Source organism: Pyrus communis, chromosome 9 (assembly GCF_041283825.1).
Source record: "Pyrus communis isolate YQ-2024b chromosome 9, ASM4128382v1, whole genome shotgun sequence".
Classification (NCBI taxonomy): domain Eukaryota; kingdom Viridiplantae; phylum Streptophyta; class Magnoliopsida; order Rosales; family Rosaceae; genus Pyrus; species Pyrus communis.
In genome coordinates this window covers 10514178-10657655 of record NC_142573.1, presented here as the reverse complement: position 1 = coordinate 10657655, position 143478 = coordinate 10514178, and the positions used below count along the sequence as shown (strand labels likewise).

Sequence of the window (143478 nt, the reverse complement as noted above, 5' to 3'; positions counted from 1 at the left end):
TACCTACCAGGACGCAAATTTCTTCAATTAGTTTGTTGAGATTGTAGGAATGCTGTTAGTCTGTTGGGATTTGTAGGGATATAAGTAAGTTAGTTGGTTAGTAGCTTATGAGTGAAGCAAAGAATACTTGTATAAATAACAAACACCTCTCTCTCTGTAATTCATTTATTATTCAAGGAATACAATCTTTAGTCATTCACTTTCTCTCTCTAAATTCTTTGCCATTGTTTTTCATTTTGCTTCTTCTGCCATGTCTTCAGTCAAGAAATGGCATAACATATATCATGGTATAACATATCTTCAGCCATGTGCTACCGTAAAAAATATATCATAGACAAGCATATATGTGTTCAAATATGAACAAGTTTAAATAAAAATAAATAATAAAAAAATTTCCGTCCCGTCCCACGCATAAACATTGTACTAAACAACTGACGGAACAAGGGTAAGTTAGTCATTCAATCTTTTGGTTATGTTCCGTCCAATGCCTACCAAACACAAAACGGAACAACCGTCCCATTCCGTCCTACGCGTACCAAACATAACACGGAACCTCCTTTGTGTCCCGTCCCGTCTGCGTACCAAATGGTACCCTAATGAACCCCAAGGTGAACGACACAATAACAAGCCAAATAGTGAATCACTTCAGTACTCTCCTTAAAAATTTGATAAATCTTTACCCATATGGAGGATAACAAGGCTTAAGCTAAGAAACCGAAAGTCTCCAAGGCAATGACGTCAAAGGAGGGGAGATAAAGAGAGAAGGAGAGCTACTAGAGAGGAATCACACTTAATTCACAAGGGACGCCAACCTCTGTCCCAAAATAGAGAGATAGCATGACACAACAGCTTGGCTTTTGCCTCGAAAGAAAATGCCTAATAAAGCCCAAAAAATACCACCAAATGCTGATAAATCAACGGAACCTCTAACAGCGCCGATAATATTTACTTTGATCCATGATGGAGAAATAGGACACCATGACTCATAAATAATTTTTGAGCCTTTGTGGGACATCCATGAACGTCAATAAAATGAAGAATATAAAGCTAGAATTGAAATAGTCAGTTCTAAATTTCAATAAGTTGAATTTTTCACTATTTTCTCTTTTAGTCTGTAAAAAAATAAGTTGATATTTTCTATTACATTTGGAGGAGACTGCACATTTTCGTTGACCAAAATTTGTGGGATGAAATGATTTCTTCATGTCATTAGAATTAAAACATGAATCAAATTTTTTTTTATTTTTTTTTATGCATAAGCATTAGCTGTATATATGGATCGTCACATTTTACGCAAACAAAACTTAATAAAAAATTTGCATATGTGAATTTGACCAGTCAACCAGATTTTATTTTTGAATTATTGGCCTAATCATTCTCTTTTAGCCTTTAACTCTAACAAACAAGTGATTAAAAATTTGCATATGTGATGACATTTTCTTGATGGAAACCTTATGTCGTCTAACGTTTTTATTCAAGTCCGTTCACTTATTTTCCCATCAGTATTTTGTTTTACTTTATTATAAATAAGAATTTAATTGAGTGTTTAACAGTTTTACATTAAAATAATGCAAAAGACAAAAAGGGTCATATCATAGGTCAGAGAGAGAGAGGGAGAGGTGAGGAATGTTAGATGGAAGCGGGAAGCGGGAACCCGAACAAGTCACGAAACCCCCACAACACCAGAAAATCAATATCCTTATGTCATTCTTCCTCTCTATTTTTCCTTCTGCACAATTTCCCAATTCATTAAGTTCTCAGAATTTCACACAAAAATGAAAACTTGAGGGAATCTAGAATTTGAGCTGATTATTCAGAACAGAAACTGGAAGATCTTTCTTTCAACATTGCAGGTTAGTTTTTAATTTTCCAAGTTTTCCTTTACATATGCTTTTGTCTAATATTGTTTCCAATTTTTTTTGGGATTATTTGGAGAAAGTTAAGAGTTAGAGTGGACCTGCAGAAACTTGTCTAAGATAAAAACTTCAATTGGATAATTTTAATTCCTTATTTTTATGGCTCAGAAACTTCAATTGGGTGGAATGAATAAATTTTCTGTGTTCCCAGATATGTGGTTATATTCGCAATGAGAGACACTAACATGCATCTGGGATGTCAAGTTGGCTGTATCTCAAACCTATCATGCATCGTCATGTATTTTAACATTCTCGCACATCATCCCATGATTGGTTTGGAATATCGCCACTTTAGCTTCGTAGTTGCATATAAGTTCTTCTCCTTCACAGTTGCTTTTTCCATGTGAACATTGTTTATGAGTAGTGCCTGCAACTATTTATGGCTTATGAATAAGTTACTTCGAAGTTGTAAAATTTCTGGTAGTCGTTCGTAGAAAAATATCGTTTCTGATATGACCATATGGCACTAGGAATTATGCGTGTAATCTGATCAGGTGAAATAGTTTTGTCGTCTCAAACCTGTAGATGGCAGATGGAAGCCCGCAGTACACTGTTGACGAGGCTCTTGTGGCCATGGGGTTTGGAAAGTTCCAAATTCTTGTGCTTGCTTATGCCGGCATGGGTTGGGTCTCAGAAGCCATGGAGATGATGCTACTCTCCTTTGTTGGACCAGCGGTTCAGTCTGCTTGGGGTCTTTCGTCTGAACAAGAAAGTTTAATAACCAGTGTGGTTTTTGCTGGAATGCTTGTCGGAGCATACTCGTGGGGCATAGTTTCTGACAAATATGGACGCAGGTGGGCACTTTCTTGTTTCCTTATTTTTCTTCTCTTTGGCTAATTCAAACAGTCTGGATCATGTATAAATACATTATGCAAGAGTGATGACGAAAACAAATTTTGTGATTCGGACTTTTGTACAATCTTTTGTTATGGTTCTTTCCTCTAAATATTCTAACGGATGTACATCATTGAGATGCCTTGTACTGCACACGCACAACCTGCATCTTTTAGTAGTGAAAACAATGCTATTTCTCTGGTACCTGCACATTTTATTAACTGTAGTTTTCTTTATCTATCTTCATTGGATGCAGATTTGGCTCTTTTTGCCTTTCCAATGTTTGAATGCACCTAATTTCCAAGTTAACAATTGTACTGGTTCTTTTTTTTTTCTTTTTGTTAAACTTCTATTCCTCCAGGAAAGGATTCCTCATTACAGCCATAGTTATCTCTGGAGCTGGTTTTCTGAGTGCTCTTTCCCCCAATTATACATCCTTGCTCGTCCTTCGTTGCATAGTTGGTGTTGGTTTGGGAGGTGGCCCTGTACTCTCATCCTGGTTTCTGGAGTTCATTCCTGCTCCTAACAGAGGCACCTGGATGGTTATTTTTTCAGCTTTTTGGACCGTTGGAACAATTCTTGAGGCTTCACTTGCGTGGGTATGTTTTTGAGTACTTTCTTTGTATTCGTTTAAGTTTTCTAGATTTGAATCCACGCCTTTCTGTTTTTCGTTTTTGTATATTTCATTATTTTGTCAGTTTTTCATCCTTACATATTGGAAGTCATGGAATTTTGGCATCAAAACTGCCTAATTTTTAGCAGTCGTGTCAACTGGATACGATGAACACAAAAAACATTAGGAGTCACTTCCTTATTCACGTTACATATTCGACTACAGATAATTTTAATTTTCCCTTGTGTTGCGTTTGCAGTGCAGTATGTGTAATGAGAATATAAGGTTGGTACCTTCATATACTTATGTTGTGTTCTTTGCAGCTTGTCATGCCAAACTTGGGTTGGAGGTGGCTACTTGCCTTGTCTTCACTCCCTTCATCGCTTCTCCTCATATTCTATTGGGTTGCACCTGAATCACCGAGATATTTGTGCTTAAAAGGTAGAACAACTGAGGCAATCAATATTTTGGAGAAAGTAGCAAGAATGAATGGAACGAAACTCCCTTCGGGGAAACTTGTTTCTGATTTGAAAATTGAGTTACCTGAAAATAGTACTCCATCAGAAGCTACGCGTTTGATCTCACCGACAGATAAAGAAGATCTAACTCCTAAGGAGATGGATTCTAATGTGGGGGGCATCTCTTCACTGTTAACGCTTCTTTCCCCAAAATTAATCAGATCAACCCTGCTCTTATGGGTAGTATTCTTTGGGAATGCTTTTTCATATTACGGCCTGGTGCTTCTGACAACTGAGCTGAGCAGTGGACACAGTACATGTACACCGGGTCCAATACAGTCAGATAAAGCGATGGATACTAGCTATAGAGATGTTTTCATCGCTAGTTTTGCAGGTACATTTATCTGCATATTTCAGAATTTTTCGTTTAATAATTGAAAGTGTTTTTGTAGTTCTAGAAATTGGTTGACTCACATTTAACTTTGTTTGGAAATGAAGAGTTCCCTGGGCTCCTCATATCTGCTGCCACGGTCGATAAACTGGGTCGTAAGCTTTCAATGTCATCCATGTTCTTCCTATGCTGCATTTTTCTACTCCCCTTGGTAGTCCATCAGTCTCAGGGCTTGACCACTATCCTTCTGTTTGGAGCTCGCATATGCATCACAGGGTCCTTCACGATAGTCTTCATATATGCCCCAGAGGTAATTTGTTAATGCATTCATCATTTCAAGAGGCCACAAACACGAAAATTGATTCTTAAGCCCGCAACTAGTCCATGCTTTCGTTCAATGCATATTGTCTGGGATTTTTATTATTCAAATGAACTTGGATTTTGTTTGACATCCAGCACATACACGGAACCTCTACATTCTTCATCACATTCATAAATGTTAATACAAAACGATCTCATTGTTTATCGTATGAAAGAACTCCGCGTCTAAGAAATCATTTTGTGAAGAACCTTGTTTGAATATTCACATTCTCAGTCTTCTGGTTGTATGAATTTTTGTCCATGAAAATCATTTAGAACTTATGCCGGGGTTTTGATCTTTATTTATTTGGTTTGAACTGTAGATATACCCAACCTCAGTCCGAACAACTGGTGTTGGAATCGCAAGTGCAATGGGAAGAATTGGTGGAATGGTATGCCCTCTTGTGGCAGTAGGTTTGGTGCATGGATGCCATCAAACAGCTTCCATTCTGCTGTTTGAGATTATAATTTTTCTTTCGGGGATATGCGTGTTGCTCTTCCCGTTTGAAACCAAGGGCCTTGAATTGAGCGATACTATATTGGATTCAAAGACTCAAAGGCAGTAAATGCATTTCTAAGAACATACCGCATACAGCAGATTTTTTACAGTGTCGATTTGATAGACACGAAAGAAGAAATTAGGCAAGGATTCTTTCATTCCCAAATGCAGCTTGTGAATATTTAGCAGCAGCAGTTGTAACTTTTTATTTCCTTGAAGCAAACTGTGTTCCTTAAAAATCTTAAAGTGAGATATTGCATTTCTAATTTAAAAACTGAAAGGTTGGGCAGAAAATGTCGAACTCTTGGACCAATGATACAATGCCATGTGCAGAAGTAAAAATAAATGAGATTGTATGATTGATTCGGGACACCATCATGGCATCTCGAGGGTGTAGGCAAGTCAACTTGTCATATGAGATTCTGAGAAGGCTTAAGTCTGTCTATTGAGGCATTTTTCTCACAACTTTTGATAGCTGAATCACTTATGAAATATCACAACAATCTCCAATGCCTCACAACTTGATGGAGAATTAGTTTTACGGACTCGAGAAGTTGAAATCGTGAGAGATTTTACCACACAACCGGGCCATGTATCATCTCTCTCTCTCTCTCTCTCTCTCTCTCTCTCTCTCTCTCTCTCTCTCATCATATATCCGGTTGTGTTCAAGAATCTCCTCGAGAGGAGATTCTCTCATGTCCTCCATTTCACCATGTGTCAGTCATTATTGGATAGTGAAACCTTGTTTGATAGAAAGGATTTGCTTGGGTAGAACTATTCACTATATTGAAGATATTTTAAAGGAAGAAATAGATGACAACTATATGATTTTTGTCTAGTTGAAGGTTACTCATGAAGAAACCTACCCGATAAGAAAGTTGTCATCTATTTACTCCTTTAAAATGTCTTCAATATAGTGAATAGTCTTACTCAAGCCAATTAGCCAAATCCTCTCTAACAAATGATGTACGTTATAAACACTTAGCGAGTAACTCTTCAACAATGATGCTATATGGACTAAATATCGGTTTCAAGAGAGAAAGAGAGACCTGCAGGAGTACCCATTTTTTGTCTTCGGTTGCATCAGTTGAAGGATTGTGAGTAAGAGAAGGGAAAGAGAGCATTTTGAAGGATTGTGCTACCAAATCATAAGGGCAACTTGGGAACAATCAATACATTTGGAAGAATGCCTCACATGGTTTTTTTTTTTCCTTCTACGGAACTCAATTGTTGAACTCATCCAAATCAAATAACAATGTCTTAATGATTAAATACCTATGACATGGTAATTAAATATCAATGACATAGTGATCCATTATCAACCACATTGAAGAACTGATCATTTTGATCAACTTTTTCATAGAAAAATTGATTGATTTGATCAAAAAAGTAAATAACAATGGCTCAATTGATTAAAACTTAATTTTGATCAATCATCGATGACATACCAATAAACATTCCAATTCATCTTTAATAATATTTGATTCTCGACAAAAAATAAAATAAAAATCATCAACGACATACCAATGAAAATTTGACACAATCGACTTCATCATTTTAATAATTGAGAATTGAAAAGTATCCGCTTCAATTAATGTCCTAAAACTATATTTGAACATATTTTTGAATCACCAAACAGTCCTAGAGAAGTAAAGTGAGTCGGTCCTCACAGCGTGCAGCATTACATGTGCACATTTCTCTTTCTGGGCACCTCACTCTTCCTCTGGCTTTCCTTTCCCCACAATTTTACCATTTCAGTGACTTCCACGCCCGCATTTTCCTTTTTAATTTTTTCCTCCAATTTTACCAATAAATAAATAAAACTAAAATCCAACAAAAAAGCAAAAAACCATAGCGAGAAAGTTCTTGTTTCTGCAGGATAAACATGGAGTACGTTATAAAACAAATATAATTTTAATTTTTAATAAAATAAAATAATCATAATAATGTTATGTCTTATAACTAGATGAGAGAGGTAAAAAATATATACATATATAGGTAGATACTGTACCTCCTGCTTAGATTCTCTTGCGTGGTGCTGTCTCTTTGAAAATTGAAGATCTTTGCTTGAGATTCATGGCGGCAAACCAACCGCAGGCTCCAGATCGTACTTCCGGTACGTCAATCCCAACAATCCCATATCATAAATAATCTACCTTTGTATTCTCTTTGCTTAATTCTGCCTCTTGAATTTCGATCATGTTATTGTTTTTTTTTTTTTAATTTTTAAAATCTGGGTTGTTTTTGTTGATCATTTCCTCAGATGGGTTTGTTTGTTTTGCTTTGATTTGTATGTAAAGTCAATGAATTGGTGAATTTTTTGGTATTTCTGTTGGGGATTTCGAGTTTTAGTGACTTTTGCCGTGGGAATTTTGGCATCTGTGATTGGCTTGGTGTGTCGAACTGTGTCCTGATCTGGCTTTGCTGGTAGGCTGAGGAGTGTCTGGGATTGGAGATCTAGTAATATCTGTGTATTGTCATGACAGAATTGTTGTAAGCATTGATTGTTTATATTCTGTTTTCGTGTTTCGATTTTTGTGTTTGAGGCCATTTATTGATGATGTGTTGGATCGTGTGAATGTGTTGCATCGAGTTCAGTCATAGTTTAGTCCGAATACTATACTATACGGAATCACGGATCAATTTATTCATGATTTATGCAGTGAAGATACAGTTTTAGTGATCATTTTTGGGTTATAGGAATCATTTCGATATTCATTTCTGAATTGCTGTCAACAAAAAGTATACTAGGGACTGTACAGTGGTTGTGCAATCAAATTTATATATCGTGTGAATTAAGTATAAACTACTTTCAGACTCGGGTTTTGTGTTTGAAGAAGCCTTTCTTTGATATGGCAAAAATGTAACTTTTCTGAACAAAAGTTATATAGGTAATAGGGCATCACGCTTCTGCTAATCCTACCGTGTGGTTTCATTTCTCGTCATTGTGGTCTTTATATGTGTATCGCCATGGTCTGGTTTACTGGGGACTGGGGTGAGGCAGATTGAAAAGGAAAGCTGTTGTTCCCAGTAGTAGGAGGTGGATGAATTGGAAAAGTTCAAGATTTTTATAAAAGGAAAGAAAATGAATCCTTTTAGTCCAAATTTTTTGCTTATTTTTCTTTTCATTATAAATTCACGAAAATTTTAGAAGCTCTCTTGAAATAATTACAGCTGGACATCGTGCTTCATTGTGTATCCAAAAACATTTCCTGTTCCATGAATTTCATTGTTTATAGTTTGAGCGGTTAGGATCATATCTATGGCAGCTTTTGTGAAGTTGAGATCTTTATCTCTATTTTTGTTTTTGACTTTTTTCTATACGAGTGGGTAGCTCAAAATTTCGTGCTTTTTATTTGAACCTATTGATGTAGACATGATTATGAAATATATTCATGTACTTCTATTTATTATGTGTGGGTAGGTGTGCACGCGTGGATATGTGCGCACATATTCATAGCTTCAAGTTTTCCTATCCCCGAATTTTGCTTTGGTTGGTCAATAATTTGTACTCCCTATGTTTCTAAGACTCTACTAAGTCACTGAGCATACTGATCATGGATGCAGAAGAGAAACCTGCCGAACCAGATAGCATGAAGGAGCAGGTAGTTGTGAGTCCAACACGATACTCTTCTGATCCATTGCCAGTTCTTTGTAATTTAAATTCAATTCTTTTTCTTTACTCCCTCTTGTGCATGACAACTTTCGTTTGTTTATCTGTTATCAGCCCATAGTCTCAAAAAATGAGAGGTCAGTTTCTCCTAATCCTTCTCCGGATGCTGCCACCATAGGTCTTCCAAGGGAGGCAGCAGGTCAATCAGGTCCTTTTGGTTCAGGTGGAGATCACACTGTTTTCCCACCTAATGTTTATGCCCCTCAGGCCCAGCCCTTCTACTATAGAGGTTAGTCTTTTATTCCTCTGGGTCGGGATGTGCTGCCATGGAAATGAGCTGTTCACAGCTGGGTTGAGTCTGAAAATTCGCTTCACTGTTTGTTGGCCTTTTCAACATTACAGTGATTCACCTCCATCAGGAAGGATTTTTTTTTCCCTTTTTTCTGTTTAGTAGTCCAATCAAAATCTGGCTTGCATTGTGAGGTTGGAATATAAATTCCAAATTTTATACATTTGTAGCTGACCGAGTATTTTTTTTCTTTGGTTGGTACTCGATACTGTCTTGGAGGCTTGTATTCATAAATGGATTTTTAACTATAGTTCTAGAGAGGGATAGTTTTTGACATGTTGTATAAGGAGAAATAAATTGTAAAGTAGTCCTTTGTAGTCGTTAGTTATGTTTTATGTTGCTCTCTTAGAATGTAAGTATAGATACAATGTTATCATTTGTGATGTAGGTTATGAAAATGGAACTCGTGAGTGGGAAGAATATTCTCCATACATCAACACCGAAGGATTGGAGATTAATTCTCCTGTGAGTGTATCTTTATGCATTGTCATTCATGTATATATGTTTCTTTCTTTCAGGTTAACTAATTGTAATTTTCATTTATTTTCAATCTTGATTAGGGTGTCTACAATGAGAATCCTTCTTTAGTCTTTCATTCTGGATATGGCTACAATCCGCAAATGCCGTATGGGCCTTACTCCCCAGTTACAACACCAATGCCATCTGTAGGTGGAGATGCCCAGTTATATTCCCCCCAGCAATACCCATTTTCGGGACCGCCTTATTATCAGCAGCTTGGTCCTCCGAGCATGCAATATATTACCTCACCTACTACAGTTTCACAACCAGAGCTCACCACCTTAGTTAATATCGACCAACAAGGTGACAATATGCTTTTTGGACCAAGGCCTGGTTATCATCCTCCAGTGGGATCTTTTGGTAGAGGCAATTTTCCTGGAAATCCTGGTAGTCATGGTTTTCATGACTTGCAGCAAGGATTTGATGGATTTAGATCTGGAGGTCTTTGGTCAGACTGGCCAAAACCCTCAGACAGGCACAGGTCTCCCTTATCGCCATCATTGTCTCCACAGCCAATTGGCCCACTGGGCTCATATGGGCAGAATGTTAGCATGGTATGTTCTCGTACCTGTGCATGTCTTTAACTATGATCTTTTTGAAATCTCATTGGTTCTTTTTTCTCTTCAATCCTGTTTCAACAATGTTTTTGAAACTGATTTCTGGTTTCTTCTCTTCCATCAAATCTTGGAGGAAGGTATAACTTGCATATATTATGCACAAAATGTTATCTTACGTACTTTTGCTCAAAATATTATTTCCACTCAGTCATATTTTGTCATATGGAAGTCCTTAAAAGTTTTCAGGAAATATATATTCTACTCTCTCCTTCCCTCCCTCACCTCCCGCTATCCTTTTAACAGTTTCTTCAAGCTGCTTTTGACTCTTACTGTCACATGTGCTACCTTGTTCACTCCTGTTCTTAAGTTGTTAACTCTCTGCTTCTCCTTGTTGATGCATCAAGATTTTATAGTTTTGTAAATCATGGTTGTTAAATATTAGTCTTTGCAATGCACCATAACTAGAATCTTTGTTGTTGGTATTTCTATGTCGTGCAAGGAAAACTGATTGCAACAGCGCAATGTTTATTAGTAAAATACTGGACACAATGACTCAAAGTCCATCATAGGATTCAATGTTATCCAAATCAAGACATTTTAATTTATTTCAATGGCAATGAAGAATGCTGTATAGTTTATTGAGCTGGTTAAATATCCATATTAAGGAATTGTTGGGTTTAGTGACTATGGGTATCTACCAATATTGGAGTTCAGGTGTAGATCATTAGGTTACCGCAATGTATTAAAAGCGTGAGGCGTGGACGAGGCGTCCGAGGGATAGCCTGGCCTTTCGCCTCACGGGACCTAAATTTTTTAATATATACACTGAGCGTACACATATATTATAAATATATATATATACACATATATTATAAATATATATATACACATATATTATAAATATATATATACACATATATTATAAATATATATATACACATATATTATAAATATATATATATACATATATTTTATATATATATACATATTATATATATATATATATATAATAGAGGAAGAAAAGCACAATGAGAACACGTATAACAATGCACGCAGACAGCACACACATCCATTATATAAAAAAATAAAAATTAGAAAAAAAAAGCAGAGAGACGATAGTGCAAGGAAGAGGTATGAGGTAGTTAAAACCTTACCCAAAATTTGGGTTTGGGGTTTTGAAATAAAATAAAAATTAGAAAAAAAAAGCAGAGAGACGATAGTGCAAGGAAGAGGTATGAGGCAGTTAAAACCCTACCCAAAATTTGGGTTTGGGAGTTTGATATAAAAATAAATAAAATAAAAAAAAACAAAAAAAAAAACCCCTGAGGCACGCCTAGGCGGCTCCGGCGAAGCCTTCTGCCCACTCCCTCAAAACAGAGGCGGCAACCCTCACGCCCAGCCTCAGAGGACGCCTAGGCGCTCCCTGAGGCGAGCCTTTTAAAACATTGGGTTACTGTCATCTTCCATTTTTGGTGTAATGCAACTTTGGTTTATCTTTTATGAATCACTATCTTGGAAATGATGCCAGCCTATATATCACGGTGACGTGAGTTGATTGTCATTTACACCATCATCTGGAACTTGCTGAATTTAATTAGACTCATGGATTCTAGTATCAATGAATAGTTGTTTTTCGACAGGCTTCTCAACAACAAAGGTCGATGTATGGGTTTGGATCTGGTTCAAACTCTTATAACAGAGGCTACATGCCCAGTGGTTATAATCAGGGATCTGGCCTTGGAAGTGCATCGTTTTCTAGCTTTGGAGCTAACAATCGTGGCTTTCTATCATTAGAAAATAGCAAGCGGCATGTGAGGGGTAGTGGTCCTATATGCAGTTGCAATGCCCCCCTTGATATTCTTTGTGAGCAGAATCGAGGCCCGAGGGCCTCAAAGCCAAAGAGTCAAATCATGGCTGATAGCTCTGTGGAGAACACCAAACATAATGCTTCTACAAACAAGGTCCTTGATGAATCATTCAACAGGCCTGATTTTGTAACAGAGTACAAAGATGCTAAGTTCTTCATTATCAAGTCATACAGTGAAGATAATGTTCACAAGAGCATCAAGTATGGTGTCTGGGCCAGCACGCCAAACGGTAACAGAAAGTTGGATGCTGCATATCGTGAAGCTAAGGAGATGCATGATGGCTGCCCAATTTTTCTCTTCTTTTCGGTAATTATACAATCTTTTCTTCAAATAAGATATTTTTGGTGATGTTCACAAGATAAGTAACATATGCTACATGGTTTCTTCCTTTTCCATTTCTTATTCTTTCTGTTTCGTCCTTGATGCCCAGTTTTCCCTTACATTGCTGTACTTCATAATACCAGGTAAATGCTAGTGCTCAGTTCTGTGGGGTGGCTGAAATGATTGGACCTGTTGATTTTGACAAGAGTCTGGATTACTGGCAGCAAGACAAATGGAGTGGCCAGTTCCCTGTGAAGTGGCATATGATTAAAGACGTCCCCAATAGTCAGTTTCGTCACATCATTCTTGAAAATAATGACAACAAGCCTGTAACTAACAGCCGAGATACTCAAGAGGTGACAATTTGTGAACAAGACTGTTTTTATATAGGAAATATGTTGCATCCAGTTCGTAAAAACAATATCCACTACCAGGGGAAAGCTAAATATTTAGTTTTTTTAAGAATACTTATAGTAGCTTGACTGAGCTTCCGTCTGTTATCGGTCTTTCTGTCATTGCCTGCTTATGGACTATAACCAATTAGGTAGATGTGATCTTTATTGCGGAAGGTCTGGGTTTTTTCTCATGCTCGCAATGCCTCCTAAAATACTGTTAGATGTACCACCGATGCTTTTTGTGTAAATACTTGGTGTAGAGTCTGAATTTTCATCTTGTTTCCACTTCTTTTCCTTACTTAATATGAATATATTCAAATTTCTATTGTTAGGTCTTACATGCCTTAAGCTGCCAATTTTGAATCATTTGTAGGCTTTGTCCTCCTGTTTCCCCTTTTGTTCAGTTTTACTTGTTCTATGTTGAGGAGATGACCGTACGGAAGTTATTCTAGTGCTTAGCAAGTGATCTATGTTATTCATTTGAGTTTGATGGAAAACAAAATTTTAAGATATAGATTAGAAATCGTGAAGCACGTTGTATTTTGGCTAGTCTTTGTACTTATGCTTACAAGCCCTGGTTTTGCTCCCATGTGTGCAGGTAAAATTGGAGCAGGGAATTGAGATGTTGAATATCTTCAAGAATTATGAAACAGAGATGTCGATTCTAGATGACTTTGAATTTTATGAAGACCGGCAGAAAGCAATGCAAGAGCGGAAGGCCAGACAGCAAGCCAGCCTGATTGCTGTCGGTGTAGTCGGAGAAAATGAGCACAAAAATGCTGTTCAAATTCCCAGTGATTTCATCAAGCACATGTCCAAGAGTTTTGCTCAAGTTGTCCGCTTGGATGAGGGCAGTAAAGAAGCTAATACCCTTTCTGAAAGAGCTAGTCCTGCTTCTGACGGCTCCATTGGTGCCAGAGTAAAACTTGAAGATGCGATGCCAGCTTCCGTGCCTTCTGTTCAGACCGGTTAAGATGACATTGATGCTCTCGGTTTGTATGTGACAGAAACTTCAATACTACTTTCTGTTTTTTATTAACTTGTGATTAGGTTGCCTGATGTCTCGATGTATTCATGAAGAGCGCATCGGTATCTGAATGAAAAAAGGGTTTTGTTTTTACCAGTTCTACGAAGCTGATGACGGGCTTCATGTATCATATGCGTCCTGGGTGCTGCTTTCTGATTGTAGTCAGTGGTTTCATAAGGTTTGAGTGGGAATAGTTCTCTTGAAGATATTGGTTCATGTTTTTGCCTTTGTATTGTTTCCCAGTTTCGCAGACAGTTCAATAAAAAGTATGCAGCAAAAAGACCTTGAGGGAAAAACCTCCTATATTTTATGTTTATTCACAATTTGATTCTTTGATTATTTTCATCGCTAGCACCCTTCTAAATAATTGACTAACAAGAAATTCTATGATGCATCTGGTGTGCGCGATGTATTAGACGGCTGGATTTGCATGACTAAATTTTGACTGTTCAAACACGGGTACGTCATTTCATACACTGTTTTACCTTAGAAAGTAGAAACCCTTGACTAACAAGCAATGTCACAGCTTTTGTTCCTTGAAGTTAGCCTTTGAGCATAATATCGGTTCCCAAAATGGATAGCATGATGCGTTGCGTGACCATGCCTTTTGTTTGAGATCTGTGCTAGTGAGTCTCCGTAGGTGGATGTTAATCGTTGATATTTTGGAAGTTAACTATCCATCACTGGTTGAAAGTTACTCACGCATTCCTGCTCACCTTTGTAAGAACGAGATCTTTTTCTTTTCAGTTTTTTAAGTTTTCTGATCAATTATTGATTATAAATAAATAAATTGATTGCCAACTTGTCATTTATAAGATTCGAACCTAAGATCTTTCACTTATAAGTGAAGAGGAATTCCACTATATTGTATTACTAAATGACAAAGTGAACTAATATATAACTAGTCTTCTTGCGCTAGCGAATACATGTGAATATATGTATATCATACAATCATCATCTGACTGTAGAGATGATGATTGTATTAAATAAATATAAGTGTTATAGCCAATGTGAAATAAAAGAAAAAATCTCACATCAAACCTTCTGTCTTCTTCCTCTACTACAACACTTATATTAAATACATTCAAACCTTCTGTCTTCTTCCTCAAACCTTCTGTCTTCTTCCTCAAACCTTCTTCCTCTACTATAGCCGATGTGAATTTTCACTTATATTAAATATATGTATTTCTCATAAGGTTTGATGTGAGATTTTTTTATTTTATTTAAATTTTTAAGTGAGAAGACAGAAAGTTCAATGTGAATTTTTACTTATAAGTGAGAATACATATAAGTGTTATAGTAGAGGAAGGCTTGGTTTGGTAATGAAGTGATTCTGAAAAAAGCTGGTATCAAAAAAAGCTAGGAGCTGTTTTTGTGTTTGGTAAAAATTCAGCTTCAGCTTTTTTCCACAGTTTTGGGTGAAAAAAAAGCCAAAAACAAAAAGTTGCAAAACCAGCTTTGAAAAACCGGCTTTTTTTTCACATCTGTTTTACATAAAAGTTTACCAAACACTATAATACTGTTTTTTTTTTTTTTTTCAAAAGCACTTTTACAAAAAAGTTTACCAAACACTCTGTTGCTTTATTTCACAGTTGCTTATTCTCACAGCACAGTAGAAGCAGTTTTTTTTCAAAGTACAACAATATCAAACTAGCCCGAAGAAGACAGAAGATTTGATGTGAGATTTTTTTTTATTTTTAAATTTAATCACTTTGCATAATTATTATGTTTAGGTGTAACGTAGATTATTTAAACTAATAGCTTAATGTACCATAAGATTAATTTGAAAGCTCATATGTAAACTCATAAATTTTTAAAATGAGGACCTTAAGAGATCAGTTCCGCCTTAGCAACATCTTCTTTGAAGAGAAGTTTCTATCCCAAACTTTTGTTCTTTTGTGTAAATATTTAACTTTATCGTTTAAAATCCATGTTTATCTTCCTATCTTATCCATGAGAGTGATGACATGGAATCCCATCTAGATTCGTGGCTTCTAAAAAGGGATTTGGATCCCATCCATATTCAAATTGTGGGGATATTAGGAATTCTCACACCTTAGTCATTCATCATGCATCGTGCGGTCATAAATTATTTGACTTTTTAATTTAAAATTAAACATAAATAGTATTTGATGAAAACTAACCACATGATGTACGATGAACGGTTAGGATATAAGGATCACATCAAGCTTTGGGGTCCTTTGTGGTTGAACACCAATCTCTTGTGAATTACTCAAATACTTCATAAGAGCTAAAACTTTAACTTGCTAAGAAAGAAGGACTATCTTGAATGTTGAATGTCAATAATCTTTTAAGGGCAATTTCAACAAAGTGACATATAATGTTAAGTATTATTCTCTTTCTTCACATCTCTTAAGTTAAGGACTATGCATTAAAATTTTGCATCACAATTAATTATTTCATATTGAGACAATTATGTATTAGATTACTCTCATACCTAAACAACCCGTATCGAATTGCTCATTCAATATCATATCACTCTCATACCTGAACAACCAATATCATTTCGAATTGGATAATGCTATTTATCCACCTCTTTTTACCTTTTACATACTTTTGTTAATTTTTATCCATAATTTTATTCGATTCATTCGATCTGACGACATGAAATTATAAAAGATATGTAAGGGATAAAAATAAGTATGTGGATCATACCACCCTTCCCAATTTACCATTCATTCATGATTTCCCTAATAAAAAAAAGAAAACAAAGGATTTGACAAAAAAATAATGAAAAAAGAAAAGAAAAGGATGGAAATGGGAATGGAATTGAGATGTGGGGAAAGGGTAGACCGTTCATTTCAGTACGCTACCATTGTTTGGTCAACAAAGAGTGCCACGTGTCAAAAAATACTGAAACTAAAGTCCGCCATGTACAGATTGAGAAAATTTTCAGTGTAATTGAAACACGGAGTGATACATCACGTGTCATTATATCAATGGTAGAATATATGTTTTAAAATGTTAATAACTTAAAAAAAATACAATTTCCTATGTAAAAATATATGGTGTACTTCCGTCGCAAAATGAAAATTTTCTGGAAAAGACCATATTATCCCCCCTCCTTCGGTGACTTCGATGCCTTGAGGCTTGAGTTGTTCGCAAGGCACAACGAACCAGGGCGTGCATAGTATGACTCAGAAACAGAGAAGCGCCACAACCCCGAAGCTCCTTGTGACTGTATCACTATGCGATTAGCGAACCGGAGATCAATCGCAAATCGACGGAGATGGTGAAATTCGCGGATTACGGCAGATTTCACGGCCTATTCCTCGGTTCATCGGAGGAATTTTGGCGCGAAAACATTCGTGGCGGTTTCGCCACTTTCGTTGCTGTGCTCTTCGTCTTGTCTTGCCACTGTGCCAAGAGGTTTTACTTTCGGAAATCCTCTGCCTCCAGTGCTTCTCCGGTTCTATCGGATTCTGATCCCCCCACCTCTGGCTCTCGAAGTCCGCAGCTCAGGTGATTTTCCTCCTGGGGTTTGCCTGTGTTCAGTTGGGTTCGTCTCGTCTTGGCTTTTTTCTGATTTGGTGATTTCTGGTTTTAAATCTAAGATTTTTCGGATTGGGTTTTGTTCTCTTGGTATCTCTATTCAATTGGGTTTCGATTAATTTTTCTACAATTTGGTATTTGGGTTCAATCCATTTAAGTTATATGATAATTGGGTTTTGATCAAATGGATGGTTTTTCTTAATTTTCTCAATGTGTATATGTCAAATTTCATTGGGTTTCTTGTTCTTCTCCAATTTTGTTTAAAAACTAGTAGAACTTTGGGGTGATTGGTAATTGAGATTTTAGAAATCAAATTTTGTGGTATCAAGTTATGATTGTGTTACTTAAGTGTTCGTTCTGTTTACTTCTGCAGCACCTCAGAACTGGTGACAGATGCAGATTTGAAGTTTCTGATTGATAACTTGGAGGAGAAGACAGGCGAATATGTGAAATGGGAAAATGTCATAGACAAAAGAAATGATGTTCTTTCTTACTATGCTAAGTGCTGCAAGCCTAAGGTCATTCATCTTGTCTTAGTCTTTGAATTGATTATGATATGCTAACTTATCCTTTCTGTACCACAAAATTACCAGTGGCGTTTATACTTGTTCTAGAATCCGTTGGTCGCATGAAATACTTGATTCCTTGTTTAACTCTACTGGTTTTAGCAAATAAAGGGTATGGAATTGAGTTTATGTATCTTTTTTCTTGCATTCAGGATGGTCCTTTGACATACTTGAGTGTGACGATATTCGAGAATTGCTCTCCTGAGAAGCTGAGAGACTTCTACATGGACAATGATTACAGAAAACAATGGGACAAGATGCTGATTCAGCATGAGCAGTTACAGATGGACAAAAACAATGGGGTTGAAGTTGGTCGGACAATAAAAAAGTTTCCACTGTTGACAGCTAGAGAATATGTATTAGCTTGGAGATTGTGGGAGGGGAAGGATAAAACCTTTTATTGTTTTATCAAGGTAACTGCTACCTGAAAATTATTCATACGTAAATAACATCTAGGCAATTTTGAGTTGTGTGAAGTTTAGATTTTCCATGTGCTGGTGGTCCAAATGTTATCTAATGAGTTGATATATCATATGCATTTCTTTCTCTATCTCTCGCTTTCTCTAGCATAATTCCCTTTTATTTTTTTTACGATTAAGTTTTTTCCTTTGGTTCTCTTCGTCCTTTTAGCACTTATCTGCCTCTCTTTATAAATTACCTGATATGCTTTCCAATAATGATGACAGGAATGTGAACATCCTTTGGCACCACGCCAGAAGAAGTATGTGCGTGTTCGTACTTTCAGATCTGGTTGGCGAATCCGAAAAGGCAAGATCCCAATGAGTCCAACTTTGTTGTTTATTTTGTATCTACCATTTCAATAAAAGGAAATTTCCTTTGTCTTTATGTTTAATTTCAATTAATCATTTTATCCCACGTTGAGCTGCTTTCATATTTATTCAGAAACTCATACCGTGAACTATAAGGCCTATTTCAAATAGCAAATATGCTTAACTAAGCTCTATACTGCTGAACATGATACAGTAATTTCTGACAAGGATCAGTAGTTTTCCACTTTTCCTTAATGTACTTGTGGTGGATAAAGAAATGAGTTTTCTTCTTCTTAGGCGCTAGTTGCATGTATCAGGCAAAACACAAAAGCACCACTTACACTTCGAAGATTTCTTTGGCTGAAATTCTGGCAGACTGAATTTTATGAAACAGAAACTGTTTATAATTTTCTGATTTTAATCATCTGTTACAGTGCCTGGTACTAATGCTTGTGAGATCAAGATGTTTCACCAAGAAGATGCTGGTTTAAACGTGGAGATGGCAAAATTGGCCTTTTCTAGGGGCATATGGAGCTATGTGTGCAAGATGGGCGGCGCACTTAACAGATATTCAACAATCAGCTCTCATCAATCAAGTTCTGCTGCTTCTGCTGTCACATTAATTAGAAGGGTCAGGACAACTTTCTTCGATGGAGTTGTATTGTTTAAATTTTAGGCTCCTAAATTTTAATATACATTGGTTGTCTTGGACTCATGCTACATTTAAGGCATTTCTTGATGGAGCTTTATCCAACTTATCAGGGTACTTGGCTGGTTTCTCATGTATTAATTTCTTTAGAGAGTTAGTTGAGGTAGATGAATTCTCTTGGTCTTATGTAGTAGACTTTCACTCGATGCTTAGTTGTCTAAGCACCGGTCTGTCTCAAGTAACTTGGGCACTGTCTGGGATTCATGTTTTGTATATCTTGTCGGTATTGTGCTGCTTGGTAAGGGTTTCGTGTTTTTTGACTTAAAGTTTCTGACCAACATTGAATGCTGATAATATTGGGTTTGTTTCACCCAGACAAGGTTATTTTACATCCGGAGCATATATTATTACATGTTTGTAGCATTGTGCAGCCTAGATGAAAATTTGAATGTTTCCCTAACTCAACTACTCCGCCCATGCTTGTCTCTGGTGCTTTATAGTGGTGAAACAAATAGTGACCATACTGGGCTTTTCCTGCCCCTATCGGTAACTAGGAGTCTAAGGAACTCTCTGAAGGATGTCTATAGTTTACTATTCATGCTCGTTTCTTTTAATTTTAGAGATGCAAAATAACTGATCTTTCTACATATTTGTAATCTGCATGCTGTTGGTACTGATCGTAATTCTCCTCCACACAGGTTCCCCCTCAATTGGAAGCCACGGATGAAATGACCTCTCAAGCAACCTCAGTAACAACTTCTGTTTGCAGACCAACCATGGGCGAGGGAAGGAAATTGTCAAGAACACCTTCAAAGAAATTGTTAGCCAATGGCCTGCTGCTTCTTGGGGGAGTGGTCTGCCTGTCTCGTGGTCACTCTAGCCTGGGCGCTAAGGTTGCCATGGCTTACATCTTAACGAAGTGGAGTAAGCGTGGCGCTTCAAGTCAAAGCAGTGAAATTTCAGGTGCATGACCTTGTTGCCATCACAAATAATTTTGGACGGCTGAGTAAAGTTTTCTTATCTAGATCATTGATGGGCCATCTACCATGGAAACCAACTACTACGCTCTACTTCTGCAAAAATGAGAAACGGAAGAAGGGTGGAGGGTAGTTCCTTAATTGTTCATCATGCCTTCCAAATCGTATAAATATCTGCCTACCCTTTTACCATATTTATATCCTGATGGCTGGCAATCGGGTTGCACAATGATCAATGGGAAAGGCCTATTGGTTCTGAATCTCCGATGCAACTTTTTCGTTGTAGTCCCAGCAACTGGTCATTCTATGACCTCTTGCGGGATACAGAGTATAACGTTGTGTGGCTGCGGTCGGGCAGAAGGTTTCTCTGCTCTTGTATGATAACTCAGATCTATCTGCAATAAACTCAAGCTGCTTTTGAAGTTCTCGGAACCGTTGGGAAGGTTAAGGTGTTTGTGCTTTGATGATTAAATTTGTATGGGAGTGTTATGCTTACATCCTTCATTTTCCGCATCAGTTATGACCCTGAGGATATGTGTTGGCTTCTTGGTGTATTACGCTCATCCACCCTAATTTCTTTTACACATTATTTATGCATCTATTCTGGAAAATTTATCTTTGGAAATAATAATGCAAGGGGTTCTTCACAAATAAGCCGCCAAAGCGAAACTATATTTCACGGTAAAATCACTCGTTGTCTTCGAAGCGATTAGGATTAATTACACTAATACCCTTTGAGGTTTATCGTATTTTCATAAAAATTCCTCACGTTTGAAACATTACACTAACACGTTCTAATTCATTTTCATATAAACCTTTTAGGGCTGAAATCGTTTTAAAATATTTTTTTAAAGGCAAATTTGCCCTCTTTATTAATTACTTAAGAATAAAAAGCTCTCAAAATTAAATATAATTAAAACTCTTAAACTTTTTTATTCTATTGTTTTGTCAAAACTCAAAGGTGTAACCTAAACCATGCTCCGCTAACCCAGAGATGAGAGAGTCAGAGCCATGGCCGATTGCCTCGCAGTATCGCGAAGGCTGGGGAAGAATCCACCCCAACTACTGAAGCTCCGAGGTGAGATCCGGATTTTTCTTGGCGTATATGCGTTTGGTTTTTGTTTTAAGGTTTGTGTCAAGGAAGATATATTATTTGTAATTCTGCATACTTAACCAAAGTTGTTGAAGCTTAACTGCAGTTAAACCCAAAGATTTTGAGTTTGTGGAAACATATTAAAAGAAAATTACTGTTTTTGGTCACCGTGCGAGAATTACCCCTTAGATAATTACATTTCCAATTTTTTGTTTTCATATAATTCCCTTTTTATACTGAAAATATGCATCTACTTTTGGTTGGTGATTTTTTTGAGTAGTAATCGGTACCCTGCTCCTTTTTTTTTTTTTTTTTTTTGAGTACATCGATATTTGTACACTAAGGGAAGGGAGGGTTCGGCTAAGCTACACAATGAACAGCCTAATTTGGTATCGAATTCGCCATCCACGAGATTCAAACCTAAAACCTTTCACTTCTAAGTGAAGAGGAATACCACGAGATCGTAGTACTGAGTGGCTTGTACCCTACTCCCTTAATTTGACTGGTTAATTACCTGAGTAAGTATATCTAGTACTAATTAATTTATGTGTACTTTTTGATCCGCAAACAAACAGATGAGAAGAAAGAAAAAAAAGCTGTTGAAAGTCGATCCCAACTTGAGGATGATGCTCATACTTCAAAGAAGGAACGTTACCGCGAGTCTAAGAAATGCCATTTCAGAAAGAGCCAGTTTTATTATATTTAGTTTTAAAAGGCTTTTTTGTTTTTTTTTTTTTAAGTAATTAATAATGAGGATAAATTTGTCTTTAAAAAAATATTTGAAAGTGATGTTAGCCCTAAAGGAGTTATGTGAAAGTGATTTACAACATCAGGGGGTGTTAGTGTAATGTTTCAAACGTGAAGGGTTTTTGTGAAAACAAGATAAACCTCATGGGGTGTTAGTGTAATTAACCCTTAAGCGTTATACCCGACATTAGACGTTGATAAGTGATTTTTTTTCCTTAATTAATGTTAAAATTACTGATGTCAATTTTTTTAGGTTGACCCAATTTTCTCCATTTGGGATAAATTCTACTCGAATAGTCGAATTAGAAAGAAGGGAAGGGGAAAATAAACTCAAGTCCAAGACCCTGAAATGGGGTAAAACAAAATATTTAAAAACTTAATACCTAAGTCTTTTAGGTTCAGGTGTTTGCGCACGTTCTAATCACATTTAGATGTTTGTTAATGTTTTAATTATGTAAACAACTAAACACTTGTCAGTTGGGTGCGAGATGATAGTTGTCTGCATACGAGTGTATACATGATTTACATTGTCAAGAAAAAACAATTGGATATAATGGTTGCATAGTAAATAGTATATTTACAAAATGAAATGTATATATATATTTATACATCCCAAAAGGGCAAGATGGGAAATTCAGCTGGACATTTTGAAAAACAGTTGAAAAGGGCGGATTGTGTCCTCACGTTTCGCTGGGGACTGTTGCAAATGCTGTCTTTCTCGACCAATTTTAACTGTACATTGGTTAATGTCTTCTGCTCCTTTTCCTCTTTGTCTCTAATTTAAAACAAAACTCAATCCCTCTTAAAAAAAAAAAAACCACCCCAGATATTCCAACAATATTCGCCAAAACAATTAAACAAATTTAATGTTATTTAGGGTTGTCTTTTTTCTCTTTGTTGCTTCTTAATCGATCAATGTTGAATCAAATCTAAACCACATAACCCATCATTTTTTTTTGTGATTTATTATTATTTTGTTTTTTGTTTCTGGGTTTTGCTTCTATTTTTTGTGCCGGAAAGGATGATCCACTTCCACAACATTCTGGTGTTGTGGGTTGTTTTATTAGGGTTCTTCGCAACCGGTGTTTATTCCAAGACCAATTCTCAAGATGGTAAGCCTCAAATTTGTTTTGGTCTGATTTATGTTAATGTGTAGTTTCTTGGGTTTAGAACCTAAAATTCAGGCTCAATGTTACAACGATGAGAATTTCTTTGTCATATTGAGAATTTTTTTTTTAGAAACATATGCTAATCACGTATTACTAGTAGGTTACTACAATTACAAAATTAATCAGGTGAAAAGATCGTGAGAGATGTTCGTCATATGATCAATTGCAAAGGCACAAGAAAATTTGCTTCAGAAACATTTCATAACGGCCTCTAGATTTTTAGCTTCCTCCAAACATTTCTAATGTGCAATTTTTCGGGTGGTTTTTACCTCTTATAGGCTTACATTCCGTTAAAAGATCTAATGAAGATAGGTGCTTACATATTTTCCTATATCGACATTCTGATGTTTTTGTGTATCTTGCAGTATCTGCCCTTAATGTGATGTATAACAGCTTTCAATCTCGTTCTAAACTAAAAGGTTGGAAATCAAGTGGCGGCGACCCTTGCGGCGAGTCATGGAAAGGGATAACATGCTCAGGCTCATCTGTAACCGAAATGTATTTCTCATTTCAAACACACATCAAGACTTACATTATATGTCTCGAGTTCACAAGTTAAACCTATTTTGCATTGAAATTTTTGCAGAGACTTGTCTGACCTAGGGCTCAGTGGATCAATGGGATACCAGCTTGCAAGCTTAACATCTGTCACTAAATTGTAAGGCTTAGCTCATTAGAATAGGCGTTTTTCTTTTTCTTTTCAAAGCGCATAAGCTGACGGACGTGCATTCTTCGTCATAGTACAGTGATTTAAGCAAGAACAACCTCAACGGTGATATACCCTATCAACTGCCCCCTAGTGCAAAGTACATGTAAGTCCGCAGACAAACATTTCATATTGTATTACACTGTGTTATAGTTTGTGTGCGCACGTGTGTAGAGTATTTCCATCGTTGTCAATACTAATCTCATGACCTTCATGTTCAGAGATCTTTCTCAAAATGGTTTTTCGAACACAGTACCGTATTCAGTATCTCAGATGTCTGGCCTTGAAACCCTGTAAGTAGAACATGCTCTGAGTTCACATAATGTTCTAACGAAGTCACTTCCATTTCTAAACATTCTTTCGGCGAATGCAGAAATCTTGGTCGTAACAAGCTTAACGGACAGTTGAGTGATATGTTTGGCAAACTTACTAAACTCAAAGAACTGTAAGTTCTTCTAAACTTTGCATCAAAGGTCCCACTTTCATATTTTAACCTGATTACTTGAAATTTATTCAGAATGTAATCAGTAGTAGTTCTTCTTTCGTATTCGACAGTTAATTTTTCCCTCCGGTATTCTCTTTTTAGTTCTGACAGATATTTGCTGCTATACTTTAAGGGTTAGTGACTAACTCGTATATCACGAAATCATGTGCAGGGATCTATCTTACAACTCAATAACTGGCAACTTGCCTCAGAGTTTTGGAAAGCTTTCAAGCCTCAAAAAATTGTACGAAGCATTAAATCCTCTAAATTTATATTTATACGTTTTCTAGGTTCCTGGTTGGTAAGCCCCTTATGTCTTTGTGCAGGTATCTGCAGAACAATCAACTTACCGGTCAAATCAACGTGCTTGTGAACACTCCCGTTGAGGAATTGTACGTGTCTTTGATCTAGATTTTTGTTATACAAATGAAATTCATTTAGCAAAACATCTTATAACATGTTTTGTTTCTTAAACACTTCTTATTGAAATTTTAAAAAAAAAACTTTGATTTTCGTTATGTACCAGCTACAGTTAGTAACATTTTTTCACACAATGAATTCATTATTGTGCTGGCAGGAATATCGAAAACAACCGCTTTTCTGGCTGGATCCCCAACGATTTGAAGGGTATAAACATAAAGTGAGTATCTCTTTCAAAGATCAATGTAGGTATGCAGTGCTTAAGAATTTTTTTTTCTGACTTTATCTAATCGAAGGTCTGGAGGAAACTCCTGGTCGTCTGGACCATCTCCACCTTCTCCTCCTGGTGCGCACCGCAATAGAGGGTCAGGCAAAACGAGTGGCAGCAGCAACTCTTCTGTAGTCGCTGGAGTAACCATAGCTGGGATAGCTCTTGGCGTATTGTTGCTGCTTGCAATTATAATTGCGCTGTTTTCTAGAAGAAAACGTTCTTCTTCGCATCTCCTTGATGATGACAGGCTTAGCCAGCGCAAGTCGTTTCGCACCTATTCATCTAAGGATTTATCTAAAGAATTGACTGCTGACTACAAAGGTAATTTGATTGTTAATAAAATTTTTTTGGTGGATAATATAACCAGTATTGTCTTCAGAATGTCTTTCTCCCCTTTTTTTGGTCCCTTGAGTGTCCTTTGATTTATTCAATCCAAAGGCTAGAAAAAAGGGACGAGTGCAGAAGGGGACAAAAAGAGCGTGTGTAAATCATTTCTCTATTCTTATATGGATTTAATTAACTTTCTACTATAGTTTTCTTGTTACATTGTAACGTGGGATCACTCTCGACTAACTAGACGATATGCTGTTGATAGATTCTGCAGCCGTTTCAATTGACATAAAGCCTGTTTCAAAATCTTCATCAATTGGTTTCAAGTCACTGTCTGGCCGTTTGCAATCCTTTGCCAGAAGAAGCACCTCTGTAAAAGCTACCGCTTACGCTTTGGCAGATTTGCAGGTTGCTACTGCTAACTTTGCACCAGCTCGCCTTCTCGGGCAGGGCTCCATTGGACGTGTTTACAGGGCTAAATATGATGATGGGAAGGTATATTTTATTATCATTATATGATTGCTATTTCTCTAGCTATACTTATATGTTCATGTTAAAATTTTGTTTCCAATAATTCTATGCCACATATGTATCAGGTTTTAGCCGTTAAAAAGATTGATTCCTCACTTTTTCAAGGCTCACCACCGCAAGAATTTTCTAACATTGTCGTAAACATCTCCAAGATTCGTCATGCCAACATCGCGGAACTTGTTGGCTATTGTTCAGAACACGGGCACAACATGTTGATTTATGAGTACTTCAGAAATGGCTCGCTTCATGAATTCTTACACATGTCGGATGACTACAGTAATCCCCTAACTTGGAACACAAGAGTCAGAATCGCTTTAGGCACTGCCCGGGCTGTTGAGTAAGTGAATATATATACTTGTATATCTAGCAATTAGCTATTTTCATTTACCAGGATTTCTTGTAATAATTTAGTAAACTCTTTGTAAATTGTTTCCAGATACCTCCATGATGGTTGCTTTCCATCCACAGTTCACAAGAACATCAAATCATCCAATATTTTGCTTGACATCGAACTCAATCCCCGTCTTTGCGATCATGGCTTGGCAACATTTCACCAGGTTAATTCTCGTCACTCTTCAAACTAAATGCAATCTTTCATAGATAAGATATTCGGGCTTTGCTGTCTATAGAGAATACGATTATTTTTATGTACTGATGATGATTTCTCCTCCTGTTTTTTTCAGCGTACTAGCCAAAACCTTGGGATGGGATACAATGCTCCAGAATGCACAAAGCCGTCAGCGTATACAGCAAAGAGTGATGTTTACAGTTTTGGAGTAGTCATGTTGGAACTATTGACAGGTCGAATGCCTGTTGACAGGTACGTTAGATTTGCTTCTCACTCTCCCTCGCATTCGCTAACATTGTCAATGTCATGCAATTCTAAACTGGTTTTGTTCCTCTCTTTAGTTCAAAACCACCAGTGGAGCAGTGCCTTGTGCGATGGGCAACTCCCCAGCTTCATGATCTCGACTCACTGTCACAAATGGTTGACCCTGCACTGCGTGGACTCTACCCTCCCAAGTCAGTCTCGCGGTTTGCTGATATTGTTGCTATCTGTGTTCAGGTAATTACTAGTGGCTTAGATGCCTTAAAGCCACTGGCTAGGCTTAACTTTAATTTTGGGATATAGTACTGCGATTTGTACCACATTTACGGATCATTACCATCCTGAACAGTTCTCTAATAGAGGTGGGTCGCAAGTAGTTAGTAAATGTAGTACAGATAACATTATTCGAACAGTACATGAACAATTATCTTGAAAAAAATAAACTGTTTTTTCAATATTGATTCACTTATGCTTTTACTCTTTTCTATTTGGGAAATGGCAAAAGATTTGTTCATTAATTTTTATTCCTTTGCATCTATCAGCGGGAGCCAGAATTTCGGCCACCGATGTCAGAGGTGGTGCAACAGTTGGTGCGGTTAGTGCAGAGCTCTACTACGAACATGAGGGAGGATTTTGGTCTCGGGTCTCATAACTCTAGTGCCATGAGCAGCAAGAGAGAAGATCTTGCAGCTTCTCGTCGCTTGACTGACTTTTGATGATGGTAGCGACGATCGAGAGGACAACGGTTTTCATTTTGATCAATATCGTGTAAGCATAAAAGAGACAGATTGAGTCAATTCTTTTAAATGTTTTTCTCTGTCTGCTCTAGCTGCCCAATATTTTAAAACAGATTTACTTCAAAATTATTCTCATGAATTATGGGCCCTAAAAGTTCTCCGAGGCATTCTAACTTGTTCATTATAGGAGAAGCAGATTTGAGAACAAAAAAAAAGGTTATTGGAAATTGATCATGGGGGAGAATTACAACGGGAAATTCAGGAAAGTAAAACATGTTCGGGGTGTGACTTAAGAATTTTGTTTTAGAGGAAGAGTCTTGTTCAAGGAAACCGTCTCTCCTAAGGTTAGGAATTAATATTGTAATTTAATTCTGATTGGATTCATAATTTGTACAGATCCTTACTTGTACGTCAAGTATAAGCGATTGTATATATATGCCTTTGTGCTATGAATATAATTACCAAGTTTATAATTTCTTTATGGTATGAACGAGTTAAGGTTGCAACTTGTGCCGCAGCCCTTCCCCCCCTCGACCTAAATTTTTTTGCCTTCTCCTTCCACCACGGCAGCCGCTTCCTCATCCTCTTGAGCTCCCTCTCTTCCTTCTCGACCTAGTGTGACTCACTTCTTCAAGCTTACTGAGACTAATTTTCTCAACTGGACGTGTCAGATACGTCCCTTCTCGATTGCTCATGATCTTTTCTCTCATGTTGATGGCTCCTCCTCTGCACCTAACACCGAGCTTCCTGCTACTGATAATGCTTCCGTCAAGCCTAATCCTGAATATGTTTCGTGGTATAAAACTGATCAACCGGTGTGCAGCTACCTTGTTTCTACTCTCTCCGAGTGTATTTCTCTCATTGGTGGCTGGCCTTCACTCTGCTAAGGCTAATTAAGATTGTCTCCATCAACACTTTTCTTAAGTCTCCGTGGCTGACGCTGTTAATCACGTTTCCTCCTCCTTGATCAGCAAAAAAGGACTCGCTCTATTCATGCATCAGACTAAAAGCAACCACCCAAAAGTCGAAAACTACTTTCATTCGTGTTAGCATGCCGTCCTTGATGACGTGGTTGAATGCATGCATATTAGATAAGCAAAATTTTGACCATTTTTTCCGATCTTTCAGCCAGCTTATGTCATGCATATTATTGGTAAGCTTGACGGTGATTGCATTAACCTTCTGTAAGCACGACATGTAGAAAATGTCATCATCAAACAGAAGTTTGATATCATCCAGGTGTCCCATCTTTATTTGCGTGTTTGTGTTGGTTTCCGATTTTGATAGGTTGAAGAGCAAAAGCAATGGCTCGAGCAAGAAGGCTGCAAGGGTCCGAACAAGCCTAATATATAGGCCGGCCTGCAAGTGTCGTCTTCGTTTTCACTGTGATTTAGATTTTGTAATTATATTTGTATGAAATTTTCGTTCAAATTTATACAGAGAGTGCTTCGGCTCTAAAGTTTTAAGATGTATATTCCAATTTATTTCGATTTTTGATCTCTTGGTGTTTTGGAGACAAAAATCAACACACAATAAAAGGCTTTTAGTCCACCATCTATAGAATTTTGCCGACTCCGACTATTGAAAATAGAGACCAAGGGGTTTAGGTGAGTGCAGCCTCCATACAAAAGTGGCGAGTACGAAATGAAACAGTAAAAGGGAGGGCGAGAAATTTATCAGTGTCGTGATTATGTTCTCATTGTTGAAGTTTTGTTGTAGTACAATTTATGTATGTCGTGGATTACCTATTGTCAGCATAAAAATATATGGCTATTTTGGTATATCTTAAAAAGGGATACATGACATCAGTTTGGTTAATTCTAATTGATTAGTTTCATAGGAAAGTCCATTTTGAAGAAACTACTTAGGTGGAATGTGTTGATTTAATCCCTTTTGTACATAGGTGGCCAAAAGTTTTACAATTTTTAATTGGACTCTATAGATTAAATATTTTTGTATGTGAAAGTCTTCCTAATTTTTTTTTATGTAAATAACATTAATCTTCTATGATATATCTTTTATATCTTTCAAACAACTTATATTCCCGTAGCAACGGACGGGCAACATTTCTAGTTCCTTTTATTCTTCGTGGGCTGGATAAAGATTATCTTATGTTTGTGGTTTCCATTCTTAGCACGCCTGCGTTGCCCACTGTTGGATTTATGGCCAAATTCTATTGGCCTTTAATTGCTCTCACCAGCCTATTCAATGGACCTTTTATTTAGCCCTTTTGAAAAGCCACGTGAGGTGGCTAGGGTTTTAATTGGCAGCTGCTGCTATCTGCTGCCTTTTGATAGCAACAGCACAAAATAAATAAATAAATAAATAAATAAAAAATAAATAAATAAATAGAGTAAGAGATCAAAGGGGGTGCCGCAGCCCCATTTTGGAAAGAAGAAGAAAGTGTGCTTCTCTTATTTGGTTAGCACTCACTCAATCAAAGTTGTATTTGTGTATTAACTTTGAGCTTTGTATAGAGATGAAATTATTTACTATATTTCATTCTCTATTTGTTTCTTTGGTGAGTGAGAATTATTGGGTGTATAGAGGCTTTGGGTTGTGAGATTGCCAACACTTTGTAAACACTCTCATTTGATTGATAGTGGATTATTGGATGAGCTCTTATTGCTCCGAGAACGTACTTGAGTTACACTGATTGTCGAGGAACTTGGTTAAATCTTGGTGTCTTTTCTATTTTTTGTTCTTGCATTTCATTTGATATATTTCATGTGGGTTAGCTTGAGTTGATTTCCAATTGGTTTGGTGTTATCCTAGCACAACAATTGGTAATAGAGCATTGATTTCTCTTGGGTACAGACTAGTTGCTAAAGATGTCAAATGGACAAGATGAGAATCTTTTTGGAAGCAACTCGGGGTTTGCATGAACTATGGTGCAAAATGAAAAGTTTGAAGTGGAAAAATTTGATGGCACAAACAATTTCAGGATGTGACAATGTAAGGTCAAGGATGTATTGACCCAACAAGATCTACAACGCTTTGGGAGATAAGCCAGAAGTTATGTCAAAGTTGGAATGGGAGAAATTAAATTTATGGGCTTGTTTTACAATTCAGTTGTGCCTTGCAAAAACTTAGAAGTATTTTGTGATGCGAGAGACAATAACAAATGTGTTGTGACAAAAATTAGAAAACTAGTACATGACGAAGAGTGCAAATAACCAACTACATTTGAAGAAAAAACTCTACCACTTCCAATATAAAGAAGGTACAAAAATGACTAGACATCTTGATACTTTTAATAAGTTGATTGCCGACTTGATGAATTTAAATGACAATATTAATGATGAAGATAAGGCCTTAATATTGTTGAATTCTTTGTCGGACTCTTATGAGCATTTTGTTACCACTATTATGCATGGTAAAGAAGCTGTGAAATTTAAAGATGTGTCAAATTCCTTGATGAATTATGAAATGAGGCATAGAGATAAGAATCATGATAGTACCTTTGAGGCTTTATTTGTTAGAGATTGATCATCGAAGAAGAGATCTTTTTCAAGTAGGAAAAAATCACAATCTCGACCTAAAGGAAATTCCAAAGAAAGAAAAAGTTTGGAAATAGATGAATGTGCTTTTTGTTATAATAAGGACCATTGGAAGAAAGATTGTCCTAGGTTGAAGACCAAAGGGAAAGTGAGTTCTGAAGCTAATCTTGCTGAGCTTGAAACTGATTTTTTCTGATTTTGCTTTAACCGCTTCATCATCGTTTGATTGTACTACTAGTGGGTGTTTGGATACGGATTGTACTCATCACATGATTCCTCATATGGATTGGTTTTCAAGCTTGAAAGAGTTTGAGGATGATATTGTTTTCATGGGAGATGACAGTCCTTGCATAACAAAAAAGATCGATACAGTTCGTTTGAAGTTGCACGATGGCATGGTTAAAGAGTTGATAGGTGTTCAATATGTACCAAATTTGAAAAAAAATCTTATTTCTTTGGGCACTTTAGAATCTATGGGCTTCATGTTTCATTCAGATAGACAGACATTAAAAGTTACTTATGGTGCACTTGTTGTGATGAAAGCTCCTCGATGTGGTCATTTGTAGTTATTTCAAGAAAGCACTGTGACAGGTAAAGCGCCTGTAGTCTAAAAAATATATGGGCACATCTGAATCAGATACTGCTAGACTATGGCATATGAGATTATGCCACACCGGTGAGAGAGCTGTATAATGACTTCTGAAACAAGGTCTTCTAAAAGGTGTCATAACTTGTAAGCTTGATTTCTGCAAGCATTGTGTCTTGGGGAAGCAAACTAGAGTGAAGTTTGGTACTGTAGTACATCAGATGAAGGGCATTCTAGATTATGTACATTCGGATATTTGGGGTCCTACAAAGACTCTCTTTGAGTGGTAGACATTGGTTCGTAACCTTTGTTGATGATTATTCTAGAAGGTTTTAAGTCTACATTATGAAGCACAAGAGTGAGGTTGGGATTTTCTTGGGTTTGAAGAAAATGGTTAAGAACCAGATTGGGAAGAAGATTAAGATTTTGAGATCGGATAATGGTGGGGAATACACTTTTGACCCTTTCCTTAAAGTTTGCAAAGAGAAAGGGATTGTGAGACATTTACATCATCAACCGGTTACCCTTAACTGTTGTTCAGGGTAAGACACCAATGGAGGTATGGATTGAAAAACCTTCTTCTAATTATGACTATATTCGTATTTTTGGTTCACCTGCTTATTTTCATGTAATTGCAAATAAACTTTATCCTAGAGCCAAAAAAGGCTATCTTTCTTGGTTTTAGTAATGGTGTCAAAGGTCATAGGTTGTGGTGCCTAGAAATGAAGAAACTTGTAATTAGTAGAGATGTGACATTTGACGAAGAAAGTATGTTAAGAGACTTCGAGAAGAATGTAAAAGATGTCTAACACGTGGAGCTTGAGAAAGTTGCCTCTAATACTTCAAATCTTATTTCCGCTATGTCGAATCCACTACAAGTAAAGGAGTGGGAGACCATGAGGATGTTGAAGGAGTGAAAGTTGAAGACTATTTTCAAGATGAAGTGAAGAACAGAGGAAAGAGACATATTACCAAGCCAGCTCAATGTAGTGACTATGTTGCTTTTGCTCTTCCTATTATCATTGATGAGATTCCATCCAATTTTGAGAAAGCCATTGAGAGTGAAGAAAATGATAAGTGGTGAATGCCATGGGTGGCGAGATGAATTCTCTCTTAAAAAACAATACTTGGGAGGAAACTAAATTGTCTGAGGGTAAGAATGATATTGGTTGCAAATGAGTGTATACCAAGAAGGAAGGTGTTGATGAGAAAAGCAATATGAGATTTAAAACAATATTAGTTGCTATAGGGTATGCACAAAAGGAGGGCATTACCTATAATGAAATTTTTTCTCCGGTTGTGAAGCACTCCTCAATTCGTATTATGTTAGCTTTTGTTGCACAATATGATCTTGAGCTTGTACAACTTGATGTGAACACGACTTTATGACTTGTTGATTTGAATAAAGAGATCTATATGTGTCAACCAGATAGGTATAAAGTGAAAGAGAAGGAGAATTTGTTTTGCAATATGGCTTGAAACAATCTCCAAGACAATGGTATTAAAAAAATAGCATCCTATTATATATATGTTACTATGAGTCTAATTTATTTCCTTCAAATTCTTCCATAAAGTGTGAGGCCTTTGAGATAGGTGTTTTTTCTTTCTTTTTTTTATCTAATTTTTCCTTCTGGATGATTTAGTTTATTGGGATAATTTACTAGGATACCAGCATATAGATCACTTAGTTTATTGGAATTTGCTTTGTGGTTTTGCTTTAAGCAAATTAAGTACAATCAAGTGCAATTGAGGCTTCTTCTTGCTCTGTGTTTTGTTTATTGGGTACCTATTTGTGGTTTTCCTATAGGTCCCTAATGTGAAATGGAAAGATGTTGGCGGTGTTAATGATGTGAAGAAATTGATTCTGGATACTGTTCAGAACTTCAAGTATATGCTCTTTGTAAGCGGAAGATCCTATTCAATTCCTTATCTCACTGTTGGATTTGCCATTCAATTCCTTATCTTACTGTTGTATTTTCCTTGGCGTTTGGGTGCGCAATTACAGGGAGAGAGAGGGTGGGTGCAATCATTTTCTCTTTCTATATCCTTCCTTTCCCAATTTGCGTCTCTGGTTGTTGGCGTTCATCTTCCTCCTCAAGGTAAGGACTTTTCAATCAATTTCTGAAGATTTAATTTGGGTTTTATTGTTTTAGTTCGAACATTCACCGATCTATGAGCAATAGTTTCGGATCTAATGGTTTTGTTTTCGAATTTTCCTAGCTGTGTAGTTCATTTTTTTTTTGCTTCTGAATCTGAAAAATGGATTGAATGTTTTTTTTTATTGCTGTAGATATAACCCAGAATTATTATTATTATTATTTATTTATTTATTTTCATTTGGTGAATTGGGTTTGGTCGTTGTACATTTTTCTCTCCTGCATCTACACAACGTTGTTCTACCATGCCTGGGTTTCGAAGTTCCAAATCCAATTTAACGCTTCATCAACTCCACTTAAAAGGTTCCTGCGTATCTTTTTCTCCCCAAATTCTTGGCCAAATAATTTTATAAGATTCAGGGAAATGATGCTAGAAGTGCTTAAGCTTATATATCTGTTTATTTATTGTAACTTTTGTTTTAGTTGTTTTTAGAATGAGTACAATTGAATTGCTTGCCTGATCATTTGGTAAAAGTGCTTCTGTGTTAAATGTGCTTTTCTGTGAATAATCATTTGTTAAATATGCTTTTGCGTTTGAAGATTGACATTCATGCTGCAAGAATTAAGTTGTGCTAGATTATTCTGTAGTCCAACTGCGAATGTGTTGATGAAGAGGTTGAACATGTAACTCTGCAGTTTACGATCAGATAATTATTGGTTTCGAAATTCAAATTAACATTCATACATTTGAAAATTAGTTTGGGAATGCATAGGCTAATGTTCTTTTTCATTTTATGCGTTCCAAGCTCCAACTGTGTTTAATTCGAGACAATTTGGCTCATTTGTCTTGATTTGATAAAATTCTTGAGTAGATTGAACTAGTTCATTCTGAATTTTCAATTCAACACTACTACATTGTAAAACTGGTTTCCAAAGAAATTGTTTCCAATCCTGCTTAAAATTGACGAATGACTATTCTTGCAGAGTTGTATTGGACAGAACAGCTATCCTCGGGGAAAGCTGTAGCACCTGAGAATTTTGAAGGTGATCCGATCAAAGGCCATTTGCAGCTAATGATTCTCAATTTCTCGAGTACACCAGTAAAGGTCCTCTATCTATATTTCTCGTTGACATTTTTTTTTCCTTGATAACATAGTTCACAAGGCTTTTAACCTATTATTATGATTACTGTTAACAATTATTCTTAGAGAGAGATGGATACACGAACCAGTGCATTTTCAAGGAGTACTGGAACATCATTTTTGGAATTAGATAACAATACTTGCTATAATTTTGGTAAGGAATCAGTTGACAGTGTGGGGTTCGTGGATTTTGGATTCGGCATTCTCTGAAATTAGCCAAGGAGTGGAAATTTTGATTGGTTTGATTGGTAATTTAGTATGTTATTTAAAATTATGAGAGAAACAGAGATCATCGTATTATATATTTTATCAGAATTCAGCATTCAACATTTATTCAACATTTATGAATGTGAACTATCTTTGTATGTTTATCAATTTATTTTTTCATGGTTTTCAGTTTCCTAAAAAGTTTGACATTTATGAAATTTGACAATTTGTCTTCCTTTGCATTCATGCATTTGAACTGCAAATTAGTTTATGCTAAACACTGTTTAATAATTTAGAGAAAAGGTTTCAATTGTTTGTCATACAATGCTGTTGCAAATTTGATGATTTAGAATTAGCTTATCCATCTTCCATATGATTTCTAATCCCGCTGCAACGCGCGGGCAGCAATTTCTAGTATATGGCTATTTTGGTATATTTTAGAAAGGGATACATGACATCAGTTTGGTTAATTCTAATCGATTAGTTTCATAGGAAAGTCCGTTTTGAAGAAACTACTTAGGTGGAATGTGTTGATCTAATCCCTTTTGTACATAGATAGCCAAAAGATTTACAATTTTTAATTGGATATCGATTTAATATTTTTGTATGTGAAAGTCTTCCAAATTTTTTTTAATGTTAATAACATTAATCTTCTATGGCATAACCTTTTATATCTTTCAAACATAGTGTTTTATACAATTTATATTCACGTAGCAACGGGCAGGCAACATTTCTAGTTCCTTCTACTCTTCGTGTGCTGGACAATGATTATCTTATGTTTGTGGTCTCCATTCTTAACATGCCTGCGTTGCCCACTGTTTGATTTGCGACCAAATTCTATTGGGCTTTAATTGGTCTCACCAGCCCATTCAATGGGCCTCTTATTTAGCCCATTTGAAAAGCCACCTGAGGTGGCTAGGGTGTTAGTTGGCAGCTGATGCTATCTACTGTTTTTTTATTGATAGCAGCAGCGCGAAAAAAAAAAAAAAAAAGGGATTAAAGGGGTGCCGCAGCCCCATTTTGGAGAGAAAAAGAAAGTGTGCTCCTGTCACTTGGTTAGCACTCACTTAATCAAAGTTGTATTTGTGTATTATTAGCTTTGAGCTTTGTATAGAGAGGAAATTATTCATTATATTTCCTTCTCTATTTGTTTCTTTGGTGAGTGAGAGTTAATGGGTGTATTGAGGCGTTGGGTTGTGAGATTGCTAACACTTTGTAAATACTTCCATTTGATTGATAGTGGATTATTGGGTGAGCTTCTATTGCTTCGAGGACTTATTCCAATTACACTGACTGTTGAAAAACCTGGTTAAATCTCGGCGTCTTTTATTTTTATTCTTGCATTTCATTTGATATTATTTCATGTGGGTTAGTTTGAGTTGGCTTCCAATTGGTTTGGTGCTATCCTAGCACAACACCCACCTTTGTTGATCTGCGTCAGCGGCTCCTCGCCCACGCGGCACAGGCTGCGCGTCTCCATGCTTCCTCTGCTGCCCAAAAATATCTACCCATTGTGGGATCTTGCAGAATACCGCAAGTAGGTTCCAGTGCCATCCAAACCTTGAATTTCGCTGACTGTGTTGTGTAACTCATCCACCATTTAATGCATAGAAAATAAAACATGCACAATTGTGTGCAAGCAAACACAAAGTCAAGACTTGCTTCCAACTTTTCTTGTGGCAGTCACCATGTCTTCTCTTGAAACAAGACTTCCATGCCACAACCGAAAGCCAAACACAAAGTCACCAATGGCTGCTGCCATTTCAATGTAGCATTCAGAAAGTACACTATCAAAATTGTTGCCAACTCATAAGTATATGAGCCAAACACAACAATCCCACATCGGTAAGAGGGAGAGGAGAAAAGTAATTTAAATAGGATTATCCTATTTTAATTAATATCGAGATTTTTTATGATAAAATCTCATACTTAATTGATTGGGCAGGTGGTAAAGTGGGGACAGTATCGGTGTTGTTGGAGTAAGCTCTCTGCTCGACTACTTGAAAAATTCTACATGGTATCAGAACCAGGGGATGGGCTCACGTGCACAGCCAGAGGCGTGTTGGAAGCCAGACATCCCATATCGAGGAGGAAAGCAATTTAAATAGGATTATCCCACTCTAACTAACACTGAGACCTTTTGGAGCTAGCCCTCAGCCCATTGACCTAAAAAATTCTACAACCTTTGATGTCAAGAATGGCGTGACTCGGAACATTGACCTAAAAAATTCTACAACCTTTGATGTCAAGAATGGTGTGACTTGGAACATTGACCTAAAAAATTCTACAACCTTTGGCCTAAAAAATTCTACAACCTTTGATGTCAAGAATGGCGTGACTTGGAACATTGACCTAAAAAATTCTACAACCTTTGATGTCAAGAATGGCGTGACTTGGAACATTGACCTAAAAAATTCTATAACCTTTGATGTCAAGAATGGCGTGACTTGGAACTTACAGCTCATTCATGGGGTTTATCCTTTTGGAGCTGGCCCTCAGCCCATTGACCTAAAAAATTCTACAACCCTTGATGTCAAGAATGGTGTGACTCGGAACATTGACCTAAAAAATTCTACAACCTTTGATGTCAAGAATGGCGTGACTTGGAACAACCTTTGATGTCAAGAATGGCGTGGCGTGACTTGGAACAACCTTTGATGTCAAGAATGGCGTGACTTGGAACATTGACCTAAAAAATTCTACAACCTTTGATGTCAAGAATGGCGTGACTTGGAACTTTGATGTCAAGAATGGTGTGACTTGGAACATTGATCTAAAAAATTCTACAACCTTTGATGTCAAGAATGGCGTGACTTGGAACTTACAGCTCATTCATGGGGTTTATCCTTTTGGCATGTCCTTCCTTTCATTGCTTTATAATGAATTTTATGGACTGCAATGTTGGATGATAGCTGGGGCTATGTTTCCTTCGCCAGAGCAGTTAAACATTTGTTACTTAAGTTAAATAATGTGGTGTTTTATTTATTTATTTATTTATTTTTATGATATTCTAATATATCGGTAGTCAAGTTTGTTGCAACAATATGCTTCTCCTTTTACATATGAGTTTATAGAGGAGGAAAGCAATTTAAATAGGATTACCCCACTCTAACTAAGACTGAGATCTTTTGTGATAAAATCTCACACATGACAGATTGGGCAAGTGGTAAAGTAAGGACAATATTGGTGTTGTTGGAGTAGGCCTTCGGCCCGTCGACCTAAAAAATTCTACAACCTTTGATGTCAAGAATGGTGTTTGGGACTTGGAACTTACAGCTCATTCATGGGGTTTATCCTAGGGGTGGGCAAACGGGTATAGGAACCGCGGGTCGGGACGGGTAATCATGGTTTGGGACAGGTACGGGCCGGTTTCTAATTTTTAAAAAGTGAAACTGGTTGGGGAGGGGAGGGGCTTTGGAATGTTAGGGGTAGGCCGGGTCCAAAAGTATAAAAAAAGGGGTACCCGGATTGATCCGTTTGTAACATCCCAGTTTAGAAACGTTACTATCTCCCTGGCCACTTCCTTTTTTCCTCCCCGTGGGTTGTGACAGTTCTCAATCCCAAAAACATTGTCTCATTGTCTCTCTCTCTCTCTCTCAACTCGATGTTCTTTCCACTATGAGAACACACACACACACACACACACCATTTCCCCGTATTTCCCCTTCCCCCAATCTCTCGAACCTTCTCCCTCATTCCTCTCCTCGTTTCTTCTCCCTTATCTTTGCAACTTTCCTTCCTGGAGCACAGACACACTACACCCACACCCCACCATGACCTCAACCATAGTGGCGCACACTCCGGCGAGCACTATCACCACCTATGGACCGTTCCCCCTCCCTTTCTCACCTCTCAGCGAGCACCATCAGGCAAGGGGAAGCCTTGTTTGGGTTGTACGAGGCGAAAGACCTATCAAACCTGAGCGGGTTTTGGGATCCGGAGAAAAGGGATTACTCACTTTGATGGGTCTGAGCGTGGATTGCAAAGAGAGGCTCAGATTTTGGCAGCTGCGACGACGGAGCCTCGGCTGCAGCTGTGACGACGGAGCTTCCACCATTGTTGTCCTTCGATTAGTAAACTGAATTGCATCCACTCCCACGAAGCAGTGGATGCCTGTTGTGGTCAGATTGTGGGTCTCCATGCCTGGAATCGACGCGGCGATTGAAGTCGAATTGTGCCTATTCTCAGTTTATAAATTATATAAAAAAAAATTAAAAAAAAAAAGAGTTGGACCCGTGGGGCCGGGCGGGGCAAGTCTAATAAATAACGGGTCAGGTAAAGCCTGGTTCCAAAACTCAAAATCCTTTTACCCGGACCGACCCACCCCATTACTTTTTAAAATGGGTAGGTCTGGTTCCTTCAAAAATGGGCCCAGCCCGGCCCGTTCCCAGCCCTAGTTTATCCTTTTGGCATGTCCTTCCTTTCATTGCTTTATAATGAATTTTATGGACTGCAATGTTGGATGATAGCTGGGGATATGTTTCCTTCCCTAGAACAGTTAAACATTTGAATGTAGTGTTTTATTTATTTTTTATTTTATGACATTCTAATATATTGGTAGTCAAGTTGGTTGCAACAATATGCTTCTCCTTTTACACATGAGTTTGTATCTCATGGTAATGGGGTTTCCATCTATAATATATATATATATATATATATTTTTTTTTTTTGTTTGGGACTCCCTTTCATTGCTTTAATTTATCCTTTCAAAGTTCATCATAACTGCATTTCTACCAAGGTTTTTGGCCAAAAAATTACTTTTGAATTTTGCATGGAAACAGATCTTAAAAAGTTAAAACAACTTCAAAAAGACAGTATTTCCAAAACTCTCAACCAGATTACTGCAAAATCCCAACAAATTAATTTCTTACAAGAAGAAATTACACACAAAAGAGTTGAAGAACAGCTAACAAATAAGTCTTTGTTAGAATCTATTAGGCAGTTTTCTAATAAACTTGCTAAGGAAATCTGTTCAGATATCTGATAGGAGCATATTCATGCGACTTAAATGGCTTGTTCTCGTGCATTTACGTTATGTTTCTCTTGTTATTTTAGTCCTTTATGCTTCTTTTGTGTGTTTTCAGGTTCTAAGGGCCTAGGGAGCAAGAAAGTGCATTTTGAGGCCATTTGGAGCATTTTTGGGCATGGATTGGATAGCTTATCCATGGAGCCAAGAGGATGGACGAATTTGAAGGCCTTGTATGCACTTGAAGACACAAAACAATGGCCCTAACCCAATCACATAACACCTTGCCATGGGCTTAACACAAACACCATTCCTTGCCATGCAAGGAGGAGCAATTTGGGTCCATTTCATGTACTTAAACTCTAGCCCAATCCACAATCACTTCAAAGCCATGCAAAACCTTTCAACACCCTTTAATCATCCCCTTTAAGTTATGATTTTATTTCCTAACCCTACATGCATTATTTATTAGCTCCCATTCCCTTATGCCATTTTCAGATTTCCACCCACTAACCTAGTCATCAACACATGCATTCACTTCATCATTACACCACCACTCATTCTTTAATCCACATGCACATTCAATCATTCACTCAAGCACCCTCATGCCATGTTTCCCCCTTTGTTCCCACCCATCACATGCATCATCATCAAACAAACATTGCAGCCACATGCACCTAAAACTAATCAATGCCGTGCACTTCCCTTGCATTTTCAGCCATCACACTTCATCATTGCAGCCACCATTCACCCTAATTGTCAATCACATACTTTCCCATTGTATAATACATCCACATGCATCTTTAACCAACAAACATTGCAGCCACAAACACTCAAACACAATCAATGTCGTGGGGTACATTACAATTCCAGAAATTCCAGCTTTCCAACCTAGCCACATTCACATGCATTCACTCATAATCATTCACCAAACTTGCAGCCACATTTCCACCTATTCCAAGCTGTCATGTTCCCTCTCATTTACCTATAAATAAGCATGCAACCTAGCCACAATGGATTCATCTCATTTCATACACTTCACACAACACAAACACAACCCTTGTGCCGCAAATCCCCTTCCATTTCTGTGCAGTTTTTCTCCTCCATTGCAGCCACTATCCAACCACTTCCCATCCCTCCAAAACACTTCACATAATCCCCAAAGCTCACTTAGACCTTGTGCTACAACAACGAGGAAGAAAAGAGTGCCTAAACGTTCATACAATTCAAGTTTGAGTTGTTGGAATTTTTAGGTGTTTCTTTGATTTCAAAGTTTAAATTTAATTCTCTTTGTTTTGTACGTATGAGAATGGAAGAGAAGAGTGCCTAAACGTTCATACAATTCAAGTTTGAGTTGTTGGAATGTTTAGGGGTTTCTTTGATTTCAAAGTTATGAGGAACTAAACCCCCTTTAGCTAGGGGGTGATTCGAAACTATGTTTATATTTGCAATATGAATTGATTACTTTTGGTTGGAATTTCATAAGTTATGGATTCAATTCGTTTAACTGTTTGATTGATAACTTATTTATGTATGTTCATTGAGATTGCAAGCTTAATTTTCATGCATGAATATGACGCTAGAATATAAGTGAGTTTCACCTAATCGTTATGAACTTATATTCACAAGTAGTGGAGGTTGCTTATAAACAATCGCGTTAAACGAATTCTTGGCATAAGTTTCATGCGTATTCCATAGTAACGAATGCCTCGTCAACACTTATAATTTTCATTGAACTTAATGATCTTTGTTGAATGTCTCTATCATGCGTATTCCATAGTTAGGGACTTTGATTAAGAATAATTTGGTTGTAATGCGTATTCCATTCAATCCAACGAATTTAGGGAAATCTGAAAGTTAATCTAAGCGGACCTAATTAACTTGGAGCATTGAGTTTCACAACTTATCGAAAGACCAACTGAGAATCAATATTGTATGCAAGTGTAACATGTGTGGAGAAGAACCCCTTGGCTATTCCATCATCCATATTTTCATCACATTCATATTTACATTTTGCCTTTAATTATATTCTTTCTTTTTAATTTAATATCGTCCAAACACATTTCCCCCATATTTCGTTGAGTCTTAATCATTTGATTTGTCTTATTTTATGTTTTTAAGTATTTGGAGTCTTTTGAACTTGTTTTGAGTCTTTTAGTTTGTCTTAGTGTTTTAAAAGTTAGTTTTATTTATTTGAGTCAAGTGTTTAGCATCCCTAGTTAATCCCCGGTTAGAACGATCCCTACTTACATCATTACTACAATTGTCACAAATAGGGTTTAGTTTGTGTGCGTATAAATATCGCATCAATCTCCTCAATGCTTTTTGGCATCGAAAACAACATATTGTTAAACTACCTCATGTTAAGGATTTTAATGAATAAAAAATCCCCACCAAAGCATGACCTATTCAAATGAATCAGGAAGTTTGAACATGCTGGGTATGAAGTGGTTTGGTATGATAAAGGGGAATTCCCCATTCTTGCTCAGAGAGAAATTTTCCAATGTGGAGGGAATGGTATAATATTTTGTTTTGGTGAGTGGTGCTGTAAATAGGCTTAATAGCAATGCTTTCGGTCTCAAAGAGAATGGCCTGGTTATATTTGAGGCTTTTGTAGGATTCTATTGGAAGATAATGAAAATTTGGGGGTAAAAGAAGTTTAGCAATACGTTATGGGGGTTGATTTTTGTCAATATGAAGAGGGATGCAAAAAAGCTTTTCAGAAGTGGGGTTTTGAATATATGGTGATGATTTAGCAAAGCTAGGTGTTTTTGGAACTGACGGTGATGGGGATCGAACTGATGAGTATGGATCATATGGGGTAGCTAATGCTGTTTGGTAATTTGGTCGGATATTTCATATGGTAGATCCTAGGGGAGTGAATCTGTTTGTGATGGCTAAGGCTGATGAAGAGTCGGGAATAGACTCTTGTTTTACTGGTACTAGGGTTTGGGTAAGAGTGGCTGGAAGCCTTCTTTGGTTAGTGCCCATTCTTCCCCTGCAAAATTCTCTGGTTAGAAAATCTGGGATGCAATTATGGCTGCCTTTAATGTACTCAATTTCAAAATAAAAAATACTTAATATGGCTTGCCAGCGTGCAAAAATTTGTTTTGATGCAATGTTTTGAACATCTTTCTGTAAAACATGTTTTGCATATTTGCAATCAACACGAACCAAAAATTTTTGATTTAATAAATCATCTTGAAATTTGCTAATGCATAATACAATAGATAATATCTCTTTCTTAATAGTACTATAATTACTTTGAGTAGGATTCCAAACTCCTGAATGGAAACGAACAATTTGTTCAGGAGCTTCGGAAGAAGTTTTCTGCTTGAGGATACCTCCATAACCAATATCAGATGCATCGGTTTCGACTATTTTGAATGAGTCGGGAGTTGGAATGCCAAGGCAAGGCAAAGTCTTGACATGATTTTTGATCTGTTTGATAATAGAAGTATGAGTGTGAGGCCATGATGGAGGATTCTCCTTGAGACGATCAAATAAAGGTTTGCATTGTTGGCGAAGGTGAGGATAAAATTCTGAAACATATTTGAGAGATCCAAGAAATCGCTAAAGTTGGGTTTTATCAATAATTTGATCTGGAAATTTATCAGCAAACTGGATGACTCTATCGATGGGTTGGATAGTAGATCTGTAGATATGGTAACCTAAAAATCTAACTTTGGTATGAAATAACTTAATTTTGGTTGCCGAAACAACTAATCCATTAGACCTGATGATCCTAGCAAATGCATGCAAATGCTTCCAATGCTCATCTATTGATTTTGAAAAGATTAGTACATCATCAATGTAAACAATTGAAAAGTGACTATATTGATTAAAAATCTCATTCATAATGTTTTGAAATCCACTTGGTGCATTTTTCAAGCCGAAAGGCATTACGTTCCATTCATAGTGTCCGAAAGGAGTTACAAAAGTAGTTTTGTATTTATTAGATTCATGAATTTGAATCTGCCAAAAACCTGATTTCATATCAAATTTAGAAAAAACAGTTGCTTGAGAAAGTGTGTTTATCAAATATCTTTTGTTGGGAATTGGATAACGGATCCATTCTAAAACATCATTCAAGGGTTTGTAGTTAATAACTAATCTTGGAACACCTCGTTCCAATTCTGCATTTTTTTGAACATAAAAAGCAGAATTCTCTGCGCCTTCCCCAGATGGGGCGGAACTACTGGTAGGAGGTAAAACCGTCCATAGAATTAAGAGTGCGGAAGTAAAATACATATAAACAGAGTAGCATTTCAAGATAATAAATAAAAAAGAACTGAGGTTGATTGAAACGGAATATCCATGTATGATCAACAATAACATGAAGACATAAGATCAAGTTGAACATAGGTGATGTATTCATGAAAATAATGAATTCAATCTAGTGATGCAGATAGATTTTGAAAATAAGTTTTATTAAAACTTACTGCAATGCAGATTACAAACTGTTTTGCCTAATGGCAGATGATGATTATAAACAAGGTGGAGCTCGTAGGCATCCTAGATAATGATATATGTATTACAAGTGTTTGGGTTTTCACTGAAAATTTTCTCTGCTCTTTTAGAATACGCAGAGAATTTCTCGACTCGAAGTCCCCTTGCTATGTGAATGAGCTCTTCTTTTATGGTGTCGAGAGAATGATTGAGGCTGGGAGCCTAGATCTGGGAATCCCGTTTGCACAGGCCAAAGGCTGGGAAAGCTGGCAGGCAAATCGTGGATTTTTACTGTGGAATCACGCTGTTTCTTTTACAAAAGCTGAATGAACAGTGATTTTTTTGCTTTTCACTGTTGGAAAATAGTGGCTTGTCTGAAAATGAAATGATGACTGTTATTGCTGATGATGCTGTTTTGGATATGATCACATGGGCAAATAATGCACCTCTGAAAAATCAATACTCGAACGGATCTTGGGCATCTTGGAGATCCACCTGATCTGCCCATTTGGCGGGAAGCTGAGACGAAGCATCAGATGTATCTGAGTTCGAGTCTGAACTTCCTTTCTTCTGCAGCATTGCCGCTTCTGCCATAAGTTGCTGGGCCAAATCCAGAAGTTGGGTAGTCTTTGAAGATTTTTCTTTCTTCAAACTGGAGGATCTGGTCGACTTGGATTTTCCTTTGAGGGAGGAAGATGGACTAATGTCCGATAAAGATTGAACTGGTTCCTGAGCTTTTGGTAGTTTAGGAAAATGCTGTGTTTCTGGCAAAGCCTGTGTAGAAGGTGCAGAAATTGATGGAGCTGAACTATGGGGAAATTCTGCACGAAATAAATCAATGATCTTTTGGTGGTTGAATTTGTCCCACCACTTTACCCATCGGGCTCTGTAAATTCCACCATTGTCTGCTTGGAAGTTCCATTTCAAAATCCACGGGACCTTGTACTTGGCCATAAACAAAGAAAATAGGGAAACCCTGCTGTCAAAGCGGTTGCGATCAAAGCCAATCTTGAAGCTATTGCTTAATGCTTGACGAAGGTTATCTGGAACAAGAGAAATGTTTGGGTCATGAGTAGCCCACCAGTCTGGGAACCATGCTGGGAATCTTAGCTTGAAACTTTTGTCAAAGGTCACGAACCATGAATGACTAAAATCTTCTGTCTGATGAAAGAAAATGTTAGTCCAAGCCTGTATGTAATCATAATAATTATAATGGTTGTTCGGTATGAGAACATGCTGGGTATGAAGTGGTTTGGTATGATAAAGGGGAATTCCCCATTCTTGCTCAGAGAGAAATTTTCCAATGTGGAGGGAATTGTATAATATTTTGTTTTGGTGAGTGGTGCTGTAAATAGGCTTAATAGCAATGCTTTCGGTCTCAGAGAGAATGACCTGATAATATTTGAGGCTTTTGTAGGATTCTGTTGGAAGATAATGAAAATTTGGGGGGTAAAAGAAGTTTAGCAATACATTATGGGGGTTGATTTTTGTCAATATGAAGAGGGATGCAAAAAAGCTTTTCAGAAGTGGGGTTTTGAATATATGGTGATGATTTAGCAAAGCTAGGTGTTTTTGGAACTGACGGTGATGGGGATCGAACTGATGAGTATGGATCATATGGGGTAGCTAATGCTGTTTGGTAATTTGGTCGGATATTTCCTATGGTAGATCCTAGGGGAGTGAATTTGTTTGTGATGGCTAAGGTCGATGAAGAGTCGGGAATAGACTCTTGTTTTACTGGTGCTGAGGTTTGGGTAAGAGTGGCTGGAAGCCTTCTTTGGTTAGTGCCCATTCTTCCCTTGCAAAAATTCTCTGGTTAGAAAATCTGGGATGCAATTTTGGCTGCCTTTAATGTACTCAATTTCAAAATCAAAAATATTTAATATGGCTTGCCAGCGTGCAAAAATTTGTTTTGATGCAATGTTTTGAATATCTTTCTATAAAACATGTTTTGCAGATTTGCAATCAACACGAACCAAATTTTTTTTGATTTAATAAATCATTTTGAAATTTGCTAATGCATAATATAATAGATAATATCTCTTTCTTAATAGTACTATAATTACTTTGAGTAGGATTCCAAACTCCTGAATGGAAATGAACAATTTGTTCAGGAGCTTCGGAAGAAGTTTTCTGCTTGAGGATACCTCCATAACCAAAATCAGATGCATCGGTTTCGACTATTTTGAATGAGTCGGGAGTTGGAATGCCAAGGCAAGGCAAAGTCTTGACATGATTTTTGATCTGTTTGATAATAGAAGTATGAGTTTGAGACCATGATGGAGGATTCTCCTTGAGACGATCAAATAAAGGTTTGCATTGTTGGCGAAGGTGAGGATAAAATTCTGAAACATAATTGAGAGATCCAAGAAATCGCTGAAGTTGGGTTTTATCAATAATTTGATCTGGAAATTTATCAACAAACTGGATGACTCTATCGATGGGTTGGATAGTAGATCTGTAGATATGGTAACCTAAAAATCTAACTTTGGTCTGAAATAACTTAATTTTGGTTGCCGAAACAACTAATCCATTGGACCTGATGATCCTAGCAAATGCATGCAAATGCTTCCAATGCTCATCTATTGATTTTGAAAAGATTAGTACATCATCAATGTAAACAATTGAAAAGTGACTATATTGATTAAAAATCTCATTCATAATGTTTTGAAATTCACTTGGTGCATTTTTCAAGCCGAAAGGCATTACGTTCCATTCATAGTGTCCGAAAGGAGTTACAAAAGTAATTTTGTATTTATTAGATTCATGAATTTGAATCTGCCAAAAACCTGATTTCATATCAAATTTAGAAAAAAGTGTTGCTTGAGAAAGTCTGTGACATCCCACATCGCCCAGGGGAGTGATCTGCCCCAGGCCGGGATGTGACAAAGTCTCTTTATCAAATCTCTTTTGTTGGGAATTGGATAACGAATCCATTCTAAAACATCATTCAAGGGTTTGTAGTTAATAACTAATCTTGGAACACCTCGTTCCTATTCTGCATTTTTTTGAACATAAAAAGCAGGGCAAGACCATGGAGATTTACTTTTCCGGATGATTCCTTTTTATAAAAGCTGGTTGATTTCTGTTTTACAAAACTCTAAAACTTCCTGATTCATTTGAATAGGTCGTGCTTTGGTGGGGATTTTTTATTCATTAAAATCCTTAACATAAGGTAGTTTAACAATATGTTGTTTTCGATGCCAAAAAGCATTGGGGAGATCTGAACAGATTTCCTTAGCAAGTTTATTAGAAAACTGGCTAATAGATTCTAACAAAGACTTATTTGTTAGATGTTCTTCAACTCTTTTGTGTTTAATTTCTTCTTGTAAGAAATTAATTTGTTGGGATTTTGCAGTAATTTGGTTGAGAGTTTTGGAAATACTGTCTTTTTGAAGTTGTTTTAACCTTTTAAGATATGTTTCCATTCAAAATTCAAAAGTAATTTTTTGGCCAAAAACCTTGGTAGAAATGCAGTTATGATGAACTTTGAAAGGATAAATTAAAGCAATGAAAGGGAGTCTCAAAATAACTTGATCAGAAATATTTTTGATTAAAACAAATGGAGTTTTAAAACAAACATTTTGTTGACAAACATGAGCTTTGGGAATTTCATATTTTAACTTCATCGGGGATTGATTTGCAGCACTAAGTATTTCAGTGGACTTGTGATAATACTTGGTAGGTATTAACCCTTCTTGAATGCAATTCAAGTCTGCACCCGAATCAATTAAAGCTATGGTTTCTAAATGAAAATCTTCGATTATTATCTTGATTTTAGAATACCATTTTCTAATTCTGATTTTGTCTAAAAGACTTAAAACAAAATCTTTTGAAGAAGCTTTGCTCGACTGAGCATCAGAATCGGAGTTTGAAGAAGAACTGCCGTGTTCTTCTACAAGTGCTTGAGTACGGACTCTACTGAGTTGTGAACGAATTTCTGTATTTTCGGACTTTAAAAATCTAATTTCCGATTTGATTTGATTAACTTCTTTTTGCAAATCTTTGATGGTGATTTCCTTTTTAGGTTTATTAAATCGTTCCAAAGTGGTACTGAGAGAAATCTTTTGGGGTGGAGTCTGGCTAGTGCCAGGTTCTTGGAGAGAAATCAAATTTTTGAGTTTTTTCAAATAAAAAGATTTCAAATTGGGATCATCAACTTTACTGATTAATTCCATTAAAAATTCTTCTTGTTCTTCTTGCTTATTAAGCACTGAAATTTTGTTACAACAAGTGTCTGTGCATCCAAACTTAATGTTTGGCGAAGATACTTCGTCTGAACTGCTATGATTAGAAGAGGATAATTCCAAATCCCTATCTGATTGACTAGAGTCGGTGTTTCTAAGTTCTAAAACCTGGAGAAGCTGTACTTTCTCTTCGTCAGAGATTTTCAGCTGGTTAATCGCTTTCTTAACTTTACATTCGTTTGCAAAATGATCAAATTTGCCACATTTGTAGCATTTTCCTTTTTTATTTTGAAAATCTTTTTTAGATTTTCAAAAAGGTTTCTTTTTGGGGTTTGAAAACGGTTTTTCATAAAACTTGTTGGTTTGAAAAAGTTTGTTGGAAGACCTTTTGTTTTTGTAAAATCTGGAATAAGGTTTAGAAAACTTGCTAGTGTGCTGAGCCTTTTTCTTTTTGCTCGAAGGAGCTATTGGAGGTAAACCATATTGTTCACAAAATGTTCCAAGTTCATATTTAGCAATAGATTTGTTTTTGTTGACTTGTTTTAAAATCTTCATGTCGATACACATTTTCAATCATTCCTTTTGGATAACATTAACTATGTTCCCATAAGTAAGGGTATGATAAGGTATGACACCTTCTTCGTTTACTAAAACATTTCGGATTTTGTGAGCAAAAAGATTTGGTAAACCATTGATAAATTTTTCTTTCCAAAAAGGTTGATTACTATCTTCGCGAAGCATGACTCTGGAAATAAAAACATCTTTATACCATCTGAAATCACTTAAGGTTGGACACCTTAAATTACTCAGTTGGTCGTGGATACGAGTAGTGACGTTGCTAGGTGTTCCTATTAAGTGCTCTATAATGGTGTAGAGTAATGTGTTTACTCCGTCGGGTATTCCCTGTCCTATCGTTTCGTCAAAGATGGGAAGTCTTTCCTTATCTTTTTTAACCGCATGACGTATTTCATCTCTGGAATGAGAAGTTAAGTGCTTCTCCCACCAAGAATGGAGCATTCCGGTAAATCCAGTGACGAGAAGATCAACAATCTGTGTTTGTGTGAAATTGTGATTAGAAATATAGCTATTAGCAACCATAGACATATGTTGGAGTTTGTTGAGGAGTTCTTGTTTTGACAATCCATCTATATTCCATTCATAGAGTTTGTCAGCAGAGACTGAAAATTGATTTATAATATTTCTTTCCTCAAATTGAAGATCAGGAAGTGTTGGTCTGGGATACCAGTTTTTTGTAAGAGAAGTGGGATTGACTGGATGAGTACGAATACGTTTTAAATCAAAAGTTGGTTGAAGATCAATGTTTTGAAAAGCATGTTCAATCTTTTGAAGAGAGTTATCCGTTTCTGTGTCCTGAGAAGAGTCCGAAGTAGATGTTTTTTCTTCTTCGACAGAAACATCATGGTTTTGTAAAACACTAACAACTTTCTCTTTTTTGAGCTCATTGAGCATTTGGTCTATTTTTTGCATGGTAGTCATGGACTTTAAAGCAGTAGAACTTGAAGAAGTATCAGCAAAGTTCACTAATGGTTTTTCTTTTTGAGAAGATTTTGGTTGAGATAATTTGTCGATTTTGGTTTCAATTTTGTCTAACTGTTTTCCAATAGTATGAAGACTCTGGTTTGTAAAATTGTTCTGTTCAATGACAGATTTAAAACCTGAATCCTCTTTTGGAATTTTGAAAGGAGTTGCTGAAATATTGGTATTGCCAGTGGAAATTAAAATAGTTTCTTTGGGAGGATGATTGGAAGAAATCAAAGTTTTGTCTTCCTTAACCCAATTTTCTTTGGTAACAACCGTAAGTTTGTTTTTGGTTTCATAATGTTTTTCAATGAAATCAAAGAAAGATATTTCAAATTGGTATTGTTCTACAAAATATGACTTTAGCCCACAGAACTCAATTTTCTCCACATAAAACCCGATGTAAATTTTTTGATCAAATAAAACCCCATTGACTAGACTTCACATAAGCAAATTCATTAATTATATTTGACTTTATCCATTTAAAATTTTTTGGATGCCTAAAACACCCTTATTGAATGTTTAATGTACATAATTAATTCCATACAAATTGTAAGGGAGAATTAATGATTTTACAAAAATAATATTTTGCATATTAATGTAGGGATTTGTTGGTTAGTTTGGCTCTCGAATTCCAATTTACCATTACAACGTGTCCATATTATATATAGGTAAATTATTGTACTTCAAAATATAAAAAAAAAAAAAAAATTGTTGTCAAAGTAAAAATATATAAATTAAAGGAGATAAAAATTGCATGTAAATTAATTTTAGGACAAAGAAAAAGAAAAGAACCAACTATAGGTAAATTATTTACATATACAGTCTAGATATTTGATTCACATAAAAAATGTAGGTAAATCACGTGTGCATAATTTACCTACTATTATTGAAATTTACCTACTTGCATATTTTACCTACTATTATATTAATTTACCTACTTGCATAATATAGGGAAAATGCCAACAAAACATGAGAATATTATTTGCATATATCATAGGTAAATTGCAAAAAGAAATATGAGAATATTTTGTTTATATAATGTAGGTAAATTACAGGCAATAGGGTGATATTATTTATACAGGTAAAGTAGGGACGTTTAACTATTATATATAAGGAGAATAATTACACCGAATAATAATGTAGTCATTATTTAAAGTAATGCACTAGATTGTTGTAGAAATTAAAAATAAATAAATAAATAAATAGAAAAAACGTCATGATGCTTAATTAGATTTTAAGGCCCTTGATTGAAGCTAATTTTCAAGTGTCGGTTGTGGCAAAAATTGTAAATAATTTGTATTAGTAGGTTACTTACATTCTTATGTGGTAGTTTATTTGACTTTTGGGTTTTTGTTGGATGTTTAATTATATGTGGGTTTATGTTTAGAAATTATTATTTTTCAGGACCAATATCTAATGAACTCTATATATATATATATATATATATATTTTTTTTTTTTTTTTTTTTTTTTTTTTTTTTTGGGGGTCAACCATCTATAATTTTTTCAAGTTAATGAAATCCGTCTTTTACATTTTCGATGCGAATTTGGATTCGGTTTCCCATTTTGGATGCGAATTTGGTTTCCCATTTTGGATGCCAGTGCTGAGATGGTTACTTTGGTCAAACTATTACAGCTTCTACTTGTCGGCCATCAGCTTAAAATCTGAACACGGCATAGATTGGACCGTGGGAACGATATCAAGCCAGCAGGGTCAAAGATGGAAGCAAGAAGGCTAGTTCCCAGTCAGAGCATCTCACCCTGGACACCTGTTGTTTCCGTACTCATTCAAACCGCCTTTGGCATCAGACCTAAAATGTATTGGAGTCACTCCAACAGAAAAATTAGAAAATTTTTTGGCATCCCCTTGCGATCTTGCAGAATACTGCAAGCGGGTTCCGTTGCCTTCCCGAGTGTAAACCGCGCCAAATGTTCTGTGTAGCTCATCCAACGCAAAAGATTAAACCTAAGAGCCAGCTCTAGAAATTTATTTGGCTATAAATATTAATATTGAATCAAAAAATAATAATTAAAACATTTCTCACTCGCTACACGAGCTTACGTATGGTCGTAACTCGTAACAGAAATAAGGAGCTCTTAACATAAGTTGCAGCATTTTCTGATAAAATTTAATTTAAAATAGAGAGCATACAAACCATGAAAGCAACACTTTCAAGCCATTATGAACGTCATTAATTACAAAGTGGTAGTCCATTTCAATAATTTGAACGAATACTTAAAGTCATACAAATATGCATGTAATTTAATATTTTAGTGAATATGATGTTGAATTTTCACACATGCATTATAGCCGGTTCAAAATTCTTCATCTCCTAAATTATTGTAATAATTTCGAATATTCTCCCTTCCTTTACTAATAATAAATTAAAAAAAGTCATACAAATATAACAAAATATTATTGACATCAATCATGTATTATGAGCTGCATGATAGAAATATAAGCGGTAGTCAATTTCCACTTCAATCGTGAACTGTATTATAAAAGTATGTCCTTCCAAATAGAGCAAAATATTATTGACATCAATCATGAATTATGAGCTGCATGATAGAAATATAGGCGGTAGTCAATTTCCACTTCAATCGTGAACTGCATTATAAAAATATGTTCAAAAGGTTATTGAGAAAAATGTTTCTTTTGATATAGTATTGACACTATACAAAGGTCATTGTGAGAGTCAAATTAACTTTCTATATTTATAAAAAAAGATATATATTTATAAGAAGTGTAGAATGATTTTTTTTTTTTTGAGTGTCAATAACAACACCTTTTGTTTAATTAAAAAAATAAAGGATATCAATTGCAAAAGTTTTGCGCATTATTTGAATAGAGTAATGCTAGGAGACCATATATTTATACCACATTATATGATGTGGTAAATGATTCATATAATCATTAGTTAATGAGGTAAAACTATTAATTGACGTGTCATGTACAAATTACTTGCCACATCATATAATTCATCAATGATGATGGAAACTCAACTCAACACTTGAAACATCATCAAGCCCTGAATGCAATGAGCAATAATTTACATTGTGTGATCATGATTACAAGCACGCACTAAGTGATTTTCATAGAATGAAAGCACTCATCATTTTCTTTCAAGATAATAATGGTTGGTACTTGTAACGCATAGTGGAGGTTGAAGTTTTGGAGAGATTTTTCAATATGTCCAGAATACGAATACCTACTTTATATGTCATTATATAAGTGGAGGGGCACTTGGAACAAAAAAAAAAACTGTCTTCGTGTAATGACATATACCATACTGCCCCCGAACACATTAAAAAACCTCTCGGAAGCTTTGAGGTATGGCTGTTAATTGGCATGATTGATAATAATAAAGTTCTACCGCATGCATTCTTATCTATGAGTGTGACTATATGCTCAATAATTTCCTGTTGCCGTGTTGCGTTGAACTAACTCGTTGACTTACCTTGTATACCTAGGTAAAACATTAATAAAAATTGCTGGGTATATATATTTTTATGTTCAGATCTCTATATATACACAAAGGAAGGTGATCATTTATACATCATTTATACATTCGTCCATTGAAAACATAGTTAAGTTTCTATATACAGGTCTCTCTCTCTCTCTCTCTCTCTAAATAAAGAATATTGAAGAATGTGGAAGCTTAAGGTCGCAGATGGTGGCAATGATCCATACATCTACAGCACAAACAACTTCGTGGGAAGGCAGATATTTGAGTTTGACCCTGAAGCAGGAACTACCGAAGAGCGAGCTGAGGTGGAAGAAGCTCGTCTTCATTTCTACAATAACCGCTATCAGGTTAAGCCCAGCGGTGACCACCTATGGCGAATGCAGGTATGCTTTAGTTCGTCCAAACTTATATCGTCAATTAGTTTACGCAACGTAAACCATGTTTCTAATGAATGTGAGTTCTAGTTACTTGGTTTCACCGATGTAGTTATTTGTTATAAGCAATTAATACTTGTATCCACTTACCTATTTATCCACCCACTTATTATTAACGCACCATACAATAATCAAAGACATTATTTTACTTTTCCACATTATCTAAAGATCATATTTACTGAAAATCAATCAATTTGGAGATCATGTAGTCATTTATATATATCGAACATGATCAACATTCTTGGTAATAATTTATCAACCATCTATTCATTTGATGCATATGAGCGACTAAACACTCAATGACTTAACTGATTTTTAGAATATAAAGTGAATAAACGTAATTCTAATAATGAAGTTTGTATGTAAAAAAAGCGTTAACTACAAGTGAAGAAGTACGCCCATAAAGTATTCTCTGTCATGAATGGCATGCAATGAAGCTAAGAAGATAAAATGAGGAAGCTAAGGGCTGGTTTGGTATTGCTGTGCTTTGAAAAAAAGCTGCTTCTGCTGTGCTGTGAGAATAAGCAGCTGTAAAATAAAGCAGCAGAGTGTTTGGTAAACTTTTTTGTAAAAGTGCTTTTGAAAAAAAAAAGCAGTATTAGAGTGTTTGGTAAACTTTTATGTAAAACAGATGTGAAAAAAAGCCGGTTTTTCAAAGCTAGGTTTTGCAGCTTCTTGTTTTTGGCTTTTTTTCATCCAAAACTGTGAAAAAAAGCTGAAGCTGAGTGTTTACCAAACACAAAAACAGCTCCCAGCTTTTTTTGATAGCAGCTTTTTTCAGAATCACCTCAGTACCAAACCAGGTCTAAATATAGCGTATGACGTGTGTGTATAAAAAATCAGATTTTTTGTTTGTCTTGTTTCTTGTACAAAGTTTTCATTTTCCTATCTGATGGGCATCACCAATAATTCTTTAGGGTTTATTAAAATTTAATTAATAATAATATCATCGTCATAAATTTGTTTAATCATAACTTCAATCCTCTCATTAGTACCGCACTTAATTATCTGTTCACTTATCAACAGTTCCTAAGGGAGAAGAACTTCAAACAAACAATTCCCCCAGTTAAAGTTGAGGATGGAGAGGAAATCACACATGAAAAGGCCACAGCTTCATTGAGAAGGTCTGTCCACTTCTTTTCAGCATTGCAGGCTAGCGATGGCCATTGGCCTGCCGAAAATGCCGGCCCGTTGTTTTTCCTTCCTCCTTTGGTCAGTATTTAACATTGTCATCATTTGCTATCATGTTATTCACCCACACAATGTCCTACTTATATTAATGGATAAATTGACAACAACTTCTTAAAGTTTATGAGGTCACGTTTTGAATCCAATGTATGTGAGTAATGCTAAGTAGATTAACTTTTTAGACCTATTTGTAAATCATGTTATGTGTTACTAATAGAAAATAAGCAGTATTAATCCAATATTTAACGACAATGTCTTACGGTTTAAATAGATAATATCTCTAGCATCATCCCAATATATATGTTAGACTACATTTCTAGACAAAATTTGTAAACTAAATGATGTGTCACAGTACGAATAAGCACGTTTATCAACATAATCCAATTATCAACTTTCATGTTATTTAGTTTACAAAATTTTATCTTCGAATTTAATCTCCCTAGCATTACTCTAAATATATAGTCTTTCAACTTTGAAAATTTGAGAGGAATAACTAAGTTTCTCTATGACTACAAAGTTTACACCTAATGTCAACTTTCCAAAAAGTGCAATCGACTATGAAAATATTTTACTTGCAATCCCATGTTCCCATTTTGGGGCTTAAAAATAAATAGCGTATTTTCTCGAGTTTTTACCTAACTCCAAATATTTGGGTTATTATTAATTGCTCCTTCCAAATTTTTACTCAAAATTTGCAGGTCATGTGTGTTTACATTACAGGGCATCTTAATACTGTATTCCATGCAGAACACCGTAAAGAAATTTTGCGTTACATATACTATCATCAGGTACATATATATACATTTTTTTTATTTTTTCATACAAATTGGATAAAATTAAAAATTTTCAAAATGTGCTTATTTGTCTTAAATAACTACCAAGGGTTGCAGTTAAGTTGGCAAACAGTTTTCATTTCTGCATCCAAAATCCCGCTTGTATAAATAAAAATACTGAATAAATAATGCTAATTAATATGCATCAATGTTTTGGGTAATTCAGAACCAAGATGGTGGTTGGGGATTACACATCGAAGGACACAGCACCATGTTTTGCACAGCTCTCAACTACATTTGTATGCGTATTCTTGGAGAAGGACCTGATGGTGGCCAAGACAATGCTTGTGCAAGAGCTAGAAAGTGGATTCTTGATCATGGCAGTGTTACCCACATCCCCTCATGGGGTAAAACTTGGCTTTCGGTATGCCTATCTGCAGCACTAAGACAAATTGCTTAGGCTCCGGGTCAACTGTTGTTCTTAAATAGCACTATTACTATGGCAAATTGTCAACATATTAGTAATTTATACATGCCATATATAACCGAATTATTTGAGATTATTTGTTATTGATAACGGGTGAATATCGACAACGTATAAAGATGTATAGTTGTTAATGATAACGGGTCAATATTAACAAAACTAACCTTATTGTTGATACACTCTATAATACTGGTAACCCCTTACTAAAATTTACCTCTATTAGAGTTACAATCTAAAAAAAAAAGATAAATACTATAAGGTCATATTTGACTCCAAACTAGTGGTGTGACTTATACCATATATATCCAACGTAGACATAATCAAATAATTATTTAAACTTTTAGCTTTTATTCAGTAGAGAAAGATGAAGTGAAATTTATAATTAACTATTACTTTATATCTTCTAAAGGTGGAGTCCCACCTCTTAACTAGATTAAGTCAAATATGACTTTACAGGTGGCAGACCAAAATCTTATATAACCCTAACTATTTCGGTATATTAAACAGCGATCGAGTCATATTTGGCATTGAGAACACTGCACTACTATTATTTAAGAGGGTTTCCCCATTTAATTAATCTTGCTCAATTGATTCTTGCAGATACTTGGTGTGTTTGAGTGGTCCGGAAGCAACCCAATGCCCCCAGAGTTTTGGATTCTGCCTTCATTTCTTCCTATGCATCCAGGTTAGCACAATTCCGGACTCCACGAGTACAAATAATTCAATCTTTCACATGTTGAAAGATTTAATTAGTCTCTCTCTACCTATAGTCTTCTTTTTTAATCTCTTCTACATCATGCAAATGCAGCAAAAATGTGGTGCTACTGTAGGATGGTTTATATGCCTATGTCATATTTATATGGGAAAAGATTTGTTGGTCCAATCACACCTCTCATACTACAATTAAGGGAAGAACTCTATGCTCAGCCTTATGACGAAATTAACTGGAAGGGAGTGCGTCATCACTGTGCTAAAGTATGTTGAACTTGAATAAATAGCTAATTAGTCAATTTTTTTCTTGTTTAGGTACATAAACTGATTGCGGTAATTTGAATGCAGGAGGACATCTACTACCCTCATCCTTGGATACAGGACTTTATGTGGGATAGTCTGTACATATGTACAGAGCCTCTTCTTACTCGCTGGCCATTTAACAAGCTGATCAGGAAAAGGGCTCTCGAAGTAACAATGGAGCATATTCATTATGAAGATGAAAACAGCAGATACATTACCATTGGATGTGTCGAAAAGGTGTTATGCATGCTGGCTTGTTGGGCTGAAGATCCAAATGGTGATTATTTTAAAAAGCATCTTGCCAGGATACCAGATTATTTATGGGTTGCTGAGGATGGGATGAAGATGCAAGTTAGTACACATTTTGTTAATACAGTATATGATACGATGATTTGTTCTTTACCCTTTTATCTGTTTCAAAAGTTTACTCTTCTAAATCATTGGAAAACATTATAAGTTGATACATTTTCTTAATACGTGCAGAGTTTTGGCAGTCAACAGTGGGATACTGGTTTTGCCATTCAAGCTTTGCTTGCTTCCAATCTAACCGATGAAATTGCACCCACACTTGCTAGAGGACATGACTTCGTCAAGAAATCTCAGGTTCGTTTTTTATATAGTCAACTGAACTTTCATTTTTTGTAAAATGTATATGTGCATCGATTAATTTGTTCTAACTAGTGACTGTATTGGAATCAAATTGTAAAGGTTAAGGACAATCCATCGGGTGACTTCAAAAGCATGCACCGCCACATTTCCAAAGGATCGTGGACTTTCTCTGATCAAGACCATGGATGGCAAGTTTCTGATTGCACTGCAGAGGGTTTAAAGGTAACAAATACTTCAACTTTGTTATCCACCTTAAATGCTATTTCCATTTTCCTGACCATAATCCCCTGTACAGTGTTGCCTGCTTTTATCGATGATGCCACCGGAGCTGGTTGGTGAAAAAATGGAACCTGAGCGGTTATACGATGCTGTCAATGTCCTAATTACCCTACAGGTACAACTATTATGTCAGTCAGTCATATATATGAGTAGAGTTGCATTTTGTTTCCCTGCCGTAATCAAATTTTGGACCTAATGCATGCTGCCTTACTTTAAAAACCTTAAAAAACTTGTAGCATTTCAAGACATTTGTTCTTCACCGCACGGTCTATTAGGTCTCTGTACTCATAACAAATCTCATTTTATGGCTCATTGTAGAGTAAGAATGGTGGTTTAGCAGCCTGGGAACCAGCTGGAGCAGCAGAATGGTTAGAAGTAAGAATTTTAAAGAATTGGAGTAATGTTGTCGAACTTAGTTAGATGTGTAAGAAACTAAAGTCTTTCAAGGCATTATTAATTAGTATATACTTACTGGACATTCTCACTTCTTTTTTCTCCCCAGATGTTGAATCCCACGGAATTCTTCGCAGACATTGTTGTTGAGCATGAATATGTTGAGTGCACTTCATCTGCAATTCAGGCTTTAGTTTTGTTTAAGAAGTTGTACCCTGGCCACAGGAAGAAAGAGATAGATCAATTTATTACCAATGCAGCACAGTACCTTGAAAATATACAAATGGAAGATGGTTCATGGTAATATCATATTATTAAATCAAAATTTTGATTTCTTTGATTAACAACTATAGCAGAGAAACAACTTAGTTAAGAAACATTTGCTCAGGTACGGGAATTGGGGTGTTTGCTTCACATATGGTACCTGGTTTGCTCTTGGAGGGTTAACAGCTGCTGGCAAGACTTTCAACAATTGTGCAGTTATACGCAAAGCTATTAATTTTTTACTCACAATCCAGAAAGAGAACGGTGGTTGGGGAGAGAGCTACCTTTCATGTCCAAAAAAGGTAAAATATGGGAGGTGGATTATGTTTGAAGCGAGCTCCAAGTTTCTTAGTTAATCTCATTGTCTTAGACTAAAATATTTCACTCTGTGGTGGGTGATACAGGAGTACGTTCCTCTTGAAGGAAACCGATCAAATTTAGTACACACAGCTTGGGCTATGATGGGTTTGATTTATGCAGGACAGGCCGAAAGAGACCCCGCACCTCTTCATCGTGCAGCAAAGTTGATAATCAACTCTCAGATGGAAAATGGTGATTTTCCTCAGCAGGTATCTTGCTTACCCTAACATCTATTTCAAACAAAATAAAAATATTTCCCCAACCTTACTTGCATTGCAAGGTTGACTAGTAAAAAGGATGAAACACAAAATAACATATCGTGCTGCGTATACGCGCGTATGCTCAAATTTTTACTTGCAACGTTTTATAACATCTATTCACTAATCATGTATGGCAGGAAATCACTGGAGTGTTCATGAAGAATTGTATGCTACATTATGCAGCTTATAGAAACATCTACCCCCTGTGGGCTCTTGCAGAATACCGCAAGTGGGTTCCATTGCCTTCCAAGGCGTGATTAGGCTCTCTGTATCGTGTAGCTCTTACATGCAGCATATATTAATATGCATAAAAGCCAGTTGTTGAAATTATGTATTATACAAGAAGTGTATCAATCAGATTAGGAAGTAAGATTTACCTACTTGGAAATCAGAGAAATTATACTTCTTCAAACAGAAAAAAATATAAAATAAAAATCTATTTCTGCCGGACGTATCTTTAATTCTTTATTTCTTATTAGATGACTAAAATTACAACATTATAGGGCGAATAGGTTGTAAGAGATGTTACTCAAGGGTGTGTTCCCAGTAATTTAGGCCAAAATTGTTAAGAATGTACTACGTACAAAAATAAGATGGAAGGACTTGAAAATGATTAGAAGCAATAAATTTGAAGAAACTTTCAAATGAGACCAATGTGTCATTTGAAAGTCCTTTGTTTAGTATAGTACATTTCTAGTGTTTTTGTAGTGATTGAGTAATTTATTGATAATATTCTTGTAGTGCATTTTTCACAACTTAGAATAAAAGGCCATAAACTTTGAAAGTCCCTCAAACATAAGGCAAATAATCAAAGAAACATATAAAAATTTTCATAGAAAGTTGTCTTAAGGCCACATATATAACTATGCTAATCACTATACTTAGATTAGGGCCACAAATATCTGTTTACTTGGATATTGCAGAAGAACCTTTGAAGTCAAGGATGGTGTGCTAGATCTAGAGTACTTCTCATTGATGGGACTCATCCGTTTGGTTCTGCTTCCTTTATTTATTTTTGCAATGATTTTTATCATTTTATTGTTGGTGGAGCTGGGATGTTGAAGACTTAGTTAAATAAATAATGTCTTGTACATAAAACGTGTGACATAATCAAATTAGCTAGAGCTGGAATGTTGGTGCTGTAGCACGTGACCAGTGACCCGACTTTGTCTCCCTAGAATAAAATTGATGCCCTAATTTCATTTTTAGGTCCATTCAATGAGATTTCATTGTTTGAATCTAATTTCACAAAGGACATCCACTTGACCTTTGTGGTAGGCAAAGATTCGACCGTTAGATAGTAATGAAATTATATTTGTTGATGTGTGACTAATGTGAGGCTCTTAGGAATTCACGAATCTGAAATCTGTTGCGGGGGTCTTCCTGAATGGATAACGAAGGGTTGTTGACCAACCGTTCATCACCATGTTGATCGAGGGTTGAATTTTGGTTAACGTATCCCGAATTGTTCTGAAATGCTGGAATTAGCATTACTTGAGACTTAGTAGAGCCTAGTGGGCCTATCTTGGTTAATGATTCATCCTAGGGGATGTGCACCTCGGTTTAACTGTAGGTGACGCCTTACCGGGATTTACGTGTTTATTGGGCTACTAGATGAGTTAATGACATATGTGAATGCCAGTGGGAGGAGATGGGCTAGGAATCATGTTAGAATTATCCTGTAGAAGTTGTATGTTTATGTGACTTGATATCTATTGTTACGTTGAACCAATAGTGTGTGTGTGTGTGCTTACACTTGCGATTCATATGGATTGATGTAAGAAGTGGTTTGTATGAGGTATGTATGTGTGATGTGTGATTGTGTGACTGCACCAAATAGTAGTGTGGTATATGGATGATCCTGCCTGGTAATCCGCATTAGAAGAGCATATGAATTCTATGGATAACTCTACCTGGTTAATCTACATTGATAGGTCACTGTCTGACACGCTCGACCCTGATATTCACCAAACACCAAGGTAGGTACGTGCTGGCCAACACCCGAAGGTGACGAAGCCATATTAGGATGTGTAATACCCCATATTTAAAAAAAAAAAAAAAAGGTTATATATATATATGTGTGTGTGTGTGGGTAATTACTTTTTTACGTAATGATTTTATTAGATTTATTTTATGTAAGAACCTACTTGCAATATGTAAAATAGTTTCAATGTAAAATCCTTTTTGCTACAAATTATTTCAAAAACTAGCTCGTCTTATTTTCATATGTAAGTAGATATATTTTTAGTTTGAATTGGAGAAGGAGATTATGATGAGTTTGGCTTGATTATTTTTCTCACAAAGGGCCGAGAGTTTGAGGTTGGACTAAATGAGTAATTTTGTCTTGATATTTTCTCTCAAAGATGAGGTGGAGAGTTTGTAACATTAGGAGTTAATGATTTGGTGATTACTCACCACTCTAAATGTGAAGGTGGAAGTCTACTTAAGGGTGAGTTGGCAACTTTGTATTCATTAGGAATCTAAGAGTTAAATGTTTGGTGATGATTCATCCCTCCAAAATTTGAAGAGGTGGGATTCATATCCCTTAGACTTTGAACGTGGCTTTTGAGCTTTTGTCCACTTTGCATGATATTCACCACTCTAAATAAAGGAAGATGACAACTTATTGTGGTTAGAACATTTCACGTGGCCTTTGATGCAAGGAACATCTTGCATATTATTCATTAGTTCATAATTAGCTTCACATTTGTTGTTTTTCTATTGGACTGCATTTCATTGCTAAGGATTAGGACAACTTTTGTTGCCTTGTTAAGGGAACACATTTCATGGTGATGATTAGGTTAACAATTGGTGTGTTTCTATTGGAACACATTTTATGTCTAATGATTGGCACAACACTTGCTTTCTTTCTATTGGCACACTTGTGGAAATTATTTGGAGAGGAAGATAGCAAGCAATCTTTATAAAGGAAGGAGCAAGAACCAATGGAAGACAAGGGAGAAAAGAGAGAGGAAGAAGAAGAAAAAAAAAAAAAAAAACAACTCCAAAGCCATTCTCCTTTTTCATATTACCCCTTATCTTTCATATACATTTTGTTTAGGCTTTAAGCCATCTTTCATTGTATTTGTAAGTTTCTCATATATAGTGAAATATAATGAAAGTAAACCTAGTGGATGTTGTCGATTTGGCGAACCACTTAAATCTTGTGTTGTTTATCTATTTATATTTTGGAGAGCATTGCCATAAGAAGCACTCCCATCAAACCATCAAAAATATCCATTTACTTTCCTTGAGAATGTTGTAAAATAAGAGAGACAAATCCCAGAAAATACATGAGAGCTTGCCCAACAAAATTTCTTTATGGAACTTAAATGGATTTATGCATAAATATCACCTAGAGAGAGAGATGGAGTAATATGTTAAAGTAATATTTCTCAATTAGATTGTTATGTGTTATCCATACTACATATTATTGATAAGATTGTACGATTTTGGCTACTAACAGTTTGATTAGTGTTGCAGATGATTATTGATATCCTTGTTACATGGCATATAAATTGGGAGTATTGATACCTATGTGAACATGACATATACATATGCATTTCAAAGCAAGAAAGAAAGTTTAGTCAGTTGTGTTGAGTTTTGTAAAGTGTTTGAATTGTGAGGATATTCAAGGGCTGAAGTTTGCCTTGAATATAAAATAATAAACATTTTATATGTCAGGCATAGGGTGCAGGGCTTGAGTGTACAAATTGGTTGATTATAAAAATAATGAAATCTTGTATATGTCAGGCGTTGGGGGAAGGGCTTGAATATAGAATTGGGCGTCGGGGGAAGTGCCTGTTTAATAAAGTGGAAACTAAGAGTTTAATTACAAAAAATTGGGTTAAGGGATGAACGGGAGTTAACTCATATTCTAAGGTATTCGGAGCCAAGTGGTATAAGCATGGTATGGGACGTACAAGCTTGGATGCCTTAGGTATGTGTTGACGGGATTAAAAGGGAGTGAGTACATTCATCCATCCCATTTGCATATATTCCATGCATTTGAAAGAATTGTTACAATTTAATTATTGTAGTTTTTATTGTGAATTAATTTGTGCATTATTTTTATTCCGCTGTGTATTCAATAAATTTTATGTAAGATTTTGTTGATGTATGGTGTAATCGTTATAATTTTATTTTATTTTCCACCATATCTTGGTTGTAAAATTTATTTCCATAGCTAAGATTTGGCTTGAGTATACAAATTGATTGATTATTAAAACAATGAAATCTTGAATATACAATTGGGCGTTAAGGGAAGTGCTTGTTTAATAAAGTGGAAATTGAGAGTTTAATTACAAAAAATTGGGTTAAGGGATGAACAAGAGTTAACTCATATTCTAACGTACTTAGAGCCAAGTGGTATAAGCATGGTATGGGACGTGCAGCTTGGGTGTCTTAGGTATGTATTGACGGGATTAGAAGGGAGTGAATACATTCATGCATCTCATTGCATACATTTTATGTATTGGCAAGAGCTACTCATTTCAATTATTATTTTAGTTGGTACTTTTGTTATTAATTAATTTTGTATACTAATATTTTATTTCCGCTACGTATTCAATAAATTATATATGGTAAACTCAAGCTTTTATTATGTAAGATTTGTTATATGATGTATTGTGTAATTGTGCCAAATTATTTTAATTTTTTCACCATATCTTGGTTGTAGAATTTATTTCTATAGTTAAGATATGGCTCACATCCTAACTTATGAATAGTCTTTATTTGCGCGTCGGGGTGTGACAAGATGCATGAGAACTAAGAACAATTAACCGACATAAATAAAACTTGTAAATTTAATTATAATGAATATGCATTTATGGAACGTATTCAGAGCATACAACTAAACCGAAACACTAAAAAGGAATAATATAAAATTGAATGAACAAGGAGATGGGTCCTACACCGAAAGGACTCGAAGAAGGAGATGGGTCCCACAACCGAAACCTAATCCTTCAACCATAAACTATGCACCATAACTGTCCATTCCCAAACTGTCCAAATAATGGGACAATTCAAGATTTAATTGGACCGCAGTCATGCTTTCACATCCATACTCGAAATCCAATTAATCCTCAAATGGGAAACTAAGTTTTACTAAAAATAAAAAACAAGTACAAAGTTAATTTCAATTAACTCTATACATCACAACACATATTTGTATGTCATGTACAAATTTAACAACATAATATAAATATAATTGCACAACACAATATAAACATAACAAACTAAGTTCAACATAATTTAATTAATTTGATATTTTTTTAAAATAAAACGAAGAAAATACCTTCTTAATCATTCTCCACCAATCGCTAATCATGCACAATATCCCTATAGACAACGAAATTAATGGCGTTAGTATGAATTTACAATACTTTTATCCTAACAAAAAAAAAACACGCTTACCAGACTCACTGAGATAGCTCGATCAACTTAGAGAAGAAGATGGAGGGAGTATTAGATGATGAAATTGAGAGAAAATGGAAATGATGGATGCCGGTGTAGACATCGAAATTTCGGTGAAATGAATATTGACCAATAAATAAAATTTCAACGCTCACGTGTCACATAAATTTTACACGTAGCGTGTGACTCAACGAAAAATTGAAATGAATCGGAAAAGTCATCAAATAGGACATGTGGCAACATCTGGCAGAAATGATTTATTTCATTTGAATATTATATTCAAAATTAGGCCTTGAAAATTTCTATAAATAGAAGCCAATTTCATTCATTTCATTTGACCAATTCACATCACACCAAAACCTTGAAGCTTTGAAACTCTAAAGCTCTCAAACAAATCCCGAAGGATCAAGAAAACTCTCTTCGTTCTTCATCAAAACCTCATTCAAGATCAAGCCCTAACGGCCCTTGAAGAACTTTCACCAACTCAAGATCAAGCCCCAATGGTCCTTGAAGAAAGAGTTTATCGTTCATCATCTGTTCATCCCAAGATCAAGCCTCAACAACCCTTTGGATCAACAACATCAACAAATCCACACATCCAACCATTCTTCAAGATCAAGTCCAAAAGCCCTCGACGATCTGTTCACCCCTATTTTTCAAGATCAAGCCTCGAGGGCCCTTAAAGAAACTTCCAACTGTTCATCCAAGATCAAGCCTCGACAACCCTTGGATCAACAACACGTCAACATACCAACATTTTACAGAGATCGAATCAGAGGAACAAATTACAAAGAGATTGTAACCCCAAAATCATTAATACAAAATATTACTTTGTACACGTGTTCTTGTCTTGTTCGTCGTCAGGAATTTTTGTGTTTAACCATTCTTTTGTGTTAATAATTTGTGTAGATGCATATACATGTTGGTAGAGATTGTCTACAATTAGTGTCTTTGTATATGTACGTACAACTATTTTCAAACATTCTCACAATGCAATAGAATTGTTTCATACTTTGGGTAATAAAAGTTGATCCCTTAATTAAAAAATGAAACGCTTGTCAAACATGTGGTTTTTTTTTTCTTTTTTTCTTCAAGTGAAGCCAAACATGTTGCTGGGACATACATAAAAGATCATTAGGACGCGTAGCGTGCATGCAAAGAGGTTAGAACACACGAATGCTAACGAGCTCATTTATATACACACGAATGCTAACGAAGTTCTATTTAAATTAGTCCCTTCAATCACAAATCTTATCTGCCAAGTGGTTAGCGTTAGCGTTCAATTTAAATTAGTCCCCTTAATTATAAATCTTATCTGCCTTGGTAAATAAAATATGTTTTTCTCCCGTCAAATTTTACAATTATCTTTTTATTCATTTATCAGATATTTTACATGGGTTAAAATTTAGAGACGTTTTGATATAGCATCTCAACTTTGAATTTCTTATACTAAACAGACACTGTCACATCTCATTCCGCATAATAAGATATTGTCTGTTTTGGGTCATGCCCTCATGGTTTTGTTTTTGGGTTTCCACCCAAAACGCGTCTTACTATAGAGAAGTGGGTATTTACATATAAAATACATCACCTCCTTTCTCCCGAACAATGTAGGATCTCACAGACACCCTTTTGAAAATTTGATTAAACATTTTTTCTAAAATTTTGGTGATCAATTTTAGTTTTTTAACAATTTCACAACTTTGGGCGGCAAATTTTGATGTCACAAGTATTTCACAATTTCACAAGTTTGGGCGGCAAGTTTTTCTCAATTTCAGTTTTTAAGAAATTAGATAAATTACACTTCATCACCTCAAGTTTGAGATCTATTGTAACCTTCATACAACTGCTTTAAAACATTTCATTTTCATACCTCAAGTACTATTTTATTTCAATATAATACATCTGTTACATTTTTCATCCATTGATCCGTTAAGAGCTGACGTGAATGCCACATTTGTGCCACATGGTTGCCAAATTTATGCCACATGACAAAAGAATAATTTTGAAATTTAATTAAAAAAAAAAACACCCATTTTCTTCAATTGCTTCTACCACGGGAATTCCACAATCCCCTCCCCCATCTCCCCACCCCCCCCCCCCCCCCCCCCCCCAACTCCTTCTTCAAACTATCCTCCGTCCACCCCACCAAATATCCCTGAAACTCCCATCTTCCTCTCAATCCAGTTCAACGAACTGGCAAGACTGTAAAGAGAAATACAACCCTGCAAACTCACGAAATTGCAGGGAGCAACCCTACCCGACCCCGACTCTCCCACTCCGCCAGCAGACACCCCTTCCCAAAACCATAACCAAGCTTTATAATTTGAGTTGGGGCTCCCTGAATTTGTGCAATGTCAGCCCACATCTTCTTCTCCATTTTCCTTCTCTAGTAACTCCACAATGCCTGCAAGCTTCCCGACGCTGATTTAAAAAACCTCCGCACCAGAATAAAACCCAGATCTCAAAACCAATAAAATGACCGAATAATTGCGGACGAGGAAGGGAAAACCCTCAACCAATTCGAGCTTTGCACATGATCTTGGGTCTTCGAGCGGCTTGTCCGAACAAACAATTTGAGCTCAACGACAGTAGGAAAGCCGGACGGCGACCAGACGAGGCTTTTTAATCTCTCTCGCTCCATCCCTGCTCCATCTGATTAGACGACGAAGCCGACACCAGTTCATCGTGCTCTTCGATTCTCAAAATCCACGGCTCGACTCCAATTTTGGCCTCACCGTCGTGCACTGCGTTTCGTCGATCCTCCATACCCATACGTTGGAGTGGAACGAGCCGGTGTCGTGCTCAAAGGTCGGCGATGGCCACAAACCACCGTGGACGAAGACTCCAAGCCCTCAATTCCTGTCTGTTGATACTTCTTCCCCACTAGATTTAAGGCTAATTTAGTATTGATTGTTATTTGAAAAAAAGTTGCTTTTACATGAGAAAAATCAAAATAAATTTTTTTGTAAAAGTGCTTTTAGAAAGAAAAAAAAACAGTATGATAATATTTGGTAAACTTTTATGTAAAACAACTGTGATTGTTTGGTAAACTCTCATGTCATCCTTCAACTTAATAATTTTAGTATTTTTTATCATCATCATCACTACTATCGCTTTCTTTACAAAAATACGTTCAGAATAAAAGCACACAAAAACAAAGTCTCCAGAGGTTGTCAAATGATGTTTCTTTTGGGTACAGTGGACAGAAACAACACCAACAACACAACACAACTCGAACAGAAACAAGACGATGTCTGGCTAAACCAACCCTGTCATCGCCAAGCAACTCCTGATACACAGTTGCACTAGAAAGCATTTATCATATTGCTACATGACTACCAGGACAAAGCATTTATCATATATTCAAAGCCCAATAACATTTCTCTTCATTAGATGAAATAATACATCATGTTATTTGTTCTAACCTCAAATTAAACCCTAAAACAAAACAGTAAAGCCAAAATTGGATGTTGCAAATCAAAGGTAAATTTCAACTTAAACTTAGAACGGATTTCCTTCATATCACAAACAAATCTTGATCATATCAGCGTTAGCGCCGTGCAAAGCCACGACTGCGTCTCCAAGCTTGCAGAGTCCCTTTGCCTTTGCAAATTCAACTGCAAACTGTATGCTCTCTTCTGTGGACTCGGCATGAGAAGCTCTAACGGGAGCTGAGGGGAGAAGCGGCAGAACGCCACAGTAAACAAGGTCATGCCTTGCCGGAGCTGCATTGCTGCATGAGGTCTCAAAATAAGCTGTTGTTATCTCAGGAACCACCACGGACAAAATTGGCATGCTTGGCCTGTACTAGCCACAAGCTTCGCTGTGCTTCCTCCTTTCTTCAGCACTAAAATCATCGCTGCCTTGATGCAATTAGCCACAAGCTTCGCTGTGCGAGAAGTTGAAGCGAGCCACATTCATCCCAGCGAATGTTATAAAGCAGAACCCTGATGAAACAGTCCAGACCTACATAAGAAAAAGAGTAAACATTCTGGATATGATTCCACAATTGCATTTTGTATAAAATATTAATAATTTGCACATTGGCAAGTTGAATGTAATTATAAAAGCGCAAATAGAACTGGGTGTCGTCATGCAACAATACATCACAAACCCACCAAACTATCATGCATTATTAAACTCACTAGACAATTCTATAGTACATAAATCACCAATGATCATCTGACCTAGTGGCACCCAATCTCCACTTTCTTGGACAAGCAAAGTTGCATGGAACTACACAAGCAAAGTCCTCTAAGTAAAAAGCTTCCCATTCTAAAAACTATACCTTGACTTAGTTATCATCTGCTCCAGTGGCTAACAGTTGCGCATCTGGTGAATAAGCAAGACAATTCACATCGAAGTAATGCCCCTGCTGCTTCAATATATAACTCTCTGACTTCCACTCCCACACAAGCAACTGTCCAAGTTTCGCACACCCAAACGTCAGCCAATTTCCAAGTTCATTAAAAACTGCGGTTGTAATTTTCTCTCTTGATATCGACGACAAGTGCAAGCACACAAAATCAGGCATTTGATACAACCCAAAAATGTTATAGCATACAAGTATACAACTAATGTGTGCATTTTCTATGTGCCTAAATATATGTTCTTTGTCATCTGTGAAGCTCGAAAACTTTGTTGCATACAATTGGCTTTCCGTGGAGTATAGCAGGACTTGTAGTATCTAAAACTAGACATTTGGTACTATCCAGAAAAACTGTACAGAAAATTTATGTGATTCCGCAACACAAAAGAGCAACTTGGCATATTATCTCAAACCCTTAAATCATTAAGTTGTCCAAAAAATTGTACAAAATACATGCCTCTGGTAAAAATTTAGGTGGCATTTTCTCAATTTCTACAAAACAAGATTCAGAAAATTGACTCAAAGGTTGAAGACAACTTTACAAAGTTTTGGTAAAACCTCCTGCAGCATTAATCTAATAATGCATCAAGATAAATGCCTAAAGGAGCAATAAAATTCTCTAATATAACTTTTGACTTAGAAATCCACCAAAGATCTTTATCAGACCCTACTAAATAGTGTGCTTAGTTCTTGCATGATTCCAGGGAAGTAAGTGTAACATTGTATATGTGGATGTTGACACTGCCAAAGGCCCTGTTAAATTATAGGGCAGGAACATAGAGGAAAGCAGAGGGTGGCACCAACCTAAGCAACCATTGGGAGACACCACTACCACTAATGTACACAAGAGTGCAGTTTTTCAAAATATATCTTACTCTCTTCATCCCAAGAAGAATAGGAGGGAAAAAAGGCATCCCAAGTAGACAATAATAATGCATTCACACTAGACTATTCAATCTGCATTTCATTCATAAACCCGGACTGCACTTGTTTGAACTGTAAACGCCAAGAAACCACTGACATGGTTAAATATTTTGAGAAAATTACATCATTTTGTACCACTGACATTGCACATTTTTTTTAACAATTAAATTTCAATGTTTTCTCAGTTTTCCAATTGCTGGAGTTAATCCCAAAGAAAGCTGTGAATAAGCTTCTTCAGAAGAATCAGAACATGTTAATTAGCCCTAAAACTTACGCAATTTAATTTTAATGTGTTTATTATACGGATGTTCATCGAATAAAGAGAGAACGGCGGAGGAAATGGAAATAAAATCCAGAAACATAAACAACTTCCATTAAAGCAAAGAAATACTCTAATGAAAAAAAATGGAAGAGTGAGATTCTGCCATCTTCTATCTAACTCTTGAGAAATTGTTTTTGTTTGAGACTGTTCTTTTCACATTCACTCTTGATGCAGATTTCTGATGAATGTGAAAAGAAATCAGTTGTTGCCATCTTGAAAACTGTTCTTCTGTTTGAGACTGTTCCTCTTCTATCTATGAATGTGAGAAGAAATCAGAGGGGGTAGGGCGGGTGGAGTGAGATTCTTGATGCAATTTGGTATTTGTACCACCCACCTTGAAATCCATCAAAATCCCTCTACCATTAAAATCCTAACAAATCTTTAATATTTTGACTACACCTAGACTTGTACTGATTTTTTTAAAATCATATTTGACTATTCATGGATTTTGTTATATTCTTTAAAATCTTACCAAATATTAATTTGACTACATTATGATTTTAAAATCCTTTCAAATCATCTTATAAAATCCTGATTGACTATCTTTAGATTTTAAAGTCTATTAAAATCCTACCAAATCCTAATTTGGATGTTGGGAGAAAGATCTCCACCAAATCTTCTTCTTCTTTTTTATTTTTTTATTTTATTTCTTTTTTTCCATATTAACATTTAAAATAATTATTTTTATTTTCTTATGTGGCATATTATTGACTGCCACATCATTAAAAGAGTGGAACCCACTTGCCACAACATCACTTAACAGTCAAAATTAACGGTTTGACTAATGAATGTATGAAATTGAACAAAAATATAAGTTTGTATGAAATTGAAATCTTTTAAAGATGTTGCATCAAGTTGTAATAACATCAAAACTTGATGTCGGCTCCAACTGACAAAAATAGGCAATTAGTCATAATTGTAATTTTTTTACATATGGTGTCGTCTATAACCGACACTATTACAAATCCTGGCGTTTTGAACCGCCAAAAATGTTTTAACCTATATAAAACCCCTCCTCTCTTCCTTGTGCCGTTGCCTTCTCCCTTCCCCAATGTTTTCTCCTTCCCACTTCAATCACCATGGATGAACAATTCAAGGAGTAACATTCCAAAACCAGTGCGTTTTAGATTTTTTTTATTACACTTAGCTTTTGTTTTGAATTTTGATTATGCTATTAAATTGAGTTTATATTTTGAATCTTTACTTGTACACCTTCTTCCTTGTCTCTCTACTCTCTCTCTGCAATTTGTAGTTTCTTGCCTGAGGTCATCATTGGCAGCCGTCAGAACTTGAGCTTCTTCGAACGACTGTGAGCACATGAGCTTCTTCGGAATTTGACAGCGAGAAATCAGAGCCGTTGATCTTCTCCGACTTCTGTCACCTCCGGCTAATGCACATTGCGTATGTATGACACCAGTATAATTGCATACATAAATCCAGTTTATAAACCATCATTTTCATCCTTTACTCTTTTGAAGATTTCTTTTCAAATCTGGAATTAGAACCTGATATATGTATGCATCCATAGTTTCTAGAGCTGTATTTCTCCGGCTAGAGGATTTGGTCTCTTCTCTTATTCCTTTATCTGCTTGATTGCTATAATCATGCCACATCCAGCGAATTGGGTGATAAAAAAAAAAAAAAAAAAAAAAAAGGTTGGCTGCATCAAGGATAGGAATTGGCCGGTTAGAACACGAAATGGTTGGACATACAAATTACAGATTTGTTGATGTTTTTTATAACAAAGGAATTTTATTTTATTAATGGTTAGTGGTGTCAGTTATCGACGATAGTATAATTGTTTGCTCTATTCAACAATCTTTCTCAGTATTTAATGTCGCTTGTATCCAATGGGAGTTTCAATGTCACTAGTATCCAACGCTAAAGTACTTTTGTCTGACACTACTGTCCTTTTTTAATTTTAAAATGCTTTGCGTTTTCTAGGCAAATTAAGGGTTTCTAGGCAAATTAAGGGAACTAACCGACAACAAAAGTCTTTTCATGACGCAAGCAATGTTGTTGGTTCTTGTATCTGCCACTGCAACCATTTCTTGTTGGTTTTTATCCATTATCCAACAAAAATGAGGTTTTCTTGTCGGTTTTCAGACCACCACTTACAGGTAGTTTTGTAGTAGTGTATTCCTAGGATACTTATGGTCCTTCAATGCAGATTAACCAAGTAGTTCCATAGGCTTGCATTCAATAGTATAGTCCCCCAATGCAAATTAACCAAGCATGACCATCTATGGAAACCACGTAATCAAGTAGATAGTGACTTATCAATGCAAATTAACTAGGTAGAGTTATCCATAGAATTCATATGGTTTTCTAATGCGGGTTAACATGCAAGATCATCCATATACCACACTACTATATGGTGGAGTCACACAATCACACATCACACATATGTACCTCATACAAACCACTTCTTACATCAATCCAAATGAATCGCAAGTGTAAGCGCACACACACTATTGGTTCAATGTAACAATACATATCTAGTCACACAAACATACAAATTCTACTGAATAATTCTAACATGATTCTCAGCCCATCTCCTCCTACTGGCATTCGTACATGTCATTAACTCATCAGAAACTTGCCATCCATGGTCTTGATCAGAGAAAGTCCACGATCCTTTGGAAATGTGGCGGTGCATGCTTTTGAAGTCACCCGATGGATTGTCCTTAACCTACAATTCGATTCCAAAACAGTCACTAGTTAGAACAAATTAATCGATGCACATATACATTTTACAAAAATGAAAGTTCAGTTGACTATATAAAAAACGAACCTGAGATTTCTTGACGAAGTCATGTCCTCTAGCGAGTGTGGGTGCAATTTTATAAAAACATGCAATTTGAGAAGGGGTCCACTCACAAATATTCTGCTACTAGGGAACCGCTCGAACTAGGGAGGACGGGGTCACTTTCAACTGACGCACCTATACACAAATAGAGACTATCTAATAAAACTCTACCAAAACGATTGAATTTGGGAAAACAGAGAGCAGATTCGGATTTGGCACGTTGAAAAACCTAAGGTGGGACCTCAGGTTCCCCCATGCTCCGCCAGGGGGCGGCGGCCCCAATGGCCACGAGCCATCACACTCACCTAGATGGGTCACCGAAAAAGTCACCGGGGCCGCCTTGTAAGAGTCAAATTTAAGTGAATAGGAATATTATTAAATCGTAGTATTAAGTGGCAAGAAGAAAATCAATTAAAATAGAGATATTATTCGTACTTCAAAAATAGCATTCGCACTCCTTCATAAAACCAAGGAAGAAAATAGGGGTTTTTGAACTTTAATCATTGAAGAAGATTAAAATTCAATAAAAACTTGGTGTTAAATTGGATATTGATTTTAGTCTTCTAATGTGTACTTAATCCAAATTCATATTATATTTTTGTTTTAATCTTTAATTATAATTATTATACACATTGAATTCATTAATTTTATTTTACTTCCTCTAATTAGTGTACCTAAACGTCCGTAAAACAATATATTTTACTAAATTAGTGTACCGAAATGTTCGTACCTAAATATATTGTAGTATTGAATTAGTGGCACATAAGAAAATATACAAAAACATAAGCGTACCGAAAAATTCCGTATCTAAATATATGATACCAAACTAGTATACCGAAATGTCGATACCTAAATATATCATACTACCGAAATGTCCGTACCTAAACATATTATACTAACCTAGTGTACCGAAATGTTCATACCAAAATATATTGTAATGAATTAGTGGCACATAAGAAAATATGCAAAAACATAAGTGTACTGAAAAATCTCTACGAAAATATTTTCTTATATAAGTTACATACCATAATGAGAATTCAAATTTATAATATTTTCATAAAATTAATTTGAACACCATAAAATTATAAATAAAAAGGTGAGCCATTGAATACATATGCTGACATTAAATAGAGTCTAGGGATTAAAATCAATTTTTAATCTTGTATAAGACATTTTTCTAAATTTCATCTTATTTATGGATTAAAATCTAGTTTTTCAAAGAAAATATACTTGGGTAAGTGCAAGATAACATACATAGAATGCTAATATTTTTATACAAAAAAAATATTAAGGTGGAAAAATTAAACTAATCAAAATTTCGAATGCCATGATGGATACTATTAATCAACTGAGTAACAAATGAGCAAGGAGGAGGATTCTCTCCCCTCCTAATCTCTCTCCCCTTCCCTTCCCTCCTATTTGAACAGTTACGGTTTAGCCACATCGACATCTTATATTGATTTTTTTTATAGAGACAATAAGACAAAAAACAATATGTGAGAGGAAAAGAGGGAAGGGGATGAGAATAGAAGGGGGGAGGGCTGTCCCTGAAATTGGCGCTGGCTTCTTGTGGTTGATATGTGTAACTTCTTTGGATGGAAAACATGTCTTAAGGGTTGCATGGTTTTTCAAAAGGTTTTCACAAAACTTAATGAGTCTTGCATGTTCACATTCAATCTGGACGCCACGGACGAGTTGCATGTTAAATATACATTCTATGTTGGAGGTTCCAAGTAGGGCATACTTTAGGAAAACCTAACCTTCAAAATATGCATGTGTAATTTATAAGGAATTAGAAGAACTACGTAGGACTGTTAGGGTGACGGCTGAACCCTAGGTTTTACAAATTGACTTTCTTTAAATTTTTCTCTAGTTAATTTCTTTAATTGTTTCTAATTAAATTCGTTTTTAATATTTTAGGTCATAAAATCAACATCTTCCAAACTTTGTTTTCAAATAATTAATTAAGATTTGGTTTTTACATAAATTATTCATTCAATCCTTGCGGAAAACGACTTTGATTGAGTTGCTATACTACGACAACCTTGTACTCTTGCAAGTATTTTTAAGTGTTTTTATCCCTACTTTTGCAGGTGGTAAAATCCCTATCAAGAAATTGGCACCATTGCCGAGGATTGTTTTGTGACATCCCACATCGCCCAGGGGAGTGATCCTTAAATGTATATTCCAATCCCTACCTAGCACGAGGCCTTTTGGGAGCTCACTGGCTTCGGGTTCCGTAGGAACTCCGAAGTTAAGCGAGAAGGGGGCTAGAGCAATCCCCTGATGGGTGACCCACTGGGAAGTTGCTCGTGAGTTCCCAAAAACAAAACCGTGAGGGAATGGTAAGCCCAAAGCAGACAATATCGTGCTACGGTGGTGGAGCGGGCCCGGGAAGTGATTCGCCCCGGGCTGGGATGTGACATGTTTTAAATAATTTGTGTTTATCATATTGTTAGTTAATTATTTTTGTATATAACTTTTTTATTTACTTGATTTTATTTTATTTATTTTTATTTTTTGTAGGTTACAATTTGTGCAACAATGGACTGTGTTCCTCTTCCTGGATTCAATATACAACCAGGAGGACCACCTTTATGGGTCACATTTGCATTTTGGGGTTTCTATGGATTTAACCCTACAATTTGTGCTTCTTGCTATTTGAAGCCCATGATATTTTGCAGTGTCCTGAGAGAATATTTTCATGAGTTTGTCCAGATGCATATCGATATGACAACTGACTCAAAAAGGCATTGGAACAATCCCTATTCAAAGTCTTGAGCAGTATTTTGAGAAGTTTAATGTGCCACAAAAGCTTTCGGTGGAAGACAAACTCTCTAAATTGTTGGAATCCACTGAGTTGTACATTGAAGGAACTAATCAAGAATTTTAGATTCAACCATTAATAAACTGTGGGAAAAGCTATGATGATCAAGAGGAAATTGGTGCAGAAATGGAAGAGCAATCTGCCAGCCAGTCATGCCCCAAGGGAGGAAACACCACCTACTGATCATGAAACAATTTCCCCATAATCTTCTCATCCCCAAGTTTATGTGCCACCAGAACCCTTCCTAACAGGGCTGCACGAATGCACAAGAATTGATATGTTAGAAGTTGTTGATTCAAAATCAGTATATCAGACATCACATGATCAGCTTTTGACTACTCTGACCATTTTGGATTCGGAGCAATCGGCTACTGATTAGAAAATTTTGGTTGCTAAATTAGACACGCAAACATCACAATTCATCAAATTTAAAGAAAATTAGGATCAATTCCATGACAGCCAAATTTCTCGTAGAGAAATTCTGCCAGTGCAGAGGTTGTGGGTGTTAAATACAAGGTTCAAGGCAGCTCGACGTAAACATAAACCTCACTGGAAACAGCCTTATTTGATCACAAAGATTCATTCACATAGAAGGGCAATTATGAAGAATTCAACCACTGATAAACAACAACTCATTCCATACCTACTGTTGCCGTATGATGCTATCAAGAAGTGGTTAACTCTAAGGGAACAAGTGACGTGATCTTCAATTCTTTCCTCTACGTCTAGCTATAAACGTTAACTAAAACGTTAATTGGGAGGCAACCTAAATTTTCTGACTCTTTTCTTTTTATTTTGTTCATTTTATTCTCCTGTTTTTATTCCTAATTACAAAAATCAGAAAAAAATAAAAAATCAGAAAATCGAAAGAAAAAACAAATTGAAAATTTTAATTCTTGTTATTTTTCTTTACTTATCTAATTAGGTTTTTGATTTGTGATTGCAGGCTGCATTCGGAACTGATTTGGTCTAATCTCAACTACTTGTGGATTCATCCATTCATCCATTCATCTCAGTATGCATTAAACCATCCATTCATCACAACAAAATTCATCATCACAATTAAGAATATTCATGGGAGTCAAATTCAACACAAATGCAAGCACAGGATACAGAAGGAGCATAGATGAGGTACATGGATACTCACAGTGGGGATGCTGAGAAGACCTCTATGCTAATGGATCCCTTTCACTCTTTCACTCTCTCACACTTCATTCAAAATATAATTACATTGAAGTTTGGGGGCAGGATCCAAGCAACACAAAGGGGATCATATTCATTGAGCCAATACGCAGATTGACCTCATGCACGGATTTTTGGGCCTATGCGTTCATCAATGGAGACATGCAGTATACATAACACATTCATGAGCTTTGATAAGCTCATATTTATATATATTTTATATCAAATTCACTTGTCTTTTCTTAGTTAGTTCCTTATATTTTTGAGTTATTTACCTTGTTTTTGTGTTTTGTAGGATTTCTCAAGTAAAGAAAAGAAAAATAACACAAGTGGAATATAAGTAGTAAATTCGTCAAAACTTCCTGTGCAGGTCAACTGACTTTGGAAGCAAGTTTCGGACAGCTCAAAATGAATTAGAGAATGAACCTTATATGCTTGGAAAGCTACGGATATCTATTTTCTGGAGCATTTCGCGGATTGTTAATATCATTTTTCTAGAAAAAGTTATGGTCGTTCTAACACTGAAAGGTTCCCAGGAGGCTGAGCAGTTTGTAACTGACAAGAAAGCATTGAAAGCAATAAATCCCATAAAACTAACAGCCAAAACTGATGCAGCCAAGAACAAGCTAGCTAACACCTATTCAAATATCAGAGGAAATGAAAAATTAAGTGAGAGTAATGGGCATAAAGGTTGCCCAAAGAGTTACAATTGTTTTAGCATTTCCTCCCACTTATTGCCATCACTAAATGGCTGTTAGTGGGGGGAGTTATGGAGAAAAAATTGTGGCAGCAGAAAAGAAGAAAAGACCTACAGGTTGCAGCAGCAAAGGGGGAGAAAAAGTGTGAAAAAAAATATAGAAAAACAAGGAAGGAAGCAAGGAAAAAAAGGAAAGGCTACTGCGTTGGGGAAGGAAGGAAAGGAAGGAGGAAATCTTGGCATTCTCTTCTCTCGGTTTTATCTTCTCAAACTCATGTCTTTCTTTTGGTTTAATTTGAGAATTATGTGTAACTAATTTTTAGTAGTTAGGGGCTGTTTTGAAGCCCCGAATATGATTGCAAGTTTGTTATGACATTTCGTTTGAATTACTTTTACGAATGGATGAAAATTGGTTCACTACTTGTCTCATTGATGAATTCTTTTTGTGTTTTCTACGGATGCATACTTAGTAAGCATATCTAGGATTCTAATGCTATGAATATGTGTGTGCCTGCCCTTGTCGAATGAGGACCTACATATGTTCTAGAGTAGTACTTGTTAATTGCGATTAACATGTGAACCAATTTCTAGGATAAGTAAGACAACGCCAGTACTTATGATGCCTTGTGATGACTCAAACTCTTTTCGTTCTTAATGATTTCTACTTGTTAAATCTATGAACACACCATTCTAGATTGCATGTTAGGGACTAAGTTAAGTTGAAAACGCCATTCTCTTAACATACTACATAAGAAAGAGTAATAGGTTGGGTTCTAACATTGAACCAACTTGAGCATCTTCATCCGAAAATGAAAGGAATTTGAAAGAAACATAACATGTTTGCATGATTATTTGGTGGTGGATAGCAATTCCCCTAACTCGTTTTTCTTAATTTGCGAACTACTCAAAAATCTGTCTCTGTTCTGTTTTTGTTCGATTTAATTTAAATAGAAAATGAACTCCAAAAATCCCAAACATTTGTGTGAGTGTAGCTCTGTGTGTCTAGTATCTGCATATAAAATTTCGTAGACTTTAGATAAGTGTAAATCGGTCTAATAATTATTTTTCGGTGGCTGGTCAGTAGTGACAGCAGCCCAGTTTTTGTGACATTTTAAGTAGTTAGATAAAACAATCTTCTGCGGGAAAGACCCTTATTTTCATATGCTATAATTGACAAATCTTAGTGTTAATAAGGAAAATCAATAGGACATTTGTGTGCTACTTTGTGGTGTGCTTTTAATCCTATCAAGCTTGCAGATAGTAGACCAAAACATTGATGCATGAACGCACTGAAATCAGAAAGCACTACTTTACACAGATTTATGCGACATAACCTAATTCATATTTTAGGCATGCACAAGCAGCACATTTACAGATCTGGCAAGTTCAGGCTCAAATAATTGCAGTGATGAATTTTACCTTCGAGGGCATGAGGATCTATGAATTTTGGGCCTCTGCATCACTTATGGGTTGAACCTGCAAGCACATCATACACAGTATCAGATCAGAGAATTTCATCACATCAATGGGCCCATACATCAAGTTTAGAATGGAGTTCATACAACTTCTGGTCATGAAATCCGTAAGAACAAGGGAGGTATTTACCTTGTTGTGCATTGGGACTTTGATTCGACGGATTGGAGCTTCGATTTGCAGAGACATGGAGATTTGGGAACAAATGACAGAAATCCAACTATGGAGGCACGACTGGGTATTTGTTTTTGAGTTTGACAAATCCAGGACCATTGGAAGATTTTGGAATGGCTAGAAAGCAGTGGTTTTGTGTTAGGGTTTGAGAAGAAGAGAGAGGAAGAGAGAGGAAGAGAGTTCTCATGGCTCTGGGCTCGAGGCTACAGAGAAGAGCGGAGAAGAGCTCAACGGCTAGGGTGTGAAAAATGAGGAAATGAGCAATGGAATGCTGAAAAGCTTAAATAGGGTTTCTATCACGTGTGGCTTCATCAGTGTTGTCCCTGCGTGTTCCGTGTGTGCCAGCAAGCTGGTAGGTTGCGGGTTCGACTCTCCAAACCACCGAGATGGATAACATACAACAATCTAATCGAGAAATATTACTTTACCATTCAAGCTTATTGAGAAATACAACAATCTAACATACAACAATCTAGTTGCGGGTTCAATATTATGTAGTATGGATAACATACGACAATCTAATTGAGAAATATTACTTTACCATTTTACTCCATCTCTCTCTCTAGGTGATATTGATGCATAAATCCATTTGAGTTCCATGAAGCAATTTTGTTGGGTAAGCTCTCATGCATTTTCTGGGATTTGTCTCTCTTATTTTACAACATTCTCAAGGAAAGTAAATGGATATTTTTGATGGTTTGATGGGAGTGCTTCTTATGGCAATGGTCTCCAAAATATAAATAGATAAACAACACAAGATTTAAGTGGTTCACCAAATCGACTACATCCACTGGGTTTACTTTTATTGTATTTCACTATATATGAGAAACTTACAAATACAATGAAAGATGGCTTAAAGCCTTAACAAAATGTATGTGAAAGATAAGGGGTAATATGAAAAAGGAGAATGGCTTTGGAGTTGTTCTTTTTTTTTTTTTTTTTCTTTCTTTTTTTCTTTCTTCTTCTTCCTCTCTCTTTTCTCCCTTGTCTTCCGTTGGTTCTTACTCCTTCCTTTATAAAGATTGCTTGACATCTTCCTCTCCAAATAATTTCCACAAGGCAACAAATGTGTTCCAATAGAAACACACCAATTGTTAACCTAATCATGAGCATAAAATGTGTTCCCATAACAAGGCAACAAATGTTGTCCTAATCCTTAGCAATGAAATGTGGTCCAATAGAAAAACAACAAATGTGAAGCTAATTATGAACTAATGAATAATATGCAAGATGTTCCTTGCATCAAAGGCCACGTGAAATGTTCTAACCACAATAAGTTGTCATCTTCCTTTATTTAGAGTGGTGAATATCATGCAAAGTGGACAAAAGCTCAAAAGCCACGTTCAAAGTCTAAGGGATATGAATCCCACTTCTTCAAATTTTGGAGGGATGAATCATCACCAAACATTTAACTCTTAGATTCCTACTGAATACAAACTTGCCAACTCACCCTTAAGTAGACTTCCACCTTCACAATTAGAGTGGTGAGTAATCACCAAATCATTAACTCCTAATGTTACAAACTCTCCACCTCATCTTTGAGAGAAAATATCAAGACAAAATTACTCATTTAGTCCAACCTCAAACTCTCGGCCCTTTGTGAGAAAAATCTCATCATAATCTCCTTCTCCAATTCAAACTAAAAATATCTCTACTTACATATGAAAATAAGACGAGCTAGTTTTTGAAATAATTTGTAGCAAAAAGGATTTTACATTGAAACTATTTTACATATTGCAAGTAGGTTCTTACATAAAATAAATCTAATAAAATCATTAAGTAAAAAAGTAATTACCCACCCACACACACACACACACATATATATAACCATTTTTTTTTTTAAATATGGGGTATTACACATCCTAATATGGCTTTGTCACCTTCAAATGTTGACCAGCACGTACCTACCCTGGTGTTTGGTGAATATCAGGGTCGGGTGTGTCAGACAGTGACCTATCAATGTAGATTAACCAGGTAAAGTCATCCATAGAATTCATATGGTCTTCTAATGCGGATTGCTAGGAAGGATCATCCATATACCACACTACTATTTGGTGCAGTCACACAATCACACATCACACATACATACCTCATACAAACGACTTCTTACATCAATCCATATGAATCACAAGTGTAAGCGCGCGCGCACACACTATTGGTTCAACGTAACAATAGATATCTAGTCACATAAACATACAAGTTCTAGAAGATAATTTTAACATGATTCCTAGCCCATCTCCTCCCACTGGCATTCGCATATGTCATTAACTCATCTAGTAGCCCAATAAACATGTAAATCCCGGTAAGGCATCACCTACAATTAAATCGAGGTGCACATCCCCTAGGATGAATCGTTAACCAAGATAGGCCCATTGGGCTCTACTAAGTCTCAAGTAATGCTAATTCCAGCATTTTAGAACAATTCGGGATATGTTAACCAAAATTCAACCCTCGATCAACATGGTCACAAACGGTTGGTCAACAACCCTTCGTTATCCAATCAAGAAGATCCCCACAACAGATTTCAGATTCGTGAATTCCTAAGAGCCTCACATTAGTCACACATCAACAACTATAATTTCATGATGATCCAACAGTCGAATCTTTGCCTACCACAAAGGTCAAGTGGATGCCCTTTGTGAAATTAGATTCAAACAATGAAATCTCATTGAATGGACCTAAAAATGAATTTAGGGCATCAATTTTATTCTAGGAAGACAAAGTTGGGTCACTGGTCACGCGCTGTAGCACCAACATTCTAGCTCTAGCTAATTTGATTATGTCACACATTTTATGTACAAGGCATTATTTATTTAACTAAGTCTTCAACAACCCAGCTCCACCAACAATAAAATGATTAAAATCATTGCAAAAATAAATAAAGGAAGCAGAACCAAACGGATAAGTCCTATCAATGAGAAGTACTCTAGATCTAGCACACCATCGTTGACTTCAAAGGTTCTTCTGCAACATCCAAGTAAACAGATTTTTGTGGCACTAATCTTAGTATAGTGATTAGCATAGTTATATATGTGGCCTTAAGACAACTTTATTTGCATTTTGGGAAAGTTGCCGAGGGATGAAGATTTTTATGTGTTTCTTTGATTATTTGCCTTACGTTTGAGGGACTTTCAAAGTTTATGGCCTTTTATTCTAAATTGTGAAAAATGCACTACAAGAATATTATCAATAAATTACTCAATCAATACAAAAACACTAGAAATGCACTATACTAAACAAAGGGCTTTCAAATGACACATTGGTCTCATTTGAAAGTTTCTTCAAATTTATTGTATCTAATCATTTTCAGGTCCTTCCATCTTATACGTAGTACATTCTTAACAACTTTGGCCTAAATTACTGGGAACACACCTTTGAGTAACATCTTTCACAACCTATTCGCCCTATAATGTTGTAATTTTAGTCATCTAATAAGAAAATAAAGAATTAAAAATACATCCGGCAGAAATAGATTTTTATTTTATTTTATATATTTTCTGTTTGAAGAAGTATAATTTCTCTGATTTCCAAGTAGGTAAATCTTACTTCCTCATCTGATTGATACACTTTTTGTATAATACATAATTTCAACAACTGGCTTTTATGCGTACTAATATATGCTGCATGTAAGAGCTACACGATACAGGGAGCCTAATCACGCTTTGGGAGGCAATGGAACCCACTTGCGGTATTCTGCAAGAGCCCACAGGGGGAAGATGTTTCTATAAGTTGGATAATGTAGCATACAATTCATCTTGAACACTCCAGTGATTTCCTGCCATACATGATTAGTGAATAGATGTTATAAAACGTCGCAAGTAAAAATTTGAGCATACATATACGCAACACAATATGTTATTTTGTGTTTTATCCTTTTTACTAGTCAAGCTTGCAATAGATGTTAGGGTAAGCAAGATACCTGCTGAGGAAAGTCACCATTTTCCAACTGAGAGTTGATTATCAACTTTGCTGCACGATGAAGAGGTGCGGGGTCTCTTTCGGCCTGTCCTGCATAAATCAAACCCATCATAGCCCAAGCTGTCTGTACTAAATTTGATCGGTTTCCTTCAAGAGGAACGTACTCCTGTATCACCCACCACAGAGTGAAATATTTTAGTCTAAGACAATGAGATTAACTAAGAAACTTGGAGCTCGCTTCAAACATAATCCACCTCCCATATTTTACCCTTTTTGGACATGAAAGGTAGCTCTCTCCCCAACCACCGTTCTCATTCTGCATTGTGAGTAAAAAACTAACAGCTTTGCGTATAACTGCACAATTGTTGAAAGTCTTGCCAGCAGCTGTTAATCCTCCAAGAGCAAACCAGGTACCATATGTGAAGCAAACACCCCAATTCCCGTACCTAGGAAAATGTTTCTTAACTAAGTTGTTTCTCTGCTATAGTTGTTAATCAAAGAAATCAAAATTTTGATTTAATAATATGATATTACCATGAACCATCTTCCATTTGTGTATTTTCAACGTACTGTGCTGCATTGGTAATAAATTGATCTGTCTCTTTCTTCCTGTGGCCAGGGTACAACTTCTTAAACAAAACCATAGCCTGAATTGCAGCTGCAGTGCACTCAAGATATTCATGCTCAAGAACAATGTCTATGAAGAATTCCGTGGGATTCAACATCTGGGGAGAAAAAAAGAAGTGAAAATGTCCAGTAAGTATATACTAATTAATAATGCCTTGAAAGACTTTAGTTTCTTACATAACTCCAATTCTTTAAAATTCGACAACATTACTCCAATTCTTTAAAATTCTTACTTCTAACCATTTTGCTGCTCCAGCTCGTTCCCAGACTCCTAAACCACCATTTTTACTCTACAATGAGCCATAAAATGAGATTTGTAATGAGTAGAGAGACCTAATAGACCTTGCAGTGAAGAACAAAAGTCTTCAAATGCTACAAGTTTTTTAAGGTTTTTAAAGTAAGGCAGCATGCATTAGGTCCAAAATTTGATTACGGCAGGGCAACAAAATGCAACTCATACATATATATATGACTGACTGACATAATAGTTGTACCTGTAGGTAAATTAGGACATTGACAGCCTCGTATAACCACTCAGGTTCCATTTTTTCACCAACCAGCTCCGGTGGCATCATCGATAAAAGCAGGCAACACTGTACAGGGGATTATGGTGAGAAAAATGGAAATAGCATTTAAAGGGGATAACTAAGTTGAAGTATTTGTTACCTTTAAACCCTCTGCAGTGCAATCAGAAAGTTGCCATCCATGGTCTTGATCAGAGAAAGTCCACGATCCTTTGGAAATGTGGCGGTGCATACTTTTGAAGTCACCCGATGGATTGTCCTTAACCTTTACAATTCGATTCCAAAACAGTCACTAGTTAGAACAAATTAATCGATGCACATATACATTTTGCAAAAAAAAGAAAGTTCAGTTGACTATATAAAAAACGAACCTGAGATTTCTTGACGAAGTCATGTCCTCTAGCAAGTGTGGGTGCAATTTCATCGGTTAGATTGGAAGCAAGTAAAGCTTGAATGGCAAAACCAGCATCCCACATTTGACTGCCAAAACTCTGCACGTATTACGAAAATGTATCAACTTATAATGTTTTCCAATGATTTAGAAGAGTAAACTTATAATGTGTACTAACTTGCATCTTCATCCCATCCTCAGCAACCCATAAATAATCTGGTATCCTGGCAAGATGCTTTTTAAAATAATCACCATTTGGATCTTCAACCCAACAAGCCATCATGCATAACGCCTTTTCTACACTTCCAATGGTAATGTATCTGCTGTTTTCATCTTCATAATGAATATGCTCCATTGCTACTTCGAGAGCCCTTTTCCTGATCAGCTTGTTAAATGGCCAGCGTGTAAGAAGAGGCTCCGTACATATGTACAGACTATCCCATAGAAAGTCCTGTATCCAAGGATGAGGGTAGTAGATGTCCTCCTGCATTCAAATTACCGCAATCAGTTTATGTACCTAAACAAGAAAAAAATTGACTAATTAGCTATCTTATTCAAGTTCAACATACTTTAGCACAGTGATGACGCACTCCTTTCCAGTTAATTTCGTCGTAAGGCTGAGCATGGAGTTCTTCCCTTAATTGTAGTATGAGAGGTGTGATGGGACCAACAAATCTTTTCCCATATAAATATGACATAGGCATGTAAACCATCCTACAGTAGCACCACATTTTTGCTGCATTTGCATGATGTAGAAGAGATTAAAAAAGAAGACCATAGGTAGAAAGAGACTAATTAAATCTATCAACATGTGAAAGATTGAATTATTTGTACTTGTGGAGTCCGGAATTGCGCTAACCTGGATGCATAGGAAGAAATGAAGGCAGAATCCAAAACTCTGGGGGCATTGGGTTGCTTCCGGACCACTCAAACACACCAAGTATCTTCAAGAATCAATTGAGCAGGATTAATTAAAAGGGAAAATCCTCTTAAATAATAGTAGTGCAGTGTTCTCAATGCCAAATATGACTCGATCACTCTTCAATATACTGAAATAGTCAAGGTTATATAAGATTTTGGTCTGCCATCTGTAAAGTCATATTTGACTTAATCTAGTTAAAAGGTGGGACTCCACCTTTGAAATATATAAAGTAATAGTTAATTCTAAATTTCATTTCATCTTTCTCTACTGGACAAAAGCTAAAAGTTTAAATAATTATTTGATTATGTATGCATTGGATATGTATGGTATAACTTGCACCACTAGTTTGGAGTCAAATATAATTTTATAGCATTTATCTTTTTTTTTTTTTTTTTAGATTGCAACTTTAATAGAGGTAAATTTTAGTAGAGGGTCACCACTATTATAGATTGTATCAACAATAAGGTTAGTTTTGCTAATATTGATCTGCTATCATTAACAACTATACATTTTTATACGTTGTCGATATTGATCCGTTATCAACAACAAATAATCTCAAATAATTTGGTTATATATGGCATGTATAAATTACCAATATGTTGACAATTTGCTATAGTGATGGTGCTATTTAAGAACAACAGTTAACCCGAAGCCTAAGCAATTTGTCTTAGTGCTGCAGATAGGCATACCGAAAGCCAAGTTTTACCCCATGAGGGGATGTGGGTAACACTGCCATGATCAAGAATCCACTTTCTAGCTCTTGCACAAGCATTGTCTTGGCCACCATCGGATCCTTCTCCAAGAATACGCATACAAATGTAGCTGAGAGCTGTGCAGAACATGGTGCTGTGTCCTTCAATGTGCAATCCCCAACCACCATCTTGGTTCTGAATTACCCACAATATTAATGCATATTAATTAGCATTATTTATTCAGTATTTCTATTTATACAAGCGGGATTTTGGATGCAGAAATGAAAATTCTTGGCCAACTCAACTGCAACCCTTGTTAGTTGTTTAAGGCACATTTTGAAATTTTTTAATTTTATTGAATTTGTGTGAAAAAATAACAAAATGTGTGTGTGTGTGTGTGTGTGTATGTACCTGATGATAGTATATGTAACGCAGAATTTCTTTGCGGTGTTCTGCATGGAATACAGTGTTAAGATGCCCTGTAATGTAAACACACATGACCTGCAAATTTTGGGTAAAAAATTAAAAGGAGTGGTTAATAAAAACCCCAAATATTTGGAGTTACGTAAAAACTCGAGAAAATATGCTATTTATTTTTAAAATGGGAACATGGGATTGCTAGTAAAATATTTTCATAGTCGGTTGCACATTTTTGAACGTTGACATTAGGTGTAAACTGTGTAGTCATAGAGAAACTTAGTTATTCCTCTCAGATTTTGAAAGTTGAAAGACTATATATTTAGAGTAATGCTAGGGAGATTAAATTTGTAGCAAAATTTTGTAAAATATGATTGGATTATGTTGATAAACATGCTCATTCATATTGGTGAAACATCATTTAGTTTGCAAATTTTGTCTACAACTTTAGTCTCCCATATAAATTGGGGTGATGCTAGAGAGACTATCTATTTAAACCATATGACATAGTCGTTAATGATTGAATTAGTACTGCTTATTTTCTATTAGTAACACATAACATGATTTACAAAATAAGTCTAAAAAATTAATCTACCTAGTATTACTCATATACATTGGGTTCAAAAATTGACCTCATAAACTTTAAAAAGTTGGTGTCAATTTATCCATTAATATAAGTAGGACGTTGTGTGGGTATACAACAAGATAGTAAATGGTGACAATGTTAAATACTGACCAATGGAGGAAGGAAAAACAACGGGCCAGCATTTTCGGCAGGCCAATGGCCATCGCTAGCCTGCAACGCTGAAAACAAGTGGATAGACCTTCTCAATGAAGCTGTGGCCTTTTCGTGTGTGATTTCCTCTCCATCCTCAATTTTAACTGGGGGAATTGTCTGTTTGAAGTTCTTCTCCCTTAGGAACTGTCGATAAGTGAACAGATAATTAAGTGCGATACTACTGAGAGAATTGAAATTATGTTTAAACAAATTTATGATGATGATATTATTATTAATTAAATTTTAATAAACCCTAAAGATTTATCGGTGTTGCCCATCAAATAGGAAAATGAAAACTTTGTACAAGAAACAAGACAGACAAAAAAAATCTGATTTTTTTATATTTATAGCAGAGAGCACACACTTTGTGTGTGTGAACAACCGTCCACCGCCTCCCACATTCTCCTCAAGCACAATCGTTTCTGTTCATTCAAACTATTCAAAAAACATCATGATTTCATTTACCTGTATGAAAAAATGATGGTGGGACAATTTCTCTTAATAAGTGCATATTTTTTATCTTATGTAAATATTTTGATACAAAATTACTATTGTGCCCTCTTTATGTAAATATTGTATATCAAAAGTAAGGGCAAGATAGAAAAAAAAAAAAGGCAAAGAGTTCAAAAGATACAAAATTACTATTCATCAATTGAGTAACAAATGAGTAACCCTTTACAACAACTCCCAAAATAATAAGTCTAACAGTGACTACCCTTTCTTAAGTACTATTTTCTCTCCTCCTCAAATTATTTAACTTTAAAAATAAAAATAAAAGTCCAATACAAACAGATTATGAGAAATGAAATTACTCCCCATTGATCAAAAGTTAAAACTTAAAAGGGTCCAACGCTATTCACACACTTGTCTCCTCTCTTTGCATTTTTAAGTGAAGGATATTGTTTGGGTTAGAGTACGTTATGGTGCATTCAAGGAACACGCGTGCATCATGCTAGCTTGTTATGGAACTTGTGGATTTTATATACACACGTCATACGCTATATTTGGCTTCATCATTTTATCTTCTTAGCTTCATTGCATGGCATTCATGACAGAGAATACTTTATAGGTGTACTTGTGGTTAACGTATTTTTTACATACAAACTTTATTATTAGGATTACGTTTATTCACTTTATATTCTAAAAATCAATTAAGTTAAGGAACGTTTAGTCGCTTATATGGATCAAATGAATGGATGGTTGATAAATTATTACCAAGGTCGTGGATCATGTTCAATATATATAAATGACTAAATGATCTCGAAATTGATTGATTTTTTGTAAATATGATCTTTAAATAATGTGAAAAACTAAAATAATGTCTTTGATTATTGTATGGTGTGTTAATAATGTGGGTGGATAAGTAGGTAAATGGACACAAGTATTAATTGCTTCTAATAAATAACTACCTCGATGAAACCAAGTAACTAGAACTCACATTCTTTGGAAACATGATTTACGTTGCGTAGGCTAATTGCCGACATAAGTTTGGACGAACTAAAGCATACCTGCATTCGCCATAGGAGGTCACCACTGGGCTTAACCTGATGGCGGTTATTGTAGAAATGAAGACGAGCTTCTTCCACCTCAGCTCGCTCTAAGGTAGTTCCTGCTTCAGGGTCAAACTCAAATATCTGCCTTCCCACGAAGTTGTTTGTGCTGTAGATGTATGGATCATTGCCACCATCTGCGACCTTAAGCTTCCACATTTTTCAATATTCTTTATTTCTTTCTTCTTATAAAGCACCTGTTGCATGCATGCAATCTATAAATCACAATATGTATATTTATATCATCACTTTAAGGAAGGGGGGGAGAGAGAGAGAGAGAGAGAATGAGAGAGACCTGTATGTAGAAACTTAACTATGTTTTCAATGGACGAATATATAAATGATCACCTTCCTTAATTTGTGTATATGTAGAGATCGGAAGATTAAAAGATATATACCCATCAATTTTTATTAGGGTTCTTTAGAAAAAGGCCCTTGAAATTTCTATTATCTAAACAAAAACTCACCTAATATTAAACATTCAAATAAAATCCAAATTTAAAATGGACTGCCATGTAGACAAATATATAACCAACTATTGTAACATATTTACAACTTTGCCTCAAAATCCTAAGTAGGTCAATAAATGTTATTACTCACCCTAATTAAAACCCATATGGAAATTTGACCTTTCGTGTATCATAAATATTAGTCACATATATAAATTAATTTACCTATATCCAAAAAAATAATAAGCATATTTCGTATGAAAAAAAATTTCCTTTATGCAGTCAATTATTTTTTAATAAAAAAAATATGTTTTGGATCATGTAAATACATTCATATAAATTAATTCACCTACTGACATAAAATAAATACTAATTTACCTACGTTTATATTAATTTACCTATTCCAAAAAAAAAAATAGTGATATTAAATAATTATTGAATGTTGTGGGTTTGTGCTTGTAGGTAATTAAATAAACTTGTAATCTAATGCATATAAATCATGCAGGTAAATTAGACCCTTTAAATTTTTGTTTGATGGAATAGGTAAATTAAACTCTTTTGTAGGTAAAAATAGCTCAAAACATATAGTTAGCTTTGTTTTGTGCATTAGGATTGGAGTATATATGCAATAGCTGAAGCTGTTTTAGGTTTATTGCTACGCTTATAGGTAAATTAACTTGTATATTTAATGCACAAAATCATGAAATTGCCATTATTAATTTTCAATCAGCAACCTACAACATCATGAATTGCATGAAATATTTTGTAAAATAAATATAATTAATTAAATGGATATAACAAGTGACAGATCCAAAACCCCCATCTAAGTATTATTAGGGGTAGTTTAGGAAAGTACACAATTTGAAAAGTCAAATTTTATTAAAAAATTTGTTTAGTTGAAGCCTAATCAATGGACTTTAGTCAAGAAAACAAAAAGAGATGAGTTTTAGTTAAGGAAAATATAGTTTCAGATAAAGAAAATTAGAATTAGATGCCTTATTTTAGATTTTTGCAGACTAAACATTTATGCTTTTTAAGTTTTTGATTAAACTTTTGAAACATTTGATTAAGATACTCAGACTTGAACTACTTCAGATTAATTGAAATTAATTTACATTTAAATATCTGCTATATATTTTAAATAATTGCAACTATATTTAAGTCTAAAAATTTAAACTTTTCAAATCTAAATGTACACCCACACCAAATGGAAACGTATCAACATTAAATGAAAACGTACCAACATCAAATGAAAATGTACCAACCCTGAATTAAAAAGTACTCAATTATAAACTATATTACAATGAATATTCATCTTTTTGGAATGTTTAAAAATATGTTTGATTCATACACGATACTCTAGATAGTCTTGTTTTTTGGTAGATAAGTCTCTAGAACAACTTTTAGTTGATCAGAAATAAATCCTTATTATTGTAGATAATGCTAAATAATAATGATAAATCATATAATTTTGAATTAACAAAAAGACTATTGTCCGTTGATTAATTACTCTTTCTATAAAAAAAAATTAATTAAAGTAATTTAAACTTTTACATTGTCAACGACTCTTTCTATATAAAAAAAATTTAATTAATGTAATTCCTCATTATTAGGACAAAAAGTAATAAAACTTATGTTTTGAAGACAAACGTACCAAAAATTCAAATGTATCAAAAACTAAATGTACCAAAACTTCAAATGTACCAAAAATTCAAATGTACCAAGAAGTCAAATGGACCAAAAATTCAAATGTACCAAGTAACTAAATGTACCATTACAATCAAACGTACCAATATAACCAAACGTATCTAACAATGAGTTTTGTACATTCTATTTAATTTACTAAAATAAATATTTTAATAAAAAATAAAAAAATCTTAAATCATCATAATAAGAGATGCATAAAAATATGAGGAAAAAAAGGGAATGCTAACGTGAATAGACTTCTAATGAAATAAAATTAAAGTACCAAAATTGTAGGGAAAATGTTTAATTAAATTTGAAAAAGCAATAAATGTTTAGTTTATGACATTAAAAAACGAGGCGTTTATATCAAAACATCATTTTCAGATAATGTCAAATTTTTAGTTTTTATTAATGTTTTACCTAGGTATACAATGTAAGTGAATGAGTTAGTTCAACGCAACACGGCAACAGGAAATTATTGAGCATATAGTCGTTGAAGGCTGCGGATCTGTTTCTCGAGAATTTGGTCCTTCCTTTCTTTTTACTTGATCTGTTATTACCATGTAAACTGGCATTGTGTCCATATTCAGTTTCTTAAGCGAGTTTAAGTCGCACAAAAGGCTGCAACACCTCCACACTCATATAGATAAGAATGCATGCGGTCGAACTTTATTACTGTCAATCATGCCAATTAACAGCAATACCTCAAAGCTTCCGAGAGATTTTTCAATGTGTCCGGAGCAGCAAGGTATATGTCATAACACAAGTAGGAGGGAAGTTTTTTTTTTTTTTTTTTTTCAAGTGCCCCTCCACTTGTATGAAGACATATGAAGTATGTATTCGTATTCCGGATACACTAAAAAATCTCTCCGAAACTTCAACCTCCACTATGCGTTACAAGTACCTCGTTTGGCAGCTGTTGCAAAAATTAGATAACCGAAATTAGGCTCATTAAGTCTCGAATTTTTGTGCTCGCAAGTATACGAATCAAATGACAGTATAGCATACAAGCACATATATCGTCCCAAAGAGATCGAATTGATTCTAAAGTCTTACTTACAAAATTGAAACAAATCATAGTGGGGAAGCTTTAATGGAAAAGAATGAAACTTTGAAATTAAACTAAAATAAAATAAAGCTTGAAAATAAAATACATGTAATTTATAAATTGAAAACATAAGAAAAGAAGACCTAGGGCATCCGAATTCACCGTAACCAATCCTACTTAATTCCCTTAATAAGTTATGCTCAAGTAGTTCCCCAATATTGATGATCGATTTTCCCTAAATTATTCGACAGTCATGGCATTTGGTTACATCAAAAGTATCCTTACATGTTAACCCTCTATGGCATCTAGATGGATTTAAACAAGTAAGAACCCATTAAGCTCTATGGAAATCGTTGGAAAATCACACAAACCCTAATTGCATGGCATCTACAAATAGGTGTTTATGGTATCAAATGCAAGAAGCTACACCCAAGTTATGTATGGCATCTACTCTAACTTGCATTAGCAAAAGATACTCAATAAAGATGAAAAACTTGATAATAACAATGCCACAAGGCAATTAAGTATTCATGATTAGGCTACATCGTAGCCCTAGTAAAGACAAACTCCAATGTAGCTCTTCCTCTTCGCCCTTCCTTGCCGCAACCCGCTATGGGAAAATTTGTTGATGTTTTTTTTTTTTAGTAATGCCTCACAAAGAGAAGAAATCTCCTTATAACACCCACGGCAAAGACGAGAAAAAAAAACTAATTTAACCCCACTAAAATCCTAACTAATGCACTTTAAGTTCTTATTAAATAAAAAGAAAATAAACGGAAATAATAAAAACAAATAATTATGTCTCTTCTTAAATCCATTGAATAGCACTCCCATGTCCATTTGATTTCCAAAACTATTGCAATCTCATCTTCTTGTTGTAACGCATATGCCTTGGTGCAGTTAATTAACCTCTTGCTCCACTGGAATTACTGTAGACACCCAAAAAGCTCATTTTTCACTTTATTTTTGAGTAACTCCAGTATTTAATGCCTATAAATTAAAACAATATAAATTAGTGCGTTTAACCCATTCTTATATACAAAATCCAAAGGAAGTATATGATAAAAATATATGGAAATATGCACTCATCAGCAGCTCAGATTGTACCGACTATTTCAGTTGGATAGAATAATATGTCATCGGATAGTACTGATTATTTAGTCATGCTTACTGACTATTTAATCGAGCGGTTGGTGCAGTACCGGATTAAAAACGATTTTAAAAAATAATAATAATGTCTATATACATTTTAACAAAATAAACAAATTAAAGAGCACTAATCAAATTTGTTCTCAGTTAAAAAAAAATAAAAACTCAATTCATCTTGGACTTGTTTTTGTCCGTAATTCTTCCTCCTATTAATAAAAGTTGTTATGTACAAAGAATCAAAGATTATCATGTTCATTTACTTCTTCAAAAGGAGATTGAAGAACATTTATGGCACTCAGTTTCACAATTTAAAACCAAATTTGGTGTTAGAGCCAGTCGATTTGATGGGAAAAAACTAAAAACCACCACCTCTGATCCAAACGAAAACGTTGCCTCCATGGATGTTCCCATGGATGAATTATTGAAATAGACTCTAATTAAAACCCTATATTATTGATGTAGTTGAGGTTGCATTGTCATTGATGAATTATTAAGATGGACTCTAATTAAAACCTTATATTATTGATGTCCCACATCAATAACCCTATATTATTGATGTAGTTGAGTTTGCTTCGTCATTGATGAATTATTGAAATAGACTCTAATTAAAACCCTATATTATTGATGTAGTTGAGGTTGCAGTGTCATTGATGAATTATTAAAATGGACTCTAATTAAAACCTTATATTATTGATGTCCCACATCAATAACCCTATATTATTGATGTAGTTGAGTTTGCTTCGTCATTGATGAATTATTGAAATTGACTCTAATTAAAATCCTCTATTATTGATGTCCCACATCAAGACTTTGTACGATTTTGAATAAATTTTCTAACAAAGTCTATTCTCAAGTGGAAGTGAATTCTAACAAAGTATCAAATATCAACATGTATACGAATGCTAAAACAATCTCAAAAGAACACAAGAGATTTATGTGGTTTGGTGCAAAGTCTATCCAGTGACGAAGCACATCAAGAAATTTCACTCAACTAACAGAGATTACAAAAGAGTGTTTAAACTTGCATTTTATTAGAATTAGGTTTTTGAGGTAAATTTGCATTTTCAATGTTCTTTAGAACTACTAGCTAGTTAACGTCTAATTAACTAGGTGCACCTCATGAACCTTGTTCTTTTCTCTCTTGTTGAAAAAACATCTCTTAAGTTTTTTTTTCTTTTTTTTTTTTTTTTTTTTTAAGTGTCTTACCTTGAATTTGTATCTCAACCATCCAAATCTTTGTAATACAAGCGAAGCTAAACGCTTAAAACACTAAAACAAACCAAAAGACTCAAACATCACCCAAAACACTCAAAACTGCCTTAAAAACACTTTCTGGGCAGTTTTGAGCACTTTGGTGAATTTGGACGAAATTGGGAAATAAATTTAATCAAAACTCTTATAAACACAAACTAAGATACTTTCTAACTAAATTGGACAATAAAGTAAAGGGGGATTTAGGTTTTGACGAATTTAAACTAAATGTACAGATTGTAAATTAAAGCAAAATGTAAATGTGAATGTGTGATAGAATTGAATGGAATGAAGGCTAGCTAAGGGGTTCATCTCCACATATGTTACACTTGCATAATAAAACGATTTCCAATTGCATTTCAATAAACCATGAATTCTCAACACCCCAAGTTGACCGTGAATTGCACTAATTAACCCTCAGATTTTCCTAACGTTATTGAATTGGATGATTGCATACGACAACCCAAAACATTCCCCACAAGTTCCCTATATGAACTGCATAATAGAGATACAAGCAAGAATCATTACGTTCTTTGAAAACCATAAGCATTGACGAAGCACTCGTTACTATGAACTGCATGAAACTCTTGCCAAGAATTTATTTAACGCGATTGTTTATAAGCAACCTCCACTACTTGTGAATATAAGTTTGTAACGATTAGGTGAAACTCACTTATATTCTAGCGTCATATTCATGCATGAAAATTAAGCTTGCACTCTCAATAAACATACATAAATAAGTTATCTATCAAATAGTTAAACAAATTGAATTCACAACTTATGAAACGCAATTAGAAGTAATCAAATCATAATGCAAGCATAAACATATATTTTGAATCCCCCCTAGCCAAAGGGGGGTTTTAGTTCCTCATACGTACAAAACAAAGAGAATTGAAATTAAACATTGAAATCAAAGGAAAAGAAACACCTAAACATTCCAACAACTCATGGTTGAATTGTATGAACGTTTAGGCCCGCTTCTCTTCCTCTTTGTTGTAGCACAAGGTCTAAGGATTTGTGAGGAGTGAAAGGCACGGCAATGGATTGTTTTTGTGGTGTTTGGATTAGTAGGGAAGTGGTGGATTTGCACGGCAAAGGGAGGGGTTTTTGGTGAATTTCTGAATATGGAAGAATGAATCCATGTTGTGTGAAGTGTGTATGGTTTTTATAGGGAGATGAATGGATGGGAGAGGGAACATGACAGCTAGGTTTGGATGGGAGAGGGAACATGACAGCTAGGTTAAGTGAATGCATGTGCAAAGCTGGAAATGGGATGGGAACTCACGGCACAAGGGGAATATGAATGCATGTGGCTGATTTAATTGAAGATGCATGTGCAATGAAGTGGAATGACATCTAGGTTGAATTAATTAAAGGGAGTGCATGTGAATTAGGTTGGAAAGCTGGAATGATGAAGTGGGAGTGCACGACAATGATGGGTATTTTCTGCAATGGTTGCAATGATGAAATGGATGGGAGTGCATGTGGCTTGGGTGCATGTGGAGTGGCTTGTGCATGTGGAGTGCTGGAACAAAGGTGGAAGCACGGCACAAAGTGTGGAGTGAATGATTGAATGTGCATGTGGGTGAAAATGCATGTGGAATTGGTGCTTGCGGCTTTGAAGTGATTTCTGAAAATGAATGTGTATGAAATGATAATGTTTTGCACGGCTAGGTGTTGTGTTTGTTTGAATGTGCATGTGGCTGAATGGATTAAAGAATGGGAGTGCATGTGATTAAATTAAAGGATGGAATGCATGTGAATTAGGTTGGAAAGAAGGGGAAGTCACGGCACAAAGGTGAATGGGTGATGTGTGAATGTGGTTGAATGATTAAAGTGTAAATGGTTAATGAATGGTTCTTTGTTGATGGTGGAAAGCTGAAATGATGAAGTGGGATGCACGGCAAGGATATAGGAAATGTTTAAATGTCCTAAAACTAAAGGGAACAAGGTTCCAACACTTTGGTCTTCAATTAGGTCTTCAATTTCGTCCAACACTTTGGCTCCAAGCATAAGCTATCCATCCTTAGCCCAAAAGTGCTCCAAAAGTCTCCAAAATGCATCTTTTTGCTCCTTTAGCCCTTTGGACCTACAAACACACGAAAATAGCTTAAAGTACTAAAATTACTAAGTACTAGCAACATAAATGCAAGAAAACAAGCAAACTAAGGCGCATAAATATGCTCCTATCATTTACCACTTAATGTAATGTGGTATAAATATATGGTCTACTAGCATTACTCTATTCAAATAACGTGCAAAACTTTTGCAATTGATATCCTTTATTTTTTTAATTAAACAAAAGGTGTTGTTATTGACACTGAAAAAAAAATCATTCTACACTTCTTATAAGTGTGTGTGTAATATAGAAAGTTAATTTGACTCTCACAATGACTTTCTATAATGTCAATAATATATCACAAGAAACATTTTTCTCAATAACCTTTTGGACATATTTTTATAATGCAGTTCATGATTGAAGTGGAAATTGACCACTGCTTATATTTGAATATTTCTATCGTGCAGTTCATAATTCATGATTGATGTCAATAATATTTTTTTTTATATTTGTATGACTTTGAGTATTCGTCCAAATTATTGACATGGACTACCCCTTTGTTAATTAATGTAGTTCAAGATGGCTTGAAATTGTTGGTTTGATGGTTTGTATGCTCTTGGTTTTAAATTAAATTTTAGGGTAAATTATACAAAATTACCTCAATTATAGGTCGAATCACAATCTCATACCCCATGTTTAAAAATTACAATGTCATGCCTTATCTTACAAATTTGTTGCAATGTCAGACCTCCGTCACTTTTTATGTTAAATGATGACGTGGCTTGAGGCGGAGCCCACTTTCTCGTCCAACTGGATAAAAATATTAATTAAACATTGAAAAAAAAAAGATAAAATTAATTAATATTTAAAAAAGGGACCCACCCCTTACCATCACTATCACGCCTTACCTTTCTTCTTCCCCAGTTCATCTGTCCCCCCTTCCAGAGATTAAATGTAACAATCCGTTCCCAAATATTTTGGTTTTTATAATTTTAAAGTATGAATTTACGAAAATGCCCTTCGAGGCAAAAACGTTGACTTTTGTTGACCACCTTGTCATGTCACGTGAGATTCATTTCCTTGGCGTATCCTAATAGTACTTATCGCTACAAACATGTGGGCCCAAGCGGAGTTGAATTTGGAGCTAAAACGTGAATCTTAGCCAGTCAGAGAACCTAATCAATATGCTTACATTTAAAATCAATATGCTTATTAGCCAGTCAGAGAACCTAATTTGGCAAGTGGGTTTTAAAGTTTCAATAGTTTCATTATGTGTAATTTTCTTGCTCTGCCTACTAAGAATCTAATAACCAAATGCTTAGTTATGTTCTCCTAATGGTTTTCAATTTGTTGTAGGTAAACGAGAACTACTATGCAGCAGGGGAAGGGAAGGGAAGTAAAAATTATAAGGAAATGCGTAAAAGTTACAAGCTTTTAATTAAAAATAGAAATGGAGTGACACCAAACAAAATATAGGTAAAACTAACCACTACTTTCTTTCTATTTAAATATAAATCAATTGATTAAATTTGTGTCTATACAAGTTTAAAATGAAGTTATCTGTTAATTTTAAAAGAACTATGCATGCTGGATTTTTATAGAAGTGTCATGAAAGTTTTATACCAAACTTTTTACAGGAATTAAGTTGATTTAAGTATGGGTGGTTTTGTATCTGAAATCCTTTCATTTCTCATACATCTCCTTTTTTTTTTTTTTTTTTTTTTATTGTTTGGCTTCCGAGATTTGAGAAAATTAGGACATTTAAAGATTTTGATTTCATTTTAAATTTTCTTAAATTTATTGATTATTAGATGACATAATTTGTGATATACTGTAATTGATTTGAGCAATTATTATTAATTTTAAATATTCATGGTTTGAGCGGCAATGCGATGAAATGGGTATAAATAACATATTTTGTGTGTTTGAATCCTCAATGAAGTTGTTTACTTCAGTAATTGTGTTTGTTTGATAATAGGGATCTTATTGAAAAGCAAGGAAGAAGAATTAAATTAGATTATTGCGGGGCTCAGGAAAAACTATGCTTCTTTACAAGAGAAATTTACGAAACAAGAGTTGGATAAGATGGTAAGTAGATGGGTTTGATATTCAATGTGGCTAATTTAGTTAACTTCTGTACATCATTAAATGTTTGAATATGTCTATCAGGCTGCAATGGAATCTCTTATCAGAGAAAGAGAGGCTAGACTTGAAATTGAGGGACGACAAAATGCCCTCTTATATGAGCACATGAGAGTTCGAAGAGAGCTTTTAAGTGCTACTCATAAAGTAGGCTCCGTGTGCAATTGTTCTTGCTATTTAGGCAATTTCCTGGAACATTGAGTAGAAAAACAAATTAGAATTTTGTTAGTTCTTTTTTTTATGAAGTGTAAGCGGTAATGCATTTCATCCTAATATGCAACTTTTATTCGTATCACATTTTGAAAGGTTAGCATCTCAAGTGAACCAAATTTACCATTTTCTATTTAAATGAATTTTAAGATAACCTCCTGTTCATGTTTGTTTAACAATTTTTTATAATTCATTATATAGTTTTCGAAAAGGTCGTGCATAATTCTTACTGAACTTGGTTTTGATTTCTTTTGTTTACGGATGGAATGAGTTAATCACAGTTCTATCCAGTTAGTCATGTTCCCATTGTTGCATGACTTTTTGAACAGAAAACAAGGTTTAATATTTCAATTTCCACATCTACTTTTGGTAGATTTCATCTGCACCTGTTACTATTTTGTGGCTATATATGATTTATTTGACTTCCCAATTTTATATAATTAGTACCATTGAAATACATTTGGCATACGTGAATTTTACCTTTCTACAATTTCTAATTGCTGCTTAAGTGGAATAAAATTAACTCAAACATTGCTTATGAAAAGAATGAAGTTGCATAATCTTTCATGAAATTTTCAATCCCGCAGCAACGGGCACAAATATCTAGTATATACTAAAAGAGAAAAACAAGTGAAACACTGTTTATAAACAGAGTGTATTTCCGAAAATGCCCTCACTTTAATGGTGTAATTTCAATGTTGTCTCGACCGTCCACTTTGAATCTGGGTCGTCCATTTTTTTAGACACCGCTCGGTCCGTCCATTAAAGAAGGACTGAAAAAGCTGGGCCTTCCCATTTGATTCCAGTACGTTCCATTTGATTCCAGTATCTTCTTCTCTCTTTGTGTTTATATTTATTTTTCCTGAGTTGTGTTCAAATATGACAAACAAGAACTACAAGGGCAGCTAAGAATATTCAGCGATCCATTAGTGGTTGAAGAATTAATTGGCTGTATATCTTGGATTTGTAGCGTTTTCGTTTCGGAAACATGTGAGACTTTATGCATTATGTATATCTGAGTAATTTTATATCCCTTATATATTTGTGGTACAAAATATTAGTTCACTTACAATTTAATTCTATTCATTGTTGTCGTGTCTTTTCAGGGTAAATGGTCAATATTGAAGTCTATTGATACTGCGATTTAATTCTATTCAATAACACTTTTAGTTATTTCTGCTCAAATTTTGGTATCTGGAAATGCTTTTAGCCTTGCCGGAGCATTCCCAGACACACTCTTTAAGTTGATCAATCATTTGTTTTGTTCAACATGGCACGTTACTCTTTAATAGTTATGTGTATTTGTTATAAATTGAATCAATTGATTAGGATGAGAACTTCAGTTTTGAGTTTTGTTCTACAAGGAGTGGTCATTTATATATGTGTGTGAATTTTGCAGTGAAATTAAGGAGAGGATTAAGAAGACCAAGTAAAGAAGAGGCGTGGTTTTGCAATCTATGACTGCAGCTGTGGTTTTAAAAATGTCTAATTTTATTCACATGTGTATTCTTTTCATGTGCGTAAGCAAATGTACATGCATAGGCATGGTGCGTGTGTGTTTCTTCTTTGCTTTACTTTTATTTTTATTGAGATTTGGTCAGTATTAAATTGAAATTGATATTTTAGACTTTACTCATTTTTGTAACCAACATGTGAAGGGTTAATTCTATTTTTAGGTTGAAGGAAAATACGGTGTATAATCTTGGGAGTGTTTTCGATTCTACTCTCATCTCTAATATGAATATAGGTTACAACCCTGTCCTGTGTAATTCGAAAGCTAAAATCACACCCTCTCAATCTGAACTTCATCGTAGATGTACTCTCTTTCCGTCTTAATTGCTTCTTAGGGATTCTCTGTTTTGATTTTTATCATCCAATTTGTTTAATTTATTGTTAATTTCAGGGTACTACCAGTTTTGTGCTGACTCTGATTCCACACCTCAGAAAGGTATGCCTCTAATTTATGATAAATTTTGCCAATTTGCTTCTCTTGATTTGGAACGGTATGACTCCAATCACTTTGTTTTCCAAAGCCATCTTAGCACCTGCATCCCCAATTGTAGAACAAAAGCTAATCCAATTGCTAATCTTAGCATCTGCATCACCAATTCACCATTATCTTTTGATTTTGAGTGCCTTTATCGAAAAGAGGGCAACTACACAGTTTTATATCTTCGATATACAAATATCAGCGTTGATTTCTTTTGTTTACTAAATACATGCATAATCTGTCGTTCGTTTGAACTTTGATTTATGTCAAACTTATAATATAGGTACTGGGACGTTGTTTGGAGCAAAGTTGGAGGTGACGATGTGGTGGAAAAGTAATGGTTTAATTCCTCTCTACCTAGCATACTACATAATCTTTCCAACTTTGACTAGAATTATATCCACAACTCATTTACTGGCTACAAGGACTGAATATAGAGTAATGGTTTAATAATGGTTTTAGAATGGTAAAAGATTGCAGAAGCAACATGGAATTCAATAGTTGATATTTTGGCTATAATTACTTTTTGACACTTATGTATTAAAAAAATAGCATCCTATTATATATATGTTACTATGAGTTTAATTTATTTCCTTCAAATTCTTCCATAAAGTGTGAGGCCTTTGAGATAGGTTTTTTTTTTCTTTTTTTTTTTTTTTTATCTAATTTATCCTTCTGGATGATTTAGTTTATTGGGATAATTTACTAGGATACCAGCATATAGATCACTTAGTTTATTGGAATTTGCTTTGTGGTTTTGCTTTAAGCAAATTAAGTACAATCAAGTGCAATTGTGGCTTCTTCTTGCTCTGTGTTTTGTTTATTGGGTACCTATTTGTGGTTTTCCTATAGGTCCCTAATGTGAAATGGAAAGATGTTGGCGGTGTTAATGATATGAAGAAATTGATTCTGGATACTGTTCAGAACTTCAAGTATATGCTCTTTGTAAGCGGAAGATCCTATTCAATTCCTTATCTCACTGTTGGATTTGCCATTCAATTCCTTATCTTACTGTTGTATTTTCCATGTGGTTTGGGTGCGCAATTACAGGGAGAGAGAGGGTGGGTGCAATCATTTTCTCTTTCTATATCCTTCCTTTCCCAATTTGCGTCTCTGGTTGTTGGCGTTCATCTTCCTCCTCAAGGTAAGGACTTTTCAATCAATTTCTGAAGATTTAATTTGGGTTTTATTGTTTTAGTTCGAACATTCACCGATCTATGAGCAATAGTTTCGGATCTAATGGTTTTGTTTTCGAATTTTCCTAGCTGTGTAGTTCATTTTTTTTTTGCTTCTGAATCTGAAAAATGGATTGAAATTTTTTTTTTATTGCTGTAGATATAACCCAGAATTATTATTATTATTATTTATTTATTTATTTTCATTTGGTGAATTGGGTTTGGTCGTTGTACATTTTTCTCTCCTGCATCTACACAACGTTGTTCTACCATGCCTGGGTTTCGAAGTTCCAAATCCAATTTAACGCTTCATCAACTCCACTTAAAAGGTTCCTGCGTATCTTTTTCTCCCCAAATTCTTGGCCAAATAATTTTATAAGATTCAGGGAAATGATGCTAGAAGTGCTTAAGCTTATATATCTGTTTATTTATTGTAACTTTTGTTTTAGTTGTTTTAGAATGAGTACAATTGAATTGCTTGCCTGGTCATTTGGTAAAAGTGCTTCTGTGTTAAATGTGCTTTTCTGTGAATAATCATTTGTTAAATATGCTTTTGCGTTTGAAGATTGACATTCATGCTGCAAGAATTAAGTTGTGCTAGATTATTCTGTAGTCCAACTGCGAATGTGTTGATGAAGAGCTTGAACATGTAACTCTGCAGTTTACGATCAGATAATTATTGGTTTTGAAATTCAAATTAACATTCATACATTTGAAAATTAGTTTGGGAATGCATAGGCTAATGTTCTTTTTCATTTTATGCGTTCCAAGCTCCAACTGTGTTTAATTCGAGACAATTTGGCTCATTTGTCTTGATTTGATAAAATTCTTGAGTAGATTGAACTAGTTCATTCTGAATTTTCAATTCAACACTACTACATTGTAAAACTGGTTTCCAAAGAAATTGTTTCCAATCCTGCTTAAAATTGACGAATGACTATTCTTGCAGAGTTGTATTGGACAGAACAGCTATCCTCGGGGAAAGCTGTAGCACCTGAGAATTTTGAAGGTGATCCGATCAAAGGCCATTTGCTGCTAATGATTCTCAATTTCTCGAGTACACCAGTAAAGGTCCTCTTATCTTTATTTCTCGTTGACATTTTTTTTTTCCTTGATAACATAGTTCACTAAGGCTTTTAACCTATTATTATGATTACTGTTAACAATTATTCTTAGAGAGAGATGGATACACGAACCAGTGCATTTTCAAGGAGTACTGGAACATCATTTTTGGAATTAGATAACAATACTTGCTATAATTTTGGTAAGGAATCAGTTGACAGTGTGGGGTTCGTGGATTTTGGATTCGGCATTCTCTGAAATTAGCCAAGGAGTGGAAATTTTGATTGGTTTGATTGGTAATTTAGTATGTTATTTAAAATTATGAGAGAAACAGAGATCATCGTATTATATATTTTATCAGCATTCAACATTTATTCAACATTTATGAATGTGAACTATCTTTGTATGTTTATCAATTTATTTTTTCATGGTTTTCAGTTTCCTAAATAAAGTTTGACATTTATGAAATTTGACAATTTGTCTTCCTTTGCATTCATGCATTTGAACTGCAAATTAGTTTATGCTAAACATTGTTTAATAATTTAGAGAAAAGGTTTCAATTGTTTGTCATACAATGCTGTTGCAAATTTGATGATTTAGAATTAGCTTATCCATCTTCCATATGATTTCTAATCCCGCTGCAACGCGCGGGCAGCAATTTCTAGTATATGGCTATTTTGGTATATTTTAGAAAGGGATACATGACATCAGTGTGGTTAATTCTAATCGATTAGTTTCATAGGAAAGTCCGTTTTGAAGAAACTACTTAGGTGGAATGTGTTGATCTAATCCCTTTTGTACATAGATAGCCAAAAGATTTACAATTTTTAATTGGATATCGATTTAATATTTTTGTATGTGAAAGTCTTCCAAATTTTTTTTAATGTTAATAACATTAATCTTCTATGGCATAACCTTTTATATCTTTCAAACATAGTGTTTTATACAGTTTATATTCACGTAGCAACGGGCAGGCAACATTTCTAGTTCCTTCTACTCTTCGTGTGCTGGACAATGATTATCTTATGTTTGTGGTCTCCATTCTTAACATGCCTGCGTTGCCCACTGTTTGATTTGCGACCAAATTCTATTGGGCTTTAATTGGTCTCACCAGCCCATTCAATGGGCCTCTTATTTAGCCCATTTGAAAAGCCACCTGAGGTGGCTAGGGTGTTAGTTGGCAGCTGATGCTATCTACTGTTTTTTTATTGATAGCAGCAGCGCGAAAAAAAAAAAAAAAAGATTAAAGGGGTGCCGCAGCCCCATTTTGGAGAGAAAAAGAAAGTGTGCTCCTCTCACTTGGTTAGCACTCACTTAATCAAAGTTGTATTTGTGTATTATTAGCTTTGAGCTTTGTATAGAGAGGAAATTATTCATTATATTTCCTTCTCTATTTGTTTCTTTGGTGAGTGAGAGTTAATGGGTGTATTGAGGCGTTGGGTTGTGAGATTGCTAACACTTTGTAAATACTCCCATTTGATTGATAGTGGATTATTGGGTGAGCTTCTACTGCTTCGAGGACTTATTCCAATTACACTGACTGTTGAACAACCTGGTTAAATCTCGGTGTCTTTTATTTTTATTCTTGCATTTCATTTGATATTATTTCATGTGGGTTAGTTTGAGTTGGCTTCCAATTGGTTTGGTGCCATCCTAGCACAACACCCACCTTTGTTGATCTGCGTCAGCGGCTCCTCGCCCATGCGGCACAGGCTGCGCGTCTCCATGCTTCCTCTGCTGCCCAAAAATATCTACCCATTGTGGGATCTTGCAGAATACCGCAAGTGGGTTCCAGTGCCATCCAAACCCTGAATTTCGCTGACTGTGTTGTGTAACTCATCCACCATTTAATGCATAGAAAATAAAACATGCACAATTGTGTGCAAGCAAACACAAAGTCAAGACTTGCTTCCAACTTTTCTTGTGGCAGTCACCATGTCTTCTCTTGAAACAAGACTTCCATGCCACAACCGAAAGCCAAACACAAAGTCACCAATGGCTGCTGCCATTTCAATGTAGCATTCAGAAAGTACACTATCAAAATTGTTGCCAACTCATAAGTATATGAGCCAAACACAACAATCCCACATCGGTAAGAGGGAGAGGAGAAAAGTAATTTAAATAGGATTATCCTATTTTAATTAATATCGAGATTTTTTATGATAAAATCTCATACTTAACTGATTGGGCAGGTGGTAAAGTGGGGACAGTATCGGTGTTGTTGGAGTAAGCTCTCTGCTCGACTACTTGAAAAATTCTACATGGTATCAGAACCAGGGGATGGGCTCACGTGCACAGCCAGAGGCGTGTTGGAAGCCAGACATCCCATATCGAGGAGGAAAGCAATTTAAATAGGATTATCCCACTCTAACTAACACTGAGACCTTTTGGAGCTAGCCCTCAGCCCATTGACCTAAAAAATTCTACAACCTTTGATGTCAAGAATGGCGTGACTCGGAACATTGACCTAAAAAATTCTACAACCTTTGACCTAAAAAATTCTACAACCTTTGATGTCAAGAATGGCGTGACTTGGAACATTGACCTAAAAAATTCTACAACCTTTGACCTAAAAAATTCTACAACCTTTGATGTCAAGAATGGCGTGACTTGGAACATTGACCTAAAAAATTCTACAACCTTTGATGTCAAGAATGGCGTGACTTGGAACTTTGATGTCAAGAATGGCGTGACTTGGAACATTGACCTAAAAAATTCTACAACCTTTGATGTCAAGAATGGCGTGACTTAGAACTTTGATGTCAAGAATGGCGTGACTTGGAACATGGATCTAAAAAATTCTACAACCTTTGATGTCAAGAATGGCGTGACTTGGAACTTACAGCTCATTCATGGGGTTTATCCTTTTGGCATGTCCTTCCTTTCATTGCTTTATAATGAATTTTATGGACTGCAATGTTGGATGATAGCTGGGGCTATGTTTCCTTCGCCAGAGCAGTTAAACATTTGTTACTTAAGTTAAATAATGTGGTGTTTTATTTATTTATTTATTTATTTTTATGATATTCTAATATATCGGTAGTCAAGTTTGTTGCAACAATATGCTTCTCCTTTTACATATGAGTTTATAGAGGAGGAAAGCAATTTAAATAGGATTACCCCACTCTAACTAACACTGAGATCTTTTGTGATAAAATCTCACACATGACAGATTGGGCAAGTGGTAAAGTAAGGACAATATTGGTGTTGTTGGAGTAGGCCTTCGGCCCGTCGACCTAAAAAATTCTACAACCTTTGATGTCAAGAATGGTGTTTGGGACTTGGAACTTACAGCTCATTCATGGGGTTTATCCTAGGGGTGGGCAAACGGGTATAGGAACCGCGGGTCGGGACGGGTAATCATGGTTTGGGACAGGTACGGGCCGGTTTCTAATTTTTAAAAAGAGAAACTGGTTGAGGAGGGGAGGGGCTTTGGAATGTTAGGGGCAGGCCAGGTCCAAAAGTATAAAAAAAGGGGTACCCGGATTGATCCGTTTGTAACATCCCAGTTTAGAAACGTTACTATCTCCCAGGCCACTTCCTTTTTTCCTCCCTGTGGGTTGTGACAGTTCTCAATCCCAAAAACATTGTCTCATTGTCTCTCTCTCTCTCTCTCAACTCGATGTTCTTTCCACTATGAGAACACACACACACACACACACACACCATTTCCCCGTATTTCCCCTTCCCCCAATCTCTCGAACCTTCTCCCTCATTCCTTTCCTCGTTTCTTCTCCCTTATCTTTGCAACTTTCCTTCTCGGAGCACAGACACACTACACCCACACCCCACCATGACCTCAACCATAGTGGCGCACACTCCGGCGAGCACTATCACCACCTATGGACCGTTCCCCCTCCCTTTCTCACCTCTTAGCGAGCACCATCAGGCAAGGGGAAGCCTTGTTTGGGCTGTATGAGGCGAAAGACCTATCAAACCTGAGCGGGTTTTGGGATCCGGAGAAAAGGGACTACTCACTTTGATGGGTCTGAGCGTGGATTGCAAAGAGAGGCTCAGATTTTGGCAGCTGCGACGACGGAGCCTCGGCTGCAGCTGTGACGACGGAGCTTCCACCATTGTTGTCCTTCGATTAGTAAACTTAATTGCATCCATTCCCACGAAGCAGTGGATGCCTGTTGTGGTCAGATTGTGGGTCTCTATGCCTGGAACCGACGTGGCGATTGAAGTCGAATTGTGCCTATTCTCAGTTTATAAATTATATAAAAAAAAAATTAAAAAAAAAAAGAGTTGGACCCGTGGGGCCGGGCGGGGCGAGTCTAATAAATAACGGGTCAGGTAAAGCCTGGTTCCAAAACTCAAAATCCTTTTACCCGGACCGACCCACCCCATTACTTTTTAAAATGGGTAGGTCTAGTTCCTTCAAAAATGGGCCCAGCCCGGCCCGTTCCCAGCCCTAGTTTATCCTTTTGGCATGTCCTTCCTTTCATTGCTTTATAATGAATTTTATGGACTGCAATGTTGGATGATAGCTGGGGATATGTTTCCTTCCCTAGAACAGTTAAACATTTGAATGTAGTGTTTTATTTATTTTTTATTTTATGACATTCTAATATATTGGTAGTCAAGTTGGTTGCAACAATATGCTTCTCCTTTTACACATGAGTTTGTATCTCATGGTAATGGGGTTTCCATCTATAATATATATATATATATATATATTTTTTTTTTTTTTGGGACTCCCTTTCATTGCTTTAATTTATCCTTTCAAAGTTCATCATAACTGCATTTCTACCAAGGTTTTTGGCCAAAAAATTACTTTTGAATTTTGCATGGAAACAGATCTTAAAAAGTTAAAACAACTTCAAAAAGACAGTATTTCCAAAACTCTCAACCAGATTACTGCAAAATCCCAACAAATTAATTTCTTACAAGAAGAAATTACACACAAAAGAGTTGAAGAACAGCTAACAAATAAGTCTTTGTTAGAATCTATTAGGCAGTTTTCTAATAAACTTGCTAAGGAAATCTGTTCAGATCTCCCCAATGCTTTTTGGCATCGAAAACAATATATTGTTAAACTACCTCATGTTAAGGATTTTAATGAATAAAAAATCCCCACCAAAGCACGACCTATTCAAATGAATCAGGAAGTTTGAACATGCTGGGTATGAAGTGGTTTGGTATGATAAAGGGGAATTCCTCATTCTTGCTCAGAGAGAAATTTTCCAATGTGGAGGGAATGGTATAATATTTTGTTTTGGTGAGTGGTGCTGTAAATAGGCTTAATAGCAATGCTTTCGGTCTCAAAGAGAATGGCCTGGTTATATTTGAGGCTTTTGTAGGATTCTGTTGGAAGATAATGAAAATTTGGGGGTAAAAGAAGTTTAGCAATACGTTCTGGGGGTTGATTTTTGTCAATATGAAGAGGGATGCAAAAAAGCTTTTCAGAAGTGGGGTTTTGAATATATGGTGATGATTTAGCAAAGCTAGGTGTTTTTGGAACTGACGGTGATGGGGATCGAACTGATGAGTATGGATCATATGGGGTAGCTAATGCTGTTTGGTAATTTGGTCGGATATTTCATATGGTAGATCCTAGGGGAGTGAATCTGTTTGTGATGGCTAAGGCTGATGAAGAGTCGGGAATAGACTCTTGTTTTACTGGTACTAGGGTTTGGATAAGAGTGGCTGGAAGCCTTCTTTGGTTAGTGCCCATTCTTCTCCTGCAAAATTCTCTGGTTAGAAAATCTAGGATGCAATTATGGCTGCCTTTAATGTACTCAATTTCAAAATCAAAAATACTTAATATGGCTTGCCAGCGTGCAAAAATTTGTTTTGATGCAATGTTTTGAATATCTTTCTGTAAAACATGTTTTGCATATTTGCAATCAACACGAACCAAAAATTTTTGATTTAATAAATCATCTTGAAATTTGCTAATGCATAATACAATAGATAATATCTCTTTCTTAATAGTACTATAATTACTTTGAGTAGGATTCCAAACTCCTGAATGGAAACGAACAATTTGTTCAGGAGCTTCGGAAGAAGTTTTCTGCTTAAGGATACCTCCATAACCAATATCAGATGCATCGGTTTCGACTATTTTGAATGAGTCGGGAGTTGGAATGCCAAGGCAAGGCAAAGTCTTGACATGATTTTTGATCTGTTTGATAATAGAAGTATGAGTTTGAGGCCATGATGGAGGATTCTCCTTGAGACGATCAAATAAAGGTTTGCATTGTTGGCGAAGGTGAGGATAAAATTCTGAAACATATTTGAGAGATCCAAGAAATCGCTAAAGTTGGGTTTTATCAATAATTTGATCTGGAAATTTATCAGCAAACTGGATGACTCTATCGATGGGTTGGATAATATATCTGTAGATATGGTAACCTAAAAATCTAACTTTGGTCTGAAATAACTTAATTTTGGTTGCCGAAACAACTAATCCATTGGACCTGATGATCCTAGCAAATGCATGCAAATGCTTCCAATGCTCATCTATTGATTTTGAAAAGATTAATACATCATCAATGTAAACAATTGAAAAGTGACTATATTGATTAAAAATCTCATTCATAATGTTTTGAAATCCACTTGGTGCATTTTTCAAGCCGAAAGGCATTACGTTCTATTCATAGTGTCCGAAAGGAGTTACAAAAGCAGTTTTGTATTTATTAGATTCATGAATTTGAATCTGCCAAAAACCTGATTTCATATCAAATTTAGAAAAAACAGTTGCTTGAGAAAGTCTGTTTATCAAATCTCTTTTGTTGGGAATTGGATAACGAATCCATTCTAAAACATCATTCAAGGGTTTGTAGTTAATAACTAATCTTGGAACACCTCGTTCCAATTCTGCATTTTTTTGAACATAAAAAGCAGAATTCTCTGCGCCTTCCCCAGATAGGGCGGAACTACTGGTAGGAGGTAAAACTGTCCATAGAATTAAGAGTGCGGAAGTAAAATACATATAAACAAAGTAGCATTTCAAGATAATAAATCAAAAAGAACTGAGGTTGATTGAAACGGAATATCCATGTATGATCAACAATAACATGAAGACATAAGATCAAGTTGAACATAGGTGATGTATTCATGAAAATAATGAATTCAATCTAGTGATGCAGATAGATTTTGAAAATAAGTTTTATTAAAACTTACTGCAATGCAGATTACAAACTGTTTTGCCTAATGGCAGATGATGATTATAAACAAGGTGGAGCTCGTAGGCATCCTGGATAATGATATATGTATTACAAGTGTTTGGGTTTTCACTGAAAATTTTCTCTGCTCTTTTAGAATACGCAGAGAATTTCTCGACTCGAAGTCCCCTTGCTATGTGAATGAGCTCTTCTTTTATGGTGTCGAGAGAATGATTGAGGCTGGGAGCCTAGATCTGGGAATCCCGTTTGCACATGCCAAAGGCTGGGAAAGCTGCCAGGCAAATCATGGATTTTTACTGTGGAATCACGCTGTTTCTTTTACAAAAGTTGAATGAACAGTGATTTTTTTGCTTTTCACTGTTGGAAAATAGTGGCTTGTCTGAATATGAAATGATGACTGCTATTGCTGATGATGCTGTTTTGGATATGATCACATGGGCAAATAATGCACCTCTGAAAAATCAATACTGGAACGGATCTTGGGCATCTTGGAGATCCACCTGATCTGCCCATTTGGCGGGAAGCTGAGACGAAGCATCAGATGTATCTGAGTTCGAGTCTGAACTTCCTTTCTTCTGCAGCATTGCCGCTTCTGCCATAAGCTGCTGGGCCACATCCAGAAGTTGGGTAGTCTTTGAAGATTTTTCTTTCTTCAAACTGGAGGATCTGGTCGACTTGGATTTTCCTTTGAGGGAGGAAGATGGACTAATGTCCGATAAAGATTGAACTGGTTCCTGAGCTTTTGGTAGTTTAGGAAAATGCTGTGTTTCTGGCAAAGCCTGTGTAGAAGGTGCAAAAATTGATGGAGCTGAACTATGGGGAAATTCTGCACGAACTAAATCAATGATCTTTTGGTGGTTGAATTTGTCCCACTACTTTACCCATCGGGCTCTGTAAATTCCACCATTGTCTGCTTGGAAGTTCCATTTCAAAATCCACGGGACCTTGTACTTGGCCATAAACAAAGAAAATAGGGAAACCCTGCTGTCAAAGCGGCTGCGATCAAAGCCAATCTTGAAGCTATTGCTTAATGCTTGACGAAGGTCATCTGGAACAAGAGAAATGTTTGGGTCATGAGTAGCCCACCAGTCTGGGAACGATGTTGGGAATCTTAGCTTGAAACTTTTGTCAAAGGTCACGAACCATGAATGACTAAAATCTTCTGTCTGATGAAAGAAAATGTTAGTCCAAGCCTGTATGTAATCATAATAATTATAATGGTTGTTCGGTATGAGAACATGCTGGGTATGAAGTGGTTTGGTATGATAAAGGGGAATTCCCCATTCTTGCTCAGAGAGAAATTTTCCAATGTGGAGGGAATTGTATAATATTTTGTTTTGGTGAGTGGTGCTGTAAATAGGCTTAATAGCAATGCTTTCGGTCTCAAAGAGAATGACCTGGTAATATTTGAGGCTTTTGTAGGATTCTGTTGGAAGATTATGAAAATTTGGGGGGTAAAAGAAGTTTAGCAATACGTTATGGGGGTTGATTTTTGTCAATATGAAGAGGGATGCAAAAAAGCTTTTCAGAAGTGGGGTTTTGAATATATGGTGATGATTTAGCAAAGCTAGGTGTTTTTGGAACTGACGGTGATGGGGATCGAACTGATGAGTATGGATCATATGGGGTAGCTAATGCTGTTTGGTAATTTGGTCGGATATTTCCTATGGTAGATCCTAGGGAAGTGAATCTGTTTGTGATGGCTAAGGTCGATGAAGAGTCGGGAATAGACTCTTGTTTTACTGGTGCTGGGGTTTGGGTAAAAGTGGTTGGAAGCCTTCTTTGGTTAGTGCCCATTCTTCCCCTGCAAAAATTCTCTGGTTAGAAAATCTGGGATGCAATTTTGGCTGACTTTAATGTACTCAATTTCAAAATAAAAAATATTTAATATGGCTTGCCAGCGTGCAAAAATTTGTTTTGATGCAATGTTTTGAATATCTTTCTGTAAAACATGTTTTGCAGATTTGAAATCAACACGAACCAAAAAATTTTTGATTTAATAAATCATCTTGAAATTTGCTAATGCATAATATAATAGATAATATCTCTTTCTTAATAGTACTATAATTACTTTGAGTAGGATTCCAAACTCCTGAATGGAAATGAACAATTTGTTCAGGAGCTTCGGAAGAAGTTTTCTGCTTGAGGATACCTCCATAACCAAAATCAGATGCATCGGTTTCGACTATTTTGAATGAGTCGGGAGTTGGAATGCCAAGGCAAGGCAAAGTCTTGACATGATTTTTGATCTGTTTGATAATAGAAGTATGAGTTTGAGACCATGATGGAGGATTCTCCTTGAGACGATCAAATAAAGGTTTGCATTGTTGGCGAATGTGAGGATAAAATTCTGAAACATAATTGAGAGATCCAAGAAATCGCTGAAGTTGGGTTTTATCAATAATTTGATCTGGAAATTTATCAACAAACTGGATGACTCTATCGATGGGTTGGATAGTAGATCTGTAGATATGGTAACCTAAAAATCTAACTTTGGTCTGAAATAACTTAATTTTGGTTCTGAAACAACTAATCCATTGGACCTGATGATCCTAGCAAATGCAGGCAAATGCTTCCAATGCTCATCTATTGATTTTGAAAAGATTAGTACATCATCAATGTAAACAATTGAAAAGTGACTATATTGATTAAAAATCTCATTCATAATGTTTTGAAATTCACTTGGTGCATTTTTCAAGCCGAAAGGCATTACGTTCCATTCATAGTGTCCGAAAGGAGTTACAAAAGTAGTTTTGTATTTATCAGATTCATGAATTTGAATCTGCCAAAAACCTGATTTCATATCAAATTTAGAAAAAAGTGTTGCTTGAGAAAGTCTGTGACATCCCACATCGCCCAGGAGAGTGATCTGCCCCATGCCGGGATGTGACAAAGTCTTTTTATCAAATCTCTTTTGTTGGGAATTGGATAACGAATCCATTCTAAAACATCATTCAAGGGTTTGTAGTTAATAACTAATCTTGGAACACCTCGTTCCAATTCTGCATTTTTTTGAACATAAAAAGCAGGGCAAGACCATGGAGATTTACTTTTCCGGATGATTCCTTTTTGTAAAAGCTGGTTGATTTCTGTTTTACAAAACTCTAAAACTTCCTGATTCATTTGAATAGGTCGTGCTTTGGTGGGGATTTTTTATTCATTAAAATCCTTAACATAAGGTAGTTTAACAATATGTTGTTTTCGATGCCAAAAAGCATTGGGGAGATCTGAACAGATTTCCTTAGCAAGTTTATTAGAAAACTGGCTAATAGATTCTAACAAAGACTTATTTGTTAGCTGTTCTTCAACTCTTTTGTGTTTAATTTCTTCTTGTAAGAAATTAATTTGTTGGGATTTTGCAGTAATTTGGTTGAGAGTTTTGGAAATACTGTCTTTTTGAAGTTGTTTTAACCTTTTAAGATCTGTTTCCATTCAAAATTCAAAAGTAATTTTTTGGCCAAAAACCTTGGTAGAAATGCAGTTATGATGAACTTTGAAAGGATAAATTAAAGCAATGAAAGGGAGTCTCAAAATAACTTGATCAGAAATATTTTTGATTAAAACAAATGGAGTTTTAAAACAAACATTTTGTTGACAAACATGAGCTTTGGGAATTTCATATTTTAACTTCATCGGGGATTGATTTGCAGCACTAAGTATTTCAGTGGACTTGTGATAATACTTGGTAGGTATTAACCCTTCTTGAATGCAATTCAAATCTGCACCCGAATCAATTAAAGCTATGGTTTCTAAATGAAAATCTTTGATTATTATCTTGGATTTAGAATACTATTTTCTAATTCTGATTTTGTCTAAAAGACTTAAAACAAAATCTTTTGAAGAAGCTTTGCTCGACTGAGCATCAAAATCGGAGTTTGAAGAAGAACTGCCGTGTTCTTCTACAAGTGCTTGAGTACGGACTCTACTGAGTTGTGAACGAATTTCTGTATTTTCGGACTTTAAAAATCTAATTTCCGATTTGATTTGATTAACTTCTTTTTGCAAATCTTTGATGGTTATTTCCTTTTTAGGTTTATTAAATCGTTCCAAAGTGGTACTGAGAGAAATCTTTTGGGGTGGAGTCTGGCTGGTGCCAGGTTCTTGGAGAGAAATCAAATTTTTGAGTTTTTTCAAATAAAAAGATTTCAAATTGGGATCATCAACTTTACTGATTAATTCCATTAAAAATTCTTCTTGTTCTTCTTGCTTATTAAGCACTGAAATTTTGTTACAACAAGTGTATGTGCATCCAAACTTAATGTTTGGCGAAGATACTTCGTCTGAACTGCTATGATTAGAAGAGGATAATTCCAAATCCCTATCTGATTGACTAGAGTCGGTGTTTCTAAGTTCTAAAACCTGGAGAAGCTGTACTTTCTCTTCGTCAGAGATTTTCAGCTGGTTAATCGCTTTCTTAACTTTACATTCGTTTGCAAAATGATCAAATTTGCCACATTTGTAGCATTTTCCTTTTTTATTTTGAAAATCTTTTTTAGATTTTCGAAAAGGTTTCTTTTTGGGGTTTGAAAACGGTTTTTCATAAAACTTGTTGGTTTGAAAAGGTTTGTTGGAAGACCTTTTGTTTTTGTAAAATCTGGAATAAGGTTTAGAAAACTTGCTAGTGTGCTGAGCCTTTTTCTTTTTGCTCGAAGGAGCTATTGGAGGTAAACCATATTGTTCACAAAATGTTCCAAGTTCATATTTAGCAATAGATTTGTCTTTGTTGACTTGTTTTGAAATCTTCATGTCGATACACATTTTCAATCATTCCTTTTGGATAACATTAACTATGTTCCCATAAGTAAGGGTAGGATAAGGTATGACACCTTCTTCGTTTACTAAAACATTTCGGATTTTGTGAGCAAAAAGATTTGGTAAACCATTGATAAATTTTTCTTTCCAAAAATGTTGATTACTATCTTCGCGAAGCATGACTCTGGAAATAAAAACATCTTTATACCATCTGAAATCACTTAAGGTTGGACACCTTAAATTACTCAGTTGGTCGTGGATACGAGTAGTGACGTTGCTAGGTGTTCCTATTAAGTGCTCTATAATGGTGTAGAGTAATGTGTTTACTCCGTCGGGTATTCCCTGTTCTATCGTTTCGTCAAAGATGGGAAGTCTTTCTTTATCTTTTTTAACTGCATGACGTATTTCATCTCTGGAATGAGAAGTTAAGTGCTTCTCCCACTAAGAATGGAGCATTCCGGTAAATCCAGTGACGAGAAGATCAACAATCTGTGTTTGTGTGAAATTGTGATTAGAAATATAGCTATTAGCAACCATAGACTTATGTTGGAGTTTGTTGAGGAGTTCTTGTTTTGACAATCCATCTATATTCCATTCATAGAGTTTGTCAGCAGAGACTGAAAATTGATTTATAATATTTCTTTCCTCAAATTGAAGATCAGGAGGTGTTGGTCTGGGATACCAGTTTTTTGTAAGAGAAGTGGGATTGACTGGATGAGTACGAATACGTTTTAAATCAAAAGTTGGTTGAAGATCAATGTTTTGAAAAACATGTTCAATCTTTTGAAGAGAGTTATCCGTTTCTGTGTCCTGAGAAGAGTCCGAAGTAGATGTTTTTTCTTCTTCGACAGAAACATCATGGTTTTGTAAAACACTAACAACTTTCTCTTTTTTGAGCTCATTGAGCATTTGGTCTATTTTTTGCATGGTAGTCATGGACTTTAAAGCAGTAGAACTTGAAGAAGTATCAGTAAAGTTCACTAATGGTTTTTCTTTTTGAGAAGATTTTGGTTGAGATAATTTGTCGATTTTGGTTTTAATTTTGTCTAACTGTTTTCCAATAGTATGAAGACTCTGGTTTGTAAAATTGTTCTGTTCAATGACAGATTTAAAACCTGAATCCTCTTTTGGAAATTTGAAAGGAGTTGCTGAAATATTGGTATTGCCAGTGGAAATTAAAATAGTTTCTTTGGGAGGATGACTGGAAGAAATCAAAGTTTTGTCTTCCTTAACCCAATTTTCTTTGGTAACAACCGTAAGTTTGTTTTTGGTTTCATAATGTTTTTCAATGAAATCAAAGAAAGATATTTCAAATTGGTATTGTTCTACAAAATATGACTTTAGCCCACAGAACTCAATTTTCTCCACATAAAACCCGATGTAAATTTTTTGCTCAAATAAAACTCCATTGACTAGACTTCACATAAGCAAATTCATTAATTATATTTGACTTTATCCATTTAAAATTTTTTGGATGCCTAAAACACCCTTATTGAATGTTTAATGTACATAATTAATTCCATACAAATTGTAAGGGAGAATTAATGATTTTACAAAAATAATATTTTGCATATAAATGTAGGGATTTGTTGGTTAGTTTGGCTCTCGAATTCCAATTTACCATTACAACGTGTCCATATTATATATAGGTAAATTATTGTACTTCAAAATATAAAAAAAAAAAAAAAAAAATTGTTGTCAAAGTAAAAATATATAAATTAAAGGAGATAAAAATTGCATGTAAATTAATTTTAGGACAAAGAAAAAGAAAAGAACCAACTATAGGTAAATTATTTACATATACAGTCTAGATATTTGTTTCACATAAAAAATGTAGGTAAATCACGTGTGCATAATTTACCTACTATTATTGAAATTTACCTACTTGCATATTTTACCTACTATTATATTAATTTACCTACTTGCATAATATAGGGAAAATGCCAACAAAACATGAGAATATTATTTGCATATATCACAGGTAAATTGCAAAAAGAAATATGAGAATACTTTGTTTATATAATGTAGGTAAATTACAGGCAATAGGGCGATATTATTTATACAGGTAAAGTAGGGACGTTTAACTATTATATATAAGGAGAATAATTACACCGAATAATAATGTAGTCATTATTTAAAGTAATGCACTAGATTGTTATAGAAATTAAAAATAAATAAATAAATAAATAGAAAAAAACGTCATGATGCTTAATTAGATTTTAAGGCCCTTGATTGAAGCTAGTTTTCAAGTGTCGGTTGTGGCAAAAATTGTAAATAATTTGTATTAGTAGGTTACTTATATTCTTATGTGGTAGTTTATTTGACTTTTGGGTTTTTGTTGGATGTTTAATTATATGTGAGTTTATGTTTAGAAATCATGATTTTTCAGGACGAATATCTAATGAATCCTATATATATATTTTATTATTTTATTTTATTTTTTGGGGTCAACCATCTATAATTTTTTCAAGTTAATGAGATCCGTCTTTTACATTTTCGATGCGAATTTGGTTTCCCATTTTGGATGCCAGTGCTGAGATGGTTACTTTGGTCAAACTATTACAGCTTCTACTTGTCGGCCATCAGCTTAAAATCTGAACACGGCAGAAATTGGACCCTGTACACCTGTTGTTTCCGTACTCATTCAAGCCAGCAGGGTCAAAGATGGAAGCAAGAAGGCTAGTTCCCAGTCAGAGCATCTCACCGCCTTTGGCATCAGACCTAAAATGTATTGGAGTCACTCCAACCGAAAAATTAGAAAATTTTTTGGCATCCCCTTGCGATCTTGCAGAATACTGCAAGCGGGTTCCGTTGCCTTCCCGAGTGTAAACCGCGCCAAATGTTCTGTGTAGCTCATCCAACGTAAAAGATTAAACCTAAGAGCCAGCTCTAGAAATTTATTTGGCTATAAATATTAATATTGAATTAAAAAATAATAATTAAAACATTTCTCACTCGCTACACGAGCTTACGTATGGTCGTAACTCGTAACAGAAATAAGGAGCTCTTAACATAAGTTGCAGCATTTTCTGATAAAATTTAATTTAAAATAGAGAGCATACAAACACCAACACTTTCAAGCCATTATGAACGTCATTAATTACAAAGTGGTAGTCCATTTCAATAATTTGAACGAATACTTAAAGTCATACAAATATGCATGTAATTTAATATTTTAGTGAATATGATGTTGAATTTTTACACATGCATTATAGCCGGTTCAAAATTCTTCATCTCCTAAATTATTGTAATAGTTTCGAATATTCTCCCTCCCCTTACTAATAATAAATTAAAAAAAGTCATACAAATACAACAAAATATTATTGACATCAATCATGTATTATGAGCTGCATGATAGAAATATAAGCGGTAGTCAATTTCCACTTCAATCGTGAACTGCATTATAAAAATATGTTCAAAAGGTTATTGAGAAAAATGTTTCTTTTGATATAGTATTGACACTATACAAAGGTCATTGTGAGAGTCAAATTAACTTTCTATATTTATAAAAAAAGATATATATTTATAAGAAGTGTAGAATGATTTTGTTTATTTATTTTTTTTGAGTGTCAATAACAACACCTTTTGTTTAATTAAAAAAATAAAGGATATCAATTGCAAAAGTTTTGCACATTATTTGAATAGAGTAATGCTAGGAGACCATATATTTATACCACATTATATGACGTGGTAAATGATTCATATAATCATTAGTTAATGAGGTAAAACTATTAATTGACGTGTCATGTACAAATTACTTGCCACATCATATAATTCATCAATGATGATGGAAACTCAACTCAACACTTGAAACATCATTAAGCCCTGAATGCAATGAGCAATAATTTACATTGTGTGATCATGATTACAAGCACTCACTAAGTGATTTTCATAGAATGAAAGCACTCATCATTTTCTTTCAAGATAATAATGGTTGTACGCATAGTGGAGGTTGAAGTTTTGGAGAGATTTTTCAATATGTCCAGAATACGAATACATACTTTATATGTCATTATACAAGCGGAGGGGCACTTGGAAAAAAAAAAAAAACTTTCTTCCTACTTGTGTAATGACATATACCATACTGCCCCCAGACACATTAAAAAACCTCTCGGAAGCTTTGAGGTATGGCTGTTAATTGGCATGATTGATAGTAATAAAGTTCTACCGCATGCATTCTTATCTATGAGTGTGGAGGTGTTGCAGCCTTTTATTCGACTTAAACTCGCTTAAGAAACTGAATATGGACACAATGCCAGTTTACATGGTAATAACAGATCAAGCAAAAAGAAAGGAAGGACCAAATTGGCAAGAAACAGATCCGCGGCCCTCAATGACTATATGCTCAATAATTTCCTGTTGCCGTGTTGCGTTGAACTAACTCGTTGACTTACCTTGTATACCTAGGTAAAACATTAATAAAAATTGCTGGGTATATATATTTCTATGTTCAGATCTCTATATATACACAAAGGAAGGTGATCATTTATACATTCGTCCATTGAAAACATAGTTAAGTTTCTATATACAGGTCTCTCTCTCTCTCTCTCTCTCTCTCTCTCTCTCTCTCTCTAAATAAAGAATATTGAAGAATGTGGAAGCTTAAGGTCGCAGATGGTGGCAATGATCCATACATCTACAGCACAAACAACTTCGTGGGAAGGCAGATATTTGAGTTTGACCCTGAAGCAGGAACTACCGAAGAGCGAGCTGAGGTGGAAGAAGCTCGTCTTCATTTCTACAATAACCGCTATCAGGTTAAGCCCAGTGGTGACCACCTATGGCGAATGCAGGTATGCTTTAGTTCGTCCAAACTTATATCGTCAATTAGTTTACGCAACGTAAACCATGTTTCTAATGAATGTGAGTTCTAGTTACTTAGTTTCACCGATGTAGTTATTTATTATAAGCAATTAATACTTGTATCCACTTACCTATTTATCCACCCACTTATTATTAACGCACCATACAATAATCAAAGACATTATTTTACTTTTTCACATTATCTAAAGATCATATTTACTGAAAATCAATCAATTTGGAGATCATGTAGTCATTTATATATATCGAACATGATCAATATTCTTGGTAATAATTTATCAACCATCTATTCATTTGATACATATGAGCGACTAAACACTCTATGACTTAACTGATTTTTAGAATATAAAGTGAATAAACGTAATTCTAATAATGAAGTTTGTATGTAAAAAAAGCGTTAACTACAAGTGAACAAGTACACCCATAAAGTATTCTCTGTCATGAATGGCATGCAATGAAGCTAAGAAGATAAAATGAGGAAGCTAAATATAGCGTATGACGTGTGTATATAAAAAATCAGATTTTTTGTTTGTCTTGTTTCTACAAAGTTTTCATTTTCCTATCTGATGGGCATCACCAATAATTCTTTAGGGTTTATTAAAATTTAATTAATAATAATATCATCGTCATAAATTTGTTTAATCATAACTTCAATCCTCTCATTAGTATCGCACTTAATTATCTGTTCACTTATCAACAGTTCCTAAGGGAGAAGAACTTCAAACAAACAATTCCCCCAGTTAAAGTTGAGGATGGAGAGGAAATCACACATGAAAAGGCCACAACTTCTTTGAGAAGGTCTGTCCACTTCTTTTCAGCGTTGCAGGCTAGCGATGGCCATTGGCCTGCCGAAAATGCCGGCCCGTTGTTTTTCCTTCCTCCTTTGGTCAGTATTTAACATTGTCACCATTTGCTATCATGTTATTTACCCACACAATGTCTTACTTATATTAATGGATAAATTGACACCAACTTCTTAAAGTTTATGAGGTCACGTTTTGAATCCAATGTATATGAGTAATGCTAAGTAGATTAACTTTTTAGACCTATTTGTAAATCATGTTATGTGGTACTAATAGAAAATAAGCAGTACTAATCCAATATTTAACGACAATGTCTTACGGTTTAAATAGATAATATCTCTAGCATCATCCCAATATATATGTGAGACTACATTTCTAGACAAAATTTGTAAACTAAATGATGTGTCACAGTACGAATAAGCACGTTTATCAACATAATCCAATTATCAACTTTCATGTTATTTAGTTTACAAAATTTTATCTATGAATTTAATCTCTCTAACATTACTCTAAATATATAGTCTTTCAACTTTGAAAATTTGAGAGGAATAACTAAGTTTCTCTATGACTACAAAGTTTACACCTAATGTCAACTTTCCAAAAAGTGCAATCGACTATGAAAATATTTTACTTGCAATCCCATGTTCCCATTTTGGGGCTTAAAAATAAATAGCGTATTTTCTCGATTTTTTACCTAACTCCAAATATTTGGGTTATTATTAATTGCTCTTTCCAATTTTTTACTCAAAATTTGCAGGTCATGTGTGTTTACATTACAGGGCATCTTAACACTGTATTCCATGCAGAACACCGTAAAGAAATTCTGCGTTACATATACTATCATCAGGTACATATATATACATTGTTATTTTTTCATACAAATTGGATAAAATTAAAAATTTTCAAAATGTGCTTATTTGTTTTAAATAACTACCAAGGGTTGCAGTTAAGTTGGCAAACAGTTTTCATTTCTGCATCCAAAATCCCGCTTGTATAAATAAAAATACTAAACAAATAATGCTAATTAATATGCATCAATGTTTTGGGTAATTCAGAACCAAGATGGTGGTTGGGGATTACACATCGAAGGACACAGCACCATGTTTTGCACAGCTCTCAACTACATTTGTATGCGTATTCTTGGAGAAGGACCTGATGGTGGCCAAGACAATGCTTGTGCAAGAGCTAGAAAGTGGATTCTTGATCATGGCAGTGTTACCCACATCCCCTCATGGGGTAAAACTTGGCTTTCGGTATGCCTATCTGCAGCACTAAGACAAATTGCTTAGGCTCCGGGTTAACTGTTGTTCTTAAATAGCACTATCACTATGGCAAATTGTCAACATATTGGTAATTTATACATGCCATATATAACCGAATTATTTGAGATTATTTGTTATTGATAACGGGTGAATATCGACAACGTATAAAGATGTATAGTTGTTAATGATAACGGGTCAATATTAACAAAATTAACCTTATTGTTGATACACTCTATAATACTGGTAACCCCTTACTAAAATTTACCTCTATTAGAGTTACAATCTAAAAAAAAAAGATAAATGCTATAAGGTCATATTTGACTCCAAACTAGTGGTGTGACTTATACCATATATATCCAACGCAGACATAATCAAATAATTATTTAAACTTTTAGCTTTTATTCAGTAGAGAAAGATGAAGTGAAATTAATAATTAACTATTACTTTATATCTTCTAAAGGTGGAGTCCCACCTCTTAACTAGATTAAGTCAAATATGACTTTACAGGTGGCAGACCAAAATCTTATATAACCCTAACTATTTCGGTATATTAAAGAGCGATCGAGTCATATTTGGCATTGAGAACACTGCACTACTATTATTTAAGAGGGTTTCCCCATTTAATTAATCTTGCTCAATTGATTCTTGCAGATACTTGGTGTGTTTGAGTGGTCCGGAAGCAACCCAATGCCCCCAGAGTTTTGGATTCTGCCTTCATTTCTTCCTATGCATCCAGGTTAGCACAATTCCGGACTCCACGAGTACAAATAATTCAATCTTTCACATGTTGAAAGATTTAATTAGTCTCTCTCTACCTATAGTCTTCTTTTTTAATCTCTTCTACATCATGCAAATGCAGCAAAAATGTGGTGCTACTGTAGGATGGTTTATATGCCTATGTCATATTTATATGGGAAAAGATTTGTTGGTCCAATCACACCTCTCATACTACAATTAAGGGAAGAACTCTATGCTCAGCCTTATGACGAAATTAACTGGAAGGGAGTGCGTCATCACTGTGCTAAAGTATGTTGAACTTGAATAAATAGCTAATTAGTCAATTTTTTTCTTGTTTAGGTACATAAACTGATTGCGGTAATTTGCATGCAGGAGGACATCTACTACCCTCATCCTTGGATACAGGACTTTATGTGGGATAGTCTGTACATATGTACAGAGCCTCTTCTTACTCGCTGGCCATTTAACAAGCTGATCAGGAAAAGGGCTCTCGAAGTAACAATGGAGCATATTCATTATGAAGATGAAAACAGCAGATACATTACCATTGGATGTGTCGAAAAGGTGTTATGCATGCTGGCTTGTTGGGCTGAAGATCCAAATGGTGATTATTTTAAAAAGCATCTTGCCAGGATACCAGATTATTTATGGGTTGCTGAGGATGGGATGAAGATGCAAGTTAGTACACATTTTGTTAATACAGTATATGATAAGATGATTTGTTCTTTACCCTTTTATCTGTTTCAAAAGTTTACTCTTCTAAATCATTGGAAAACATTATAAGTTGATACATTTTCTTAATACGTGCAGAGTTTTGGCAGTCAAATGTGGGATGCTGGTTTTGCCATTCAAGCTTTGCTTGCTTCCAATCTAACCGATGAAATTGCACCCACACTTGCTAGAGGACATGACTTCGTCAAGAAATCTCAGGTTCGTTTTTTATATAGTCAACTGAACTTTCATTTTTTGTAAAATGTATATGTGCATCGATTAATTTGTTCTAACTAGTGACTGTATTGGAATCAAATTGTAAAGGTTAAGGACAATCCATCGGGTGACTTCAAAAGCATGCACCGCCACATTTCCAAAGGATCGTGGACTTTCTCTGATCAAGACCATGGATGGCAAGTTTCTGATTGCACTGCAGAGGGTTTAAAGGTAACAAATACTTCAACTTTGTTATCCACCTTAAATGCTATTTCCATTTTCCTGACCATAATCCCCTGTACAGTGTTGCCTGCTTTTATCGATGATGCCACCGGAGCTGGTTGGTGAAAAAATGGAACCTGAGCGGTTATACGATGCTGTCAATGTCCTAATTACCCTACAGGTACAACTATTATGTCAGTCAGTCATATATATGAGTAGAGTTGCATTTTGTTTCCCTGCCGTAATCAAATTTTGGACCTAATGCATGCTGCCTTACTTTAAAAACCTTAAAAAACTTGTAGCATTTCAAGACATTTGTTCTTCACCGCACAGTCTATTAGGTCTCTGTACTCATAAAAAATCTCATTTTATGGCTCATTGTAGAGTAAGAATGGTGGTTTAGCAGCCTGGGAACCAGCTGGAGCAGCAGAATGGTTAGAAGTAAGAATTTTAAAGAATTGGAGTAATTTTGTCGAACTTAGTTAGATGTGTAAGAAACTAAAGTCTTTCAAGGCATTATTAATTAGTATATACTTACTGGACATTCTCACTTCTTTTTTCTCCCCAGATGTTGAATCCCACGGAATTCTTCGCAGACATTGTTGTTGAGCATGAATATGTTGAGTGCACTTCATCTGCAATTCAGGCTTTAGTTTTGTTTAAGAAGTTGTACCCTGGCCACAGGAAGAAAGAGATAGATCAATTTATTACCAATGCAGCACAGTACCTTGAAAATATACAAATGGAAGATGGTTCATGGTAATATCATATTATTAAATCAAAATTTTGATTTCTTTGATTAACAACTATAGCAGAGAAACAACTTAGTTAAGAAACATTTGCTCAGGTACGGGAATTGGGGTGTTTGCTTCACATATGGTACCTGGTTTGCTCTTGGAGGGTTAACAGCAGCTGGCAAGACTTTCAACAATTGTGCAGTTATACGCAAAGCTATTAATTTTTTACTCACAATCCAGAAAGAGAACGGTGGTTGGGGAGAGAGCTACCTTTCATGTCCAAAAAAGGTAAAATATGGGAGGTGGATTATGTTTGAAGCGAGCTCCAAGTTTCTTAGTTAATCTCATTGTCTTAGACTAAAATATTTCACTCTGTGGTGGGTGATACAGGAGTACGTTCCTCTTGAAGGAAACCGATCAAATTTAGTACACACAGCTTGGGCTATGATGGGTTTGATTTATGCAGGACAGGCCGAAAGAGACCCCGCACCTCTTCATCGTGCAGCAAAGTTGATAATCAACTCTCAGATGGAAAATGGTGATTTTCCTCAGCAGGTATCTTGCTTACCCTAACATCTATTTCAAACAAAATAAAAATATTTCCCCAACCTTACTTGCATTGCAAGGTTGACTAGTAAAAAGGATGAAACACAAAATAACATATCGTGTTGCGTATACGCGCGTATGCTCAAATTTTTACTTGCAACGTTTTATAACATCTATTCACTAATCATGTATGGCAGGAAATCACTGGAGTGTTCATGAAGAATTGTATGCTACATTATGCAGCTTATAGAAACATCTACCCCCTGTGGGCTCTTGCAGAATACCGCAAGTGGGTTCCATTGCCTTCCAAGGCGTGATTAGGCTCTCTGTATCGTGTAGCTCTTACATGCAGCATATATTAATATGCATAAAAGCCAGTTGTTGAAATTATGTATTATACAAAAAGTGTATCAATCAGATTAGGAAGTAAGATTTACCTACTTGGAAATCAGAGAAATTATACTTCTTCAAACAGAAAAAAATATAAAATAAAATAAAATAAAAATCTATTTCTGCCGGACGTATCTTTAATTCTTTATTTTCTTATTAGATGACTAAAATTACAACATTATAGGGCGAATAGGTTGTGAGAGATGTTACTCAAGGGTGTGTTCCCAGTAATTTAGGCCAAAATTGTTAAGAATGTACTACGTACAAAAATAAGATGGAAGGACTTGAAAATGATTAGAAGCAATAAATTTGAAGAAACTTTCAAATGAGACCAATGTGTCATTTGAAAGTCCTTTGTTTAGTATAGTACATTTCTAGTGTTTTTGTATTGATTGAGTAATTTATTGATAATATTCTTGTAGTGCATTTTTCACAACTTAGAATAAAAGGCCATAAACTTTGAAAGTCCCTGAAACATAAGGCAAATAATCAAAGAAACATATAAAAATTTTCATAGAAAGTTGTCTTAAGGCCACATATATAACTATGCTAATCACTATACTTAGATTAGGGCCACAAATATCTGTTTACTTGGATATTGCAGAAGAACCTTTGAAGTCAAGGATGGTGTGCTAGATCTAGAGTACTTCTCATTGATGGGACTCATCCGTTTGGTTCTGCTTCCTTTATTTATTTTTGCAATGATTTTTATCATTTTATTGTTGGTGGAGCTGGGATGTTGAAGACTTAGTTAAATAAAGAATGTCTTGTACATAAAACGTGTGACATAATCAAATTAGCTAGAGCTGGAATGTTGGTGCTGTAGCACGTGACCAGTGACCCGACTTTGTCTCTCTAGAATAAAATTGATGCCCTAATTTCATTTTTAGGTCCATTCAATGAGATTTCATTGTTTGAATCTAATTTCACAAAGGACATCCACTTGACCTTTGTGGTAGGCAAAGATTCGACCGTTAGATAGTAATGAAATTATATTTGTTGATGTGTGACTCATGTGAGGCTCTTAGGAATTCACAAATCTGAAATTTGTTGTGGGGATCTTCTTGATTGGATAACGAAGGGTTGTTGACCAACCGTTCATGACCATGTTGATTGAGGGTTGAATTTTGGTTAACGTATCCCGAATTGTTCTGAAATGCTGGAATTAGCATTACTTGAGACTTAGTAGAGCCTAGTGGGCCTATCTTGGTTAACAATTCATCCTAGGGGATGTGCACCTCGGTTTAACTGTAGGTGACGCCTTACCGGGATTTACGTGTTTATTGGGCTACTAGATGAGTTAATGGCATATGTGAATGCTAGTGGGAGGAGATGGGCTAGGAATCATGTTAGAATTATCCTGTAGAAGTTGTATGTTTATGTGACTAGATATCTATTGTTACGTTGAACCAATAGTGTGTGTGTGTGTGTGCTTACACTTGCGATTCATATGGATTGATGTAAGAAGTGGTTTGTATGATGTATGTATGTGTGATGTGTGATTGTGTGACTGCACCAAATAGTAGTGTGGTATATGGATGATCCTGCCTAGTAATCCGCATTAGAAGAGCATATGAATTCTATGGATGACTCTACCTGGTTAATCTACATTGATAGGTCACTGTCTGACACGCTCGACCCTGATATTCACCAAACACCAGGGTAGGTACGTGCTGGCCAACAGCCGAAGGTGATGAAGCCATATTAGGATGTGTAATACCCCATATTTATAAAAAAAAAAAAAAAAAAAAAAAAAAGGTTATATATATATATATATATATATATATGTGTGTGTGTGTGTGTGTGGGTAATTACTTTTTTACGGAATGATTTTATTAGATTTATTTTATGTAAGAACCTACTTGCAATATGTAAAATAGTTTCAATGTAAAATCCTTTTTGCTACAAATTATTTCAAAAACTAGCTCGTCTTATTTTCATATGTAAGTAGATATATTTTTTAGTTTGAATTGGAGAAGGAGATTGTGATGAGTTTGGCTTGATTATTTTTCTCACAAAGGGCCGAGAGTTTGAGGTTGGACTAAATGAGTAATTTTGTCTTGATATTTTCTCTCAAAGATGAGGTGGAGAGTTTGTAACATTAGGAGTTAATGATTTGGTGATTACTCACCACTCTAAATGTGAAGGTGGAAGTCTACTTAAGGGTGAGTTGGCAAGTTTGTATTCATTAGGAATCTAAGAGTTAAATGTTTGGTGATGATTCATCCCTCCAAAATTTGAAGAGGTGGGATTCATATCCCTTAGACTTTGAACGTGGCTTTTGAGCTTTTGTCCACTTTGCATGATATTCACCACTCTAAATAAAGGAAGATGACAACTTATTGTGGTTATAACATTTCACGTGGCCTTTGATGCAAGGAACATCTTGCATATTATTCATTAGTTCATAATTAGCTTCACATTTGTTGTTTTTCTATTGGACCACATTTCATTGCTAAGGATTAGGACAACTTTTGTTGCCTTGTTAAGGGAACACATTTCATGGTGATGATTAGGTTAACAATTGGTGTGTTTCTATTGGAACACATTTTATGTCTAATGATTGGCACAACACTTGCTTTCTTTCTATTGGCACACTTGTGGAAATTATTTGGAGAGGAAGATAGCAAGCAATCTTTATAAAGGAAGGAGCAAGAACCAACGGAAGACAAGGGAGAAAAGAGAGAGGAAGAAGAAGAAAAAAAAAAAAAAAAAAAAAAAAAGAACAACTCCAAAGCCATTCTCCTTTTTCATATTACCCCTTATCTTTCATATACATTTTGTTTAGGCTTTAAGCCATCTTTCATTGTATTTGTAAGTTTCTCATATATAGTGAAATATAATGAAAGTAAACCTAGTGGATGTTGTCGATTTGGCGAACCACTTAAATCTTGTGTTGTTTATCTATTTATATTTTGGAGAGCATTGCCATAAGAAGCAGTCCCATCAAACCATCAAAAATATCCATTTACTTTCCTTGAGAATGTTGTAAAATAAGAGAGACAAATCCCAGAAAATGCATGAGAGCTTACCCAACAAAATTGCTTTATGGAACTTAAATGGATTTATGCATCAATATCACCTAGAGAGAGAGATGGAGTAATATGTTAAAGTAATATTTCTCAATTAGATTGTTGTGTGTTATCCATACTACATATTATTGATAAGATTGTACGATTTTGGCTACTAACAGTTTGATTAGTGTTGCAGATGATTATTGATATCCTTGTTACATGGCATATAAATTGGGAGTATTGATACCTATGTGAACATGACATATACATATGCATTTCAAAGCAAGAAAGAAAGTTTAGTCAGTTGTGTTGAGTTTTGTAAAGTGTTTGAGTTGTGAGGATATTCAAGGGCTGAAGTTTGCCTTGAATATAAAATAATAAACATTTTATATGTCAGGCATAGGGTGCAGGGCTTGAGTGTACAAATTGGTTGATTATAAAAATAATGAAATCTTGTATATGTCAGGCGTTGGGGGAAGGGCTTGAATATACAATTGGGCGTCGGGGGAAGTGCTTGGTTAATAAATTGGAAACTGAGAGTTTAATTACAAAAAATTGGGTTAAGGGATGAACGGGCGTTAACTCATATTCTAAGGTATTCGGAGCCAAGTGGTATAAGCATGGTATGGGACGTGCAAGCTTGGATGCCTTAGGTATGTGTTGACGGGATTAAAAGGGAATGAGTACATTCATCCATCCCATTTGCATATATTCCATGCATTTGAAAGAATTGTTACAATTTAATTATTGTAGTTTTTGTTGTGAATTAATTTGTGCATTATTTTTATTCCGCTGTGTATTCAATAAATTTTATGTAAGATTTTGTTGATGTATGGTGTAATCGTTATAATTTTATTTTATTTTCCACCATATCTTGGTTGTAAAATTTATTTCCATAGCTAAGATTTGGCTTGAGTATACAAATTGATTGATTATTAAAACAATGAAATCTTGAATATACAATTGGGCGTTAAGGGAAGTGCTTGTTTAATAAAGTGGAAACTGAGAGTTTAATTACAAAAAAATTGGGTTAAGGGATGAACAAGAGTTAACTCATATTCTAACGTACTTAGAGCCAAGTGGTATAAGCATGGTATGGGACGTGCAAGCTTGGGTGTCTTAGGTATGTATTGACGGGATTAGAAGGGAGTGGGTACATTCATGCATCTCATAGCATACATTTTATGTATTGGCAAGAGCTACTCATTTCAATTATTATTTTAGTTGGTACTTTTGTTATGAATTAATTTTGTATACTAATATTTTATTTCCGCTACGTATTCAATAAATTATATACGGTAAACTCAAGCTTTTATTATGTAAGATTTGTTATATGATGTATTGTGTAATTGTGCCAAATTATTTTAATTTTTCCACCATATCTTGGTTGTAGAATTTATTTCTATAGTTAAGATATGGCTCACATCCTAGCTTATGAATAGTCTTTATTTGCGCATCGGGGTGTGACAAGATGCATGAGAACTAAGAACAATTAACCGACATAAATAAAACTTGTAAATTTAATTATAATGAATATGCATTTATGGAACGTATTTAGAGCATACAACTAAACCGAAACACTAAAAAGGAATAATATAAAATTGAATGAACAAGGAGATAGGTCCTACACCGAAAGGACTCAAAGAAGGAGATGGGTCCCACAACCGAAACCTAATCCTTCAACCATAAACTATGCACCATAATTGTCCAAATAATGGGACAATTCAAGATTTAATTGGACCGCAGTCATGCTTTCACATCCATGCTCGAAATCCAACTAATCCTCAAATGGGAAACTAAGTTTTACTAAAAATAAAAAACAAGTACAAAGTTAATTTCAATTAACTCTATACATCACAACACATATTTGTATGTCATGTACAAATTTAACAACATAATATAAATATAATTGCACAACACAATATAAACATAACAAACTAAGTTCAACATAATTTAATTAATTTGATATTTTTTAAAAATAAAACGAAGAAAATACCTTCTTAATCATTCTCCACCAATCGCTAATCATGCACAATATCCCTATAGACAACGAAATTAATGGCGTTAGTATGAATTTACAATACTTTTATCCTAACAAAAAAAAAAAGGCTTACCAGACTCACTGAGATAGCTCGATCAACTTAGAGAAGAAGATGGAGGGAGTATTAGATGATGAAATTGAGAGAAAATGGAAATGATGGATGCTGGTGTAGACATCGAAATTTCGGTGAAATGAATGTTGACCAATAAATAAAATTTCAACACTCACGTGTCACATAAATTTTACACGTAACGTGTGACTCAACGAAAAATTGAAATGAATCGGAAAAGTCATCAAATAAGACATGTGGCAACATCTGGCAGAAATGATTTATTTCATCTGAATATTATATTCAAAATTAGGCCTTGAAAATTTCTATAAATAGAAGCCAATTTCATTCATTTCATTTGACCAATTCACATCACACCAAAACCTTGAAGCTTTGAAACTCTAAGGCTCTCAAGCAAATCCCGAAGGATCAAGAAAACTCTCTTCGTTCTTCGTCAAAACCTCATTCAAGATCAAGCCCCGACGGCCCTTGAAGAACTTCCACCAACTCAAGATCAAGCCCCAACGGTTCTTGAAGAAAGAGTTTATCGTTCATCATCTGTTCATCCCAAGATCAAGCCCCAACAACCCTTTGGATCAACAACATCAACAAATCCACACATCCAACCATTCTTCAAGATCAAGCCCAAAAGCCCTTGACGATCTGTTCACCCCTATTTTTCAAGATCAAGCCCCGACGGCCCTTAAAGAAACTTCCAACTGTTCATCCAAGATCAAGCCTCGACAGCCCTTGGATCAACAACATGTCAACATACCAACAATTTACAGAGATCGAATCAGAGGACCAAATTACAAAGAGATTGTAACCCCAAAATCATTAATACAAAATATTACTTTGTACACGTGTTCTTGTCTTGTTCGTCGTCAGGAATTTTCGTGTTTACAACCGGATTGAGCAAAATTGAAAGGATGAGTGCAGAGGCACAATCTACAATTTTTTTTTTGCAGTTTGCCCTTGCACATGGCTAAATCCAAATTAAAAAATTCACTTTTGGGCGAATGATTTTGCGCGACGAACAAGGTTTTCATCGCGCAAATGTCCTTTGCATGACTAACATAGTCTTCGTCGCGCGAATAACATTTGCGCGACAAAAAAAAAGCATTCGTTGTGCAAGTTTACCTTTTTTTTTATATTTTATTTCCCTTACTTTATAATTTATTATTTTCAACAAATTACGCAATGAAAACATGTATTGTCGCACAATGCATATTTTTTTAATTTGTTTTTATGTTTTATTCATCAACATCCCAATGAACCTACATTAATGCCAATAACAATAAATTAGTAATTTAAAAAATATTACGTTTTAACAGAAATAATTGTTCATTATTTACAACAAACTTACCGATAACTCCCTCAACATGGACTTCTTCAACTCCTCATGGACCTTTTTCCAAGACTTAAACTCGGCAGAATAATCCCTCCGCACCAAATTCTCAATGTCATACCTAAATTCGGTGTACGCCTCAGCCATATTTTTGCCTTCAAAGTACGGCACTTGCTTCCGTCGATACCTCTCTGTACTACAAGTTTCTTTTTGCCAGAACCTTCTCCATAATCGGCCATTCTTTTTTAAACAATTTTTTTTCGAAAACTAGGGTTGTGAAACTGTGTTTATATAGCACTAGGATACCTTTGCGCAAAGAACTCATTCATTGCGCAAATCTCCATGTTAGTCGCGCAAAACGTGCCATAAATGCGCAACAAATGGGAAGGTTTGAACGCAATCTGACTGTGCTTTGGGCAACAAACATCTACCATTCATCGTGCAAAGTCATCTTAAGCGACGAACATAACGTCGCGCAATATATTTAGCGACAAATGGAATGATTGTAATTATAAAGTTTACGTAAACATATATATCTATGTTTACGTTAACTTTATAATTACAAAAAAATATTCAGAAAATATTTATTTTATAAATAACTAATGCCTTAATCCATACAATTATTTTGAGCACAAGTACGATATTCATTGAAGATTGAAAACACATACAAACTGAGGATGGGGTGCTTACATTATGCCTCAATAAAAAAACCAAACAGGAATTAAAACCTAATTAAGTCCAAATGCATAACTTATAAAAGTAAAAAAATCTTAAATTTAAATATTGTCATACAAAACATATATTTAAAACTACTATTTTGATGGCCCTGGTCCATTACGCAAGACTTCATAACGCAACCGATTGTAACCTCCCTCCAACGGATCCTTCATCAAGAGTATACTTACATTGTTACACATATATGCAAATAATTAATTCCAACATATAACTAAAAATTTCACAAACTTAATTATTGATCCATCAACAATATACTTACTAATAGTTCATCCATCACAACCTTTTTCACATTCTTAGGCACATCTTTCCAAGAACGCCACTCAGTAGTGTGACAATTATTCCCCATGGCTACATCAATCACATGCACGAACTCAAAATGTTGCCTCAAATCATTCGGGTTTACGGCGGGCACGCTCTGATCCTTATTTTTATCCTCCATCTGTTCTTGAATAATAAGGACAACAGAATTGTGAAGAATAAGGATAGCATAAGTGCATATTTATAGGAAGGTTAGTGCCTTTTCGCGACGAAGGCTTTGTCGCGCAAACATCTGTATTAAATGCGGTATTGATTCCTCTGATTCACCCACAGTGAATGGTCAAAACTAACAAGAACTTGCACGATGAATCCTTGATCGAGCAAATGTCCCATTTTCGTCGCTTTTCGCGCAAACAAAAAATACCCCGTGTTTGCTTGCTAACTTTATGTGACGACAACAAAAAATTGTCGTGTGAAGTATTCTTGCGCAATGAACATTTTCATTGTGCAATTTTTTTTTTCCCTATCTTGTCTATTTTGCACGACGAAACGTTTTTTTCGTCACACAAGTACGTCTTGTACGACAAAATATTATTCGTCGGACAAAATATCGTCGCGCAAGCTGGTTTTTCTACTAGTGTCAATATACTGAAATAGTTAGGGTTATAAGTGATTTGGTGTGCTATATGTAAAGTCATATTAATCTAGAGTTAAAAAGATGGAACTCTACCTTTAGAAGATATAAGAGTAATACTTATAAATTTGACTGAATCTTTCTCTACAGAAAACAAAAGCTAAAAGTTTAAAACAATTATTTGATTAGCTATGTATGCATTGGATATATATGGTATAACTTGCACCACTACACTTAGAAGTTAAAATATGACATATAACATCTATCTTTTCCGTTTAGATTGCAACTCTAATCCACATAAATCCTATTACATATAATAATAGGGGTCCACCCTATTATAGTGTATCAATAATAATGTTATCTACTAACATCATTGAAAGTTATACAATGTTGATATGTTGTCAATATTGCCTCACCATCAATAGTAAATAATCCAAATAATTCAACTATACATTGCATGGATAAAGTATCAATATGTTGCCGATTTGTTATAGTTATAGTGAAATTTAAGAACAACAGTTTACTGAAGCCTAATAAAAGCAGTTCGTCATAGTGCTGCAGATAGGCATATTGAAAGCCAATTACCCCAAGAGGGGATGTGGGTAACACTGCCATGATCAAGAATCCACTTTCTAGCTCTTGCACAAGCATTGTCTTGGCCACCATTAGGTCCTTCTCCAAGAATACGCATACAAATGTAGTTGATAGCTGTGCAGAACATGGTGCTGTATCCTTCAATGTGTAATCTCCAACCACCATCTTGGTTCTGAAATATCCAAAACATTAATTAGCATTATTTATTCAGTATTTTCTTTTATACAAGCGGGACTTACTTCGAATGCAGAAGTGAAACCTCTTGGCCAACTTAACTGCAACCCTTGTTAGTAGTTTAACACGAATAAGCACATTTTGAAAAATTATAATTTGATCCAATTTGTGTGGAAAAAAAAACCAAAATATATATAATGTACCTGATGATAGTATATGTAACGCACAATTTTTTTTTGGTGTTCTGCATGGAATATAGTACTAAGATGCCCTGTAATGTAAATGCACATGACCTACAAGTTTTGAGTAGAAAATTGGAAAGAGTAATTAACAAAATTCCCAAAAATTTGAATTCAGGTAAAAACTCAAGAGAATATGCTATTTATTTTTAAGCCCCAAAACAGAAACATGGGATTGCAAATAAAGTATTTTCATAGTTGGCTTAAAAATGGAAAATGTTATGGCTTCAAAACAGATAGTGTTGACGTGAGTCATAAATTAGTTAGTCTTGGAATGTAATTTGGTTTGCTATATTAGAGAGATTCCTTCCTAGTTTAGGGTAAATTCTCTTTTATTATTCCTTGTGCTCCAAGGTGTGGATGCATATATATATTACCTCCATATTGGAGAGATAAACAATGCAATTTAACCAAATATACAAATTCTATCTTGGCATCAGAGCCGGGTTTTTTTTTGGCCTGGTCTCTTTCTCCAACCCTAGAACTATTTGTGCTGCTGCATCATGAGAGAAGGGGGACCTGCAAAGGAAAAATTAGAACATGACTTCGTGCTGCTGTATCCCGAGACAAGGGATAGAACTGCAGAATGTCTAGGAACCAGGAACACAGAAAACCAAAACATAAACTTGCTGCGATGGCTAGAGAAGGAGTAGTTATCCTAGTGGGAAAGAAAACCGAAGTCGATCCTAGCTTGGTTGCAATTGCAACCCGTTATAATGGGCTAGAACTAGTAATCACAAGACCCAATGGGTCATGCTTCTTTTGGATATTTGAGAAAATTACTTCTGTTGTTATTTAATAATATTTCAAACTTTTCCCTAAATTGTAATACTTGCACCTTAGCTAAAATTCATCGTGCTTTTTTTTTCTCCAGTTTAAATAAAAGCATAATTCCTTTTGAGTTGATTCATTCTGATGTGTGGGGACCGTCTTTAGGTACTAATTAGCATAGTATACGTTGGTTTGTGACATTTGTTGATGATTGCACCTGAATGACATGGTTGTATCTTATGAAAAATAAGAGTGATGTGAATGAAATCTTCAAGACGTTCTATTCCATGATTTGCAACCAATACTCGCTTCCTGTTAAAGTTCTTCGATCAGACAATGGCGGCGAATATGTTAATCAGAATCTTTCTCAATTCTTCAAGGAACACGATATCCTTCATGAAACTACTTGTCCTTCGACTCCACAACAAAACGGAGTTTCATAAAGAAAGAATCATCACATTCTCAAGACTACCTGAGCACTTAATCGGTGCATGTGCACCCAAGATGTATTGGACAAATGCAGTGACCTATGCCGTTTATCTTATGAATCACATGTCATCTCTAGTTCTCTCTTTTTGAACTCCCTTGGCCATGCTTGTAGACCATGTTACGCTCCCTTCCACTCTTCACCTGGAACCATGAGTTTTTGGATGTGTAGCATACGTCCATCTCCATAAGAACCAACAAAGCAAACTTGATCTGTGTGCAATTTAGTGTGTTTTTCTTGGCTTTAGTCCACAACAAAAAAGCTATTGGTGTTATCATCCATCTACTCGGCATATTTATGTCACTATGGATGTGACCTTCTCCGAAGATAAATTATTTTTTTTCCCCCCAGCCATACTCCTCAGGGGGGAGACGAGGACAAGTGAGAACTATGGCTGGTTTGATATGCCAGCCATAGCAGCACGTGAAGAAAGCCCAAATGGGCTGGTTGATGAGTAAACAAAAGAAAGCCCAAAAGGTCAAGTGGTCGAGGCCGAGCATCAAGAAGAATGCCAAGTGGCCGAGAGGCAAAAATGCCTAGATGGGCTGATTACCAAGAAAAGCCCAAGTGGGCCGGCTATTGTTGCCGAGTTGGACAGCCCAAGTAGGCTAGACCTTGACGTGTTGAATAGCCCAAGTGGGCCAGAAATTGAATTGCAGAGTCTACACGACAACCCCTTTCCTCTTACTCCTCAAGTACCTGTCCAAGATCAACCGGAAGTCCCTAAGGTAAGCACTAGCTCAGAAAGAACTAAACCTGTTTATGTATTGCCTTCTGGAGAAAATAAAGGAAAGCCATCAAACATGTACTCTCCAAAGGGAAAGGTGCAATATTCAATTGGACACTATGTCTCTACTCATAGGCTCTCAACGAGTTATTGTGCATTAGTTCAACTGATGGAGGATATAAAATTACCCACAAGAGTTGAAGACGCCTTGAAGGATTCGAAGTGGATAGAGGCAACACAGGTGGAAATGGAGGCTTTACAAAAGAATAATACGTGGATAGTGGTGCCGCTCCCTAAAGGAAAAAAACCGGTAGGGTGTAAATGGGTATTTACCATTAAACACTAGGCAGATGGGACTATTCATGGATACAAGGCAAGATTGGTGGCAAATGGATACACGCAGACTTTTAATGTTGATTATCAGGAAACCTTTGCGTTGGTCGTAAAGATGAATACCATTATTTTCAAATTTTTAATAGTAACTTTGGCGGTTATATCCAATACAAATTTTTTCAAATTTTTTGTACTAATTCTGGCAGTTATAACCGACACAAATACTTTTACTGTCAGATTGTATTATATTATTTTCAAATATTTTATAAATATTTATGTTTTGTTAATCACATTCAAAGGCAACAGCAGGAGCACACCCCTTCGAACTCAAGACCAAAATGTCTCGTACACAAGCACTTCATCATCAGGCTGGGATGATGGTCAATTAAATATTCGTTAAACTGGTTAACATTTAATATAACATGAATATTTATTTATGTTTTTTTTTTTTTTGTCGAATACATATTTATTTATGTTAAATTAATATATATTTTTCGCTATAATTGGTACGAAGATGTACAAAACTTGAATTTAATGAATAATCACGATTAGATAAGCAAAATTTTGATAATCTTCGGCTTTTATTTTAATTTTTTTTTACTATAGTTATATTTTTTTTCAAGGGCGTGTTTAAATGGTCGGAAATAATTGTTTATTCCCGAGGGCAACAAGTGGTCGTTGACAGTAATTTCTCTATTTGTTTCGGGTGGTTAGTTGTTGTCAGATGTGATTTGTATTTGTAAGGAACAAGAAGCCGTTAAAAAAAGTAATAATAATAAAAATTAAAATAAAAATAAAAATAAAAAAAACTTAAAACTACGTAATTTTAATTGATTAAGTAGCCACTAACGTAAATATTTTAAATTGAAGATCGACTTTGTTTCTTATAGGGTCGAGGAGTGTAGCCGTAAAAAATCATCAAAATTAGAGCTAAATTTACCCTTAAATTGTGATTTTTTTTTTGTTTATAACAGTTGAAATTTTAGGTCCTGTTGCCTAATCTCTAAATGTTTTTTTTTTTGTGATTTTTTACGCATGCTATCTTGGAGTATATACAAACATGTTTGATGGTTAGATCATTGAAACTAGTTTCGTAGAATGCATATCCCATCAAATTGATAGATTTAACAAACACTTAGAGTTAATGTTATACTTCCAATAAGTATAAAATAAGATTATGTGGTATCCACAAGTGTAAATATTTTAAATTGAAGATCGAATTCATTTATTGCATTCTTATAGGGTCAAGGAGTGTAGCTGTAAAAATTATCAACATCGGAGCAAAAATAATTGTTAACTCGTGATTTTCGTTTATAACCCGTTGAAATTTTTTATTTTGTTACCTCATCTCTTAATGTTTGTTTTTTGCGATTTTTGACATTTGCGATCTCAGTTTATATACAAACAACTTTGACGGTTGGATCGTTGAAATTAGTTTCGTAGAATGCGAATCTCGTCAAAACAGTAGATTAAACAAACCTTAGAGTTTATGTTATACTTCCATTAAGTATAGAAGATTCTTTGGTATCCACTAGTCAAAATATTTTAAATTGAAGATCAAATTTGTTCATTGTATTCTTACTGTGTTGAGGAGTGTAACTGTAAAAAATTATCAAAATCAGAGTTAAAATAACTTTTTAATCGTGATTTTTTTTCGTTTATAACTATCAAAATTCAAAATTTTTTGTGCATTGTGCCCAAACTTTGAAGCGTGAAAAGTAATTTGTGCCTAAATTTTGAAGTGGGAAGCCTCCCGCCCCTTACTCCCCTTAACTTAATCGACTGTGCTAAAAAAAAAAAAATTGCCTTTAACTTATTTGGCTCATTTATATCTCTAATCTCTAATATTAGAAAGTTAGAAGTCAAGTTTAGTGTCTCAAGACTTCAACAAAAATAATTGAACTAAAAAGCCCCTCAAACAAAAAATTCAAAAACTGGCCGAAAAGAATGAAAACAAATTCGCATGGATAATTTGGTCATAAAAAAGGGATGGATACGTGATGAACCTCCAACTGCACTATACTACTACTTCGCGAAAGAACGGTTTTTCCTCCTGATTAAAAAACACAAAATCATTCTTTTCTCCACTACTTCGCCAAACCAACTGCACTACATCACCATTTCGAATGAAATCTTATGTTTCTTGCATCAGTTTTCCCCAACGATTTGTATTGAAATGCTCTCTCTCTCTCTCTCTCTCTCTCTCTCTCTCTCTCTCTCTCTCTCTTTATGCATGTTTTAATTTTATATTGGATGCATTAGGTTCAATTTAATGCAAAATCTTCTGGGATTAGGGGCGCGTAGAAAACTGAGGATATTTAATCTGTTTGTTAGTGGTAATTGAGATGACATTATGGTTGGTGTTGCAGGACGAATAAATGGCTGTGCAGCATGATCTGGATGAGATTGTCCCTTTCCTGAGTCAGTCCAGTAGGAAAGGGAATGCCTGGACTACATTTCGGGAGTTTTATCACCATTCCATTTCAACCAGAAATACAACCCCGCCAAAGGTATCTAACCTGCCTTCCTTATGAGTTGAAATCCAATTCTGTTTTGTCCCTTTTGCAGCTTATGCCAGCGGAGGCTAAACCAAAGAGGGTGGATTTATTTGTCACTTAGCATGAGGGATCACAAGCATAATTTGATATCCACAAATATCTAAAACATTTTTTAATAGAAGGGGCAAAATGATGTAATATACTAACTATGTATATCAGTATATGCATAGCGTTTCTCTTTTGTTTATCGGAAGCAATATGTATTACTAATTGTAAATGTATATGATCACACTACAAGAAAAATGAGCTTTGGATACAAAATAAAGGGCACAATTGAGAATTTTGTGTCTGTTTGACCACCAAAAAGCTTAAACAGTTCTCGTTCCATAGAGGGCACCATCTATGGTGCCCAATGTTAAAAAAAGATGACACAAAACAGTAATGGGCACGGAAACCGTGCCGAGTAGGGTCAGATGACATCTTTTTTTTTTACTGAAGATAAGCACAAAAAATATTTTTGTGTCTATAAAAATTATTTGTCAGAAGCATTGTATGTGTTTTATCATTTGTCTTTACCTCCTCTAGCACACCAAGAATTAAAATTTATAAAATTGTGGTAAATAATGGTATGGAGCTGTTTATTACTGTGCAATATTTTAGCCTCAAAATAAGTTAGCAATAATGTTGTTCAAATTCATTTTTTGCGAGAGCCGAACCTCAGATCTCTCACTTACAAGTAAATAATAATACCACTACATTGTAGTACTAAGTGGCGTGTTTTAGATTTACAATGAATCATTTCAAGCTGCAATGAATGTTTGTTAGATTCGTATATTTTTGAACTGCTTTTTAGATTGTTATCTTCCTGCAGATTTGTTTTTTTTTATACTTGTGATATGGTTTTTGGTTTCATAGTAAGTGTTTATTTTTTTTTACTGTATTAAAAGTCCTTCATGCAGTGACACATAACCAACAATTGTGCCCTTAGGGTACATGCAAAAGTTAGTGGACAAATGAGTTAAGAATTATAAATTCCTTTATATGACACCAATGTTAGAAATTGTGTCCATTAAATATTAATAAATAATGAATCAGCCTACTTCGCATTTAGCCTTCAGATAGACAATACATTTTAATAATTATAAAATCATTTTTCTGACACTGATGTTAGAAATTGTGTCCAGTAAATATTAATAAATAATAAATCACTCTATAGCAAAATAATATGTTGGCACAATTATGGATTTGTGCCTGTATTCTAATATAAAACGTCCAAACTCCTTTACTAATTTGTGTATGGAAAATAGAAGGTTGCTTCATACACTTGTGTTTCTTTAAATTTCATCAAGTTCTACATCATTGATAGGTGACGTTGCGGAGTTAGAATTGGAGATGTTTGTTAGATTTTTATCTTTTTCAACTGCTTTATAGATTGTTATCTTCCTGCAGTTTTGTTTTGGATACTTGATGATATGGTTTTAGCTTTATCGTAAGTGTTTATTTTCTTATCGTATAAAAAGTCCTTCATGCAGTGACACAAAACCAAAAATTGTGCCCTTAGGGTCATCATTCTCCATACAAGAGTTAGTGGGTCTTTAGACAAATGAGTTAATAATTATAAATTCTTTTTTATGACACAACTGTTATAAATTGTGTCCAATAAATAATAACAAAAGAATATGTTGGCACAATTATGGATTTGGGCCTGTATTCTAGTATAAAACGTTCATCACTAAGTTGTCTATGGAAAATAGAAGGTTGCTTCATACACTTGCGTTTCTTTTGAATCTGATCAAGTTGTACATCGTTGAGAATGGTGGACAGGCGACGTCGTGGAGTTAGAATTGGAACTGAACCTCCAACATCACATTCGTCTATTGCTTCAAACATTACAACAGCAAATTCCACAACCAATCATCCAGCTCAACGTCCACGAAGAGTGTACTAGTTATGTTGTTATTGTTGAAGAACCACACACTTATCAAGCACAAAGTCATCCTACAAGCCTGTCTCTCCCACATATGAACTCACGAAATATGCAAAATGTTACCATTGAGATTTTAAGCAGCCGGGACGAGGACAAATGATCTATTTTGTATTATGTTATATTTCATTGGTGTGTGAAAATATAATTATCTTATGCTATGCTAGACTCCACTTCAGTCCTTTTATCAACTTATGTCATATTCCAATATAATAATGTTTTCGTTCTAATTAGCCCTTGTAGATTTACTCCTAGTATATATATTGTTGGTTTATAATTATGTTTCTCATCTGGTTCATACCACAAAATTCAGTGAATTCACAGCGTGGCAACGCAAGGGTTATGACACATTACCAGTAAACTAAAAGAGAAAAGAAATGAAAAACGAAAATAAAAAAAGGGAAAAAAATGCTTGCTTTCATACTTCCCCAACGCCCATTACCAGTAAATTAAAAGAAAAAAGAAACGAGAAACCAAAATAAAAAAAAGAAAAAAAAATGCTTGCTTTCATACTTCCCCAACGTAAGTCTTCATACTTCTGCTTCACCAAATCGCACATCTAGTGTGCCTTTCTTTAGGTGATTTCTGAACAGTCGGTGCCGGAATTGTACAGAACTCCTCGTTTTCCTCCAAATCGCACATTTGGTGTGGCGTTCTTCAGGCTATTTCTGAACAGCCGGTGCTTAAATCGTACTCAAGTCCTTGTTTTCCTCTGATTCGCCCATCTGGTGTGGCTTTCTTCATGTATTTGATTTTTATATATGTTTTTTTTGTGTTCTTATTTGGTGGCTCACTTGGATAATCGAAAACCATGCGAGACATATTGAACTGTTTGCTGGTACTCAATTGTTTTTTGTGTTCTTAATTGTTTTTACGATTTGCTGGTACTCAATTGTTTGGTGGAATTTTCTGTGGGGTCTGATATATAATAGGAATAAAACAACAAGTAATCGAAAAACATGGGAGAGAGATTGAACTGTTTTGTTTCTACGATTTGGCTGGTACTCAATTTGTTTGGTGAAATTTTATTTATGGTATTGAGGTAACGTCAGGGACAATGTTTAGACATGTGACCCTTCCCATAGGCTGCTTATTGATTGGAAGTTCACAATAGAAACTGTTTTGAAGCTAATAGACTTGCATGTTAAGAGGGGTGTAATGCATAAGTGTAAGTCATGAATGTCAGCTTATCATTCTTCCAATGTTGTATAAACTATAATGGAGCCAGCATGAAAAAAGTAAATTAATCACCAATATGTGCTCTCTTTTTTACAGAACTGTCTAATTAGGAAATCTGAGATTGTAACAGAGGAACATG

At 35.3% G+C, this 143478-nt stretch overlaps 9 protein-coding genes and 2 long non-coding RNA genes across 28 annotated transcripts; 8 read left to right on the top strand and 3 right to left on the bottom strand.

Moving 5' to 3' along the window:
* Nucleotides 1–1576: 1576 nt before the first annotated feature.
* LOC137739896 (organic cation/carnitine transporter 7) lies at nucleotides 1577–5384 on the top strand. 3 transcript variants are annotated; one of them, XM_068479635.2, is made up of 6 exons: nucleotides 1577–1853; nucleotides 2411–2710; nucleotides 3112–3349; nucleotides 3687–4215; nucleotides 4320–4522; nucleotides 4896–5384. In XM_068479635.2, exons 2-6 carry the CDS (start codon nucleotides 2442–2444, stop codon nucleotides 5136–5138), a joined length of 1482 nt encoding a protein of 493 aa, XP_068335736.2. In that variant the 5' UTR covers nucleotides 1577–1853; nucleotides 2411–2441; the 3' UTR covers nucleotides 5139–5384. The 3 variants fall into 3 exon arrangements, with proteins under 3 accessions (XP_068335736.2, XP_068335734.2, XP_088555514.1); XM_068479633.2 differs by having other exon boundaries at nucleotides 1605–1853; nucleotides 2442–2710; XM_088699388.1 differs by having other exon boundaries at nucleotides 1611–1853; nucleotides 2387–2710.
* Nucleotides 5385–6979: 1595 nt separating this feature from the next.
* On the top strand, nucleotides 6980–14043 carry LOC137739331 (YTH domain-containing protein ECT4). 11 transcript variants are annotated; one of them, XM_088699822.1, is made up of 9 exons: nucleotides 7031–7187; nucleotides 8600–8676; nucleotides 8799–8973; nucleotides 9422–9498; nucleotides 9594–10106; nucleotides 11750–12283; nucleotides 12442–12654; nucleotides 13292–13689; nucleotides 13818–14043. In XM_088699822.1, the coding sequence occupies exons 1-8, from the start codon at nucleotides 7148–7150 to the stop codon at nucleotides 13664–13666; spliced, it is 2004 nt and encodes a 667-aa protein (XP_088555948.1). In that variant the 5' UTR covers nucleotides 7031–7147; the 3' UTR covers nucleotides 13667–13689; nucleotides 13818–14043. The 11 variants fall into 11 exon arrangements, with proteins under 11 accessions (XP_068334989.2, XP_068334992.2, XP_088555951.1 ...); XM_088699821.1 differs by having other exon boundaries at nucleotides 8600–8682; XM_088699824.1 differs by having other exon boundaries at nucleotides 7032–7187; nucleotides 8639–8676.
* A 2723-nt stretch (nucleotides 14044–16766) lies between these two features.
* LOC137739047 (uncharacterized) lies at nucleotides 16767–20846 on the top strand. Its single transcript, XM_068478523.2, has 6 exons — nucleotides 16767–17203; nucleotides 17607–17751; nucleotides 17952–18212; nucleotides 18486–18567; nucleotides 19004–19200; nucleotides 19917–20846. Exons 1-6 carry the CDS (start codon nucleotides 16971–16973, stop codon nucleotides 20187–20189), a joined length of 1191 nt encoding a protein of 396 aa, XP_068334624.2. The 5' UTR covers nucleotides 16767–16970; the 3' UTR covers nucleotides 20190–20846.
* Nucleotides 20847–22771: 1925 nt separating this feature from the next.
* LOC137739045 (protein STRUBBELIG-RECEPTOR FAMILY 5) lies at nucleotides 22772–27691 on the top strand. The gene is made up of 16 exons (XM_068478521.2): nucleotides 22772–23147; nucleotides 23570–23702; nucleotides 23791–23862; nucleotides 23951–24016; nucleotides 24132–24203; nucleotides 24284–24355; nucleotides 24567–24638; nucleotides 24721–24786; nucleotides 24972–25034; nucleotides 25111–25406; nucleotides 25681–25910; nucleotides 26012–26283; nucleotides 26383–26503; nucleotides 26630–26766; nucleotides 26856–27012; nucleotides 27318–27691. The coding sequence occupies exons 1-16, from the start codon at nucleotides 23057–23059 to the stop codon at nucleotides 27489–27491; spliced, it is 2094 nt and encodes a 697-aa protein (XP_068334622.2). The 5' UTR covers nucleotides 22772–23056; the 3' UTR covers nucleotides 27492–27691.
* A 5386-nt stretch (nucleotides 27692–33077) lies between these two features.
* On the top strand, nucleotides 33078–36599 carry LOC137740969 (uncharacterized). The gene is made up of 5 exons (XM_068480773.2): nucleotides 33078–33096; nucleotides 33406–33498; nucleotides 33604–33697; nucleotides 34679–34800; nucleotides 34903–36599. Exons 1-5 carry the CDS (start codon nucleotides 33094–33096, stop codon nucleotides 35044–35046), a joined length of 456 nt encoding a protein of 151 aa, XP_068336874.2. The 5' UTR covers nucleotides 33078–33093; the 3' UTR covers nucleotides 35047–36599.
* Nucleotides 36600–53714: 17115 nt separating this feature from the next.
* LOC137739218 (beta-amyrin synthase) lies at nucleotides 53715–60091 on the top strand. The gene is made up of 15 exons (XM_088699727.1): nucleotides 53715–54036; nucleotides 55114–55299; nucleotides 55974–56063; nucleotides 56275–56472; nucleotides 57133–57217; nucleotides 57341–57507; nucleotides 57592–57897; nucleotides 58030–58149; nucleotides 58255–58377; nucleotides 58451–58549; nucleotides 58753–58809; nucleotides 58937–59127; nucleotides 59216–59393; nucleotides 59496–59660; nucleotides 59849–60091. Exons 1-15 carry the CDS (start codon nucleotides 53836–53838, stop codon nucleotides 59966–59968), a joined length of 2286 nt encoding a protein of 761 aa, XP_088555853.1. The 5' UTR covers nucleotides 53715–53835; the 3' UTR covers nucleotides 59969–60091.
* An 8374-nt stretch (nucleotides 60092–68465) lies between these two features.
* Nucleotides 68466–69552, bottom strand: LOC148694230 (uncharacterized). Its single transcript, XR_015966269.1, has 2 exons — nucleotides 69418–69552; nucleotides 68466–69095 (listed from the first exon to the last, which is right to left on the bottom strand). It is a non-coding gene; the product is annotated as an uncharacterized LOC148694230 (long non-coding RNA).
* A 6767-nt stretch (nucleotides 69553–76319) lies between these two features.
* Nucleotides 76320–80150, bottom strand: LOC137740833 (uncharacterized). Of its 2 annotated transcripts, XR_015966254.1 has the most exons (3): nucleotides 79865–80150; nucleotides 79679–79735; nucleotides 76320–76633 (listed from the first exon to the last, which is right to left on the bottom strand). It is a non-coding gene; the product is annotated as an uncharacterized LOC137740833 (long non-coding RNA). The 2 variants fall into 2 exon arrangements; XR_015966253.1 differs by lacking the exons at nucleotides 79679–79735; nucleotides 79865–80150 and adding an exon at nucleotides 77528–77752 and having other exon boundaries at nucleotides 76370–76633.
* A 3210-nt stretch (nucleotides 80151–83360) lies between these two features.
* Nucleotides 83361–90086, bottom strand: LOC137739901 (beta-amyrin synthase-like). The gene is made up of 16 exons (XM_088699384.1): nucleotides 90021–90086; nucleotides 89684–89922; nucleotides 88134–88319; nucleotides 87392–87481; nucleotides 86978–87175; nucleotides 86226–86310; nucleotides 85936–86102; nucleotides 85545–85850; nucleotides 85347–85466; nucleotides 85118–85240; nucleotides 84946–85044; nucleotides 84685–84741; nucleotides 84359–84549; nucleotides 84093–84270; nucleotides 83826–83990; nucleotides 83361–83681 (listed from the first exon to the last, which is right to left on the bottom strand). Exons 2-16 carry the CDS (start codon nucleotides 89882–89884, stop codon nucleotides 83562–83564), a joined length of 2286 nt encoding a protein of 761 aa, XP_088555510.1. The 5' UTR covers nucleotides 89885–89922; nucleotides 90021–90086; the 3' UTR covers nucleotides 83361–83561.
* Nucleotides 90087–100540: 10454 nt separating this feature from the next.
* Nucleotides 100541–105462, top strand: LOC137740867 (uncharacterized). 5 transcript variants are annotated; one of them, XM_088699372.1, is made up of 8 exons: nucleotides 100541–100709; nucleotides 101119–101266; nucleotides 101623–101667; nucleotides 101993–102049; nucleotides 102562–102654; nucleotides 102760–102853; nucleotides 103834–103955; nucleotides 104061–105462. In XM_088699372.1, the coding sequence occupies exons 4-8, from the start codon at nucleotides 102047–102049 to the stop codon at nucleotides 104202–104204; spliced, it is 456 nt and encodes a 151-aa protein (XP_088555498.1). In that variant the 5' UTR covers nucleotides 100541–100709; nucleotides 101119–101266; nucleotides 101623–101667; nucleotides 101993–102046; the 3' UTR covers nucleotides 104205–105462. The 5 variants fall into 5 exon arrangements, with proteins under 5 accessions (XP_088555498.1, XP_088555502.1, XP_088555499.1 ...); XM_088699376.1 differs by having other exon boundaries at nucleotides 100541–101235; nucleotides 101993–102043; XM_088699373.1 differs by having other exon boundaries at nucleotides 100541–101235.
* A 14830-nt stretch (nucleotides 105463–120292) lies between these two features.
* Nucleotides 120293–126408, top strand: LOC148694229 (beta-amyrin synthase-like). Its single transcript, XM_088699553.1, has 15 exons — nucleotides 120293–120621; nucleotides 121350–121535; nucleotides 122210–122299; nucleotides 122508–122705; nucleotides 123366–123450; nucleotides 123574–123740; nucleotides 123825–124130; nucleotides 124263–124382; nucleotides 124488–124610; nucleotides 124684–124782; nucleotides 124986–125042; nucleotides 125170–125360; nucleotides 125449–125626; nucleotides 125729–125893; nucleotides 126082–126408. The coding sequence occupies exons 1-15, from the start codon at nucleotides 120421–120423 to the stop codon at nucleotides 126199–126201; spliced, it is 2286 nt and encodes a 761-aa protein (XP_088555679.1). The 5' UTR covers nucleotides 120293–120420; the 3' UTR covers nucleotides 126202–126408.
* Nucleotides 126409–143478: the final 17070 nt, after the last annotated feature.

What these genes read in the sequence shown, in the direction of transcription:
- LOC148694229 (XM_088699553.1), top strand. Translation starts at nt 120,421, where the DNA reads ATGTGGAAGCTTAAGGTCGCAGATGGTGGCAATGATCCATACATCTAC. An exon ending in ACTTCGTCAAGAAATCTCAG is followed by an intron (nt 124,383 to 124,487) that starts GTTCGTTTTTTA and finishes CAAATTGTAAAG; the next exon opens with GTTAAGGACAATCCATCGGG. An exon ending in GAGCAGCAGAATGGTTAGAA is followed by an intron (nt 125,043 to 125,169) that starts GTAAGAATTTTA and finishes TTTTCTCCCCAG; the next exon opens with ATGTTGAATCCCACGGAATT.
- LOC137739901 (XM_088699384.1), bottom strand. Translation starts at nt 89,884, where the DNA reads ATGTGGAAGCTTAAGGTCGCAGATGGTGGCAATGATCCATACATCTAC. An exon ending in TGCGTCATCACTGTGCTAAA is followed by an intron (nt 85,851 to 85,935) that starts GTATGTTGAACT and finishes ATTTGAATGCAG; the next exon opens with GAGGACATCTACTACCCTCA. An exon ending in CAAATGGAAGATGGTTCATG is followed by an intron (nt 84,271 to 84,358) that starts GTAATATCATAT and finishes ACATTTTCCTAG; the next exon opens with GTACGGGAATTGGGGTGTTT.
- LOC137739045 (XM_068478521.2), top strand. Translation starts at nt 23,057, where the DNA reads ATGATCCACTTCCACAACATTCTGGTGTTGTGGGTTGTTTTATTAGGG. An exon ending in GGCTCATCTGTAACCGAAAT is followed by an intron (nt 23,703 to 23,790) that starts GTATTTCTCATT and finishes AAATTTTTGCAG; the next exon opens with AGACTTGTCTGACCTAGGGC. An exon ending in CTTTCAAGCCTCAAAAAATT is followed by an intron (nt 24,639 to 24,720) that starts GTACGAAGCATT and finishes GTCTTTGTGCAG; the next exon opens with GTATCTGCAGAACAATCAAC.
- LOC137739218 (XM_088699727.1), top strand. Translation starts at nt 53,836, where the DNA reads ATGTGGAAGCTTAAGGTCGCAGATGGTGGCAATGATCCATACATCTAC. An exon ending in ACCACCTATGGCGAATGCAG is followed by an intron (nt 54,037 to 55,113) that starts GTATGCTTTAGT and finishes ACTTATCAACAG; the next exon opens with TTCCTAAGGGAGAAGAACTT. An exon ending in TGCGTCATCACTGTGCTAAA is followed by an intron (nt 57,508 to 57,591) that starts GTATGTTGAACT and finishes ATTTGAATGCAG; the next exon opens with GAGGACATCTACTACCCTCA.
- LOC137739896 (XM_068479635.2), top strand. Translation starts at nt 2,442, where the DNA reads ATGGCAGATGGAAGCCCGCAGTACACTGTTGACGAGGCTCTTGTGGCC. An exon ending in TTGAGGCTTCACTTGCGTGG is followed by an intron (nt 3,350 to 3,686) that starts GTATGTTTTTGA and finishes TGTTCTTTGCAG; the next exon opens with CTTGTCATGCCAAACTTGGG. An exon ending in TCTTCATATATGCCCCAGAG is followed by an intron (nt 4,523 to 4,895) that starts GTAATTTGTTAA and finishes TTTGAACTGTAG; the next exon opens with ATATACCCAACCTCAGTCCG.
- LOC137740867 (XM_088699372.1), top strand. An exon ending in ACTTCAAGTATATGCTCTTT is followed by an intron (nt 102,655 to 102,759) that starts GTAAGCGGAAGA and finishes GCGCAATTACAG; the next exon opens with GGAGAGAGAGGGTGGGTGCA. An exon ending in TCTCGAGTACACCAGTAAAG is followed by an intron (nt 103,956 to 104,060) that starts GTCCTCTTATCT and finishes AATTATTCTTAG; the next exon opens with AGAGAGATGGATACACGAAC.
- LOC137739047 (XM_068478523.2), top strand. Translation starts at nt 16,971, where the DNA reads ATGGTGAAATTCGCGGATTACGGCAGATTTCACGGCCTATTCCTCGGT. An exon ending in TCTCGAAGTCCGCAGCTCAG is followed by an intron (nt 17,204 to 17,606) that starts GTGATTTTCCTC and finishes TTACTTCTGCAG; the next exon opens with CACCTCAGAACTGGTGACAG. An exon ending in CCTTTTATTGTTTTATCAAG is followed by an intron (nt 18,213 to 18,485) that starts GTAACTGCTACC and finishes TAATGATGACAG; the next exon opens with GAATGTGAACATCCTTTGGC.
- LOC137739331 (XM_088699821.1), top strand. Translation starts at nt 7,148, where the DNA reads ATGGCGGCAAACCAACCGCAGGCTCCAGATCGTACTTCCG. An exon ending in CCAGCCCTTCTACTATAGAG is followed by an intron (nt 8,974 to 9,421) that starts GTTAGTCTTTTA and finishes TTTGTGATGTAG; the next exon opens with GTTATGAAAATGGAACTCGT. An exon ending in ATGGGCAGAATGTTAGCATG is followed by an intron (nt 10,107 to 11,749) that starts GTATGTTCTCGT and finishes GTTTTTCGACAG; the next exon opens with GCTTCTCAACAACAAAGGTC.
- LOC137740969 (XM_068480773.2), top strand. An exon ending in ACTTCAAGTATATGCTCTTT is followed by an intron (nt 33,499 to 33,603) that starts GTAAGCGGAAGA and finishes GCGCAATTACAG; the next exon opens with GGAGAGAGAGGGTGGGTGCA. An exon ending in TCTCGAGTACACCAGTAAAG is followed by an intron (nt 34,801 to 34,902) that starts GTCCTCTATCTA and finishes AATTATTCTTAG; the next exon opens with AGAGAGATGGATACACGAAC.